This window comes from Bufo gargarizans, chromosome 2 (genome assembly GCF_014858855.1).
Source record: "Bufo gargarizans isolate SCDJY-AF-19 chromosome 2, ASM1485885v1, whole genome shotgun sequence".
NCBI classification, from domain to species: Eukaryota; Metazoa; Chordata; class Amphibia; order Anura; family Bufonidae; genus Bufo; species Bufo gargarizans.
Window position 1 is genome coordinate 392,580,461 of NC_058081.1, and position 144,179 is coordinate 392,724,639.

Below are 144,179 nucleotides of genomic sequence, written 5' to 3' on the forward strand. Positions count from 1 at the left end.
TGTACACCATCCTTCTTAATTGATACTAACCATTTCCTTAGAGAAATCAAAAACCTCTCACTGCAGTTTGAGGATCTACTGGTGACCTTTGATATTTTCAGTCTTTACACCTCAATTGAACATGAGAAGGGTGTGCGCGCTGTTAAATGGATGCTAACCTCTTCTTCTTACAGTACATTAAAAAAATAATTTTTCACACTGCTTCTGGAGATAGTTCTGAATAAAAATTATTTTTTATTTCAGGATACATTTTTTCAACAGGGCCGAGGGACTGCGATGGGTTTGAATGCCGCACTGCGTTACGCAAACTGCTACATGGCCTGGTTTGAAGATGAATTTGTATATAAAAACCCACAGTTCGTACAATATTGTGTTCTATGGCGTTGTTTCATTGACGACATTTTCTGCGTGGGGCGGTGTGACATTCGAACCCTCCTAGACTTTGTCGATTACTTCAATTCTATTTGGAGTGAACTACAATTCACTATGCACTTTGATTTCAACAAAATCAATTTCCTTGACACCTGGGTCATCAAGGGTGATAATGGCCAAATACAAACCGATATACATATAAAAAAGACAGATAGAAACAGCATTTTGCATTATACCAGTAACCATCCTCCTGCAGTGAAGAAATCATTACCTTACTCACAATTCCAACGTGTTGACAGGATAGTCTCTGATAGCACTGTAAAAGAAACCAGAATTAATGACTTGATAAATAAATTGAAAGCAAGAGGGCATCCTGATTCCCTATTATATCATGAAAAGGTGAAACTAGACAACAAGACCACTACATCATCACCAAAAAAGCCACACATTCCCTTCAAAGTTAAATACCATCCCTGGATCAATAACTGTAGATCCATTGTGCAAAAACATTGGGGTATTATCAAAGAGGCATACCCAAGTATAGAGGGGTTCCAAAGTTCACCAATGATCTGTTATAAAAAAAAAAAATCTAAAAACATAAGGGATACCATAATCAAAGCTGATATTGGCAGCAGGAATACAGGGCTACGACAGACTGTATTATCCACCGCCCCAAAAAGGCACTTTTCCGTGCCTACAACGCATTCATTGTTCTAGTGTGATTAAGGGGAAATACTTTACCCATCCACATACGGGAGAAAAATTTCCAATCAAAGGATTCTTTACCTGTAACAGTAACTTTGTGGTATATATTCTGAAATGCCCATGTGGACTCATATACAGTCAGGTCCATAAATATTGGCACATCGACACAATTCTAACATTTTTGGTTCTATTCACCACCACAATGGATTTGAAATGAAACAAACAAGATGTGTTTTAACTGCAGACTGTCAGCTTAAATTTGAGGGTATTTACATCCAAATCAGGTGAATGGTGTAGGAATTACAACATTTTGCATATGTGCCTCCCACTTGTTAAGGGACCAAAAGTAATGGGACAATTGGCTTCTTAGCTGTTCCATGGCCAGGTGTGTGTTATTCCTTCATTATCCCAATTACAATGAGCAGATAAAAGGTCCAGAGTTCATTTCAAGTGTGCTATTTGCATTTGGAATCTGTTGCTGTCAACTCTCAAGATGAGATCCTAAGAGCTGTCACTATCAGTGAAGCAAGCCATCATTAGGCTGAAAAAACAAAACCATCAGAGATATAGTAAAAACATTAGGCGTGGTCAAAACAACTGTTTAGAACATTCTTAAAAAGAAGAAACGCACCAGTGAGCTCAGCAACACCAAGAGACCCGGAAGACCACGGAAAACAACTGTGGTGGATGACCGAAGAATTCTTTCCCTGGTGAAGAAAACACCCTTCACAACAGTTGGCCAGATCAAGAACACTCTCCAGGAGGTAGGTGTATGTGTGTCAAAGTCAACAATCAAGAGAAGACTTCACCAGAGTGAATACAGAGGGTTCACCACAAGATGTAAACCATTGGTGAGCCTCAAAAACAGGAAGGCCAGATTAGAGCTTGCCAAATGACATCTAAAAAAGCCTTCACAGTTCTGGAACAATATTCTATGGACAGAGGAGACCAAGATCAAGTACCAGAGTGATGGGAAGAGAAGAGGTTTGGAGAAGGAAAGGAACTGCTCATGATCCTAAGCATACCACCTCATCAGTGAAGCATGGAGGTGGTAGTGTCATGGCTTGGGCATGTATGGCTGCCAATGGAACTGGTCTCTTGTATTTATTGATGATGTGAATTCTGAAGTATTTCGGGCAATATTATCTGCTCATATTCAGCCAAATGCTTTAGAACTCATTTGCAGTGCAGATGGACAATTACCCAAAGCATATTGCAAAAGCAACCAAAGAGTTTTTTAAGGGAAAGAAGTGGAATGTTATGCAATGGCCAAGTCAATCACCCGACCTGAATTCAATTGAGCATGCATTTCACTTGCTGAAGACAAAACTGAAGGGAAAATGCCCCAAGAACAAGCAGGAACTGAAGACAGTTGCAGTAGAGGCCTGGCAGAGCATCACCAGGGATGAAACCCAGCATCTGGTGATGTCTATGCGTTCCAGACTTCAGGACGTAATTGACTACAAAGGATTTGCAACCAAGTATTAAAAAGTGAAAGTTTGATTTATGATTATTATTATGTCCCATTACTTTTGGTCCCTAAACAAGTGGGCGGCACATATGCGAACTGTTGTAATTCCTACACCGTTCACCTGATTTGGATGTAAATACCCTCAAATTAAAGCTGACAGTCTGCAGTTAAAGCACATCTTGTTTGTCTCATTTCAAATCCATTGTGGTGGTGTATAGAACCAAAAAGGTTAGAATTGTGACGATATCCCAATATTTATGGACCCGAATATATGTAGGTGAAACATCCGTTTGCATGAAAGACAATTTAAAAATAATTTGCTTCTTCCAATACCATTTCATTTTGACAAATGCCGTCGCAATGTATCCCAATTATATTTATTTATGCTGTCTCCTTGAAAACCTGACATCACGCTTCATGATGTCAGATCTGGCGGGCTATTTAAATCTCCACTATTCTCTGTACTTTTACCTATTTGAAAAAGACTCAAGTGTGAGACGAAATGCGTCATTCTTCTGATGTGGCAATAAATATACAAGAATTGCATCTAATCTGCGAGTGCCGGACCTTTTCTTCTTCTACATTCGGCAGAGGAATGACTTCTGGCTCTCCACTTTGTTGAACCCTCACTACCGGTCCAAAATGGGGGCCTTTTGTTTTGTTTTTTACACTCGCTGAGAGGGAGAACAAACTGAACTACTTCTGTAGATGGCCAGCTAAGACCTGTTCTAGGTTGCTAACATAGCTTATATGTTTATACAGCTAGACCTGCCAACAACCTTAATACAGGTCCTATGTTTGTGTGTGTTAAAGACAAAAGCAGAGTTATTTACAGTGACTTAATGTTTGGATGTCATGTAATAATTATATTTTGTGTCCACAGAAGCAGAAAAAGATATTGTGTCTTTAAGATTCATTATATAATGCAATGTAAGCTCAATGACAAAGCAGACACAACAGAAAGCATAGAGTTAAACTGTTGTTGCTAAGCAGGAGTCTTGACCAGTCCTAGTTAGCCTCACACAGCCCAGGAGTTTTGACTAATTACAGCCAGCCTCACACACAGCTTGTGTGGGAAATTCCCCTAGCAGGAGCTGCTGGAATCAATATTCACCAAAAAGAGGAGCTGTGTTTTATGGAAGTAGGTTGGCCATAATAGGTATTTAAAACCGTTATATAATGTTCCTACTGTTAATATAGTGATTAGAACTGTATACTGAACTGGTTATATATTTTTTTACTTACAGTTCCACCATACAAACAAACCATACAAACAAACTACTTAGCCATACAATCATACGATCCAAACAAATTGCATACAAATGCGAACTGCTCATACCAGATCATAAGCAATTGTATAGAGCAAACTGCAAACCAAGTAGAGCAAGTGAACTATTGGTTAACCTCAAATATACCTCTCAGAGAGATCATAAAGTGCTTAAATAACTTAAAGTTATAGTACAGATACTCAAGAGAAAAATATATCCACCATTTTATGTTGAATGACCAGATTGAACAGTTGAACCACCATCCTTTGCATACTGCCATTTTATGATACTTTATTCAACACGTGTCTTGCACATGGACTATCTGCTGCGGAAGCCACAGTGTTATATATGAAGAAAAGTTGAAGCTAATAAATAAGTTACGGTCACCTCCATGGTCGTGACTCCTCTAACAGCATGCAGTTGCCTGCGGTCTGGTCTGGTTGTCAATCATGGGTGAGGGCTGAAGTATGTTGCCTCACCTGTGGTTGCCGCTGGCAACATTATTTATGTGGCAGCATAGCAGCCTGAGCTGGTGCTAGGCAGCTTGCTGTAAGTGCATGCGGTTGCACCTGGCAACCTGTCTATGTAGGTGTGCCTTGTCTCTGTTTTTGTGCACAACGTTTATTTATGGGTGCACTTCCCCTTTAAGTGGCTGTCTTCCCTTCCCTGGTGTGAGAAGGGTTAATTCCCTTCCTAGTGTGTGTGCACTGGGTGTGGCTACATGGGCTATTTAGCCTCAGTTGAGACCTGATGTCTGAGGGGTACTTCAGGCATGTTGCTGGAGTCATCCTCCTGGTCTTTTACCATCTGCCAGTGAGGGCCACCCTTGTGGTCATAAATGTTATACATGATGCTTAGTTGATGTTATTTTCTCTTTCATGTTTAATGCACCTGTGGATCTGGGTTCCTGTGTGTGTGCTGTGTCCATTTATGTTTGGGTGTGGACACCTGCTTGTTGAGCACGGGATACAGTCAGTGTTTCTGTGGCAGGTAGGCGTGGAAGTGCTTTTTATCCTTCTGCCATATCCATAGGCTGTTAATGTTTATGTCCCCTTTTCCTTATAGCTTGGCCAGTGAGACTCCTGTTCGTCCATATCTAGGAGGAACAGGTAGTCTTACCCTGCTCCTAGTCCAGGGCCACCCTGAGGGCTAGTAGAAATATTAGGTTCCGGGGTATGAGCCCTCCTACCATCAGGGTTGGCTCATACGGCTAGGAGACAGGGTTAGAAGTAGGGATTGATAGGAGGTGACCTGCTCCCCGATTCCTGTCCTGGCCTTGCAGCGACCAACATCTTCGGTCATCGCACGGCTGAGGGTTTCCCCCACCCTCAGCCGTGACAGTATGACCACAATGGCCCCTCGCGTGGCACATACCTTCGAAAGAGGGTGCAGCATGTATTGCCAGCCATTTTTGGCATAAATGCGCGTTCTCCGGAGGGAGAGCGCTTTGGGGGTTTTGCCGCTGACGGCACGTTGAGTGGCTTTTCCCCGCCATTCCTTCACCGTTGTCTGTCTTGGTTGTCCCCTTACTTTTTATTCCCCACCCCCCTTCCTATTGTTTGTGTTGCCCCACCAACTTCCCCCTTTTGTGTTGGGGGGCTTTGAGCAGTGGGAGTGGCTCCACCTTCGAAAGAGGGTGCAGCATGCATCGCCATCTGTCTATGGGGTGCATGCGTGTTCTACGGAGGTAAAGTGTTATGGGGATCATCGTTTACGGCGCGGTTGGTGGCTTATACCCCGCCACCTTACCGTCCGTGTTGGTGATCCCTCGTCCCTCTTTATGTTCCTATCTCTGGTCGTCTGCTGGCAGCATTCCGTTAGTGGTCCGGCTGTATGCTGGGTAGGAGTGTCTGTTGGCAGCGACTGGAGTGGGGATGCCAATAGAGAGTGGACGCAGTGTCAGTGCGGTCTCTCCGGGCTGTTTCTTTGCTGGTCTCTGATTCCTGTGTGTTGCTCCAGAGCCTGGCAGTCGGCTCCTGGTTCGTGTGTGTTGCTCCAGGGGCCGGCAGCAGTCCTAGGGAGACTCACGGGTATTGACACTGATTCCCTTATTTTCCCCTTCTCCTATCCTCTTGTTGAGTCCCTCACCAGTTTCCCTTTTTGGGGGGGCTTTGAGGGGTGGGAGTGACTCCTGTAACCGCAAGCAGTTGCCTTCGGTCTGGTCTGGTTGTCAATCACGAGTGAGGGCTGAAATATGTTGCCTCACCTGTGGTTACCGCTGGCAACATTATTTATGTGGCAGCATAGCAGCCTGGGCTGGTGCTAGGCAGCTTGCTGTAAGTGCATGCGGTTGCACCTGGCAACCTGTCTATGTAGGTGTGCCTTGTCTCTGTTTTTGTGCACAAGGTTTATTTATGGGTGCACTTCCCCTTTAAGTGGCTGTCTTCCCTTCCCTGGTGTGAGAAGGGTTAATTCCATTCCTAGTGTGTGTGTGCACTGGGTGTGTCTGTGTGGGTGTGGCTACATGGGCTATTTAGCCTCAGTTGAGACCTGATGTCTGAGGGGTACTTCAGGCATGTTGCTGGAGTCATCCTCCTGGTCTTTTACCATCTGCCAGTGAGGGCCACCCTCGTGGTCATAAATGTTGTACATGACGCTTAGTTGATGTTGTTTTCTCTTTCATGTTTAATGCACCTGTGGATCTGGGTTCCTGTGTGTTTGTGTGTGTGCTGTGTCCATTTATGTTTTTGTGTGGATACCAGCTTGTTGAGCACAGGATCCAGTCAGTGTTTCTGTGGCAGGTAGGTGTGGAAGTGCTTTTCATCCTCCTGCCATAGCCATAGGCTGTTCATGTTTATGTCCCCCTTTCTTTATAGCTTGGCCAGTGAGACTCCTGTTCGTCCGTATCTAGGAGGAACAGGTAGTCTTACCCTGCTCCTAGTCCAGGGCCACCCTGAGGGCTAGTAGGAATATTAGGTTCCGGAGTATGAGACAGGGTCAGAAGTAGAGATTGATAGGAGGTGACCTGCTCCCTGATTCCTGTCCTGGACTTGCAGCGACCAACATCTTCAGTCATCGCACAGCTGAGAGTTTCCCCCACCCTCAGCCGTTACAGTTACTTCAAGCATTTGGTGTGCTCTTTAAACCTACCGCTTCCATAGAACAGCGCTAGAGGAATTACAAAGTAATAGTCTGGTTAGACTAAAAAGTCAGAGATATCAAAATTCTTCTAATGCCACAAAAGACACTTCATAGTGCTGCCCCTGCCACAACATCCTATGTAGTCAGTTGGCTGCTGCCTATCTGCGCCATCGTCCATCCTCTCACAGGTCTGACTGGGGGGAGGGCACTCTGCACTCACATTGCACTTCCATGTCTGCTGGGGAGGGGTGCGGTGGCAGGAGCGGTACCAGCTCCATCAGCAGCAGCCTGAGTCTACAGCAGCCGATGAGCAGCTTTCTTCACCCGCCTAGTAAAGAAACTACTCACCAGCAGTTAGACTTAGAGCAGAACCAGAAACCAGCAATTGGTGGCATAGTTTGAGTGCACCCTGCCAGCTGACATTAAAGATCTGCTGGACTACCAGGCAGCCAAACTGGATTTCTGGCCGCAACTGGCTGAGTTTACCCTGGAAAAGCTGTCCTGCCAGGCCATTAGTGTGGCATCAGAGCGGGTGTTTAGTTCAGTGGGAGCCATAGTTACCCCAAGAAGAACTCTCCTGTCCACCCAATATGTGGAGAGACTGACCTTTGTCAAGACGAATCACGCATGGATCATCCAGGATTTCCACCCACCGATTCCGGATGTAACAGACTAGATCATCCATGGTGCCACACTTTGACATAAGAGACCGGTTTCTTCTGGCTACCTGCCTCAGCTACTATTCTGATGCTGCCACCTGCCTGATGCCACACATCTGATGCCAAGTGCTCCTTCTGTCACCCACCATCTTCAGCGGGTACTGGTATTGCCACCCACCTCCACACTATGTCACCTTGCCACTCTGTGGCCTCCTGATGCTGCTGCCACCTCCACACTTTGTCACCTTCCAACTCTGTGGTCTCCTCATGCTTTTTTTCACCTCACCACTATGTCATAGGGCCACTTTTTTTCACCTCACCACTATGTCATAGGGCCACACTTCATGACTGGGCCACTATTTAGCCTTTTTGGCTAGGCTGACAATCATTTATTGACCCTTCTTCTAATCTGTCAGAAGGAAGGTAAAATGAGACGCACAACTAATCCTCTCTGTGTAGCAGCTGTAAGGCCTGTATGGTCCCATCAGAATTGCCTTATGATTTGGTAGCCAAAAGCAGGAGTGGGTACAAAACACAGAAGACCTGCAAATATTCTATTCACGTGTCATCTCTGTTTTGGATCCGCTCCTGTTTTTTTGGCATTAGCAATACTGATGGATTACTGACCAAATGCTGACCGAGTGAAGGCAGATGCTCCACAGACAGGGTCCGTATTTTGTTATTTTTCTGACGGATCAGAGGAAGGGCAAAATAATTAGTGACGTCAATGCAAACTTATGCTGAAACCCTCTCCACTTTGTCGGGGGGGGGGGGCTCTATTTGCGTTTAATAAAACAGGTTCTGTTGACATCCATGTGTAATTGGCTGACCACGTTGTAAAAGGAGAGTGCTTCTTCTTGGCGCTAACATCGACCTGTAAGGCTGAGTTCATACTTGAGTTATTTGGTCAGTTTTGGCCCCATGACTGCTCAAATAAGTAAAGTGTGCAGTGAATCTAAGTGCGACGCCTGTCACTTGCATGTCAGACGGACCCACAGTATTATTTCACTACCAAAGCAGACTCCCCATGTGTGTTACTGCAAGGCGCAGTGTTCTACACCACTATAAAGGCTCTCTGCAGCCAGGAAATAGACGTTTTATAATGAAATTTGCCACAAATCTATTTGGATCAAACCTAATTTTTCCCCAAAAAATTCGGTGAACCGGCGAATCGAATTTTTGAAAAATTCGCTCATCTCTAAGTATAATGTTTGTACCTCTGTCTTGCTCCTTTCTGTGTTTTTAAATCACACAGTTTTTTCTGCTAATAAGTATGTGGCCAGATGAAGTTTCCACTACGGCAATGGAACGCGTTGCCAAATAGCCATTAAAAAACTTTAAAAATACATCTTGCCAAGTTACTCTACCAGCAAGAGCCATTTTCTTCTTCATTCTAAAGGTGCCCATACACATAAATCTACAGTTGATCAAAACAGACAATTTCAACCAAAATGTTTAACAAAATGAAATTTAACAAACCATTGACAGATCATGATCTGAAAAGAAGTCTTAAAATGTTCGCCCAATAGTCAGATTTCAGATCTTTCATCCAAAATAAATATAGTTCACAGATAAAGAGATTCCCAGAAAGGGTGCTCATGCCTTGTTCAGGGTCTTTGAAAATTTATGGACAGTTTGAACATTTATAAGAACTAATATGGACTAATAGGTGTATGGATCATCATTCATTCAAAGTTGTTCAGTCAACTTACTTATATTTAATATGTATGACCACCTTTAGGATAGAGATGTTAATGCAAAACAGCTTCTCAAATATACAGTAGGGTCATATCATAAGAATCCATTTAAAACTTTGGGTGAGATTTACCAAATTGGTGAAAAGTAGAACTGGCTTATTTGCCCATAGAAGCCAATCATATTCCACCTTTCATTTGACACAGCTCCTTAGGAAAATGAAAAGTGGAATCTAATTGGTTGCTACAAGCAACTATATCGGCTATGTTATACATGTTCAGCCCCAATTCATAGAATATGGATTTTAATCCCAGATGTTCTATAGATAATCAACCTGATAAAGTTCAACATGGTCTTGTTCATACTTAGTATAATTAAATCTGGAGTTATTTTTCTCAATACATTGATGTGGTGTTCAATAATTTTTTATTATTATTTAAGATTAAGAGGTGATTTATAGCATAAAAAACCCCATAGACATGTAAGGAACCCACCTTTTAGTAAAGGTATTCTGACATTTACAAAATCCAACTAACTTTCACACAATTAATATCATGAGGAAATATTGCAGTTATAGCTATAGAGGTGAGTAAATCTCCTATGATTCAGTTTCCACAGTTTAAGGTATGTCACAATAGTATTTTTGAACAGTGGTAGATTTTAATTACATGTAGATTAGCAAATTGTTTTCTGCCATGTTGGTATTTTGGTAGTGTTGTTTCAAAATATTACTGTGAAAGTGTTTTTAGGTCTGTGAATTCAAAGTGTTACAACCCGACAAAGAATTCCTATAAAATCTGAATCATGAAAGAGCGATTTACTCATCCCTACATATGAATATGGCTTCAAAGAAAACCGGGTTCTAAGAACGGGATCTGTAAAGCTTGCCCCACAGAAATATATATATATTTTTTTTTTACTGCAGTACACAGAAATAAAAAAAATAAAAATAAAAATATGACATAGCATTTGCCCTATAAGAAAAAAATAAGAAATAAAATCACCACTAATTAGAAATCTCCAAGTTATCCATATTAACATGTTTCTTTCTTTCTTTTTTTTTTTTTTTTGTAAAAAGAATATGAAAGGCTATGAAAATAACAAATCAGTCTAGTAATGCAGTGGTATAGGTATAAGAACAAATTTGCTTAAACGATTGTGTAACAACCTTAAAGCCCCTTTCACACGGGCAAGTTTTCCAGGCAGGTGCAATGTGTGAGGTGAACGCATTGCACCTGCACTGAATCCGGACCTATTCACTCCAATGGGGCTGTGCAGATGAGCGGTGATTTTCACGCATCACTTGTGCGTTGCGTGAAAATCTCAGCATGTTCTATATTCTGTGTTTTTTCACGCAACGCGGGCCCCATAGAAATGAATGGGTCTGCGTGAAAATCGCAAGCAAGTGTGGATGCAGTGCGATTTTCACATATGGTTGCTAGGAGATGACAGTGATGAGCAACCCCGGATGCCATTAAAGTAAATTCACTGTATTATTTTCCCTTATAACATGGTTATAAGGGAAAATAATAGCATTCTTAATACAGAATGCATAGTAAAATATCGATTGAGGGGTTAAAAGAATTAACTCACCTTATCCACTTGATTGCCCAGCCGGCATAGTCTTCTTTCAGGACCTGCAAAAGGACCTTTGATGACGTAATCGCCCTCAGCGCATGACCTGCTGAATGAAGATAGAAAATCCTTATATCTTCATTCAACAGGACCTGCGCTGACGTCACCGCGCTCCCCACGTGGTGAGCACGATTACGTCATCAAAGGTCCTTTTGCAGGTCCTGAAAGAAGAAGAAAGAAGACTATGCCGGCTTAGGATAAGGATATTTACTTTTTAACCCCTCAATCGACATTTTAGTGAGCATTCTGTATTAAGAATACTATTATTTTCTTTATAACCATTTTTATAATGGAAAATAATAAAATCTACAGAACACCTAACACAAACTCGAACTTCAGTGAAGAAGTCCGGATTCGGGTCTGGGTACCACATTCAGTTTTGCGTGCGTGCAAAACGCATTGCACTCACGTGATAAAAACTGAACACAATAGCAGTCAAAACTGACTGAAATTGCGTGCGCACTCGCGCAAGTTTCCCGCAATGCACACCCAACGCATCCGGAGCAAATCTGGGACGCCCGTGTGAAGAGGCCTAAAGGGACTATCCAATAGCACAAATACATCCACACAATGCCTGAGCTCCACCTACAGATGATACCCGGTCTCTGGCACCCGCATCCCTCCGGATCCTTGCACAGCTACCGCTACATCTCCCTGTTGTGCAGATCAAAACATCCTGCAAAAGGAGGGAGTAGCCAATAGCAGGCCACAACGGTGACCTGCCTCTCTATGCTAGGGAGTATGGTCACGACCTGCAATTGGCTGCTGCTCCCAGTCGCTGAATGTTTTGACCCATTCAACGGGGAGATGCAGCAGTAGCTGTGTAAGGATCTGGAGGGACGTGGGTGCCAGAGGCTGGGTATCATCTGTAGGTGGAGCCTGGGCATTGTGGGGGGTATTTATACTAATGGATAACCTCTTTAATTACTGGAACTGTAATGGTGGCCAAATTGGCTATCACTTAAGTTTCCAAGGATCAGATGAACCTAAGAATTTGTAACAAACTCAGATCTCAATTCTAAAAGGAGAATTAATAGATTTAGGTTTACTGGTGATTTTTTTTTGTTTGGTTTTCTTATATCTGTTCCCTAGCAAATTTTCGGATACTTATTGAAGCCAATGTTGAGGCTACAAGTACAGTTACCATATCTATTATTGATAAAATATCTTCTATAACATTCCTTAAATAAGACCATATCTATATTGACTTTAGGTAAAGTGCAAAGTGGGAGCAGAATACATTATCACTAGGTTTATGCTGCATAAAAACAAATATGCATTATTTCTTGTGCCATACTATATGAATATAGAATGCACAACTCAAATATTTTGGACAATTTTGGTTGCTTTCAGATTTGTCCCCAACAGAACCTCTAGAGCGGAGTTGATTGGATTCTATATATTCATGTGCATAACAGAATGAACATATACAAAACAGACTTTACAAGACATCAAGTAATGGCTTTATGGCTTTATCTCCTACAGAAGCCAAAGGGCTTCAATGACTGGTCACGAGTGGCCGTTCCCAGTCATGTGACATGTACAGCTTGGCAGCAATATGAAACAGAAGCATGCATGTATGAAACATTTATCCATCTCTGCAAGTCATAATATGTCACAGTAAACACACACAGGAAATATAAGTGATAACATCAAAACATCTCAATGTACATATATATACACACACTGGACACACACACATATAATATGTACATTAATATTTGCAAGGACCACTCAAAGCTTTAAGTTCTAGGAATTTCCTACTATTTGTGTATATTTAAAAGATCTATAGATGTAAAATCCATTTTTTTTTATTACATTGCAGTATAGTGCCATTTTTCCCCTTTATATTTAATGCTCTCATATTTTACAGAAGTTTTAAATTTTCCGTTATGAATGCAAGTAATTATCAAAATATATACAAACCCAATTTATGAAAATGAATCAGTTTTGGATATTAGGTTGATAGACATACACTTCATAGAAATGGGAATATCAGGTGGTAAAGGATTTACTTTCACATTATGTCATCACTACTATGTTATTTAATGGGGTTGTAAATAGTAATGTGATAACATGCAATATAGTGGACAGCCAGCATCGAGCAACATGAAATCATGTGCTTCTTGTGTATATCATTTTTGTCATGCAGTGGGTTGTGTTGCATATTGCCGCTCAGGCTTGTGCACTGTGAAAAGAGGCAAACAAGGGGGTGTTTTGCAGAAGTAGATAAGATTTTTTTTTTTTTTTTTACATGCATCTGGGTGTATGTAACTCAGCTGCAGATGCTGGAACTTCCTGCTGTGCTATAGGCACATAGAGCTGCTTTATTCAATGCCCAGAATGAGAACTGTTCACATGGCTGCTCTACAAACATTACAGTGTGAATCACTGATAAGCTGAAACATTATCATTTTATATTGGCCAGAAGCCATCCTGATGTACACTACATGCAATAGATTTTGTTTTTCTGGGAAATGAGGGAATATTTAAATGAGATGATTTTAAAGACAATTCCTGCTTCTATGACAGACTAAGTTTTTTTGTTTTACAGCCTTGTAGCAAACACATGTTGTTACCTTTTATTAGTGTACATTGTGCATATATCCTGGAAAAGTATTACTGTAATTCCCTAATATGTCATAAAGATACTGACTTTTGTTAATCACAGGGTGAATGGAATGTACCAGACCTCTTTATAAAAATAATGCTACAAACATGGGATCTAATGACAACCATGGGTATATAGAGTGGTTCCAAGAGACTTATGAACCCTGTGCTGTATTATACAAAATATTATGCTATCCTTTATAGGATCTGCAGTTTGGTCCTTGGCATTTTGCCTTGGTGAAAGGGTAAAGGAATTATGTCTGCATGTCTTCGCAATGTTGGACATACACTTTGACTGACAGAGACAAACAGAAAATCACTTTGGTTTGATTACAGAAAATAAGATCTCTCCCAGTAAAAAATAATGACGTGAGTGGCTGCTGAGTGCACACAACGCTATACATGTTAGATTCACAGCTCTACTGGTATTAATGTAAACAAGAATTACAGTGATAGGCACAGGACTAAGACAGACAGTGCTTGCAATTTCAAAAAGGCATTAAACACTTGAATTTTCCTAAGCATGCAATCAGCATTACAGTCATAGAACTCTAGAAGAGAAGTTTATGGACCCTAGTAGCGTTCATGTGAGGATCCACACCAGCCTTCAGATCCTTGTTCCCTTTTCAAGAAAATTATTGCTAAGAGACCCGCAGGATAAATGTAACTTCTACATGGCACCAGAAGTTGTTTAATTTTGTGTAGAACTCTCCAAAATTTCTGTGCAAAGGATGTTGGTGGATCTAAAATTTGGAATAAAAAAAGCTAAATGCTGCAGGTCCCATTAGCAAGGAAGAGATAAGGAAAGGCGAGAAGAAAGAGAAACAAGAAAACAATATACAGTGTACAGAACAGATGGAAACACACTAGGGTTTCTCCACATGCATCTCATGACATATTTCAAGCTCCCAGAAGTCACACAGTGTGTGACAAAATTCACAAAGTGGACTGTAAATCTGCATATGTCACTTGTCACTTTGCATGTCTTTATACCCATATGGGAGAGGAGCTCATTATTTACACATATTATTGACACTTGAAGGACTATAAAGAGCTTTCAGGTATTGTTGATCACTGAAGCCTTGTTTTGTTGTCTAGTAAACATCTATAGGGCACAGACATTAACCCTATCTACTCAGCTGATAACAGCTGCTCAGCAACGTCAGATCCAAAACTGAAAAGTCTTGTAAATTCTGCCTCTGCTGAAACAAAGCAGCAGTGCCAGGTTTGGTCCATGTAACATAGTGTAAGGATTAAAGAGCCATGTCTATAAAAAGGAAATTAGAAGTAGAATATTCTGTCCTTGTGTTCTCCGGAATGTATATATGTATACAACTGTGCCTATACGTCTGCATGTATGGTTATATCTGTCAGTAAAGAAGGTTCTAGATTATCCTATTGTTTTTTTCTTTTTTGTGTTATCCATTTGTGTGCTTTTATGTATCTCTTGTGGTTAAAGATTCCATAGATGGTCCCCAATTTTTGTAGCTGAAAATATGTTTAGCTAGAGAAGAAGTTCACTTCGGTGGTCACAGTTATTTTTTAAACATGTCCTGGAGAGGACCTGGGAGGTACTTGAGTACAGTATCCAAAATGCTTTCTTCTTCCTCTTCATCATCATCACCACAACCTGCTGGAATGGCTTTCTTTGGACGGGTCAAGCTACCTTCACAAGGCTGTTCCATGGCTGCCTTCTCTTCTGCTTCTTTTTCCTCTTTCTTTTTCAAACCATACTGTAAGTAGAAATTAGAACTTGTCAAGTGGATTATATATAACTATTATATAATTCTAATAAAATGAGAAGTAGCAGGAATTTGATAAAGTGGCTGCAGTAAAATTCAGAAACATAAGTGATGTTATTCATGAAGCTAAGCTTAGATGGTAGAGTAGAAATGCTGAGTAGTTGCGTCACTACAGAGATTTTAATGAAATCACATCCCCATCTGATTTTTTTCAAGGTTAGCATTGTTATGCAGACTTTGTGTGGATTCAAATCAAAATATACATCAAGGTCTACATTTTTGTAATATATACTAAATATTTGGCTTAAAAATGTCAAGTACATTAAGTGTGTGAAAAGTGATATATTTAGTGATCTGATGAAATACAAGGTTTTTATGACAATACTGCATATCAAGCATAAATGCAGGGTGGCTCAGTGGTTAGCACTGATGGTGTCCTAGGTTCGAATCCAACCAAGGACAACATCTGCATGGAGTTTGTATGTTCTCCTCGTATTAGTTTTTGTTTCCTCTGGGTACTCCAGTTTCCTCCCACAATCCAAAAGGCATCCAACTTGGTTGTGAGCCTCACAACTGTTTTGGGCAGCTGCAAGCGTAAAAAAAATGAAAGCCAGAGTACTGCAGCTCAGTACCCATTCACTTGAAGGAAACTTGTGCTTACGGCTCAATCCACTGTATAGTTTCCAATGCCGGTGGCTGCCTGAGTCCGACCACCTCAACCCCACCAATCCAATATTGATGACCTATCCTAAGAAAGGGCTATCGAAATCTAAGTACCAGAAAACTTCTTCGATGCATAGATGGCCTTGTTTTTCTTTATTTGTAATGTAATGGCAGCGGTCTCCTTCACTGATGAGCAGGCGAGTGTTGGGAAGGAATGCTTCCTTCCCAACAATCGTAATGCTGATCTGCATGTGTAATACAGCCCAAGTGCTTGCCCCAACCCCCCCATACACATGCCCGTTACTTCAAATGCTTTCATTAAGAGAAATATTTACATCAGAAACATTTTTGACATAAGATAAGCAGAACATTCCAAGATCCATAGAAACTTCATGTTAAGTCATTTTTTCCAGGCATCAAGCTAGAAAACACTGCACACATTTGGAACAATCAAACTCGCTTCAAGAAATGTAATATCTACCTCCACCACACTGTAAACAGAGGACAATGGAGAGATTTCTTTCATTTATGAAGAATATTCTTTATCTGATATAGTGGAATTTAGAAGGCCAATTTATTATCTGTAATCTCCCTCATCTTTCTGACAGGATATTAAAGATCTATGTCCTTCTGCCCATCTTATGATTAGATGGAACATCTGCAGTGGAAATGAGCTGCCCAAGGGAGATGATAGATAGAGATATGACTGAGCTTTCTAATATTAAAACGATTTGTTGATAACTTAGAACTTTCTTAAATCTCTTCAGAGACAACATACATTTGGTTTCCCAAGGTCACAGAAAGAACTAAAAGTAAGTTTCGTGCTTTGAAGTTGGTTTAATCTTCTTTCTGCAAATTTGCTGATACCATTTCTATGAAAGAAATAATAAGAAACCTCTATGCTATTTACAAAATAAAGTTTCAATGAAAAAGCAAAAGGTTTCTTTTTATAGATGTGACAGACAGTCTTGGCAAACACACAAAATCAAATAGAAGATTATTAAATGGAATGATGTATATGTGACTAAGTGCCAGGAAGTTATAAGATGGCAACAAGTAGTGTCTATTATTGAGAAAAATCAACACTATTTCATCAGCCTTACAATGATACAGAAGACCCTAGATGTCCTTATCTAAAAAAACAAAGAAGAATCTAAAGCAAATTTATTATCTTATATAGCTGGCGATACACATTAGGCAGTAGTAGGTTAAACAGCAATTGAATCTGGTGAACAACCATTTCACAGACATGGCTGTACGGATTTTAGTCCATATTGGCCGTTCAAGTTGTTCAATCTGCCCATGAACAATATTTCTGGGAATAGTCTTGTCTAAAGAATGATCAGATTCTTAGAATTAGCTGTCAGATGAAAGTATCAACCACAGCTAACTTTAACCACGTTTTAATATATGCAAATGAGTCTCAAGGACAGTGTTAAACCTATGGCACAGGTGCCAGAGGTGGCACTCAGAGCCCTCTCTGTGGGCACCCGCGCCCTGGAAAAAGTCTATGGTGAATTGGACCAGAAGGGGACCACAGGTAATAACAGACATCGTTAATGTAAACAATGTTTTACTTTTTCATCTTACTCTTCCCACTTTTCCACAACCTCCTGAGATACCCCCACATCCATTCACCCAGCAAGGAACTATTTATTTTTTCCTCCATCTTACCTTCTCATCTGACCTCTTGCACAAATAAAACACTTGTTTCCCAACTACACACATATAACTCATACCCTATCTTATTCACATCTATTAACACTTTCTCTGCTTCTCCTTAATGCTGGTGATATCTCTCCAAATCCAGGCCCCCCTCAGCAAATCCCCACTATCACCTTAACGTTCCACTACAAATCACCTTCTACAAATTTCTGCAACCCCTTAAATCTAATAACCATTCCTCTGATCCCTGCTCCTTTGGTTCCTCTTGCAGGAGCATTATGGAATGCACACTCTGTAACAAACTGTCCTACATTCATGAACTTTTCATCTCTCAAAAACTTTTCTTTTCTGGGTCTCACAGAAACATGGCTGACAACCTCGGACACATCCTCCCCTGCTGCACTCTCATATAGTGGATTTCTATTAACTCACACACCCCGCTCTGGCTGCAAACATGGTGTAGGAGTTGGTATTCCACTATCAGGCACCTGCTCCTACAGCCCAACTCCACTGCCACCCTCCATTACGCTCACCTTATTTGAAGTACACTCTGTTCGCATCTACTCTCCCTCCAACCTTTAAGTATCTGTCATTTACCGCCCCCCAGGCCCAGCCACCATCTTTCTTGACCACTTTAACACCTGGCTACTACACTTTCTTTCTACCGACATCCCCACTATTATCATGGGTGACTTTAACATCCCTATTGCTTCTCCTTAACTCAGCTGCCTCTAAACTCCTATCACTCTCTTCCTCCTTCGGCCTATCACAGTGGTCTTCAACTCCCACCAACAGAGATGGTCACACTTTGTATCTCATCTTTACGGCCTCCCTATCTAACTGCTCCCTATCTAACCTTTCTAATACGCCTCTCCCCCTATCCGACCACAACCTACTCACCTTCTCTTCATTGGTCTCTTCTGCTGCTTCCCCGGTCCACACACTAGCACCCCCCCGCAGGAACCTTAACCACCTCCCAACCGCCTAACGCACCGATGCGTCCGGGAGGTGGTTGATTTACTCCTCCTGGACGCATCGGCGCGTCATCTCGCGATAGCCGAGATTTCCTGTAAACGCGCGCACACAGGCGCGTGTGCTCACAGGAACGGAAGGTAAGCGAGTGGATCTCCATCCTGCCAGCGGCGATCGCTCGCTGGCAGGCTGGAGATGTGATTTTTTTAACCCCTAACAGGTATATTAGATGCTGTTTTGATAACAGCGTCTAATATACCTGCTACCTGGTCCTCTGGTGGTCCCTTTTGTTAGGATCGACCACCAGAGGACACAGGCAGCTCAGTAAAGTCACACCAAACACCACACTACACTACACCCCCCCTGTCACTTATTAACCCTTTATGAACCACTGATCACCCCATATAGACTCCCTAATCACCCCCCTGTCATTGATCACCCCCCTGTCATTGATCACCCCCCTGTAAGGCTCCATTCAGAGGTCCGTATGATTTTTATGGATCCACGGATACATGGATCGGATCCGCAAAACGCATACGGACGTCTGAATGGAGCCTTACAGGGGGGTGATCAATGACAAGGGGGTGATCACGCATATAGACTTCCTGATCACTTCCCTGTCATTGATCACCCCCCTGTCATTGATCACCCCCCTGTCATTGATCACCCCCCTGTAAGGCTTTTTAGGGGCCCTAAAGCGTGAGAAGAAGTCTGGGATCCAAATGTCTAAAAATGCCCTCCTAAAAGGAATTTGGGCCCCTTTGCGCATCTAGGCTGCAAAAAAGGGTCACACATCTGGTATCGCCGTACTCAGGAGAAGTTGGGGAATGTGTTTTGGGGTGTCATTTTACATATACCCATGCTGGGTGAGAGAAATATCTTGGTCAAATGCCAACTTTGTATAAAAAAATTTGAAAAGTTGTCTTTTGCCAAGATATTTCTCTCACCCAGCATGGTTATATGTAAAATGACACCCCAAAACACATTCCCCAACTTCTCCTGAGTACGGCGATACTAGATGTGTGACACTTTTTTGCAGCCAAGGTGGGCAAAGGGGCACATATTCCAAAGTGCATCTTTCGGATTTTGCAGGCCATTTTTTACAGATTTTGATTGCAAAGTACTTCTCACACATTTGGGCCATTAAATTGCCAGGGCAGTATAACTACCCCACAAGTGACCCCATTTTGGAAAGAAGACACCCCAAGGTATTCCGTGAGGGGCATGGCGAGTTCCTAGAATTTTTTATTTTTTGTCGCAAGTTAGTGGAATATGAGACTTAAAAATAAAAACATCATCATTTTCCGTTAACTTGTGACAAAAAATAAAAAGTTCTATGAACTCACTATGCCCATCAGCGAATACCTTAGGGTGTCTACTTTCCGAAATGGGGTCATTTGTGGGGTTTTTTCTACTGTTTGGGCATTGTAGAACCTCAGGAAACATGACAGGTGCTCAGAAAGTCAGAGCTGCTTCAAAAAGCGGAAATTCACATTTTTGTACCATAGTTTGTAAACGCTATAACTTTTACCCAAACCATTTTTTTTTTTTGCCCAAACATTTTTTTTTTATCAAAGGCAAGTAGAACAATAAATTTAGCGAAAAATGTATATATGGATGTCGTTTTTTTTGCAAAATTTTACAGCTGAAAGTGAAAAATGTCATTCTTTTGCAAAAAAACCCTGTTAAATTTCGATTAATAACAAAAAATGTAAAAATATCAGCAGCAATGAAATACCACCAAATGAAAGCTCTATTAGTGAGAAGAAAAGGAGGTAAAATTCATTTGGGTGGTAAGTTGCATGACCGAGCGATAAACGGTGAAAGTAGTGTAGTGCAGAAGTGTAAAAAGTGGCCTGGTCATGAAGGGGGTTTCAGCTAGCGGGGTTGAAGTGGTTAAACATCTTGACTTTCGCATGCTTTCTAACTCTTCTCTCACTCTCTACCATCTGTTCCCTCCAAGACCCTGATGCTGCCACCACCCTATATAACACCACAATAAGTACAGCTCTGGACACTGTTGCCCCCCTCACACACAGAAAAAAAACGAAAAATCAGACAACCCTGGCACACAAACCTGACCAAAAAACTCAGACAAGCTTCCAAGGCTGCTGAGCGGCGATGGAAGAAATCCCATGTTAAAGATAAATTTACCACATACAAGCAATCCCTTCTCATATTTAAATCCTCACTCGCTGATACAAAAGAGGCCTATTTCTCATGTCTCATATATTCCCTGGCCCACAGACCTATACAACTTTTAAACACTTGACTCCCTTCTCCGCCCCCCAGCTCCCCCACCCTCTCCTCTCATCTCAGCTGAGGACTTTGCCACATATTTCAAACAAAAGATAGTCAACATCAGAGAAAGCTTCACTACACAGTCCCCACAGACCCTCTACACAACGCAAAAGCCGCTTCTCCACCATTACAGAAGAAAAACTCTCCACTCTACCCTCCAGATCACATCTCACCAGTGCCCTTGACCCAATCCCATCCCACCTCATCCCTAACCTCACCACACAGTGTTTATCCCAGCCCTAACTCATCTCTTCAACCTATCAATAACCTCTGGTGTCTTCCCCTCCTCTGCTTTTAAACATGCTACCATTACACCCATCCTCAAAAAGCCTTCACTTGACCAATCGTCTTTGTCCAGTTATCGCCCCATATCACTTCTTCCGTATGCCTCAAAGCTACTTGAACAACATGTCCATTCGGAACTGTCCTCTCACCTCTCCTCCTGCTCCCTCTTTGACCGGCTACAATCTGGCTCCGACCCCACCACTCAACTGAGGCTGCCCTTACCAAAGTCACCAATGACCTACTAACAGCCAAAACCAAAAAACATCACTCTGTCCTCCTTCTCCTTGACCTGTCCTCTGCCTTCGACACTGTCAACCACTCCCTCCTGTTGCAAACGCTTTCATCTCTTGGCATCACTGACCTGGCCCTCTCCTGGATCATATCATACCTCACAGACCGGACATTTAGCGTCTCCCACTCTCGCAACACCTCCTAGTCTTATTCCCTCTTTGTTAGTGTCCCTCAAGGCTCTGTCCTAGGACCCCTGCTCTTCTGTATCTACACTTTTGGCCTGGGATATCTCAGAGTCCCATGGATTTCAGTATCACTCTTATGCTCACGACACACAAATCTACCTCTCTGGTCCAGACATCACCACCTTACTATCCAGAATCCCACCATGTCTATCTTCTATATCATCCTTCTCCTCTCCCTTTCTAAAACTTAACATGGATAAAACAGAATTCAACATCTTGCCCCCATCTTGCTCAACCCCCCCCAACAGACCTATCTATCACGATCAATGGCTGCACACTCTCCCCGGTGACCTTAAATTCTGCCCTCTCCTTCGAACCGCACATCCAAGCTCTTTCCTGCCGCCTCCAAATCAAAAACATCTCCCGCATCCGTGCTTTCCTTAACTTTGAATCTGTGAAAATGCTTGTACATGCCCTCATCATCTCCCGCCTAGACTACTGAAACATTCTCCTCTGTGGCCTTCCATCTAGCACTCTCGGACCCCTCCAATCTATCCTCGACTCTGCTGCCCTATTAATTCACCTCTCACCCTGTTACTCCTCTGCCTCTCCCCTCTGCCAATCCCTTCACATACTCCCCATTGCCCAGCAAATTCAGTTCAAAATACTAACAAATACATACAAGGCCGTCCACAACCTGTCGCCTCCCTACATCTCTGAGGTACTTTCCCGAAACATCCCGACACGCAATCTCCGATCCTTACAAGACCTCCTTCTCTCATCTCCTCTTATCACAATTGCCTCCAAGATTTCTCCCGTGCATCCCCCACACTCTGGAACTCGCTACCCCAATGTATCAGACTATCACCTTCAAAAAGAAACCTGAAAACCCACCTCTTCAGACAAGCCTACAACTAGTGACCCTGCTGCCTCTATACCGCCATGGCCAACTTCACCCTCACCTACTGTGTCCTTCTCCCATACCATGTAGATTGTAAGCCCTCACAGGAAGGGCCCTCTCTCCTTCCTTTATGCTTAGTGCAATTGTCTGCATTGTGTATGCATAAACCTTTTCATATGTACAGCGCTATGGAATGAATGGCCCTTTAATAATGAATAATAATAATAAAAATAATAATAATAATATGGTGTACTGATATGCCTTAGACTTGTCCTGTCATTCATCAGTGCAGGGTGCGCTATGAACAGCACAGGCAATGCACTGAATGTAGGCAGGCTAATATAGCTAAGTGATAAAGTACATGGAAGATATACTATATTGGACTGTAGTATTCAGGGTAAATTACTGTGTTGGCACTTTGCAATAAATAAGTGGGTTTTTGGGTAGCAGTTTGGGCACTTGATCTCTAAAAGGTTTGCCACCACTGCTCTAGGAGCAATGGGAGCATTGTTGTTACACTTAGAGGCTCTGCTCTCTCTGCAACTGCTGTATCATCTTAACTTTGATTGACAGGGTCAGGCACTGAAAATGTTATCCCGTCTGGCCCTGTCAAAGTGGAGGGGGCGCAGCAATTTCTGCGGAGAGCCATTATGTGTAACAACAATGCCCTCGTTATATATATTAAAATATCACTTTTATCATCAATGCAGGCACATATAAACATGGGACCAAGAGCACACACAACAGGTTAGGCTTCGTTCACATCACTTTTCAGCCTTTCCGTTCTCGGGGCAGAAAAACAGAAAGGACAGATTCGGCACATAACTGAGCCGAACTGAGCCTACGGGCCCCACAGACATTGGGTCCGTTAGGTTTCCGTTCAGAAGATGATTTTTGAAGCGGAGACAAAAGTCCTGCATGCACAACTTTTGTCTCCGCTCCAAAATCTTCTTCTGAGCGGAAACCTAAAGGACCCCATTATAGTCTATGGGGCCAGTGGGCGCCGTTCTTTCCATTTTCGTGCCCCTAAATGGGGAAGGAGAACTGAAAGGCTGAACGGTGATGTGAACGAAGCCTCAGCCAGTTTCCTAGGTAGAAATCTGCTGCCCTTTAACCTGTCACATTAAATATGTGTCTTTATCTACCGGCACTACGTATGTTGAACAGAAGAAGCTGAACAAGTTGATATATACATGTAGTTTAGTTTATAGTTCACACGAAACTTTGTTTAGAATGTAATCTGTTTTTTTCTCCAGAGCTATTAAGTTCTATGGAGATTCTAATCCTGCACTGCCAGTTACTCTGGTAAGCCACAGGTTGCTTTAGGTATGTGGTCTACCAGAGATTTGAAGGCATGGCCTAAAACTGGTAGCTCCCAGGCAGTTGGGGGCACACAGATCATCAGGTGGTGCAATGATGTCACTGCATCACACCACCTGCACCATACACTTCACTGAGGGTGATAGGAAGTGGACTTAGCATAGTGGGATCAGAAAAAGAAGAAGACGACCCCAGAAGTCCCCCAGCATATGTAGCAAGGGCAGTGCCCGTATAATAACCAAATATAGGGGGACACCCGAAAGGAAATAACTCGGTACAAGCTCCGAGCATGACGGCAGAAAACAGAAGAAAAGAGCTTAGAGTACCATAAGTTAGAAAAATATACGCTTTTATTAAATTCATGATAAAAAACACACATAAAGTGAATGCCAAGGACAGGGTAAGGGAGCAGGGGAAAAGAAAACGAGCGCCATCCTGGATGGACACACTGGTCACAACATACAGACGTGGACAAAATTGTTGGTACCCTTTGGTCAATGAAAGAAAAAGTCACAATGGTCACAGAAATAACTTTAATCTGACAAAAGTAATAATAAATTAAAATTCTATAAATGTTAACCAATGAAAGTCAGACATTGTTTTTCAACCATGCTTCAACAGAATTATGTAAAAAAATAAACTCATGAAACAGGCATGGACAAAAATGATGGTACCCCTAGAAAACACAGAACATAATGTGACCAAAGGGACATGTTAATTCAAGGTGTGTCCACTAATTAGCATCACAGGTGTCTACAACCTTGTAATCAGCCATTGGGCCTATATATATGGCTCCAGGTAATCACTGTGTTGTTTGGTGATATGGTGTGTACCACACTCGACATGGACCAGAGGAAGCAAAGGAAAGAGCTGTCTCAAGAGATCAGAAAGAAAATTATAGACAAGCATGTTAAAGGTAAAGGCTATAAGACCATCTCCAAGCAACTAGATGTTCCTGTGAGTACAGTTGCACATATTATTCATAAGTTTAAGATCCATGGGACTGTAGCCAACCTCCCTGGACGTGGCCGCAGGAGGAAAATTGATGACAAATCTAAGAGACGGATAATCCGAATGGTAACAAAAGAGCCTAGAAAGACTTCTAAAGAGATTCAAGGTGAACTTCATGCTCAAGGAACATCAGTGTCAGATCGCACCATCCGTCGTTGTTTGAGCCAAAGTGGACTACATGGGAGACGACCAAGGAGGACACCATTGTTGAAAACGAATCATAAAAAAGCAAGACTGGAATATGCCAAACTACATGTTGACAAGCCACAAAGCTTCTGGGAGAATGTCCTGTGGACAGATGAGACAAAAATCGAAGTTTTTGCCAAGGCACATCAGCTGTATGTTCACAGACGAAAAAATGAAGCATATCAAGAAAAGAACACTGTCCCTACTGTGAAACATGGAGGAGGCTCTGTTATGTTCTGGGGCTGCTTTGCTGCGTCTGGCACAGGGTGTCTTGAATCTGTGCAGGGTACAATGAAATCTCAAGACTATCAAGGAATTCTAGAGAGAAATGTACTAGCCAGTGTCAGAAAGCTTGGTCTCAGTCGCAGGTCATGGGTCTTGCAACAGGACAATGACCCAAAACACACCGCTAAAAACACCCAAGAATGGCTAAGAGGAAAAAATTGGACTATTCTAAAGTGGCCTTCTATGAGCCCTGACCTCAATCCTATTGAGCATCTTTGGAAGGAGCTGAAACATGCAGTCTGGAAAAGGCACCCTTCAAACCGGACACAACTGGAGCAGTTTGCTCATGAGGAGTGGGCCAAAATACCTGCTGAGAGGTGCAGATGTCTCATTGACAGTTACAGGAAGCGTTTGATTGCAGTGATTGCCTCAAAAGGTTGCGCAACAAAATATTAAGTTAGGGGTACCATCATTTTTGTCCATGCCTGTTTCATGAGTTTATTTTTTTACATAATTCTGTTGAAGCATGGTTGAAAAACAATGTCTGACTTTCATTGGTTAACATTTATAGAATTTTAATTTATTATTACTTTTGTCAGATTAAAGTTATTTCTGTGACCATTGTGACTTTTTCTTTCATTGACCAAAGGGTACCAACAATTTTGTCCACGTCTGTATAATGGTCTATCAGTAGGGTAACTGCAGATATGGGAAAAACAACTAGTAATGTATGGTACAATGACCAACCCATAGGTGCAGACCAAAACCTATGGGTTGGTCATTGTACCATACATTACTAGTTGTTTTTCCCATATCTGCAGTTACCCTACTGATAGACCATTATATGTTGTGACCAGTGTGTCCATCCAGGATGGCGCTCGTTTTCTTTTCCCCTGCTCCCTTACCCTGTCCTTGGCATTCACTATATGTGTGTTTTTTATCATGAATTTAATAAAAGCGTATATTTTTCTAACTTATGGTACTCTAAGCTCTTAGCATAGTGGGAGCAGAGTTACATAAACTAAGGGGGCATTATTGATGCAAGGAGTACTAAGGGGGGCATTATTGTACTAAGAGGCACTAAACGAGACATAACTACTAAGGGTGTAGGAAAAGCAAGGAGCAAAAGATATCTTTATATTACACTTTGCTGACATGAATCGTGACTGGAGGAAGAATATACAGTGGTCTGGGCTAGATGAAGATGAAAAGGGATAGTGCATGATTCCAATAAGATGTCTTTATTTAGTATCAGTATGGTGGTTTTCAGTCATTAGGTGGTGGTACATTGTGTTCACGATCTGGTGGTTATTGGCAGTATTGGTCTTTGTTTACTGGGCTTTATTCACTAGTAGTATAGCGATATTTGTTACTAATAGTATTTTTTGTTACTGTATGACTTATTTAGAGAGGTAACCATATATACAAAATTAATATTTTTTGGGGTGGGTGGGGGGATACATGTTTATAGACCCTAGCAACACCATGGATCTCATGGAATTGGGGGGGTAGGGGGGCAAGTCTACAATTTGTCCTGGAGTCCATAGGGTTCTAGTTATACCAGTGAAGGAAAACACAGTTCTGTGTAATATTCAAATGGTCTTTGCTCAGTTGTAAAAGTTTTATTTGGAACATTTTAAAGATGGCGATACATATCTTGTGCATTTTATAGAAAGTATGTTGCATAGAATACTTTTATGGAGGAAAGGTTAAATTATAAATTAATATTAATGCTTTAACAAAAACCACTCTGGTATAGGTAGCTGACCATTAAAGAGACTGTGCACCTTTGGGCTGGTGTTTGGCAACCCCCCAGGCAGATCTGCCAAGGAGAGCATACTCGCCTGCTTCCCGATGCTGGCTCCTTCGCTTCACGGCCTCTGCTGTGCACCCTGGATGTAAATTTCCTGTTTGATGCTGCTGCAACCAATTCCTGGAAAAAAAAGGGTAATGCAGCAGCACTCTGAAAACACATATAAAGTACAACAATGTCATAATCATAGAAAACATTCTAGTGCCAATGCTACGCTTATTTTGCAAGTGAGATGCTTAGCAAATACATTTTGTACAAAATTATTTAGGCCCATCTGCCACATGGCAAGGTGATCTCTATTAGACGGGAACCTAACACTAAATCCTACCTGTCATGTCACATAACAGGTAGGATTTAGTGTTAGGTTCCCGTCTAATAGACATCGCCTTGACGTGTGGCAGACGGGCCCAAATCATTTTGTACAAAATGTATTTGCTAAGCATCTCACTTGCAAAATAAGCCTAGCATTGGCACTAGAATGTTTTCTATGATTATGACATTGTTGTACTTTATATGTGTTTTCAGAGTGCTGCTGCATTACCCTTTTTTTCCTATGTTTTCTAGCTATGGCAGCGCGTGCAACCAATTCCTGGCCACCGGGTTGACCTGCTCCCATTGCATCACGTGATCATTTGTCATGACGCAAGGTTTCATGGAATGGACTGTATGCCCAAACTGCATTGAAATGGAACTTTGCTTCCAAAATGACTCATTAAAAACAGAAGACTTGCTAACATGAGCCTATTTATGAGGAAGTGAAAGGGTTACGACCATATGGTGTACAGTAAATGACAGGAAGCGGCTCTGAAGCCAATTAATTATTAAGCGGGCAAATCCTGTGCACCGCCTGCTAACTCCTTTCAGAACGCTGAACACTATGATAGAAAATAAACGCATCAGCAGAATTAAACAAAGCAAAAAGGGGCGGGGGAAGACACTTTGATGTAGAGAGCTGTCTCATGAGTTCATCCCCTCCAGGCTAAATGTGCATTAAGACTAAACAGGTTGTAAATATTGTATAGCATAAGATATAAGCATGAGGGAGAACCAGTAGAGAGATGAACATTACAATGCTGATCCATTATTTCTGATGTACAGACACAAACTGAATCTGATGTTCCAGTTCACTGCTCCCATACTGATCTCTGTCTCAGAGAGTTCAGTAGTTGGCATTTGACAGACAGCTGGTTCAAAGAGGTAGGGTTTGATAGACTGCTTCCCGTCTCTATACTAGCCTAATTTTAATAGTAGGATAATAATCAAGAGATCCTCCGAAAACCTACTGACCGAGAAGTGTTGCAGTTTTTACATAAAGAAGCACTTCCACAAAGATTTTATTTTCTGGCCTATTAGAAAAGTACACAATATAAATTGTAGTGAAACTAATATTTTGACCGATGCTTGTAGTTGTGAGTTATCCATTTCCTTATGATCCTCAGCTGTGTCATGTGACCAACACTGACTCTCCAACTGACACAGCAACTTATATGTGGACAAGAATTCTATGTATATAAGAAACTACAGTTAGGTCCATATATATTTCGACAGAGACAAAAAAAATGAAATTTTTGTTCTGTACATTACCACAATGGATTTTGAACAAAAAACAATTCAGATGCAGTTTAAGTTCAAACTTTTAGCTTTAATTCCATGGGTTGAACAAAATGATTGCATAAAAATCTGAGGAACTAAAGCATTTTTTTAAACTCAATCCCTTTTTTTTCAGGGGCTCAAAAGTAATAATTGGTCAAATTAAATAATTATAAATAAAATGTTAATTTCTAATACTTGGCTGAAAACCCTTTGTTGGCAATGACTGCCTGAAGTCTTGAACTCATGGACATGACCAGTGTTTCCACCTTTTGAATGCTCTGCCAGGCCTTTACTGCAGCGGTTTTCAGTTGCTGTTTGTGGGCCTGTCTGTCTGAAGTTTAGTCTATAACAAGTGAAATGCATGCTCTATTGGGTTCAGATCAGGTGACTGACTTGGCCATTCAAGAATATTCCACTTCTTTGCTTTAATAAACTCCTGGGTTGCTTTGGCTTTATGTTTTGGGTCAGTGAAACCCCGACCAATCAGTTTGGCTGGATTTGAGCACAGAGTATGTCTCTGAAAACCCCAGAATTCATCCGGCCGCTTCTGTTCTGTGTCACATCATCAATAAACACTAGGGACTCAGTGCCACTGGCAGCCATGCATGCCCAAGCCATCACACTGCCTCCACCGTGTTTTACAGATGATGTGGTATGCTTTGGATCATGAGCTCAACTATGCCTTCACCATACTTTTTTCTTTCTATCATTCTGGTAGAGGTTAATCTTGGTTTCATCTGTCCAAAGAATGTTCTTCCAGAAGTGTGCTGGTTTTAAGATTTTTTTATTTTTATTTTTTTAGCAAAGTCCAATCTAGCCTTCTTATTCTTGAGGCTTATGAGTGGCTAGCACCGTGCAGCGAACCCTCTGTATTTACTTTCATGCAGTCTTCTCTTCATGGTAGATTTGGATATTGATACGCCTATATCCTGGAGAGTGTTGTTCACTTGGTTGGCTGTTGTGAAGGGGTTTCTCTTCACCATGGTAATTATTCTGCGATCATCCACAGCTGTTTTTTGTGGGCGTCCAGGTCTTTTTGCATTGTTGAGGTCACCAATGCTGTCTTTTTCAGGATGTACCAAACTGTAGATTTTGCCACTTCGACTAGTGTAGCAATTTCTCAGATGGGTTTTTCCTGTTTTCACAGATAAAAGATGTCTTGTTTCAACTGCATGGAGAGCTACTTTGACCGCATGCTTACTTTTTAGCAACATCTTAAAAATGCAAGCATCACACCTTAAATCAACTCCAGGCCTTTTTATGTGCTTAATTGAGAATTAAATAATAAAGGAATTGCCCAGACATGCCCATGAAACAGCCTTTGAGTCAATTGCCCAATTACTTTTGGTCCTTTTACAAACAGGATGCCACATATAAAAGGAGCTGAAACTCTTAAACTCTTCATCCAGTTTTAATGTGGATACCCTCAAATGAAAGCTAAAGGTCTGGACTTTATGTCCATTATATAACTATAACTTGAATATGTTTTAGTAAACAGGTAATAAAAACAAAATTTGTCTCAGTGTCCAAATATATATGGACCTAACTGTAAATGAAGCTTAAGTTTCTTATTGACAGTCTTCTATTGAGAGTTGTAGTTCAGGAATCAGTACTTCATTACTACTTTAATGGGAACCTGTCACATGGATTTGTAATGCTAAACCTCCACCACCAGCACGTTATTCCGCTCTTATACAACATTGCTTTTATGTAAACTTTCTAAAAAGGCAGAGTGTAAAGGTACTGTACCCCAAGGTTCAGTGCTGGGTCCTCTATTATTTAATTTATTTATTAATGATATCAATAATGGAATTATTAGCATGGTTTCTATTTTTGCAGATGACACAAAGGCTACTTTCACACTAGTGTTTTTGCTGGATCCAGCAGGGCTCAGCAAAATGCTTCCATTACTGATAACACAACCACCTGTATTCGTTCTAAACTGATCCGGTTGTATTATCTTTAACATAGCTAAGACCGATCCGTCATGAACTCCACTGAAAGTCAACGTTTTCTATTGTGTCAGAGTTAAACGGATCTGTTCCCATTGACTTGCATTATGGGTCATGACGGATCCGTCTTACTCTGTATCCCACGACGGAAAGAAAACTGCAGCTTGCTGAGGTTTGCTCTCTGGTATGGGAACGCAACCAAAGGGAACAGAATGCTTTTTGGAGCATGCTGTTCTGTTCAGTTACGTTTTGTCCCCATTGAGAGTGAATAGGAATAAAACTGAAAAGTTTATCTCCAGTATTGAGACCCTAGGATGGATCTCAATAGCGGAAAATAGAAACGCTAGTGTGAAAGTAGCCTAAGCTATGTAGTACTGTGCATTCTATGGAAGATGTCCATAAACTACAAGCTAACTTGGACACTTTGTGATTGGGCATCAACTTGGCAAATGAGGTTCAATGTGGATAAATGTAAAGTTATACATCTTGGTAGTAATAATCTCTGTGCTTCATATGTCCTAGGTGATGTGCTTCATATGTTCTAGGGGATGTAACACAGGCGTCGCAGGTGACACTAGAGGACCAGGAGCGACGGGGGTGCCAGGGAGCAAGGCAAGTATACTGTGTGTGTGAGGGGCCCGGGCATTTCAGGGGTCGGATAACCCCTTTAACACTGCATATGGCCGCAATATGTTTTAGGCTACATGCACAGGACCGTATGTGTTTTGCGGTCCGCAAATTGCAGATCCGCAAAACAACCCCCCCCCCCCCCCCCCAAAAAAAAATATGGATGATTTCTGTATGGCATCTGTTTTTTTTGCGGATCCATCCTAATAATGTCTATACTTGTCTGCAAACTAGAAAAAAATAGGACATGCACTATTTATTTTGCGGAGCTACGGAACGGACATACTGATGCGGACAGAACACGGTGTGCTGTCCGCATTTTTTGCAGACCCATTGAAATAAGTGGGTCTACATCCTAGTCGCAAAATTTTTTTGTGTGCATGAGGCCTTAGACTAATTCATCATCAATAATTACCTAATATAATGTAAATTTCACATATTTACCATTCAGTAGCTATAAAAGTTTTCTTCCTCTGCTACCCACTGTTTCCTCATAAATTATCATGGCATCGACCGGTAGTTCTGAGCCTTTGTTAGGTCGAGCATGCTCAGTGTGTTGCTATCAATTCAGTAGCTAAATGTCTTGTGAAACAAAGGGCGTGTCAGTGTGCTGGTGATTACTAAGTAGAGCGGGCGTGACCGGACTGATCAGGCAGCCAATGAATAAACCTCAACACTCACAGCAAGAAAGCTAGGGGTTGTAGTCTTTGAAGTTTTGTGAGGGAAGATCAGGTGCCACTATACTCTGTGTGTTGCAGGCTCACATAGGAGATAGACAAATGGATTGCAAGGTAAATTGAAGCTCTGGTTATATGTATAGGTATGGGTTCTGGTTGGGTCACAGCTTGCAGCCTTAATGCAGTTTTTCAAAAATTAAGTTACTTTACCGGAATACCCCTTTAATGACTATTGCTACTTATCTGGTAAAAGCTTTTGAAACACTGGAATTTTTTGGATCACACAATAATACTCAAACAATACTCGATGCTCGGAGAGCAAAAATACTAACTAATGTTTACAGTCCTGATCGTAAACCTATACAACAGGACTCATGATTGAATGCCAGAACTAATGTGTTCATGAGTGCTTGCTCTGAGCTCGTTCAGTTTTCACAGACTGTTACAGTATTTTTCTTTAGTCACTGGCAGCAATCTTTTAATAGGAGTTATATTCCCCAAACTTCTTTTTAAATGTCGCCTAAAGTCCTTGGACGTGGATGGATTGTGGGAATAAATGACAGCAGATGCGCCATCTGTTGATTTTAACGAAATAACAATTTTTTTTGTCCTTTGAATCAAAATTGCATAGATGCAAGTCTGGAAATGGGTAAATATTGAAGTTAAATATTGGAGCAGAGTCTTAAAAGTGTCTATTTACATACCAATTGTTTGTTCTTGCAGCTGACCTTCAAGTGAAGACCGCAATGTAAGTTACGTGTTCAGTAAAATATGGAATTCTGGGCACTCATATAATCGCCATGTGCTAGCATTGTGTTTCAGTGGGCTTCCCCTTCCCTGCTGTGTAAAGAAGAAAATTAGCAGATGACAGCACGGCAATGAGACTGTCACCATATTCATCTTTATTAATAGAGTTGCAGAAAAATGTATTTGCCACTTTTTGTCGAAGATGTAGACTAAAGAATTTGAGGCATGACCACACTGCAATATTATGGTAACATTTTCCTTAGCCACCCCAGAAATTGGTGGCTAAGGAAAATGTAGGGGGTGGGGAGTGAAAACAACACCTCCAGTGGCACCCTTCCCTGTATGTACTGTAGGAAGGTAGCATTTTGACAAATACATAGGCCAGCACCATCCCATCTACAATCTTGGAAATGGCTATTTTTATCCCAGGCAGTAAAAAACTAGAAGCACCATTGGTGGTGAGGTATGGTTTGCTAGCAGCCCCTTTGGCTCCTGACTCCCATTGAAACTACACACTGATTTAATAGCATTGACAGCAATGTCATATGTTAGTGATATAGGTCCTAACCGGTACAGCAGGGTCTCACAACCTGGGGCCACATGCACCTGGCTATGTCTCCACAAGTTTGCCTGTAACTGGTAGTTGCTCTTATGTATTTTCTATGCAGAGAAGAGTGGTGTTGCGGCAGGCCAAAGGTCAGCCACGTGATGATCGTTGCCTCGTGTTCAGGTGAATGACGTCGACGGAGGAAAATGACAGAAGTCTGAGTATAGTTCAAAACCTTGTCAGGACCCTAAAGTGAAAGTGTCCTGCACCCTTTATTTATACACAGTTCACAGGGTGTAACCCCTCAAAGTAAAACATGATTGGTTTACAGACATTTCAATAATGGCTTTTGAATCCATCTATTGATTGGTTAGTTATTTTTCAAGTTTCACTTTACAAAAAATGTGTTAACTAATGGGTTTTAGAATTTTAAGCAAAAGAGGCAAAATTACAAGGAGTAGTACAAATGTTATCTTATCTTAACACACACAGTTCACTTCTTCTATAGTTTTCTTTTCAAATGTCAGCAAATTATATCATGTATACAGATAAAATGAAAATCACTTTTATATCCATAGTAGAAGCTGGATAATTTCCTTAACAGTGGCATGTTGTGCAGGGATGGGTAAGTACTAATGGTACACTGTATGACCATCTGCTTTATTTTACTTTGCATAACATTAATTATTACCTTTTTAATGTGGTCATCTCAGAATTCCCATACACTGACGGAATGGGGGTATCACGTCTGGTATGGCAGGTACCAGACATGCGGCGCAGAGGGAAGGTAAACCGGGTGCCCTAACACAAGGGAGAGGGAGGAGTGGTGACCCCTAACTCACCTAGCACTGGCACCTGGCTACCCTGACGTCCCTAGATGGATTGCTCACCTGATTGCTACCAATACCTAGATAGGACAAAAAGGATAGTAAACCAAAACAGGAAAACCTGGACCGGAATCCATTGCCACAACTAGGCCATGGAGCGATCCCTTGAAAATCGGGTGAGTAGCCATCCGCTGTAACCTTCTGACCCCAGGCACCACAGAGTCAGCGATAGGTCGTGACACCCTCGTGACAGGGGGGTAGATAAAGAAGTAGATGTGTGGGGTCTTTACTGTAGTTTCTTTTTTTTTTCAGCAACTCTGATAGACTATAAAAGGAGAGAGCAGCATGCACACATGGTCTATTCCTTTTAGGCATCTCTATTCTCCTGATATGTAGACATTTATTACTTATACTGTTCATACACCATATATCTCAGATGGTAGTAGCCCCTTTATTTTCATTGTGGCCCTTAGACAAAAAAAATAAGTTGTTCATCTCTACAGTAAAGAAATATGCATCTATTAACCACAGTAATATACTTTTCAGTATCCCTTTCATCGAAGGACTTCTGCTATGTAGCTTCACTATGCACATGTTAACTCTTCCAGTGTAAGTATTTTATGGGGTTATTTATTTTTCTATTTGTAATGCTTAAAGGGCTTTTGCAATTTCTGAAAAAAGTATTTAAATCTACTTTGTGCATGCTTGAGACAGGGAGGAGAGATTATAATTCTACAGCCAGGAGCACTTCCAATCTTTTTGCTGCCTGAAGTAAAAAGTGCAATGGTGCCCCCATCCAAAAACTGAAGAGGAGGAAAGTAACCAGATGGACTATGTAAGTGCCAACGTGTTTGCCTCCTACAGTCAGCAAATGGCGCTGCCTGAGGTGAAGTTATCACCTTGACTCACGAGTGAGCTCCTGCCAACTACTCATGTGTTTAAGTTGTTTATTCTGTGTACATTGCTGTGGTATACACTATAGAATAATATTGGATGAAGATGGAAAAATAATACATATCAGTTTCTAGGGTTCTTATTGTAATATATATTTGATAGAGCTTAATTTATTAAATGCATTTTCTACATTTTGTTTGATAAAATCAAACAAGATTATGCATAGTATCCACACACATACTGTGTATTAATGTGCAAGGTTACAGGTTTTTATTTTTTGTTAGAGCTTTGTATTTATAACTAATAGCTTTGCATTATCAGTTTGGTTTGAGTGGTTTGAAATGGTTAAACTGAATGTAATATTGCTGCTTTTACAATTCTTTTTAGAGCTCTTTCTTGCTGTGATTTCTAAACATAACAATTTGGCATAGCACAGAGAAAGGGAGGTTGTTTTCTGTTTGAAGGTGACCTTGGATTAAATGAAGCAAGTTTTAGATTGGATCCATGGACCATTGATTCCGTGCCCACCACTCTTGGGTGACACCATAATAGATAGAGGAAGCCATGGCTCATTTACTCAATCCTACTCTTCTTACAGAGCAGGAAAAAGCTAACAGGTGTAAATAGAGTCCCTAATACACACCAGATCTTTGCCTCTAAAATGAGTAATACAATGTTGTCTTAAAACAGAGGGAAATGCTGGATGCTGGAAAACTTAAAAGAAAAAGTGTTAATTTCTTAACCCCTTAAGGAACTCAGCAGCATACAGTTGCAAGAAAAAGTATGTGAACCCTTTGGAATGATATGGATTTCTGCACAAATTGGTCATAAAATGTGATCTGATCTTCCTCTAAGTCACAACAATAGACAATCACAGTCTGCTTAAACTAATGACACACAAAGAATTAAATGTTACCATGTTTTTATTGAACACACCATGTAAACATCCACAGTGCAGGTGGCAAAAGTATGTGAACCCTTGGATTTAATAACTGGTTTAACCTCCTTTGGCAGCAATAACTGCAACCAAACGTTTCCTGTAGTTGCAGATCAGACGTGCACAACGGTCAGGAGATATTCTTGACCATTCCTCTTTACAGAACTGTTTCAGTTCAGCAATATTCTTGGGATGTCTGGTGTGAATCGCTTTCTTGAGGTCATGCCACAACATCTCAATCGGGTTGAGGTCAGGACTCTGACTGGGCCAATCCAGAAGGTGTATTTTCTTCTGTTTAAGCCATTCCGTTTGCAACAGCCATCTTCTGTTGAGCTTCAGCTGGTGGACAGATGGCCTTACATTCTCCTGCAAAAGGTCTTGATATACTTGGGAATTCATGTTTCCTTCGATGATAGCAATCCGTCCAGGCCCTGACACAGCAAAGCAGCCCCAAACCATGATGCCCCCACCACCATACATTTACAGTTGGAATGAAATTTTGATGTTGGTGTGCTGTGCCTCTTTCTCCACACATAGTGTTGTGTGTTTCTTCCAAACAACTCAACGTTGGCTTCATCTGTCCACAGAATATTTTGCCAGCACTGCTGTGGAACATCCAGGTGCTCTTGTGCAAACTGTAAATGTGCAGCAATGTTTTTTTGTGTGTTATTAGTTTAAGCAGACTGTGATTGTCTATTGTTGTGACTTAGATGAAGATCAGATCACATTTTATGACCAATTTGTGTAGAAATCCATATCATTCTAAAGGGTTCACATACTTTTTATTGCAACTGTATGTACAGCGGAGGTCCAGTCCCTAAACATGGGGCCCACCTCCTTAACCGCCTCCCGACCGCCTAACGCACGGATGCGTCCGGGAGGCAGTTGATTTATTCCTCCTGGATGCATCCGTGCGTCATCTTGCGAGATGCTAAATTTTGATCAGAGCCGGCCCGCGCATGCGCATCGCGGGCCGGCAAAATTACAAGCACCATTTCGTCACCAGCCTGCCAGCCAATGATCGTGGCTGGCAGGCTGGCAATTTTTGAAAAATCCAATCAGAAGCCATATAACAGATCATATTAGTAAAAATGATCTGTTATATGGCTTCCCTGCTCCTCTGCTGGTCCTTTTCGTCAGTTGGTCTCAGCAGAGGAGCAGGCTTCACAGTGAGTACACCAAAACACTACACTTTAGCCCCAGATCACCCCCTGCACCCCAATTAACTCTTTGATCACCCCTTTGATCACCCCTGTCAATCACTAGTGAAAGGAAAAAAGTGATCAGTGTAAACTGTCACTTTTTTGTTTCACTGGTATTGACCGTTAGGTTTTAAGATAGTTTAGGCCCCTTGGTTAGGTAGTTTAGCGATCAGTTAGCGCCCAGACCACCGCACCGCAGTCCCTTATTCGCTGATTAGCGTATCGCTAATCAGCATTTGTACTTTTATAGTATCTGTAAGTGATCAAAACTGATCACAGTCAGATCTATAATAGTATTAGTGTCACTTTAGTTCGCCCTCCACCCCAAACGCAGTGTTTGTCCGATCAGGCCTGATCGGTCGCCCACACGTGCGTTCGCCCACGCCCGCCCCGCCGCAGTGACTAAAAAATTATTTTTTTTTGATCACTGCACATTCACTTTACACGCGCTGCGGCAATAAAAAAAACAGTTTTGATATTTTTTATCAACCGCAGCGGCCTCCGGTACTTCGCTAGCCTCCCATTTGTAAGACAGGCTTGCTTTTTTTCTTGGGTAGTCTCAGGGAATACCCCCAAATTTAGTTGCCCAAATGTCAAACAGGGGGTATTCTTCTGAAGAGGCCTACAGGCTTCTGACCCAGTCGGATGAGGAATGGGAACCCTCATCTGATGAATCTAGCGGGTCAGAATATGCACCTGTAGAAAGCAGTGGCAGTCTGACTCAAAGTTCAGACGAGGAGGCTGAGGTCCCTGATAGCACCAGGCGTACCCGGCCCCGTGTCGCTAGACCACAGGTTTCGCAGGATCTGCTTCAAGGGCAGCAGAGTGGGGCTGGCGCTGTCGGATTACGTGGTGAGGCATACACCAGCAGCGCAGCCCATCCTGGACCTAGTACCAGCACTGCCGTACAACATGGTGAAGTGGCGAGCACCAGAAGGGAAGTTGAAGCTGGTACGGTGGCACGTGCAGTAGTTACCCCGTCGCAGCCACCGCACAGACAGGCCCGTAGAGCCCCTAGAATCCCTGAGGTGCTGGCAAACCCTGATTGGCAGTCCCCAAATTCAGTCGCACCTGTAGTTCCCCCTTTCACCACCCAGTCTGGAGTTCGGGTTGAGACAGCTCAGATCAGTTCAGCCCTAGGATTTTTTGAGCTGTTCTTGACTGCGGAGCTCTTAGACTTAGTTGTGGCAGAAACAAATCGGTATGCCACACAATTTATAACCGCCAACCCGGGAAGCTTTTATGCCCAGTCCAAGTTTCCGAAATTAAAAATTTTCTGGGCCTTCTCCTCAACATGGGTCTAACTAAAAAGCATGAATTGCGGTCATATTGGTCCACGAACCCAATTCATCACATGCCCATGTTCTCTGCTGCTATGTCCAGGACACGATTTGAGACCATCCTGCGTTTCCTGCACTTTAGCGACAACACCACCTCCCGTCCCATAGGCCACCCAGCTTTTGACCGGCTCCACAAAATTCGGCCCCTCATAGACCATTTCAACCAGAAATTTGCAGATTTGTATACCCCAGAGCAAAACATCTGCGTAGACGAGTCTCTAATACATTTTACGGTAAGGGGTCAAATTGTATAAGCTCTGTGAAAGGGCCACAGGCTATACCCACAAATTTCGTGTCTATGAGGGAAAAGATCAGACCCTGGAGCCAGTCGGTTGCCCTGACTACCTGGGGAGCAGTGGGAAGACAGTCTGGGACTTGGTGTCACCCTTATTCGGCAAGGGGTACCACCTTTATGTGGACAATTTCTACACAAGTGTGGCCCTCTTCAGGCATTTGTTTCTAGAACAGATTGGCTGCTGTGGCACCGCACGAACTAGTCGCGTGGGCTTCCCCCAACGGCTCGTTACCACCCGTCTTGCAAGGGGGCAGAGGGCTGCTTTGTGTAACCAAGAACTGCTCGCGGTGAAATGGAGAGACAAGCGTGACGTTTGCATGCTCTCCTCTATTCACGCAGACACGACAATCCAAATTGAGCGAGCAACCCGAGTCATTGAAAAGCCCCTCTCAGTCCACGATTATAACCTTCACATGGGAGGGGTGGACTTCAATGACCAGATGTTGTCTCCGTATTTAGTGTCCCGCAGAACCAGTCGCTGGTATAAGAAGGTGTCTGTATATTTAATTCAATTGACTCTGTATAATAGTTTTGTTCTCTACAGTAAGGCTGGGAGAACAGGATCCTTCCTCAAATTTCAGGAAGAGATCAACGAGAACCTCCTGTACCCAGGAGGTTCCGTGGCCCCATCCACCAGTGTAGCTAGCCGTCTACACGAGCGACATTTCCCCAATGTCGTTGCCGGTACCTCAACCCAACCATCACCCCGAAAAAGATGTTGTGTCTGTAGCAGGAGTGGAATAAGGCGTGACACCCGCTATTTCTGTCCTGACTGCCCTGACCACCCTGCCCTATGCTTAGGGGAGTGTTTCTGGAAGTACCACACACAGGTACACCTAGCATAGGGATCACATCTCACCAGGACAGGCACACAGGGCCATTAGGGCCCATTCACACAGAGCTGCTGCAAACCTCTCCTTTCACCTGAGACAAAGTGCATAACGAACTTCGCCACATCTTTGGGCGATTTGCGCTTTGCACATTGTCCTATGGGGAAGAAGAGGTTTGTCCTATAAAGGTAAAAAAAAAAAAAAAAAAAATTACCAGTAAGCAAAAAGGTTAATGTTCAGTTCAAAAAGTTAAAGTTTATATGTTCTGTTCAAAAGTTAATAAAATTATTGCATTGCGGCCTGGTTTTTCCTTTTTTTTTTTTTACCTTCCAGGTGGACCAACCGATCGACTAGCTGCAGCACTGATGTGCATTCTGACAGAAGCATTGCGCTGCTGTCAAATTACACACAAGTCGGTGTCTGCGGCGCTGCAAGACAAGATTTCTCCTCTGCAGTAAAAGATACGTTTGCCGAGGCATATGAGCTGAGGAGGAGGCGATTTTCATATGCTTTGGCAAACACTTTGTATATAAAAAAATAAAAAAAATTCCCGGCAATGATTTATTCATCCACATCGATTGATGTGAATGGAGAAATCTGGTTTGCCAGGGCATACGAGCTAAGTGGGTATGGATGTTGGGTGGAGCTCCTATGTCCTGGCAGACGCCTTTCCCCTCCTTTTTTTTTTGGGCAGAGATTTTTTCATCCACATTGATCGATGCGAATGAAGAAATCTGTGCCATTCATTTTTTTCTTTCTGCCCAGAGGCTGAATGGAAAAAAAAATCTCATTACCTGTATGCTCAATATAAGGAGAATAGCAGAAACTCTTAATGCTGGCCATACATGTAATGATTGCGGAGACCCTCAAATGCCAGGGCAGTACAAACACCCCACAAATGACCCCATTTTGGAAAGAAGACACCCCAAGGTATTCGCTGAGGGGCATATTGAGTCCATGAAAGATTGAAATTTTTGTCCCAAGTTAGCGGAAAGTGAGACTTTGTGAGAAAAAAAAACAAAAAACAATTTCCGCTAACTTATGCAAAAAAAAAAAAAATTCTATGAACTCGCCAGGCCCCTCATTGAATACCTTGGGGTGTCTTCTTTCCAAAGTGGGGTCACATGTGGGGTATTTATACTGCCCTGGCTTTTTAGGGGCCCTAAAGCGTGAGAAGAAATCTGGGATCCAAATGTCAAAAAATGCCCTCCTAAAAGGAATTTGGGCACCTTTGCGCATCTAGGCTACAAAAAAGTGCCACACATGTGGTATCGCCGTACTCGGGAGAAGTTGGGGAATGTGTTTTGGGGTGTAATTTTACATATACCCATGCTGGGTGAGATAAATATCTTGGTCAAATGCCAACTTTGTATAAAAAAATTGTACAAGTTGTCTTTAGCCAAGATATTTCTCTCACCCAGCATGGGTATATGTATAATGACACCCCAAAACACATTCCCCAACTTCTCCTGAGTACGGCAATACCAGATGTGTGACACTTTATTGCAGCCTAGGTGGGCAAAGGGGCACACATTCCAAAGAGCACCTTTCGGATTTCACCGGTCTTTTTTTTACAGATTTTGATTGCAAACTACTTCTCACGCATATGGGCCCCTAAAATGCCAGGGCAGTATAACTACCCAACAAGTGACCCCATTTTGGAAAGAAGACACCCCAAGGTATTTTGTGATGGGCATAGTGAGTTCATGTAAGTTTTTATTTTTTGTCACAAGTTAGTGGAATATGAGACTTTGTAAGAAAAAAAATTAATAAATAAATAAATCATAATTTTCCGTTAACTTGTGACAAAAAATAAAAAGTTCTATGAACTCAGTATGCCCATCAGCGAATACCTTAGGGTGTCTACTTTCCGAAATGGGGTCATTTGTTTGGGTTTTCTACTGTCTGGGCATTGTAGAACCTCAGGAAACATGACAGGTGCTCAGATAGTCAGAGCTGTTTCAAAAAGCGGAAATTCACATTTTTGTACCATAGTTTGCAAACGTTATAACTTTTACCCAAACCATTTTTTTTTTGCCCAAACATTTTATTTTTATCAAAGACATGTAGAACAATAAATTTAGCGAAAAATTTATATATGGATGTAGTTTTTTTTTGCTAAATTTTACAACTGAAAGTGAAAAATGTCATTTTTTTGCAAAAAAATCGTTAAATTTCGATTAATAACAAAAAAAAGTAAAAATGTCAGCAGCAATGAAATACCACCAAATGAAAGCTCTATTAGTGAGAAGAATAGGAGGTAAAATTCATTTGGGTGGTAAGTTGCATGATCGAGCAATAAACGGTGAAAGTAGTGTAGTGCAGAAGTGTAAAAAGTGGCCTGGTCATTAAGGGTGTTTCAGCTAGCGGGGTTGAAGTGGTTAAACATGGAGCCATAGCCACCGGGTTTCTGCCATTTGAAATAGCAGATACCCACAGCACATGTATGCGATCAGCCATAAGACTGATCGCATACATTTTAACCTTCAGATGCCATGGTCAAATGTGACCACGGCATCTGATCAGACCAGAAGAGGAAGTCACGTGCTTCCGCTCCAGTAACAGCGTTCCCCGACTGAGATCCTGGAAACTAGTACATTGCTGAAATAGCCCGAAGCCTGCTTGAGGCTTTGGTGCCCATTTCAGGAATATACCAATACAGGCCATTAGGTGGCAGAATTGTATTGTTATAGTGCAAATGAAGTGTTCAATGATGATCATGCTTTTTATTATTTTTTTATTTTTTTTAACTTCTTTTTTTTTTCTTTTTGTCACCTTGGGTGACAATAACTGGCAATCATTAGATTGCCCATTCTGTTCATATAGACATCAATGAACAGAATGGGCAATCTAATGATTGGCAGTTATTGCCACCCAAGGTGACAAAAAAATAAAAAAAATAAGTTAAAAAAAAAAAGCATAATCATCATTGAACACTTTATTTGCACTATAGCAATACAATTCTGCCACCTATAGACATCAATGAACAGAATGGGCATAAACCAATACTAAACCAATAAAATAAAAAATTGACATCATGGGCATAGCCGCATGCGAAAATGCCCATACAATTAAAATAACAATATGAATGGCATACGGCAAAAAAAAAAAAATCAGCCAATTTGCTATTTTTGGTCACTTCATCTACCCAATAATTTTTTTTAATAAGAAGTGATCAAAAAGTCGCACACACTTCAAATTGGTATCACTGAAAAAAACAGATCATCCCGCAGAAAATTTGCCAACACACAGAGTGCCATACACATTACTGTGTAAATGAATTAACACTGAAGAGGACAGTATACTACTACAGAGGGATCTGGATAGATTGGAGGCTTGGGCAGAGAAGTGGCAGATGAGGTTTAACACTGACAAATGTAAGGTTATGCACATGGGAAGGAATAATCCAAATCACCCGTACATACTAAATGGTAAAACACTGGGTAACACTGACATGGAAAAGGACCTAGAAATTTTAATAAACAGCAAACTAAGCAGTAAAAACCAGTGTCAGGCAGCTGCTACCAAGGCCAATAATAATGGGTTGCATCAAAAGGGGCATAGATGCCCGTGATGAAAACATAGTCCTACCACTTTACAAATCACTAGACAGACCACACATAGAGTATTGTGTACAATTCTGGGCTCCTGTGAGCAAGGCAGACATAGAGCTGGAGAGGGTCCAGAGGAGGGCAACTAAAGTAATAGCTGGAATGGGGCAACTGCAGTACCCTGAAAGATTATCAAAAAATATTTTGCCGCTTCCTATTACATGGTATTCAACCGTGAATGGTGCCATTAGAAAGTACAACTTGTCCTGCAGAAAATAAGCCCTCATAAGGCTATGTGAATGGAAAAATAAAAAAGTTAGGACTATGGGAAGACGGGGAGTGAAAAACGAAAACGCTCAAATAGAAAATCCTCCGGTCCTGAAGGGGTTAAAGGGACTCCGTCACCAGTTTCTAACCCCCCCTTTTATAACTATGGTTCTCTCCATGGTCCCCTTCTCATTACAAAGCTGTTGTTATAAGTTAAATCTGCCGTGTAGTTTTCATAAAAATCGCTTTTATCTAACCTGTCAATCTTCAGGATAAGGTGCCCAGGGCGTTTCTGATGGTCTGAATCTGCCGCTCTTCGCCGCCGCCGTTGGTGCCCAGCTCCTCCCATGATCCTTTCAGCGCCACCTCGATGTAATGCAATCCGCCTCCGGCTCTCCTCAGTGCCCCCTCCTCCTTTGCAAAGATCTTGCGCGTGCGCACAGGCCTGTGCCTGATGCGCCCGTGCGGACGTTTAGATTCTGCCTCGTTGAGCGAAGTGCGCATGCGCGCGAATATGCGCGAACGCGCGCGAATGCGCACTTCGCTCCACGAGGCAGAATCTAAACGTCCGCACGGGCGCATCAGGCACAGGCCTGTGCGCACGCGCGAGATCTTTGCAAAGGAGGAGGGGGCACTGAGGAGAGCCGGAGGCGGATTGCATTACATCGAGGTGGCGCTGAAAGGATCATGGGAGGAGCTGGGCACCAACGGCGGCGGCGAAGAGCGGCAGATTCAGACCATCAGAAACGCCCTGGGCACCTTATCCTGAAGATTGACAGGTTAGATAAAAGCGATTTTTATGAAAACTACACGGCAGATTTAACTTATAACAACAGCTTTGTAATGAGAAGGGGACCATGGAGAGAACCATAGTTATAAAAGGGGGGGTTAGAAACTGGTGACAGAGTCCCTTTAATCTTTATAAATTATATGGTTTTTGCATGTTCAGATGATTTCTTTTGTTTACATAGACATCCTAAAATATCCAAATAAATGGTAACCAAAAGATCTAAATTTAAAGTGAATATTATCAGTTTTAGGCTACTTTCACACCTGCGTTCGGTGCGGATCAGTCTTGTATCTGCACAGAAGGATCTGCACCAATAATGCAAACACTTGTATCCGTTCAGAACGGGTCCGTTTGCATTATTCTTTAAAAAACAAAGTCTAAGTCAAAACATTTTCAATTGCACCATATTGTGTCAGTGAAAATGGATCCGTCCCCATTGACGTACATTGTAAGTCAGGATGGATCTGTTTGGCTCCGCATCGTCAGGCGGACACCAAAATGCTGTCCGCTTCAAAAGCGGAATAAAGGCCAAACGCAGCCAAACTGATGCATTCTGAACGGATCCTTATCCATTCAGAATGCATTGGGGCTGAACTGATCCGTTTTGGGACGCTTGTGAGAGCCCTGAAACGGATCTCACAAGCGGACCCAGAAACGCCTGTGTGAAAGTAGCGTTATGCTGCTCTGTGAGCTGCATAAACTGGTGACAGGGACCTTGATTGAATCATCACTTATAGTAGCGGTACTTGTTTTCAGTTGTCAATTGTTCCCTTAAAATCCCCATTAAGCAGCTGGCTAAGCTTCTCCGTTCTGCTGGTAGGGTGCATGCTCCAACTCTTAAAGGGCCAGTGCACATCCTAATTTTCACCAGCTAATGGTTGGCAACCCTGAGGTACTTCAGACACCTTCCCCAGTGGGAGAGTGCCTGAGTAATAGGTTACCTAGATTGTGCGTTCCTGCAAAGGAGTGCTGTATCTATTTGTATGCCCATGTACTGACTATTGCATATTTCCTGGATTCTGATCCTTCGCTGCCTGCCCTTGGACTGTTTATAGGATTGCTTGCAGTCAAGCCTGTCCCGGACTACAGTTTTGCCTTGGTGCTCCATACTGGGGTCTCTTACCCCATGGGTCAGCTGTCAACTGCACAGAGCCTACTCCAGGAGGCAGCAGTCTGGCGACTCCCTTGCAAATCCCTGTATAGGGGTTAAAGGCATAAAACTAGAGGACTGACAGGATAATGCCCTGAGAATTAATCCAAAGTAAAAAAAAAAAAAAAATATGTTGATTGACAGTGGCTTCACACTTAATGGTTAAAGTGTACCTAGAGTGAAATATTATTTATATATATATATATATATATATATATATTCAATAGGAAAAGACCGGCACTTCACTTGAATCCGAGCCTTTGTCAAGCATAACATGCATTGATACACAAACATTTAAATAGTGCACCCTTCCTGACGTTCAGGCGTGTTGACGTCACATTGCCATGGTAACTTATATATACACAAAACATCAAATCTCAGCAGAAGACATAGTATATGCGATGTTATAACAAATAACATTATAGCCAATGATTGCAATACTGAATCGATATTATTACTATCTGCATCAAGAAAAGGAACAAAGAAATAAACTGGCAAAACATGGAATACATGAACAAGCCACATTTTAAACAAGAAAAATCTCTTATATAAATAATAAATAATAATTACCCTGAGACATATTTATCTCGTACAAGCTACATTCGGATCAAGGAATTCCAAATCTTGTTATTTTTTATGCCATTTTCTCTGTGACTGGATGAATATAAATATGCAACAAAAAAAAAAGGGATAAAAATGTATAAGAAAAAAATATATAATTAAAATAAAAACATAAATCCCATAAATTTTCTACAAGAATGCACTCAATTCATACTCCCGATTGAGACCCCTTGGTTCAAGAGTTTGCAGCGTATGGATCCAAAAGCTTTCCCGTTTTTTAAGCATTAGCAACCTGTTGCCACCCCTACGGGGTTGTTGAATCTGCTCATTAATTTGAAATCTTAATTGTTATACATTGTGAGCACATCTATCAAAATGAAGGGGAATAGGTAATAACAGATTTTTCTTCCGTATGCTTGATTTATGATTACTGAACCCATCCTTCATTCTGGTAGATGTCTCCCCAATGTACACAAGGCCACATGGGCACTTCACCAGGTATACTACATAATTGCTATCACAGGTTAAAAAAAACCTCACAGGGAACTTTTTACCTGTGTGTGGATGGGAAAAGAATTCACCCTTAGGCTCCATTCACACGTCCGCAATGTGTTTTGCGGATACACGGAGACACGGATCCGCAAAACACGGAAAGCGGCAATGTGCTTTCCGCATTTTGCGGACCGCACATTGCCGACATTATAGAATATGCCTGTTCTTGTCCGCAATTGCGGACAAGAATAGGACATGTTCTATTTTTTTGCGGAAACGGAAGCACGGATGCGGAAGTGCGGATCCGCAAATGTGGATGCGGACAGCACTTTCCGGCCCCATTGAAAATTAATGGGTCTGCACCCGTTCCGCAAAATTGCGGAACGGATGCGGATCCATTTTGCGGACGTGTGAATGGACCCTAAATCACTGCTGAACAATGGACACACTGCAGACAAAGGAAGGTGCCCTTTTTAGGAGTTGAAAGAAAAAGTTGGCGTGGCATATTTGCTGTGCCTCCTATGTCTGCTTTAACAATTGTATCCCTATTTTTTTTTGTTCTTTTATAGCAGATCATAGGGAAATCTCTGAATTCAACAACATCCGGGTAACCGTCTATTGTCAATACGAGGTTTTTTTATGTCAACTCAGCCACCGCATTTCTTTATTTCAGAGTCCAAAAAGGATCTCGGATAACCCCTAGAAGAAAACTTGTCTGACATCTCCTTTAATCTGACCTCCTTCAATGATTCGTCTGACACAATTCTCTCCACTCGCCTGAACTGTGAAAGAGGTAGAGATTTCTTAACTGATGGTGAATGATTACTGGAGTAATTTAAAAGGCTATTTTTATCAGTTTTTTTTATATGTTAATCTGTCTCTATACAGTTCTCAAAGCCTTTTATTACCTAAGTATCCAAAAGATAATTTTATTCAGGTCACTTTGAACTGTGAAGGATAATTCAGGCCATATGGTGTTCAGGTATTCAGTGAATTGCTCGAGGAAGTATTATGTCTCAGAGATTTTAACACAATTATCTGATAGAGATACATATCACCCTTTGGATAGGGATCCTGTTTTTGACATTAAACGCAAGTTGTCTGAGATTGTGTATACACAGAAAGATGCTGGTTTATTAGATGACAAATTGTGCCAATTTTTGGTGAACCAATATCCAGTTACTCCTGTTCTATACACGTTGCCAAAAATTCACAAATGTTTGACAGCCCCCCCGGGTCGGCCAATTGTTGCCTTTAATGATTCCATTCTGTCTGCACCTGCCATGCTTATAGAGAAAGTATTAACCCCATTAATATAGAAAACTCCCTTCTTTTTACTAGACCCTAATTAATTTCTGTCTCATATTAAAAGTGTACATCTTGAGAAAGGAGATTTCTTAGTCACATATAATGTAAGAAGTTTGTACACATCAATTGAACATGTGAAGGGCCTTATTGCTGTAGAATGGGTCCTGGAATCCTCCAATTATACCACACAAGAAAAACGTTTTTCTCTACAATTATTGAAATTGGTATTGGAGGAGAATTATTTTTTATTCCAGGACACATTCTTCCAGCAGAAACGGGGGACCGCGATGGGCTCACACGCCGCACCGCCATATGCAAATAGTTATATGGCCTGGTTTGAAGAACATTTTATATACAATAATACACTATATATGCAATCGTGTATTTTTTGGCGTCGTTTCATAGACGATATTTTTTGCATATGGCGGGGCGCCGGCAAGTCCCTCGAGCAATTCACTGAATACCTGAACACCATATGGCCTGAATTATCCTTCACAGTTCAAAGTGACCTGAATAAAATTATCTTTTGGATACTTAGGTAATAAAAGGCTTTGAGAACTGTATAGAGACAGATTTACATATAAAAAAAACTGATAAAAATAGCCTTTTAAATTACTCCAGCAATCATTCACCATCAGTTAAGAAATCTCTACCTCTTTCACAGTTCAGGCGAGTGGAGAGAATTGTGTCAGACGAATCATTGAAGGAGGTCAGATTAAAGGAGATGTCAGACAAGTTTTCTTCTAGGGGTTATCCGAGATCCTTTTTGGACTCTGAAATGAAGAAATGCGGTGGCCGAGTTGACATAAAAAAACCTCGTATTGACAATAGACGGTTACCCGGATGTTGTTGAATTCAGAGATTTCCCTATGATCTGCTATAAAAGAACAAAAAAAAAATAGGGATACAATTGTTAAAGCAGACATAGGAGGCACAGCAAATATGCCACGCCAACTTTTTCTTTCAACTCCTAAAAAGGGCACCTTCCCTTGTCTGCAGTGTGTCCATTGTTCAGCAGTGATTAAGGGTGGATTCTTTTCCCATCCACACACAGGTAAAAAGTTCCCTGCCCTGTGAGATTTTTTTTTAACCTGTGATAGCAATTATGTAGTATACCTGTTGAAGTGCCCATGTGGCCATTGGTCATTGGGGAGACATCTACCAGAATGAAAGATAGGTTCAGTAATCATAAATCAAGCATACGGAAGAAAAATCTGTTATTACCTATTCCCCTTCATTTTGATAGATGTGCTCACAATGTATCACAATTAAGATTTCAAATTATTGAGCAGATTCAACAACCCCGTAGGGGTGGCAACAGGTTGCTAATGCTTAAAAAACGGGAAAGCTTTTGGATCCATACGCTGCAAACTCTTGAACCAAGGGGTCTCATTCGGGAGTATGAATTGAGTGCATTCTTGTAGAAAATTTATGGGATTTATGTTTTTATTTTAATTATATATTTTTTTCTTATACATTTTTATCCCTTTTTTTTTGCATATTTATATTCATCCAGTCACAGAGAAAATGACATAAAAAATAACAAGATTTGGAATTCCTTGATCCGAATGTAGCTTGTACGAGATAAATAATGTGGCTTGTTCATGTATTCCATGTTTTGCCAGTTTATTTCCTTTGTTTCTTTTCTTGATGCAGATAGTAATAATATCGATTCAGTATTGCGATTATTGGCTATAATGTTATTTGTTATAACATCGCATATACTATGTCTTCTGCTGAGATTTGATGTTTTGTATATATAAGTTACCATGGCAATGTGACGTCAACACGCCTGAACGTCAGGAAGGGCGTACTATTTAAACTATTTTTTAATGTATCAATGCATGTTATGCTTGACAAAGGCTCGGATTCGAGCCGAAACACGTGTCGCTCGTAGCGCTGTATCCATGCTTTCGAATAAAGCAACATAATTACCAACAAGGATTGAAGTGCCGGTCTTTTCCTATTGAATATTGAAGCGGGTTGTTTCTCACCCTGGACGCGAGCACCACGATACATACGGAGGAGTGCCAACGGTTTGCATTGCTTATATATATATATATATATATATATATATATATATATATATATATATATATATATATATATATATTTATATATATATACATACACACATATACAGCTTAGTCCGGTAATATAATTGTTATCTTCATACTTGCTTACATTTTACATTCTGACCTTGTGCTCCTACAAACCAGCAGTAAAATGCATTGTGAGGACTCCTGAGCTCGCGAAAATAAGGGAGAGGACTCAAGGAGTCCTCCTTTCAATGCATCTTACTGCTGATTTTCTAGAGCACGGTGTTGGAATGCAAGTGAATATGAAGATAAAAATTACATAACCAGACTAAGCTTCACTTGGATTATACATTTCTTACTCTAGTTTTGGGTGTGTTTTGGAGCTGACAGATTCCCTTTAAATTTCAGCAATTTATGCTTCAAACCTCTACTTCTTCTTTATCCACTAACATGAAGTTGTGATTGATTACAGACACAGTGAAGCTGCAACCACTTCACTGTTTCTAGGCAAGGTCTGGACACAGAGTTCGAGGTAAGGGCAGATGGCAATATGGTGAAGACTGTAAATAAGGACTGAGGTCAGAGCATGCGGCAAGATAGCAAAATCCGTAAGACAAGATACAAGGTCAGGGCAAGCAGCAGTAAGGCAAGGTCCGTTAAACAAGGTGCAGAATCCGGTACAAAGTAAAAGGCAGAAATCACAGAAACTCCTTCGCTCACAGGGACTAGATAAGGCTAGGAACCCAAGTTGCTCAGACGCCTTCCTGGAGAAGGAGGCACCTTTAAATTCCTCATGCAGACCGCCCATAGGCTGCGGAACACAGGAAGAGTGCACATGCTGCCTCACATAAGGAGAGACACGTCCTCACACACCCTAAACGTACACAAGGAACTCTGAGCCAGAATGCAAGCTTTGCTCAGAGCCAGGAGGGAGATGCTGGCAGCTGGAGTGGAGACCACAGCTAAGAATCCCGCTTCCTGCGCCTGTCAGCACAGTGTGCAGCAGCGGGAAGGAGTGAGGAAGCCCGGCGTCCATACCTTCATGTGAAAACAGAATCGCAGGTACGGAAAGCTGGGCTAACACACCTCTTAACACTGCTAAAATCTCTACTGAGGCTGCTGTAATCACAAGACATTATTTGCTAGCAAGTTGCTCAACATCGTATCTGCCTCTTATTGAAATGAATGGAGGGTGTAGACTGGAAGTGAATGAAGTTAATAAACAGGTTAACTCCTATAATTTTTTTTGCCTTAGGCCCCTTTCACATGGGCGAGATTTCCATGCGGGTGCAATGCGCGAAGTTTCACGCATCACTAGTGCGTTGCGGGAAAATAGCAGCATACTCTATATTGTGATTTTCACGCATCACTTGTGCGTTGCGTGAAAATAGCAGCATACTCTATATTGTGCGTTTTCCATGCAACGCAGGCCCCATAGAAGTGAATGGGGCTGTGTGAAAATCGCAAGCATCCGCAAGCAAGTGCGCATGCGGTGCGATTTTCACGCACGGTTGCTAGGAGACGATTGGGATGGAGACCTGATCATTATTATTTCCCCTTATAACATGGTTATATGGGAAAATAATAGCATTCTGAATACAGAATGCATAGTACAATAGGGCTGGGGCGGTTAAAAAAAATAAAAAATTATTTAAGTCACCTTAATCCACTTGCTCGCGCAGCCCGGCATCTCTTCTGTCTTCTTCTGTGCTGTGTGCAGGAAAAGGACCTGTGGTGACATTACTCCGGTCGTCACATGATCCATCACCATGGTAAAAGATCATGTGATGGACCATGTGATGACCAGAGTGATGTCACAACAGGTCCTTTTCCTGCACACAGTACAGAAGACAGACAGAAGAAATGCCGGGCTGCACGAGCAAGTGGATTAAGGTGAGTTAAATTATTTTAACCCCTCCACCCCTATTTTACTTTGCATTCTGTATCCAGAATGCTATTATTTTCCCTTATAACCATGTTATAAGGGAAAATAATACAATCTACACAACCCCGATCCCATGCCGATTTTTACCGAACATGCCGATTTTTCTCACTCGCGTGCAAAACGCATTACAATGTTTTGCACTCGCGCAGAAAAATTGCGCATTTTCCCGCGATACACCCGCCTCTTATCCGGGCAAAAAACATGACGCCCGTGTGAAAGAGGCCTTAAAGAGGACTCTCTCATCTTGCCGTTAATACGAGATGAGACACAGTCACCGATCAGCCGGTCGGCAAACAGATCTTTCAGTAGTTCCCACTGTGGGTGATCGAGCTATGCCGATTCCGAGTTAGAAACTCTCCTTCACATCTGTGACATATTATTATTATTAATAATATTTTATGGATGACAATCTCTGCACAGTGCTGTGGCCACTATATAACTGAATAAAATAAAACGGTGTTTGCATGATAGGACTTAAAAATAAATAAATAAGGGAATACTTGTTTTTCCATTTTCTTGTGCTCGTTTTTTCCCTTTCAACATATGGGATGCAGTGACAATATAAATCCAGGTACAGGTCCCAAAGCCCCACCCAGAGGCACTTTTAAATCCAACAGAACAGTATGTGCTCATCTGTCATTCGCATCACCTGGAGCACAACTCCTGTCATTGTCCAGACTTTGCACAACAGCTGCTGCATTGAAACCCCAGTGCACGCGATCAATGCCTGATTAATCCTATAACTATATTTGTTCCTTTACTGTTCTCTTTAAACTCCCTTTTCATTGTAGGTCTAACTGTGAGCACACACAAAGCAGCAGAAGAATCTATAACCAGCATGAGCACGCTCCATCTATCAGCTGTTACTGAAGTAATGACTTATTGTATTATGGATCTGCGGGCCAGAGAGGCAGGTGTGAAAGGTTAGATCATGTCAGCAGTCTACCTTTAAGTTACAGTTGGTCTTTACATCCTAACATCATTTTGATGGAAGATGGAGCCTAAATGTTAGATATTAGAAAAACGAGAGAGGACAGATTGTATTTACAGTTATGGCTGCCCTCGATAACATGTAAATATACATCAACGTAAGGTCTCCTTCACTGATACTTTTAGGTCTATACAGAAGGGATACAGCTTGTTTAGATCCTTCTCCTTTCAATCTGTTCGGTTCTTATTTTTTTTAAAAATGCTAGTAAATAAAGAGTCAATTATTTACCATATTTCATACAATACAGTGCTGACATTCTGCAGCAAGGTGCAGGGTTTGTCATTATTCATATCAGTACCAGTTACAAACAAGGCTCACAATCTAATTGGGGCTCTGGAGGAAGCTGGAGCAACTCCACAAGTATACAAGAAGAATATATAAACTCTACACAGATGGTGTCAGATTCAAACTGGACCCCAGTGTTGCCAGTGACGTAACCAGCACTGATGGGTGGGCTTTAGCGCTGCCCTAGTCATTTTACAGGCTAGGGCAGCGCTAAAGCCCTCTCATTAGTGACGGTGCTCACTACTAGGTAAGTCACCGGAACTCAAAAAAAAAAATACAAAAAATAAATATAAACTTTGCCCTGCGCGATTCAGCACAGGGCAAAGGAGAGCATCAGAGCATAAAAAGCTCTGATGCTCATATCAGAGGGGCTACCTGGTTAAAAATGGGAATATGTCCACTTTAATCATTTAAAACCGTGACATACATTTACTTATTCTGTCTAGTATTTAGACAGTGTAAACTTAGGCAAAGCAGTCTAAAGATGCCCCAAATTTATCACAGGGGCTCATGCTACATGATTCATTTGGTGCATCTTCCTAGATAGGTTAGACAGTTTTGTCCTACGATATCCACTTATTGCTTAACTTAAGTTGTTGTTGCATTTCAAATCATGACCCTGTCCTCTATGCAAGACCCCCTTATCTAGAGGGGCACAAAGTGTCCAAAACACACAGATGTGGCGTTAGGTATGTACCCCACTATTTTGACATATTTACTGACCATTTGACTTTGCAAAACTCCCCCATTTAGTATTCTACACGAGGCATATGCTGCTATATGCATCGATCCAACCACATGCCAAATGAAAGCATTCAGTGTGCCAGTTCTGCTGATCTGACTGCAGGGAATGGTAGTGGTAGCAGCTGCTGACTGGAAGACTCTCCTGCTAGCAGAGTAGAGATCACCCACGTGTAGGCAGGGTCTACACCAATTTTTTAAAATCTAGGACAGCACAACTTTCATGAGATTGTCTCTAAAAATAAAGGACAAACTCTGGCTAAGCCTCATATTTTACTCAAGATTACAGCATTTATTTACACCTAGAAAAAGGGTACACATTTGTATAAAAAAGGTGGAACCTGCGTCCAGCACCTCACTTCAGCTTTTGGCTTTTTTGGGGGGGGAGGGGGGAACAGTATACTTGTTATGTGCCTATCTATTATTGTACCCAGGGAAGCCAATCATATCCAAAACAACAAAATGACTTGTTACCACGTTCTGTTACTAATTAATAGAAGATAACACACAAATCCCAGCCGGTCCTGCTATGTATAATTTGTGTGTGTCAATAATTAGAGCGGTGAGTTGGCACCTCCCCAAAGTGTAATAATTATGCCATAATAAAACATTTAATAATATAAAGAATGACTGCAGTATAGTGAAAAGAAAGCCACTGTCATGGTCAGATACGAGTAGAATATGACCAGGAGCAGACATAGGAAAGCTAAATTGCCAAGGGTTACTGCTGGAGTGAAAGGTGTCTCTGTATGATGTACCTCTACAGGTAAAGTTTTCAAAGTTACAATACTGTGATCAATGTATGTAACTTCACCTCCTCACCATGGCCGTATAATACAGAATAAGGTCACACAATAACCATGGCATCTAGCTTTCCAGCTTTTCAGTACTAGTTATGGTTATACTCTAAGTGCAGCTTTTGGCAGATTACCAGGTTGGAACACATAGGTAAGAGATTACAATAGAGTACTACGGTGATTGAGGAAAGAATATATAAAACCAGCCATACACATTAGATAAGTGCCATTCTAGTGCCACTGGCTGATCATCTAATGTGTAAGGGGGCCTCCTTGACAACAGCAGATTCTGGGGAGATCAGCTGCCCAATCCTGTTCTCAGGAAGACAGGTCAAAAACATATATACTGGATGAAGGTTAACAGCTTCCAAATGGGTGTAAAGTAGTCCAAATAGCTTTTTTGTGTAGAACAACAGAAATGCAAGGGTTCGAATAGCACATGCTTGAACAAGGTCCCTGAACAGAGGAAAACATTGCTTTTCTGTTATGCTGGACAAGTTATTGGAACAGCTTTAAATAAAAAATAAGAGCAATTCACACTGACTAGTAGACATGTACTATTGTTACAGATACTAAATAATAACGATTTGTGGATGTGACCAGATGATCCTTCATGTTCCTTCCTCATTAAATATATGTGAAGTAGTGAAACGAAGAGGCCATAAAATCTGACCGCCACCTGTACTGTTCTTGATGAATGAATGAGCCAATTGTGTACCGCGTGTAACAGGAAAAAACTAAGATTTGATTAATGACCATCTCAGCCTTCACATTCTGTGGCCCTACAGATATTAGGTAACTGCATCAGGCACTGTGATAAAGAAGTGAATGGAAACATATAATACATTACTTTTATGGAAGAAGAGTGGCATGTAAAAATGTAATTCCCCTTTCTCTGTCAGTTGTGGTCCTTCAGATCCTAGAGCCTCAATGAGTATACAGTGCATAGAAGGAGGAACACAACAGGGGTCATACATCAATAGGGTTAGGGTATATGTCATTTATGTATTTAAGCCAAACTGAGCCACATTCATAACGTTGTTGCCAGACTGTTCATAAATTAATTGCCATGGAAGAAAGTCTATACGCCAGCTTTACATTGTCTCACATATGCATGGTTTGCTAGTGAACGCCGGCATGCATATGTCAATACATAAAGACAGGTCCATAAATATTGGGACATGGACACAATTCTAGCATTTTTGGCTCTATACACCACCACAATGGATTTGAAATGAAACAAACAAGATGTGCTTTAACTGCAGACTGACAGCTTAAATTTGAGGGTATTTACTTGCAAATCAGGTGAACAGTGTAGGAATTACAACAGTTTGCATATGTGCCTCCCACTTGTTAAGGGACCAAAAGTAATGGGACAGAATAATCATCATAAATCAAGCTTTCACTTTTTAATACTTGGTTGCAAATCCTTTGCAGTCAATTACAGCCTGAATTCTGGAACGCATAGACATCACCAGACACTGGGTTTCATCCCTGGTGATGCTCTGCCAGGCCTCTACTGCAACTGTCTTCAGTTCCTGCTTGTTCTTGGGGCATTTTCCCTTCAGTTTTGTCTTCAGCAAGTGAAATGCACGCTCAATCGGATTCAGCTCAGGTGATTGACTTGGCCATTGCATAACATTCCACTTCTTTCCCTTAAAAAACCCTTTGGTTGCTTTTTGCAGTATGCTTTGGGTCATTGTCCATCTGCACTGTGAAGCACCGTCCAATGAGTTCTGAAGCATTTGGCTTATTATGAGCAAATAATATTGCCCGAAACACTTAGAATTCATCCTGCTGCTTTTGTCAGCAGTCACATCATCAAAAAATATAAGAGAACCAGTTTCATTGGCAGCCATACATGCCCACGCATCACTGATGAGGTGGTATGCTTAGGATCATGAGCAGTTCCTTTCCTTCTTCATACTCTTCTCTTCCCATCACTCTGGTACAAGTTGATCTTGGCCCCATCTGTCCATAGGATGTTGTTCCAGAACTGTGGAGGCTTTTTTAGATGTCGTTTGGCAAACTTTAATCTGGCCTTCCTGTTTTTGAGGCTCACCAATAGTTTACATCTTGTGGCGAACCCTCTGTATTCACTCTGGTGAAGTCTTCTCTTGGTTTTTGACTTTAACACACATACACCTACCTCCTGGAGAGTGTTCTTGATCTGGCTAACTGTTGTAAAGGGTGTTTTCTTTACCAGGTACAAAATTCTTCGGTCATCCCCCACAGTTGTTTTCTGTGGTCTTCCGGGTATTTTGGTGTTGCTGAGCTCACCGGTGCGTTCCGTCTTTTTAAGAATGTTCCAAACAGTTGCTTTGGCCATGCCTAATGTTTTTGCTATCTCTCTGATGTTTTTTTTTTTTTTTCAGCCTAATGATGGCTTGCTTCACTGATAGTGACAGCTCTTTGGATCTCATCTTGCGAGTTGACAGCAACAGATTCCAAATGCAAATAGCACACTTGAAATGAACTCTGGACCTTTTATCTGCTCATTGTAATTGGGATAATGAGGGAATAACACATACCTGGCCATGTAACAGCTGAGAAGCCAATTGTCCCATTACTTTTGGTTCCTTCACAAGTGGGAGGCACATATGCAAACTGTTGTAATTCCTACACTGTTCACCTGATTTGAATATACATTTCCTCAAATTAAAGATGACAGTCTGCAGTTACAGCACATCTTGTTTGTTTAATTTCAAATCCATTGTGGTGGTGTATAGAGCCAGAAATGTTAGAATTGTGTCAATGTCCCAATATTTATGGACCTGACTGTATATCACAGAGGTCCCACTGTTGGGCATGTTAGTATCTGAAGTGATAAATGGACCAATTTGTTAATAATTTTGGTGTACGAACAACTCAAAGGAGATAATACAGTAAATATTGCTATGTATGTGTAATATGGTATATTATACCATTCTTGTTTTTAAATGTATGCTCTGTACATGATTTTAGGGTACTTTCACACTTGCGTTGTTGGATTCCGGAAGGCAGTTCCATTGCCGGAACTGCCTGCCGGATTCGGAAATCCGTATGCAAACGGATAGCATTTGTTTCCGGATCCGGCTGACAAAGGCATTGAAACACCGGATCAGTCTCTCCGGTGTGCAGAAAGAAAAAATGTAGGCGTGCTCAAACCCTGTGACACCGAGCACGGACCATGCCAGGAACCACGGCGTTACTTGAGTAAAAAGAGGAAAGGGTCCAGCTCGATTAAAATGTTACCTTTATTTTTCAGTGCAGATAAAAGCCAGTTACAATCCAGTCTACATGTTTCATCTCAAGAAACATGTAGACTGGATTGTAACTGGCTTTTATCTGCACTGAAAAATAAAGGTAACATTTTAATCGAGCTGGACCCTTTCCTCTTTTTACTCAAGTCTCTCCGGTGTCATCCGGAAAAACGGATCCAATATAATTTTTTTTTGCATGCGCAGACCAGAAAACCGGATCCGGTTTTCTGGAACACTTGGTACTGGATCCAGCATTAATACATTTCAATGGAAATTAATGCCGAATACGGAATTCCGGCAAGTGTTCCGGAATACCGCAGCATGCCAAATACTGTAAGAGGGACTGAACTGAAGACATCTTGATGCATCCTAAATGGAATGCTTTCCATTCAGAATGCATTAGGATAAAACTGAAGCATTTTTTTCCCCGGTATTGAGCCCCTGTGACGGAACTCAATAACGGAAAACTTTAACGCAAGTGTGAAAGTACACTTATATGATGTATGCATGTGAAACCAATGGGGCTCATTTGCTATGCTGGTCTTGATATCCCCTGCGCAGCTGGAGGATGTGCCTCATCCTTCAGTCCGTGCACCAGCTCATAGCAGGTGTAGATTTAATTTATCATTTACACCAGAAAACTAGCATAAATGATGATAAATGTTCCTGGGCTGATGATCCTGCCCATGCATTACCCTTGTTACAACCTCTTTTTGGAAAGTGGCATAGAAATGCCAATGGTGAGTAAATATAGTCTCAAAGGGAGTTTAAAAGCCAAAAACCATGGTTGGCAACTTTTTTGTGGTGTAGGGGTAATCATTAGGCTTGAGTGAATCGAGCTTTAGATCACAGATCCGAAGTCGATTAGTTCAAGTACTTACTCTTTAATGCTGTATCTGTACAGAATTAAAATGTATTGGCTCCGTGGAGTCAAACTTCTTCTCGCCCGAAGTCACGTAAGACTTTGGTTAATTCCTACTGTATTCATATCTGCGTATTGAAAAACTATTTAAAATAGCAATCGGAACTGGGCTTTGATACCAAGGTAGCAGCCAGTATTAAAGCCCAGTTCCGATTACTATTTTAAATTGTTTTTCAATACACAGATATGCATACAGTAGGAATTCACTGAAGTTTCCCCCGACTTTGGTCAAAACAAACTTTGGCTCCATGGAGCCAATACATTTAAATGCTGTACGGATACAGCATTAAAACAAAGTATTTGAACTAATCAACTTCAGGTCTATGATCCAAAGGTCGATTCGGCCAAGCCTAGTCATTGTAAATGACCCAACATATTTTAATCCATATATGCTTATTTTTCTGTAAAAAAAAGAAATTACATATTTTCTGATACCCTTATTCCATTTCAGCACCACACAACACCTGCAACATGCCTTATTATATGTGACTTATTTTCATACGAGTACACCAACGAACCATGTACAGATTGCTCTTAGCTGGAAATTGTTAAAGGGATTGAGACTAAGTCCCGGCGCCTTCTGTTTCAGTAGCTCCCAATGTGGTGCCTGGGAAATATGGAAACAGCAGAGCACAGCAAGCTATACTGTTTCTCTAACTCAGAAACAACCTATCTTGCTGTACTATGCTGTTTCCATAGCACCCATGCACTACAATGGGAGCTACTGAAAAGGTGAGCACCTGTCACGGTAGGTAAGATAAGGGAAAGATGCAGAACACGGCAAAGCAAATAAAACAACTGACTAGGGAACAAAGGGGTGACCTCATAGCAATCCCCAAAACACTTTCTCTAAGCTGCTATGCCCATGCGCATATCTCGATGATAGATATGCACATGCCCACATACCTAAGACTAAAACACACTGAACCAAACCCTCAGCTGTAGGGAAGAGGGAAAGAGACACCCAGCTCCTTCAACAATCGAAGGAGCTATCGTCACCCTAGAAGCCTTGTAAAAACAGACACAGAAGGAATAAGGGAAAAGGACTTATCTAGACATGTGTTGGAGCAGACAATCCAAACTTCCAGAGCTCACACAAGGAAGAACTATAACCCGCAAAGGCTATAGGTAAAAGGGAGGAATAAATAGCCTTACCAATTACCTAAATAACAACACATGGGAGGAGGTGGGATTCTGTTCAAACCCACAACAAAACAAACTGTCAGATCGAGTCACATGCAGAACACCCACAGGACAGGGCGTGACAGCACTGGACTGCTCCTCCATTTCCCGGCCAGCTGGTGGTTGAGACTTGGTCTCATCTCACCTTAGTAAAAGTGAGGTGACACAACTCCTTTAAGCATAAGAGATATTCAGTGCTTCGTGTTTTTCTACATTTTACAAATTTAAAGGATATAAAAAAAAAAAAAAAGTTCCCATAGTAACTGAATGTTTCACTGTTCTGCTGTATATAATGAATAACCACAGTAGAATATGAATATGCCAAGGTTACTTTCGGTTTTTTATCTAATCAGTTAGGCTACATGTACATGACTATGTGTTTTGCGGTCCCAAAAAAAAAAAAAAAGAGGACATCCATATGCCATCCGTTTTTTTTTGCGGATCCATTGTAACAATGCCTAAAAACGGACAAGAATAAGACATGTTCTATTTTTTGGGCGGGGCTACAGAACGGAGATACTGATGCGGACAACACATGGTATGCTGTCTGCATTTTTTGCGGACCCATTTTTTGCGGACCCATTGAAATCTCATGTGCATGAGACCTTAGAAGAGAAAAGGTCACAGTTAAAGGGGTTATTAAATTTCACAAACAGCCCCCCATGCGCTGCTCCTGGTCCCTGCACCGCTGCTGAAACTTCTCCCTGTACATGGATGAAAACATCGAGCAGCCAATGCCAGGTGGGAACGGGGATGAGCCCGCGATGCTAGGAAGGCTCGTCCCAGTCCCTGCCTGCCATTGATTGCTCGACCCCTCCGCCACCCCCAATTCCCTTTTCATCCGTGTACAAGGAGAAGCAGCAGCGGCGGTGCGGGGACCAGGAGCGGCGTAGGGAGCGGGTAAAGTATAGTCCTACGGAGGGGCCTGGCATATGTGGGGGGGGGGGGCTGTTTGTGAAATTGGATAACTCCTTTAAATAAACTGCAGTAGTTAGGAACTATTGAAAGTTATAACTTAAAACTGTCAAGTTCACAGTAACATTAACGTTAACTGTAGCTGTATTATAATGAATAATTATTAAATGTAATAATTTACAGCGATTGTCCATCCAGTAAAAATGGCATCTTCTCAGATTCCCTGCCTTTTCCATGGTTTGCTGAGTAGTCACATTTCCTGTGTTGAAACAGGAAGTCAGAACGGGAGAAGTAGGGGATCAAAGATAATGGACTTATTTTAAGCAATTCTGACCCATTTTTATTTTTGTAACCCTTTTTAATGTAAAGTATTGCTTTATCACGCCGCATCACCATATACTGATCTCATTGGTACTAAATGTTATACCCTCTCATTTATGTCCAAACTTACGGTATGTTACTGCACATTTTAACATACAGTAGACTGTTAGAAATAATGGAATATTTGTTATATTCTTTATATTGGCACACAGTAAATGAAACTTGATGCAAAAATGAATACTTTGTGTACCTGGAATGATACGGAATATGAAAAATAGGAATCCATTTTCTGTCTTATGCTTGAAACATGTTATGTCCCTCCAGCTGTCATATCCGTTGATAATTTAAAAGAGGTTAAAGGGAACCTGTCACATTGAACATGGTGTCTGAGCTGCAGGAAGAATATTATAGAGCAGGAGGAGTTAAGCACACTGATATACACTCACCTAAAGAATTATTAGGAACACCTGTTCTATTTCTCATTAATGCGATTATCTAGTCAACCAATCACATGGCAGTTGCTTCAATGCATGTAGGGTTGTGGTCCTGGTCAAGACAATCTCCTGAAATCCACACTGAATGTCAGAATGGGAAAGAAAGGTGGGCTACAACAGCAGAAGACCCCACCGGGTACCACTCATCTGCACTACAAATAGTAAAAAGAGGCTACAATTTGCACAAGCTCACCAAAATTGGACTGTTGAAGACTGGAAAAATGTTGCCTGGTCTGATGAGTCTCGATTTCTGTTGAGACATTCAAATGGTAGAGTCCAAATTTGGCGTAAACAGAATGAGAACATGTATCTATCATGCCTTGTTACCACTGTGCAGGCTGGTGGTGGTGGTGTAATGGTGTGGGGGATGTTTTCTGGGCAGACTTTAGGCCCCTTAGTGCCAATTGGCCATCGTTTAAATGCCACGGGCTACCTGAGCATTGTTTCTGACCATGTCCATCCCTTCATGGCCACCATGTACCCATCCTCTGATGGCTACTTCCAGCAGGATAATGCACCATGTCACAAAGCTCGAATCATTTCAAATTGGTTTCTTGAACATGACAATGAGTTCACTGTACTAAAATGGCCCCCACAGTCACCAGATCTCAACCCAATAGAGCATCTTTGGGATATGGTGGAACGGGAGCTTCGTGCCCTGGATGTGCATCCCTCAAATCTCCATCAACTGCAAGATGCTATCCTATCAATATGGGCCAACATTTCTAAAGAATGCTATCAGCACCTTGTTGAATCAATGCCACGTAGAATTAAGGCAGTTCTGAAGGCAAAAGGGGGTCCAACACCGTATTAGTATGGTGTTCCTAATAATTCTTTAGGTGAGTGTATTGTTGTGTGTGAAAAGGTTCAGTAAAACTTGCAATTTATACATGTACCTATTCCTGCTCATTCTGGGCTTTGAAGTCAAGCAGGCGGTCTGATCAGTGATTGACAGCTATCTGTATACACAGTCATCGAGGGCAGGCTGTCAATCACTGATAGGACCGCCTCCTCGACTTCAAAGCCCAGAATGAGCAGGAATATAAATGTATAAAATACAAGTTTTACTGACTCTTTTCCCACAAAGCTATCTTTCAATCTGCTCAGCTCCTCCTGGTCTATAACATGCTGCCTGCAGCTTACATTGCATTTTCATGGTGATGGGTTCACTTTAAGGCTTAAATCCAGATCAATCTATTAATAAAATGCTAATATTATATATGTCATTAATTGATATATTGTAATTTTGACATCTTTGTTTTAACATCTATCACTGGGTCAACATACTGACTGGTTCACATGTCTAAAGGGTCATTGGCATCTGGTCTTAACAGGCGTCCTGAATTTTCCCCATGATCATACGGTAAATATGATTTTTAAAACAATCTTCTGAGTGTACATTTTTAAAATATAATGTGAATGTAACCCATGCTGCAACCTTTTGCCTTACAAAAATGCTTCTACAACCTGCATTATGCAATTGACCACTAACAACTAAACTAGCTTTCCCCTAGTAAAAGTTAGCAGGCAATTTATAAGTGACTTTACAACAGAAAACTGGCCTACAAAAGTCAAACATTTTGGACCATGCCTCATTTGTGACTTCTGGTCATTTTGAGCCATTTTCCACAAAGATGTGGTATAGGCAGGACTTAATGGAAGGGCTGTAGCTTACCACAGCCAGTAAAATAATTAGAATTTATGCCAGTTTACAGATTATATTTTTTTTCCAAACATTATTTTACTTTGACTTAAAAGGGACACTGTCAGGCCTTCTGAGCATAATTAGATCTTTATATGCCCTCCTAGGTCTTGTAATAAGTTTCCAATTCATATAAGTATTATCCCTGTGCGCATTGTAAAACGTGAAAAATAATCTTTATAATCACCTGTCAATCAACTGTCCTTTATGCCCAAGGGGCGTTCTTTGCGCCACATTTGTGCCCAGCCGCGCCCAAATCAGTATTCACTTCGCTGGCCGGTATTTTCCTGTCCCTGACATTCAGAGATCCTGCGCATGCACAATACGGAGTTACGGTCATCGGCATCAATAGAGGAAGATGTGATCCTGGCGAGCGAGGGTGCCGGGCGCATGCGCAGGAACTCCGAATGTCGGGGACAGGAAAATACCGCCCAGCGAAGTGAATACTGATGAGATGGGTGTGTCTAAGGATCTGGCAGTTGGGGCGTGGCTGGGCACAAATGCGGAGCAAAGAACGCCCCTTGGGCATAAAGGACAGTTGATTGACAGGTGATTATAAAAATTATTTTTCACGTTTTACAATGCGCACAGGGATAATACTTATATGAATTGGAAATGTATTACAAGACCTAGGAGGGCATATAAAGATCTAATTATACTCAGAAGGCCTGACAGTGTCCCTTTAAGTTAACTTTCACAATCAAAATGGAATTAAAAGAGGGCACCTTATCTCTTATTTGTTGCCGGACTTTCTCCCTTTCTGCTTCCATCCTGGCATGTTTGGCCTTCCTCTCATCCTCTTGTTGACGCAGTGCTTCTTGTCTTTCTTCTTCTTTCTTTTGGGCATCTGGATCTTTCTCTTCTTCACCTCCGAGCATCTTCCCCATATCCTTTGTTGCCCCTGTGTACAATGGGAAATAAATCATGACATCAAAATGGAGAATGGAAAATACTGTAGAAGCCAAATAACGTGGTAGGAAATAAATAGATTTTACAGTTTACACCTGTCCACAGTTATTCACTCTATCCATCACATTGCCCAAGAAACAAAGTTTGAGGCTATTGGGGCACATTACTATGTCAATGTTGGCAAGTTGATTTTATTAATCAATAACTGTCCCATGATGCCACTGAATTGTGCAAATTACTTCCATGCATTTTGCAAGTACAATAAAAAAGTAAAATATATACATGATAGGGTACACTTCCCCTATCATTTTAATCTACACACCATTCTTAAACTACTTAACGCCATTATACAATATCTGTCAGTCACTCATCTCATTATACCTATTTTCCCTAAAATTTCATCAAAGTCCCATATACATTTATTGGTAGAATATGGTTTCCTTTAAAGGAGTTATTCTAGCCCTATTGTAACTGTCCGCTTATCATTGTGGATCTTGTTCAGCACTTACTGCTGGGTGGAACCTTTCTGCCTCCCTTTGGTTCCCTGGGGAATTTTTTGATCAGCAGGATTACAAGACCTCTCCTTCTTCCTGTCTTAAAAGGAAAGCTTTTTCCTGTATCTCAGATGCCACATGTTAGCTGTCTGCATAGGATTTCATGGAAGATGTCCGCAGAAAATCCCTAAAGCTTAAAGTTTGTACCCCCCTTGGCAAGTGGATCGAGGTATGCAGAAAAGTGTGCATTGTTATAAAAGGTGTATATGATCTAGAGATAAACCCTGTTCATGCTGTTTGGTTTTAAATACGCTATACTGTATAATCCAAGGCACTTTGCATGTAACCATGTTTCTTTGAATGTTCAATGTAATTAGATGTGTGTGCAGACAACTGTAATTAACCCTGTAACCCCCTTTTTGGTGACAACCGTAAATAAGTGTGTTGTATGTCATTTACAGTTTTCACGGTGCTATGGTACTATGGTGCTTACGATATTCATGTTTACGGTGCTCAAGGAAATAAAGAAAATAATATTCAACCCTGCTGCGCACCTTTGTTCCGAAAGAATAAAACTACTGCACCCGTCAGAATCTCTCCTCTTGTTATTTATTCGATGCCAAAGGGGCCGTAACACCTATAATGCCCCCCAAAAAGCCCAGGCACCACAAACAGGTCATATTTACCCTGCTCCCCAGTAGCCCTGTGGCTCCTGATGCCCGCACGGCCGCTGCTGCATCTTCCCATCACGCAGATCAAAACATCCTGCAAAGGGGCAGGGGGTGGATTTGGGGGGTCTTCCAATAGCAGGCCGTCATGGGAACGAGCCTACCTAGCATCGCGGGCGATGCTAGGGAGGCTAGTTCCTGTTGCATTGGCTGACAACATTCACCCCCTCCCTTCACCGGATGTTTTGATCCAAGCGAGGGGGAGATGAAACGGTAATCGTGTAAGCATCAGGAGGAACGCAGGTGCCGTAAATATAACCTGTATGCAGTGCCCAGGCATTTTGGGGGGTGTTATAGTGGTTGGATAACCCCTTTAAGGAAGAATATGCTAGTTAAGGAGTCACTGATGTTAAGGGGTTCTCCAGGAATTAAGAAAATTAAATTACTGAAAATACTTCATTTATTATAAATATATTCCAAAATGCCTTTTAATTACTTGTTTTGTCTGGGGATCAATCAGGGAAAATAAAATGGCCTCTGTCCTACTACACAAAACCTGAGCAACACTGAGCTAAAGAGCTGCCTTATCCTTCTATCTGCTCTGCTTGTCAGGGGTTATGATCCTGAATACAGTTTAATATGATCTTCAGCTGAATCACTGTAGGAATGGAGTCCATGAGGAGACATGAAGTACAGAGAGGAGGTGGGGATGTGGTAATGAACAGCAGTACTTGTATGCAGTCTCCCTTACCATAGCCCCAAATTACCACAGTCTGTCCATCCTCTCTGCACTTCATGAACACCATTACTACAGAAATTCAGCTAAAAAAAGAGAAGGCTTCTGTAGCTTTATAGCCCAGTGTTGTGAAGTACAGGTTTTCTGTGTACTAATAGGACAGTAGGCATTTTAAGTTCCCTGATTGCTCCCCAGACAAAACAAGCCTGTATAACTAATGAAAGGCATTTGGGAATTTATTTATAATAAAGTAATATTTAAGTTTTATTATTTTCTTAATTCCCAGAGAACCCCTTTAAGGTTACATATACACATTACACTATTGTTGGATCAACCTTACATTTTCAGTGGGACTGGCCATCAATCTTATGTGTATAAGGATCTCTCGGCGCTCCCCCAACAAATAGTATTGGAGGAGAGAAGGATCGGATGAACTGAGTGTCAATGCCTGCTCCTTTTGTTCTTTCAGGTGATAAGAAACTACCAGGTGTCTGGCAGTGGCTTCCTCCTCTCCCCATTGTGTATACACATGAATGTTTGGTAAAACCGAGTCTGTATGTGTATGGGGGAATCACGAGAGATAACTGTTGGCCAAATGAGCATTCAGCCAACAACTAATAGTGTTGGGCGCGAATATTCAAATAGAAAATATTAATTGCGTATATCAGCACGTTGAGAATTTGCGAATATAGTGCTATACATTCGTAATTTTGAATATTCTATATTATTTTTCATCAGTAACCTCCCTTCTTGCTTATGGGCCAATGAGAAGGCTGCAATGTCTTTGTCTGAGCTTAGCAACATCCCTAGCAACCAATAGGAAAGTTGCCTGCCCCTTACTATATAAGAACCTCCCCAGCAGCCCTTGTATGCAGAATTTTGCAGATCTGAGAGAGACACCAGTGTTATTGCTGAGCTCTGTGCTTTCCTGTGTCATTACATTAGATAGCGTGTGTGTGTGTATATATATATATATATATATATATATATTTTTTTTTATTATTATTATTATTATTATTACTATTATTATTGAAGATAGTTAGTGGGAGAGTCAGTGTAGGTTAGATAGTGATATAGTGTAGCTGTCCATACATACATCCATAGTGATGTGATGTCACAAGTTAACAATACTTGGTGCACCAATCACTAATAAGTAGTCAGACCTGTTAAAATGTGAGGTTGCACGTATTGCGCCAAAATATTCGCATCATCAGTGCCGATTTTGCAATAGCGAATATATTAGAACACTCTATCTGCATATAAAGCTATTGTAATATTCTGCCATGCCAACCGATTTCTCCAGTCTCAGGAAACTTCTAGCAGCTTGAAAAATGCAGCAACAGTGACCCACACCTGTATTTCCTGCACATGCCGCAAATAATACATTGCCGATTTTTCGCAATCAAGAAAATAAATCGCGAATTTGCGAGTATATGACGATTATTCTACCAAATATTCGTGAAATATTGAAAATTCGAATATTGACCTTGCCACTCATCACTACTAATAAAGATGTCTGGGCCCCTTTAAGCGTCATGTTTGCCAAAATGTGAAGAGTTTATATAATCAGACTAAGTCTCTTTTGCACTTTGCTAATCACATCTAAATATTTGAATTCATTTTCACATGAGATTAGATTGTTATTTTATCTCCCTGAGACAATTATTATTATCAGACTGCTCAACCCCTTGGGATTTTCTCCAGAAGCAGCAGGAATATTTTGATACTGAATACGTACAGGACATTCAAACCTCCTCTAAGAGTTGAAGTGCAGTCTAGATACATGTCTCAGTAAGACCTGATCTTAAAGAGGACCTTTCACCGATCATGACATTGTGAACTAATATACAGACATGGAGAGCGGCGCCTGGGGATCTCACTGCACTTACTATTATCCCTGGGCGCCGCTCCGTTCTCCCGCTATGCCCTCTGGTATCTTCGGCCACTAAAGTTATAATTAAAATAATCTCCCAGGTTGTGAGCTCTGCGCTGCGATTGGCCAGCGCTACAGCAGAACAAGGGCAGACTCCGCCTACTATAACTTAGTGACCGAAATCTCTGCCTACTATAACTTAGTGACCGAGGGATAATAGTAAGTGCAGTGAGATCCCCGGGCGCCGCTCTCCATGTCTGTATATGTAGTTCACAATGTCAGGATCGGTGAAAGGTCCTCTTTAAGTATAATAGCCATAAAAGTGCAACTCAATTAAATGGATAAAAAGTAATACAATATCGAAATTTACAAATATAAAAAATATAGACTACATGGTCTGCAACCCACAATATTATTCAATCAGAAATCTGTTCTAATTTATCCAATATTCAACTCATTTTGTTTCAAGTCTTGTTCAATATGTTGATGAAAAGAATTCCCCAAAAACATACCAAATAAAAAGGATTTTTAGATCACTAAGATGATGGATAGCTCATTAACCCCTTCACGACTGCAATACGTTTATATACGTGATATTTGCACATGCCCCGTGCAGCTACCACGTCTATAAACGTCAAGCCAGCTCTTTAATCCAAGCACTGCAAAGCGGCCCCTTGCCGGAAATCGATCCGATTGGTTAGTCTGTGCAGTAGCTGTCAATAGCATACTGACAGGCACTCTAATAGGATGTTCCTCTAGCATGGTGTAATAGAGTATATACACAAGGCAGACTTGGGGTCCTTTATTGGATCTCATTCGCGGACTGCCAATGACTGACAGAGGGAGCCTTCTCCCTTTGCAATTACTTTTAACCATGACATCAATGGTGTTAAATGACCAGGATCGGTGCTTCTGTCGATCCGAGCCATTAGAGCAGGAGTCTGGCTTTCATATGAGAGCTGAGCTCCTGCTCTCCGCTGCCTTCTTACAGCAGCCTAGACTAAGGCCACAAAAAGGCTCATCGGCAGTCATTAAGGCATTGAAAAATAATTAAAAAATTTTAAATATAGAGGATGTCTGTATCCCAACATGACTGATGGGTATCACTTTAATAGCCTCTACTATGCTGCCAATCTTCAGTGAAAGCACCTAAAGCCTGAGGGGAGACATTTCGATTTTGCCAATAGTCCTTTCCTACTCAGTATAAGCCCTAAATACTATTTACAGTTGCAAGAAAGTATGTGAACACTTTGGAATGATATGGATTTATGCACAAATTGGTCATAAAACGTAATCTGATCTTCATCTAAGTCACAACAATAGACAATCACAGTCTGCTTAAACTAATAACACACAAAGAATTAAATGTTACCGTGTTTTTATTGAACACACCATGTAAACATTCACAGTGCAGGTGGAAAAAGTATGTGAACCCCTAGACTAATTACATCTTCAAGAGCTAATTGGAGTGAGGTGTCAGCCAATTGGAGTCCAATCAATGAGATGAGATTGGAGGTGTTGGTTACAGATGCCCTGTCCTATAAAAAAAAGAAAACACACACCAGTTCTGGGTTTGCTTTTCACAAGAAGCATTGCCTGATGTGAATGATGCCTCACACAAAAGAGCTCTCAGAAGACCTACCATTAAAGGGGTTGTCCCATTTCAATGATCACTGTTTAATCTGCTAATGATATAACAGTGATCATTTTTGTAAATACAATGTATTAGCCAATTCCCTTCCTTTTTGATAAAATCCTTCCCCTCCTACCTCTGTGTTGTCATGTGTCTCCCCTAGATACGGCCAACTCTCCCTGCCGAATGCAGGCGCCGCGCCTGCGCAGATTAACCACATCATCCAGTGGCCGGCCTCTCCTCTCTTTCATGAACGCGCACAGCCGGCCGTTCATTTCCTTCTGCTGCTTCTGACACAGAGCCACGCATGCTCTGTTTACACTGCAGACTTGGGAGAGAGGGAGGAGGGGCTGGAGAGGAGTCAGATTACACTCAGCTCTGCCGGGTAGTGAAGGAACGTGCTCAGCGTCCTCCAGCTCTGTCCCTGATCAGACCTCACTATGTGCTCTGTCCCTCTGTCCCTGATCAGACCTCACTATGTGTTCTGTCCCTCTGTCCCTGATCAGACCTCACTATGTGTTCTGTCCCTCTGTCCCTGATCAAACCTCACTATGTGTTCTGTCCCTCTGTCCCTGATCAGACCTCACTATGTGTTCTGTCCCTCTGTCCCTGATCAGACCTCACTATGTGTTCTGTCCCTCTGTCCCTGATCAGACCTCACTATGTGTTCTGTCCCCTTGTCAGGTCACATAACAGCTGGCCCCACTGCTTCTCTGATAAGGTGGCCCCTGCTTTGCACTTCCTGACATTAGCATGGGCTGATGTCCAACTGCCCCACACAAGCTGCTAGTTGTATGAAATAGTAATGTGGCCCCAAGAGAAGTCAACAGGGCCACACTGTACCTCCACATGCCTCTGCTTTCATTGTGACAAGTTCTAGGGGAGAATACTGCTGGATAGAAGTGTCCTATAGTTGCACAATATGGCGGCACTTCTGTATCATAGTGCCATATAATGACACCATATGGCAGCACACAGAGAACAGAACTTCAATAGAAGTCTATGGGGCTATACACTACCTCTGCATGCCTTGCATTATGGACTGTTCTAGGAGAGAATACTTCTGAATTATAGCTCAATATAAAACCATATGGCGGCACAAAGAGTACTTGAGACTTTACAAAGCAAGAATTTCCCATCCCCCATTCTGCTTTCTCTACACTGATAAATGCCCCGCCATCTCTCTGGTAAAAAAATGCCCCGCCATCTCTCTGGTAAAAAAATGCCCCGCCATCTCTCTGGTAAAAAAATGCCCCGCCATCTCTCTGTTATGTTCCAATAGAAGTCTATGGGGCTATACACTACCTCTGCATGCTTCTAATTGCATTATGGACTGTTCTAGAAGAGAATACTTCTGAATTATGGTGCAATATAAAACCATATGGCGGCACAAAGAGTGTACTTGAGAATTTACAAAGCAAGAATTTACCATTCCCCCTTCTGCTTTCTCTATACAGATAAATTCCTCGCCATCTCTTCGTTAGGGCTCATCTACATGAATGTGTGTTGGCCGTTCCATGCATTGGGGACCGTAAATTGTGGTACCCTATGTGCGGGCAACATCCGTGCAGCTGCCGCAGACGGCTCCCAGACCCATTCACTTGAATGGATCCGTGATCAGTCCGTTCTAGTAGTGCAAGCACGACTTTTTTGCAATGCGTAGGCATGGCCAGAAACCCCACAGAAGCACTCTGAGGAGCTTCCGTGGGGTTTCGCTCAGTGCACCGCATCTCCCGGATTGCGGACCCATTGAAGTGAATGGGTCCGTGATGCGGGGCGCACAGACAGATGTAGCTGAGCTCTATATAAAGAGGTTCAGGGAAGAGAGGTGTAGCAGAGCTGATTCCCCAGCAGGGGGAGGGGCCTCAGACACTGCAGGATGCCAGACTGAGAGTCATACTATTCACATGAACGAGCACACAGGACTCAGCTCTCAGTGTGATGTCATAAGGAGGTGTGGCCGCCTTCACTCTAGCTACCTAAGCCCGCCCAGCCTTATCTGCAGAAAAGCAGGAAGTTACCAGCAGAGTGACTGCAGCTCAGGCTGATTTAGCAAAGTGGGAAAACCCCTTTAAGAATTGTTGACTTGCATAAAGCTGGAAAGGGTTATAAAAGTATCTCCAAAAGCCTTGCTGTTCATCAGTCCACGGTAAGACAAATTGTCTATAAATGGAGAAAGTTCAGCACTGCTGCTACTCTCACTAGGAGTAGCCGTCCTGTAAAGATGACTGCAAGAGCACAGCACTGACTGCTCAATGAGGTAAAGAAGAATCCTAGAGTGTCAGCTAAAGACTTACAAAAGTATCTGGCATATGCCAACATCCCTGTTAGAGAATCTACGATACGTAAAACACTAAACAAGAATGGATATCATTGGAGGATACCACAGAGGAAGCCACTGCTGTCCCAAAAAAAAACATTGCTGCACGTTTACAGTTTGCACAAGAGCACCTGGATGTTCCACAGCAGTATTGGCAAAATATTCTGTGGATAGATGAAACCAAAGTTTAGTTGTTTGGAAGAAACACACAACACTATGTGTGGAGAAAGAGGCACAGCACACCAACATATAAATCTCATCCCAACTGTGAAGTTTGGTGGTGGGGGCATCATGGTTTGGGGCTGCTTTGCTGCGTCAGGGCCTGGACGGATTGCAATCATTGAAGGAAAAATGAATTCCCAAGTATATCAAGACATTTTGCAGGAGAACGTAAGGCCATCTGTCCACCAGCTGAAGCTCAACAGAAGATGGCTGTTGCAACAGGACAACCACCCAAAGCATAGAAGTAAAACAACAACAGAATTCACACAAGACATCCCAAGAATATTGCTGAACTGAAACAGTTCTGAAAAGAGGAATGGTCAAGAATAACTCCTGACCGTTGTGCATGTCTGATCTGCAATTACAAGAAAAGTTTGGTGGAAGTTATTGCTGCCATAGGAGGTTCAACCAGTTATTAAGTCCAAGGGTTCACATACTTTTTCCACCTGCACTGTGAATGTTTACATGGTGTGTTCAATAAAAACATGGTAACATTTAATTATTTGTGTGTTATTAGTTTAAGCAGACTGTGATTGTCTATTGTTGTGACTTAGATGAAGATCAGATCACATTTGTGCAGAAATCCATATCATTCCAAAGGGTTCACATATTTTTTTCTTGCAACTGTATATGGCAAGAACGGGGATAAGGCTTCATGCATAGGACTACAGTATATGAATTTTGCGGTCCACAAATTGCAAATCCATAAAATACAGATACCGAAACTCTGCTGTCATTTGTGCATGAAAAAGATCCTGGCAAGATTAACAATTTATGGACATGCTGGCACAATCACTGATAATTAACAAGTAAAATGTACCTTTACTCAGAAAGCATCTTGAAAACTTGAAAACATTTTAAAGTGAAATTGATACAAGTTTTTCTGATATGAATCAGAGAGCAGGATCATGTGAGGGGCAAGCACAGGAGGTTGTGGTATTGAATTTCTATGTAGGGGTTGCATGAAAGGGCCACTTTGTCCAGACTCAGTACTGACTCTTGTCAATAGCCTGAGCCTTGAATAAAAGTGATCTCCTGTCTTCTAGTCTCATCCACTCTTTAAGTAAGTATAAATCCGACACCCACTGAAATCAGGAGGATTATTTACCAGGAGTGGGCCGTTTAAAAAAAAAATAATTATTTTATAAAGCAAATATATTGCTGCATTTGTGGGAGGGGAGGCTAATTACAAGGCTAATTATACGCACCTGTGAGCCCAGGCTGGCTGATTACTAGGCTATTTATAGGCACCTGTGGGCGCAGGCTGACGCTGATTCAGCCGATTTCACCCACCCACACCATCTTACAGTCACTTCACATTAGGGTGGCCCCCTTTAGGCTGCCCTACCACGGCAGTTATGGCATAACTCCACTGCTTGTTGTAGATAGGGTTAGATAGGTTAGGTTCACCTTTCTGAAAGCTGATCCGACCACAAATGAGATATATATATATATATATATATATATATATATACACACACACACACAAAATATTTTAAAAAATCCGTTCACCACTTTTGCCATTTTGACTGGCTTCAACAGTGATGTGCTGCTTGTGGTCATGTCACCACTGAAGCCATTGGCTGGAGTAGTTCATGTAATAGCTAGAAAGATGTAAACAGTGCCAGGACCGGAAGATGAAGACAGCGGAGGCAGCATGGACGACCGGAGCGACGTGCAGCTTATGAGAGACAATATTCATTTCAACACAGTCGGTTAGAGTCAGATGGACACAGGTTACAGAAGGTCTCTTACCCCCTAAAGCTTGCTTCATAACAAAATCCATGGTCCTCTGATGAGATCTGCCCTGCCGGTCAAAGAGGTATTCTCATTCAGTACAGTTGGAAGCAGACACTATGAGAAAGAGACAGAAAATATTCAGAAATGTATAATATTCAAAGAAAATTGATAAGACAAAAAAAATGACTGCTATTTATTACACCACTATATAGAAACTATATACCAATGAGTAATTTGTCTATTACAGGATACAAATGATGCATCTGCAGTACTTGACTCATGCTCGTTAATCTCCCCATATGAATAGAACCTGGTCCCTCTGGATAGGGAGGAGTGTATATTTCTCAGTATTGATGTAAAATCAGAAGCTCAAAGAACTCAGCTTACACTTTTGCTGACCTTTTCTCACGGAGGTTCCTGTATTTTTAGCTTAGTATTCTATGTTTGTATCACACTGCAGCAGAAACTTCTTAATTACATGCAATTGAGCAAGAAGAACTTGACACTTATCCTGTCGAAAATAGAACGTTGGATTATTTTTGCCATCAGTAATTAGAGATTCGGAGAGGGTTATCTTAGGATGAGAAACATATTTGCAATCATACACATTTCCCCTGTTTGTCACAATGAGGTGTGGCCCTCATGTTTTGGGGTGTGATGTTACATAGGGTTATTCTTTTGCAGCAAGGAGAGTAGGTGTAGTAGTCATATTTGGGGGTGTGGGCAGGCGTGGTTATTCATATATGGGAATAAGATGCTTAATAGGAAGGGGGGCGGGCGTGGCTGTTACCGTATATTGATGTTCATTTGTCATTCATCTGGATAGAGAATTACAGTACGTGGTATATTCTAATGAAATATGAAGTGTTACTTGGACAATTGGAGTAATTGATACTAATCTGCTAATGTGCATGGAGACTTGTACACATCGGTGCTGAATTTCAGCAAACACATTAGTAGCAGCCTCAGTCCTTGACATCAGGGCATATAATAATATACAAAACCCTGCTGTACTAATTTAGGCTGATGGTACCGACAGTAACAGGTGCCTAATGCTGGAAGATATGAATCTATTGCAAAATGTGCGAACACGCATCATGTATCATAACTTTTACATAAGGACTGCACATAGCAGAATTGTTTTTGTAATGGAACACTGCTTCATTAAAGAGCCTAAACCCTGACAAGATGTTCATGCCCTAACAATATGGCATGAACCCTTACATGAAAGTGATCTGGCCATCAATGGGGAGTTCAGTTTTGATATTCCCATAAGGTCATGGGAGCGGTTTTGGTGCTTGTGGTTTCAGGTGTATATCATATATACCGTTATACAGTAAATACACTCTTAATCTATATAATCCATAATATTATGCATATAATCCATTATAATATAATGGATTATATGCATGACATCAGATTATTGTATTTTTCTCTTGTATATGTGATTGTTTTTAATATATCTTTCTTTAATTGTGTCCAGAGGTCTGTATGAAGATCCAAAATCGGATGCTTAATAGAATAACATTATACATTTGGAGCAGCTGAATTCTCCCAGGGATCCAAATGCGAAGTCCGGATAGAATGGTCACTGGATGAAGTGAATGGATTAGTTAGATGTCATCCCACTCTTTATTGTGCGTCAAGTGTACCTAAACTCTTCCATTTACTTTATTAAAACTTACTATAAATGCCATAAAAATGAATTCTTCTAATATATGGTACTTTGGGGCCTGTTTTAATAGAGCTCTAAATTGGCAGTGGATCCGCCGTAGTTATAAAGAGGTTCAGGCCTCTCCATAACTTTGGCGCATCCAGTGCCAGTTCTAAATGTAAGAAATCTTCCAAGCTGTCTTACATTAAAACCTTTTTCTACACCTAAAACAGACATGGAAAATGGCGAACGAGATGGGCCTGCCAGCGCATCCCCACCCACAATTTTAGACCTGGCGTGAGCGGGGAAAAGTCGTAGATAGCAGCTATAAAAATATAAAGTGCATTAGAAAAAAAAATATTTATGCCATTTACAATACGTTTTAATAAAGTATAGAGTCAGGTCCATAAATATTGGGACATCTACAATTCTAACCTTTTTGGCTCTATACACTACCACAATGGATGTGAAATGAAACAATATGTGCTTTAACTGCAGACTGTCAGCTTTAATTTGAGGATATTTACATCCAAATCAGGTGAACGGTGTTGGAATTACAACAATTTGCATATGTGCCTCCCACTTGTTAAGGGACCAAAAGTAGTGGGACAATTGGCTTCTCAGCTGTTCCATGACCAGGTGTGTGTTATCCCTCATTGTCCCAATTACAATAAGCAGATAAAAGGTCCAGAGTTCATTTCAAGTGTGCTATTTGCATTTGGAATCTGTTGCTGTCAACTCTCAAGATGAGATCCAAAGAGCTGTCACTATCAGTGAAGCAAGCCATCATTAGGCTGAAAAAACATAACAAACCCATCAGAGAGATAGCAAAAGCATTAGGTGTGGCCAAAACAACTGTTTGGAACATTCTTAAAAAGAAAGAACGCACCGGCGAGCTCTGCAACACCAAAAGACCCGGAAGTCCATGGAAAACATCTGTGGTGGATGACCGAATAATTCTTTCCCAATATTTATGGACCTGACTGTACATAAAAGGTTTAGGTACAATATATATGTAAAAGTTTTAGGGCAATAATACTGGTGAAGAAGTTTGCTCCACTGCTGCTGGTGTTTCAGCACTTGCCACGACAGGCTGGACATAGGAGCTTTTAAAGATAGGTGGGGTCATTTATTAATCTGAAATATGCCTAAATTAGCCGTATCTCAGGCGCAGATGGCAGCACAACGGTTAGTTGGCATGTTTAATTTACCATTTTCTATCCCTGGCCAGTTAGAAAAGTGTCTAATTCTTTAGTAAATGAGTTGTGCTTGACAGAAAAAGTTGCTCATGGGCCAGAAATCATATTTGACTTGAACTCAATGAGGGGGGGGGGGGGGGGGGGGGATTGCATTAAGACTTACATTTCTTAGCCTTTGTGTTGGTCTTTAATACAGTTATACATAGTTATCAGATCTCCTCCCCTACTTCATTCTAAACTATATAAAAATAAGAGTCCACCCGCAATACACCCGGCCGGCACCCCCATAAAACTGCCTATTCTTGTCTCGATCAGTCACGGCCACCGCACAGACGTTGCCCGCGGTCCCCGGGCAAGGAACGGACGCACAACGGCCGTGTGCATGAGGCCTAAGGGATCAGCTGTGAGGCAGTTGTATAGCAACTGCTCCAAGCAATCTAACAGATTGGAGAACAAACAGTAGGGAAGTTCCCACTGATCAGAACAGGAGTAAATGACTGGATGATCATAAGAAAGGTATGGTTCTGTTTCAGGGCAATAGCCTACAAAGCATATTGTTTACTTTGAAACAGATTTTGAAGGTGACAGAATTTTTAATATCAACAGTTGGGTCTTCTCACTTATATATTTCCATAATCTCCAACCATTTAAAATGGAGAAATAGTGACCTCTTTACACTAAAACACTGGGCCCCTTTGATTATGTAACCAAGGGTCCTAGCTTCAGGATGTTCACGCATTGCCCCTTGTTTACCCTACTACAGGACTGAATTTCATGTGCTCCTTGGTTTACATTAAACAAATCAAGTTTTAAAGAGGGCCTGTCATTTTTTATTGTTATACCCAACACCTTCTGTTGTCCGTCTGAGGGTACTTTCAAACTTGCGTTTTTTGATTCTGGCAGGCAGTTCCGTTGCCTGAACTGCCTGCCTGATCAGGCAAACTATATGCAAACGCATGTCATTTTTTCTGATCCTGATCAGTCTGAAAAATGCCTGATCAGTCTGAAAAACGCATTGCAATACCGAATCAGTTTTTCCGGTGTCATCAGGCAAAACGGATCAGGTATTTATTGTTTTCTCATCTTAAAAGGTCTGCGCATGCGCAGACCGGAAGGACGGATCCAGCATTCCGGTATTTTGAATGCCGGATCCGGCACTAATGCATTCCTATGGAAAAAAATGCCGGATCCGGCATTCAGGCAAGTCTTCAGGTTTTTTTTTCCGCCGGAGATAAAACCGTAGCATGCTACGGTTTTCTCTTTTGCCTGATCAGTCAAAAAGACTGAACTGAAGACCTCCTGATGCATCCTGAACACATTGCTCTCCATTCAGAATGCATGGGGATATGCCTGATCAGTTCTTTTTCGGTATAGATCCCCTGTGACGGAACTCTATGCCGGAAAAGAAAAACGCTAATGTGAAAGTACCCTGAAGCAGATTCCACAGCATTTTATTTATTTATTTTTAAATCAGCCCCTCCATTCCCCCGCTATGGCCAGGGGTGTATCTATCACAAGGCAAACAAGGCGTTTGCCTAGGGCGGCACTTGAAAAGGGGGCGGCAAAATGCCTTGTTTGCTTAGTGATAGTTACACAATATGCTAAATATATTTTTTGCCCCTTGTCCGATCCTTCATTATGCGAGGCGCCGCATAGTGAAGGAGTTGAAAAACTTACTTCCTCCCGACCTCCCCTGCCTTTTGCGTCCTCACGTTGCCGTCGTGACGTCACACGGAGGTGGAGTCACAGGCCGGCAACGCTAGGGTGAGCCTTATCTCCTCCAAGTATAGAGCGGATCCTGCACACGGTCACCGTGAACACTGAGGCCAGGCCCCGGCCACCAATGCACTGAACCCTGAGCCTGCTGTCTTCAAAAACTGCAAGTACTTAAATTACAGTAACTCACAAAAATTCAATTACTTAGTTTTTTGGGGGGTAAGGGGGGTGGGACCCGTTGGGTGGTTAGAGGGGGGGAGAATTAGGGAGGGATTAATCCTGTACTAACTCTAGCTGTACATTGTTTTTTAACAAGGATGGGGCGGGTCAAATGTATATTAGGGGGGTGCCCGAGTTTAGTCTCACCTAGGGCAGCACAAAACCAAGATACACCACTGGCTATGGCCCCTGATCTGTTTTGGTGCCCAATATAGAAATGCAAAGTAAAGGTACAGGGAGGAAGAGACCTATGCTCTGCTCAGTAGGCATAGTGTTCTCCCTTGCTGTGGTGCCATCCAATCAATGTGGACATGTTGTTCTTGCAAGATTGACCTAATATCACAATAACAGCATATATAAGGAAGACATTTCTGAGCCAAGAGGTAAGGTAAGGTAAAGTCGGTTCCTGAATGTCTTAAGCTCTTCTTGTGAGGCTAGGCAAATCCCATGAGAACAGCGTGGGTCAGATTTATCATGACTGACAGCTCACTCCACTTTCACATATGGCTAAAGTCAGTTTTGACCAAGTCAGATTTATGAGCGGCCCTTTAAGACTGTAATAAATGTGGTTTGACGGTAGCAGTTTATCTGTCAGCAAGCAGCTTTACAAAAGTCACACGTCTTTACGGAAAAGTCGCATGTTCTATTAAAAAGTTTCAAAAGATAAGTATGGTCTTCACTGGAGTGAAATAGCGAATTTTTTTGTGACTTTTTAAAAATAGAAATCTGTCTAGAGATTAGTTTACATAAGAAAAGACGCCCACTTTTAGAAAACTGGCGAGCATAGCACAGAGCAGAAAAAAGTCACAAATTATGGCGCAGGTTTAGCGATTGCGCCATAATTTAAAAACTTTGTCACTCCATTATTCTGACTTGAGCTAATGATAAATCTGGCCCCATGTCTTCTTACTGGCTGTGAAACAGTGCCCATTGATTGGACAGTATCAAAACGAAGAAGGAGACTACGGACACTGAAGAAAGCAGAGGTCCCCTCCTCCTTCGACCTTTACTCTGCATTTACATATTAGGTGACAAAACAGAGAGGGGGCCATAGTGTGCTGTATTAGGTGTAAGGTACTAGGTGTAACAAAGTCCTTTTTAAGTGGCTGTTAGATGGAACAAAGGAATGTCGAGATCCTGTTTGGATGTAGGAGCTCAGTGTATGGGTCCCTTTACATGGGACGATATTACAGCAGATTGTCGGGATTGAAGTGTTCCTTCTCAACAATTTGCTAATCACTAGCGGAGGAGAGCACTGCATTTACATGCAGCAATCTCCTCCAGAGTATGGGGAGGAGCAATCGCTAATGCCACTGCTCTTCCCTATAAGAACTCATTGTTTGCCGGCAGGTGATCGTGTTTGCATAGCATGATCTGCTTCCGGTAAACAATCACTTTTGCGTACAAAGTATTTCGCTCGTTCATCAGGCAATCGGCGGTTCATTTACACTGCCTGATCATTGCTAATGAGCGTTACTATAAAAGCTTGTTAGTGATAATCTGTTTGATTCTCGGCCTGTGTAAAGGGTCCTAAAGGATTCACTACCAATCTGCAGTTTCCCTCGGAATCCTTTCACACCTACCACGGACCCACCTTCCTGAGATCTTCGTCTTTCCTCAATCAGAGCCTTAACTTTTTAGTGTGTGAGATATTTTAGTTCTGAACCCTGACTCTGATCTAGTTTTGATTATTGGCTCGTCTAGTGCTCCACCTACCTATGTCCTTCTTTGGTGGACCATGTCTTAAGTATTTACAGTATTGGCTCCCTAAATTTTTAGTTAGGATGGAATATGGTTTTAAATCCCACAAACCATTAAGATACTGAATATTATAGCAAGACTAACACTTTTACGCTTGCATTTGAATAAACCATGTTTTCCCAGTTCTGTTTAATAAAACATGCCTACAAGATTAACAAATGTAAATGTGAAATTCCACGATTCATTTTTAGAAAAGTGTCAAAAATTAATATTTTATTCCATTATAATGTAATAACTACTGATGTCACCATAATTAGTCAATTAGGGAATTTCATTAGAATAAGGATCTTTCTTCGGTGCTGTATAATGTGATTAATGTCCTTACATATGCAGAAAATATACTGGTCACTACCATGAGCCCTAAAGGTCAAACAATTTGCATCATAAAACCACTGCTTGAAGGATAAGGTTTAATCTCAGTATAAAGGCAAGTGTTGACAGTGGCTTAAAGGGAACCTCCTACTAGGTGTTCCTCCCCTAAACTACCACAAACATTGTTATTCTATTCTATATAAAGGCATAAAATCATTAAAAATAAATTCTGCTCGAGCAGCTTTAGCATTGTGCTTTTTCATAAACCCTGTGTTAGTACATTATATATTAAGAAAAGTTATAATTCTACGTGCGCTATACGATAACTGCTGGATGTTGCCATTCCTGTGAACAGTCATGCAGTCCGGGATGTAATCATGCCCATTGAATAGAGCCTATCCTATGATGTAAAGCACAAAAGTGGCACAGCCCACATGACTATTGGAAGGGGGGGGGGGTGTAACTGATATACAGCACATACATGGTTGTAACTGTTTTATAAAAAAATGCAATAATAATGCAATGGTGGCAGTTCAGAGGAAGAAAACCTAGCGAGGCACCCCCACAAATATCTGGTGCATATAGCTATTTGTTTGCCGGCTCGTCCCAGCCACGCCCACAATTTTAGACCTGGCGTGAGTGTGGAAAAGTCACAGATGGCAGCGCAACTAACAGTTACACTGCCCTCTGCACCTGAAATACGCCTAATATAATGAATGAACGCCTTAGCTTTTGACCAATATGAGCTTAATTGTGTTAAATTCATTTATACTAATAAAATATGGATTTTAGAAGTACCATACTGAGATGTAGTCTTTTCTGTGATGTCACAAGTAATGTATTGCTTGAAAATCCCCATCAGTGGTTTTGTGATCCCATTACTATAAAAAACAGCGGAGTGTCCTAAGCTCCCTAGACAATTAAAAGCCCTCCGTAATCAACGTGCTGAACGCAAGATACGTCCAGATAACAATGATATGTGACAACATACATCACCGTTAATCTGGGCTTCACTGGTGCCTTCCATGTCTTTCTGGTGAGGGATTTTTTTTTCACTTCATATATCTTTCAAATGTCATTGACATAACATAGCATAGCATTGTGCAGGTCAGGAATAGTATCAATGGACCACATTCCTGCATGAGCGCATACAGAAACAGCTGTCAGTCTCTTAGTGGGACCGCCCCGTGGACTCCTAATCCCAGAATGAGCACAGATTTAAAAGAATAAATGACAAATTACAGAGTCTTTTCCATAAAAGTACACTTCAAACTGCTTCATTCCTCCCACCAGCAGAGACCCAGAGAGTCTTCCTTTAAGACAGACTATAGGAAAGAATATTTTGAAAACATTACAAGTAGGCCTGAACATCAAATGTTGTGGGAACTCATATCATGCAATGACATTCATTTAAAAAATCCAAGCCTGAATCTCATTTGTAAGACAGGTTTTAGCAACTAATCCAAGTTTATTGATTTTCCTTAAACAAGTGGAGGAAGTACTTGAGGATGAGGAGAGGTTAACTGCCAGTGCCGGAGAGATCCCTTGGGAGACTAGATAAGTAAATACAAGATGTGCTAGATAAGCACTTTCTACAAACTGTGTCGTATCCCGCAGGTACCAGACATTGAACTAGATCTACATAACCCATATTTTGTTTCAGAGGCAGTCCAGTTCACATTTGGCTATTAAAAGGTTGTACACCTTTGGGGGCAATTTTTTTTAATGATTGCATTTTACTCATTTTGGGCTAAAAATATATTTTGCAATTGGTCTTTATATAAAATATTGAGCCGTTCTGTCACAGAGAGCTAACCGTTTTTCTACCCGTGTAAATTGTACTTTTTACTTTCACATTGCGCCAGGCATCTAATCTTCTCTCTAAAAGGTCATAATCTCTTATTTTAAAGTCCCTTTACACTGGACAATGTACAAGCAGATTGTCCGGAAGGAACGCCACCTTCCCAACAATCTGCTGATCGCTAGCGGAGGAGACCGCTGCTATCACATGCAGCGATCTCCTCCAGAGTATGGGGGAGGACCACTAATACCATCGTTCTTTCCCATACAGGCTTGCTTCCCGGCAGCACAATCTGCCACTGAGATTTTTGGGCTGCACTAATGATCCAATCACCAATGCTCGTTCATGAGCGGTATATTTACACTGCCAGATCTTCACTATTGAGCGTTACTATGAATGCTTGTTAGCGATAATCTTTTCAATTCTCGCCCCATGTAAAGGGCCCTTAAGCCACATTCTTATCAGTAAGATAGGAATTGAGCTATAACAAGTGTCTAGGAGGTAAGGAGTCTGTCAACTGAGCTGCCTGATGGAACAGAGTGAAAATGTCAAAGATCCTGCTACTAGAGAAACTCAAGGCTGCACAAAGACAGTGGTTCTAAAATTTGTAATAAAGAGCAATTGAAAATTGCCCCAATCATTAGACCAGTGCAGACACCAAGTATTCATATCATTGAATTTGGTACTCATTGATATGGCAGACTTTAAAAAGACAGACTAAATACGGAACATCGTCTGACAGCTGACCATGGAAACACAAAATGGGGTAAATCAGTGAGGAGCCCAGCAGTAAAATTGTACACCTACATGCAAAAAATTAACTGACCCCTTTTTACAAATTCAATGGAAAAGTGGGTATGTTTGCTTTCAGCCATGTATCCATTGAAGTACATGGAGCATGTGTAGATTGTTAGTTGACCCAACAAATCCCAATTACAGATGAGCGAATCAACTCATTCATCAGAGTTTTTGAGCAGTGAGGGGCTGTCCTCACTACTGAAGAATCTTTCTGCTGCCACTTGATTAACAGGGCCAGGCATCTTATAACAATCTTATGCTTTCTCCGATGCGCCAAGTAGGGGTGTAAGCACAGGGGCAATGCTTCAGATACTAGAGAAGGGACTGTTCATACACGGCTACCTGGCAATCATCCCTAATCTCAATGTTTTCCTGCTAAAGATTTTAGTTTTTAAATTGGTTGATTTTGGTCATTCTTAGAATTATAATTCCCCACCAAGGGCAAAGGAATAACAGGAATCTAAAAATGTATTTATTTTACGCATCACATTTCCGTTTTTCAGGGATGTGTGCTATTTGCATTTTTCATGGAGAGCACACAAACACATTGATTTTAGTGAGTTTATTCACATGCACAGCACACACATACCCACTGAAGTCAATGGGTCCGCATAAACCACTGACAACACGAATGGCATCTGTTCTGTTAGTGTTTCATGGACTACTGGTAGGAGATGCTATGGAAATACATTTTCAGCTGAGTAGTGTCTGTGGAATATGGATGACACATGGACACACTAACCATTCTATCCGGTTTTATTTTTTGCGGATAGAATGCGGACCCATTTATTTCAATGGGTCAGCATAAAACGCAGACATCACACAGTGTGCTGTCCGCATCAGTATGTCCGTTCCGTTGCCCCGGCAAAAAAATACTGCATGTCCTATTTTTTTTCTAGTTTGCGGACAAGGATAAGCATTATTACAATGGATCCACAAAAAAAAAAAAAAAAAACTGATACCATACAGAACGTCATCTTTTTTTTGTGGATCCGCAATACACATATGGTCGTGTGCATGTAGCCGTAGGGCAATAAAAACTGTTCTGCAGTCATTTTCTAATATTATCAGTCTGATCTGAGGTGGCAACTTTCATAATCACCTGGAAGCTGCATAAGTAAAACTCTAGATAGCACCACCCAAAAAAAAAAAAAAATCTAAAAAAAAAGGTAGGCCTAGTCTTTCCGTAACCCTTCAATAGGACAGCGAGTCTCCCACCAACTACCCAAAACTGGCTTGTTTGCCAGGTTGCTTGTGACTAGGTGGTGCTAACACCACCCATCTAGATAGGACCAACCCAAGATGGAGCTTATATGGTTTCCATACTATTGATATGGCATCTATGCTAATAAGTGCTTTCTGTTCTTGATTATGGGTTGTTAAAGGGGTTTTCTGAGTTTTTTTATACTGATGACCTATACTAGGGATTGGTCATCAGTATGTGATTGGTGGGGGTCTGACACCTGGCACCTCCGTCGATCAGCTGTTTGAGAAGGCAGCAGCGCTCCTGTGAGAACCGTGACTCCTAGGTGCAGCTCAGTCCCAAGTGAATTCAGTTGGTCTGTGATACCAAGCACAGCCACTGTACAATGCTGATGCCTTCTCAGCTGATCGTAGGGGTCCTAGTTGTCAGACCCCCACCGATCACATACTGATGACCGGTCCTGAGGATAAGTCAACAGTAAAAATATCTTGGAAAACCATTTTAAACCCAAATACAGGGAGTGCAGAATTATTAGGCAAGTTGTATTTTTGAGGATTAATTTTATTATTGAACAACAACCATGTTCTCAATGAACCCAAAAAACTCATTAATATCAAAGCTGAATATTTTTGGAAGTAGTTTTTAGTTTGTTTTTAGTTTTAGCTATTTAGGGGGATATCTGTGTGTGCAGGTGACTATTACTGTACATAATTATTAGGCAACTTAACAAAAAACAAATATATACCCATTTAAATTATTTATTTTTACCAGTGAAACCAATATAACATCTCAACATTCACAAATATACATTTCTGACATTTAAAAACAAAACAAAAACAAATCAGTGACCAATATAGCCACCTTTCTTTGCAAGGACACTCAAAAGCCTGCCATCCATGGATTCTGTCAGTGTTTTGATCTGTTCACCATCAACATTGCGTGCAGCAGCAACCACAGCCTCCCAGACACTGTTCAGAGAGGTGTACTGTTTTCCCTCCTTGTAAATCTCACATTTGATGATGGACCACAGGTTCTCAATGGGGTTCAGATCAGGTGAACAAGGAGGCCATGTCATTAGATTTTCTTCTTTCATACCCTTTCTTGCCAGCCACGTTGTGGAGTACTTGGACGCGTGTGATGGAGCATTGTCCTGCATGAAAATCATGTTTTTCTTACCTTGCAGACTTCTTCCTGTACCACTGCTTGAAGAAGGTGTCTTCCAGAAACTGGCAGTAGGACTGGGAGTTGAGCTTGACTCCATCCTCAACCCAAAAAGGCCCCACAAGCTCATCTTTGATGATACCAGCCCAAACCAGTACTCCACCTCCACCTTGCTGGCGTCTGAGTCGGACTGGAGCTCTCTGCCCTTTACCAAACCAGCCATCTGGCCCATCAAGACTCACTCTCATTTCATCAGTCCATAAAACCTTAGAAAAATCAGTCTTGAGATATTTCTTGGCCCAGTCTTGACGTTTCAGCTTGTGTGTCTTGTTCAGTGGTGGTCGTCTTTCAGCCTTTCTTACCTTGGCCATGTCTCTGAGTATTGCACACCTTCTGTTTTTGGGCACTCCAGTGATGTTGCAGCTCTGAAATATGGCCAAACTGGTGGCAAGTGGCATCTTGGCAGCTGCACGCTTGACTTTTCTCAGTTCATGGGCAGTTATTTTGCGCCTTGGTTTTTCCACACGCTTCTTGCGACCCTGTTGACTATTTTGAATGAAACGCTTGATTGTTCGATGATCACGCTTCAGAAGCTTTGCAATTTTAAGAGTGCTGCATCCCTCTGCAAGATATCTCACTATTTTTGACTTTTCTGAGCCTTTCAAGTCCTTCTTTTGACCCATTTTGCCAAAGGAAAGGAAGTTGCCTAATAATTATGCACACCTGATATAGGGTGTTGATGTCATTAGACCACACCCCTTCTCATTACAGAGATGCACATCACCTAATATGCTTAATTGGTAGTAGGCTTTCAAGCCTATACAGCTTGGAGTAAGACAACATGCATAAAGAGGATGATGTGGTCAAAATACTCATTTGCCTAATAATTCTGCACGTAGTGTATGTACCTTTTCTAAATTTGCTATCTTCAGCAGAAACACCAAAATATTAACTTGTTTCTGTAGAAATATAAAATTTTGTTACGAGGGTCAGTGTGTACTGATGTTCTGTGATAGTAGTGGATGCCTAGTTGTTGTTTTTTTTCATAAATTTAATGTGTTTTTTTTTTGTTTGTTTTTTAAGGGGATACGATATTCATTCGCATTACTAATTTAGCATTTTTCCTAGAAACGGTCAGCTGACCAAATCATGTCTTCTATGTACATTTCATATACATTTATCACATTCTTCAAAAGGTTTTGCCCTTTATGTTAAACTAGCTGAAGGACCCGGCTTCGCTCGGGTATATTTAATCTATTTCAATTAATGTTTGTGTGTGTCGTTAAAAAGATATCAACACTATCCACTATAACAGTGACATCTAAAGCACCACACCCCCAAAACAGTGACCTCCACAGCCCCCCACCCCTTAACAGTAAGGCCTCTTTCACACGGGCGTCATGTTTTTTGCCCGGATAAGAGGCGGGTGCGTTGCGGGAAAATGCACAATTTTTCCGCGCGAGTGCAAAACATTGTCATGCGTTTTGCACTCGCGTGAGAAAAATCGCGCATGTTTGGTACCCAAACCCGAACTTCTTCACAGAAGTTCGGGCTTGGGATTGATGTTCTGAAGATTGTATTATTTTCCCTTATAACATGGTTATAAGGGAAAATAATAGCATTCTGAATACAGAATGCTTAGTATAATAGTGCTGGAGGGGTTAAAAAAAAAAAAAAAAAAAAAAAAGTTAACTCACCTTCTCCTCTTGTTCGCGTAGATGCCGGTCTGTTCTTTAGCTGTGGGCTGAATGACCTGAGGTGATGTCAGATCACATGCTCCAATCACATGGTCCATCACCATGGTGATGAAGCATGTGATCTGACATCACCACAGGTCCTTCAGCCCACAGCTAAAGAACAGACCGGCATCTACGCGAACAAGAGGAGAAGGTGAGTTAACTTTTTTTTATTATTTTTAACCCTTCCAGCACTATTATACTCTGCATTCTGTAGTCAGAATGCTATTATTTTCCCTTATAACCATGTTATAAGGGAAAATAATACAGTGAATAGACTGTCACCTAGAACCCATGCGTGAAAATCGCACCGCATCCGCACTTGCTTGCGGATGCATGCGATTTTCACGCAACCCCATTCATTTCTATAGGGCCTGCGTTACGTGAAAAACGCACAAAGAGGAGCATGCTGCGATTTTCACGCAACGCACAAGTGATGCGTGAAAATCACCGCTCGTGTGCACAGCCCCATAGAAATAAATGGGTCAGGATTCAGTGCGGGTGCAGTGCGTTCACCGCACGCATCGCACCCGCATGGAAAACTCGCCCGTGTGAAAGGGGCCTAAGGGTCATGTGATCGAGCTTCTATTGGCTAATGCATTTTTGGGGAATATCTCAGGAACGGTACGTCCTAGAGAGCGGAGACCTGGTCCTTCCTGGACATCTGATGTACCTGTGTGCCAAATTTTGTGGTGTAAACGACGGTGCGGATTCATTTAGCGGACAAACACACACACACTCAGCTTTATATAGTAGATCTATTCAATGTCCTACTGCTGAAAGACAGATTTTGAAATCTAGATCAACCATTGCAGCAATGGGGGGGGGGGGGGGGGGGGGGAATAGTGTGCCTTTTTTTACCATAGTGTTAGTTATTATAGGTGAGTAAACCCTTAACCCTTTACGGACACATGACGTACCGGTACGGCATGGTTCCCGAGTCCTTAAGGACACATGACATACTGGTACATCATGTGTTGTTCCGATCACCGCCGCCCGGCGGGCAGTGATCGGAACCAGATGCCTGCTCAAATCATTAAGCAGGCACCTTGGCTAAATGCGCAGGGGGGGGGGGTCATCACCACGATCGCCGCAAACCGCACGTCTATTCAGACCTGTGGTTTGCAGCTTTTACCTGGTGCGGTGGTGGTGCCATCGGGTCCCATGGGGGCTGTGGGGGGGACCCGATGCCATGGAAGGCAGTGCGATGCCTTCCTGAGGCATCTGCGCTGCCTTCCGGTGAAGAGCCTATGAGATCCAGCCCCCTGGATGCATTATAAAGGAATATACCCCCAAAAGTTCAAGTCCCAAAGTGAGATAAAAAATAAAGTAAAAAAAAAAGTTGAAAAAATAAAGTTCTCCCCCCCAATTTTTTTTTTAAAAGTTTCAAGAAAAATAAACAAAAACATAATTTTCCCCAAATAAAGTTAAAAAAAAAATTGGTAAAAAAATAGGGGGAAAAAAATGTATACATATTAGGCTACTTTCACACTAGCGTTTGATCGGATCCGTTCTGAACGGATCCGATCATATTAATGCAGACGGAGGCTCCGTTCAGTACGGATCCGTCTGCATTAATAACTTAGAAAAAAATCTAAGTGTGAAAGCAGCCTGAGCGGATCCGTTCAGACTTTCAATGTAAAGTCAATGGGGGACGGATCCGCTTGAAGATTGAGCCATATGGTGACATCTTCAAGCGGATCCGTTTCCATTGACTTACATTGTAAGTCTGAACGGATCCGCTCGCCTCCGCACGGCCAGGCGGACAGCTGAACGCTGCAAGCAGCGTTCAGCTGTCCGCCTGTCCGTGCGGAGGCGAGCGGAGCGGAGGCTGAACGCCGCCAGACTGATGCAGTCTGAGCGGATCCGCTCCATTCAGACTGCATCAGGGCTGGACGGAGGCGTTCGGGTCCGCTCGTGAGCTCCTTCAAACGGAGCTCATGAGCGGACCGACGAGCGCAAGTGTGAAAGGAGCCTTAGGTATTGCAGCGTACGTATCGACCGGCTCTATAAACCCCTGGCTCTATAAATCACATCAGGCTCGGACTGGCCCACAGGGGTACAGGGGAATCCCCCGGTGGGCCCCTGAGCAAGGTGGGCCCCTAGTCTCCCACCCCCTGCACAAGTGGCACATAACACAGTACACTTACTGCACTACATACATATATTCCATGTATAGCACCTCAACCAGCTTATGTTCATATAAAAAAAAGTGTTTATTATATTTAAATGTATGCATACGGTGGGCCCCCAAAATAAATTTTACTGGTGGGCCCTAGGTACCCCAGTCCGACGCTGAATCACATGACCCCTCAGATGAACACCGTAAAAAAAAAAACCTTACACCACAAAAAGTACAATAGCAAGTGATCAAAAAGGCGTTTGCCCACCAAATAAGTACCAACAGTCACCAAAAAAATAAAAAAATATGGCTCAGAATATGGAGACACTAAAACATCCTTTTTTTGTTTGAAAAAAGCTGTTATTGTGCTATTGTGCAAAACTTACATAAATAAAATAAAAAGTATACATATTTGGCATCACCGCGTTCGTATCGACCAGCTCTATAAAAAATATCACATGACCTAACCTCTCAGATGAACAACGTAAAAAATAAAAAATTAAAACTGTGCTAAATAAACCATTTTTTGTCACCTTTCTTCACAAAAAGTGTAATAGCAAGCGATCAAAAAGTCATATGCACCCCAAAATAGTGCCAATCAAACCGTCATCTCATCCCGCAAAAAAAGAGACCCTACCTAAGATAATCGCCCAAAAACTGAAAAAACTATGGTTCTCAGAATATGGAGACACTAAAACATGATTTTTTTTTTGTTTTCAAAATTATATTATTGTGTAAAACTTACATAAATAAAAAAAAGTATACATATTAGGTATCCGTGAAAGTAGACATATGGGGAATGTAAAGTAATAACTATTTTTGGAGGCTTTACTATGTATTATAGAAGTAGAGAAATTGAAACTTGGAAATTTACAATTTTTTACAAATTTTTTGTATATTTGGTATTTTTTCAAGATGGATTTTTCTGCGACTGTCGCGTCGCAGCATGTCGCATGTTGCAGTGCGACACCATAGACTGCCATTATAAAAATTGCCGCGCGACATTAGTGCAACAAAATGTCGCGCATCAACTGTTGCGCCCTTTTTGTCGCGCGACAAATGTCGTTGTGTAGACCTAGCCTAACCAAAGACAAGCCCTGCAATTATCTGAAATCAGTAAGCATTTGTTTTAGCCTCTTAATAGTCACATTAAAAAGTTTTTTTAGGAACCATTTTGGGGTGTAATAGAATGTATTAAATAACTTTTATAATTTTATTTTTAGGGGGAAGATTAAAAAAATGTAATTTTGACATTATTTTGTGGATTTAAAAAAAAAAAAATTATTATTTGGGTCACTACACTGATGATAATGTCACATTTCTACATATTATTTTTTTTTGACTATCTTTCTCTCCTCCTGTCAGCTCTGCTGCTGCTTCTTTATTCTTCTCCACACTGACAGGACAGGGGGGGGGAGGTACTGCTTTAGCTGCTCATATGTCTGGTTTGGTACATTCCCAGCTTTAAGACAATATGAGAACGATAGCAATCTGTTCAGTACAGGGGAAGATATCACTGATAGAAATCGGGATGCTGTGAACGCAGCTGAAAGTGAAAGTAAAAGCAGGTTTTCCCCGCGATTATTCAAAACTCGATTTCTAACAGTGATTTCTCCTCTGTTGCTTGGACTTTAGCAGGAAAGCCTGTCAGCTTTCAAACAAGACCAGTTGCATGTTTCTAGCTGCTACCATTCAGGAGATATCACCATCTAAAGCAGCCCTTCCCCTCCACTTTCTGTCTGAGCCCAGGCACTCAGGGCTGAGCTCCTCCTCCCAGTGCTCTCCCCAGGCACTCGGGGCTGAGCTCCTCCTCCCAGTGCTCTCCCCAGGCAATCGGGGCAGACCTTCTCCTCCCAGTGCTCTCCCCAGGCACTCAGGGCTGAGCGGCTCCTCCCAGTGCTCTCCCCAGGCACTCAGGGCTGAGCGGCTCCTCCTCCCAGTGCTCTCCCCAGGCACTCAGGGCTGAGGAGCTCCTCCTCCCAGTGCTCTCCCCAGGCACTCAGGGCTGAGGAGCTCCTCCTCCCAGTGCTCTCCCCAGGCACTCAGGGCTGAGGAGCTCCTCCTCCCAGTGCTCTCCCCAGGCACTCAGGGCTGAGCAGCTCCTCCTCCCAGTGCTCTCCCCAGGCACTCAGGGCTGAGCAGCTCTTCCTCCCAGTGCTCTCCCCAGGCACTCAGGGCTGAGCAGCTCCTCCTCCCAGTGCTCTCCCCAGACACTCAGGGCTGAGCAGCTCCTCCTCCCAGTGCTCTCCCCAGGCACTCAGGGCTGAGCAGCTCCCCCTCCCAGTGCTCTCCCCAGGCACTCAGGGCTGAGCAGCTCCTCCTCCCAGTGCTCTCCCCAGGCACTCAGGGCTGAGCAGCTCCTCCTCCCAGTGCTCTCCCCAGGTACTCAGGGCTAAGCTCCTCCTCCCAGTGCTCTCCCCTGGCACTCAGGGCTAAGCTCCTCCTCCCAGTGCTCTCCCCAGGTACTCAGGGCTGAGCTCCTCCTCCCAGTGCTCTCCCCAGGCACTCAGGGCTGAGCTCCTCCTCCCAGTGCTCTCCCCAGGCACTCAGGGCTGAGCTCCTCCTCCCAGTGCTCTCCCCAGGCACTCAGGGCTGAGCTCCTCCTCCCAGTGCACTCCCCAGGCACTCAGGGCTGAGCTCCTCCTCCCAGTGCTCTCCCCAGGCACTCAGGGCTAAGCTCCTCCTCCCAGTGCTCTCCCCAGGTACTCAGGGCTGAGCTCCTCCTCCCAGTGCTCTCCCCAGGCACTCAGGGCTGAGCTCCTCCTCCCAGTGCTCTCCCCAGGCACTCAGGGCTAAGCTCCTCCTCCCAGTGCTCTCCCCAGGTACTCAGGGCTGAGCTCCTCCTCCCAGTGCTCTCCCCAGGCACTCAGGGCTGAGCTCCTCCTCCCAGTGCTCTCCCCAGGCACTCAGGGCTGAGCTCCTCCTCCCAGTGCTCTCCCCAGGCACTCAGGGCTGAGCTCCTCCTCCCAGTGCTCTCCCCAGGCACTCAGGGCTGAGCTCCTCCTCCCAGTGCTCTCCCCAGGCACTCAGGGCTGAGCTCCTCCTCCCAGTGCTCTCCCCAGGCACTCAGGGCTGAGCTCCTCCTCCCAGTGCTCTCCCCAGGCACTCAGGGCTGAGCTCCTCCTCCCAGTGCTCTCCCCAGGCACTCAGGGCTGAGCTCCTCCTCCCAGTGCTACATTATAATACAGAGGAGACGGCCTGCACATGACAACGCTGTGAGTAAAGGCTGCTCAATGTAAAAGTGTCACACATTTCTGGGTGTTATTATGAGGTAAAATTGAAAATAAATTATAAAGCACAAAAGCATTTATAGAGCAGGATGTACTATACCATTAGGGTATTAAACAAAAGGAAGCACAAATATAGAAATTTGTTTGTCATGGTCCTTACCGAGGGAGCCGTCAGGCTCTGAATATACCAGGAGCATTAGCAGAATGCAGTTTTCCACCTTCTCCTTGCTGCTCTGTTCTGGCTCCCGTTTGTGGTCGTCTGTCCTCTAAACTTCCAGACAGATGAGGTCAAGTGAGCCTCTACAAAAAATGACTGGCCTTAGCGGTGACGTGTACCCAAGCAAAACATGACCCAGCAGTGACATGGCTGTAACCATGCACGTGACAACCGTCCATCCAGAACAGGGACTGGAAGACCGCAGACAGGCGAGTAGATTATTTTTTTGTTTCAACAGGCTGGTGTTGGAATTTAAAAAATTCCCCAAAGGTGGAAAACTCCTTTATGTTGAATGTGGTAGTCTGAGACACCAGGGAAAAGACCAGTGTAAAGCCTCAAGCACATGACCGTGTGTTGGTTGTGGCGTGGACCGCAAATTTTGGTCCACAATGCATGGGCACTGATCACGTGCCCACAGTCTGCGGTCATGGACCCATTCACTTGAATGAGGTCCGCACCACAAAAAAAATATTGCCTGCACTATTTATTTTGCAGTGCAGAGGCTTCCAATCTGTGCCTCCGTTCCGCACCGCACCTACCGGACCACAGACCCATTCAAGTCAATGTTTGCATGCCGCAATATAGGCACCGTCCTGCTACGGTCGTGTGCATTAGGCCTAGATGCTAGAAATGCCTTTGGTACCTACCAGAGGCGTAGCTAGAGTTCTATGGGCCCCGGGGCAAACTTTGAATTGGGCCCCCCCCCCCCCCCCCACCAGTCATACACAGGGGACTGGCATGGCATCAAATCCTTCATAGAGGCCCGGCCTCGGGGGCAAAATCATGAAATATATACAGAGCGGGCAAAAAATGTAATATATACACAGGAGACAAATGTAATATATACAGAGGGGGCAAAATGTATATATATACCCTCTGCGCCTGCGATCGTTACGCCCCTGCCTTTATATAAATCCATTTTGCCCCATCTGTATATATTACATTTGTCCCCTGTGTATATATTACATTTTTTGCCCGCTCTGTATATATTTCAATTTTTTTCACTTTGCCCCTATATATGTCATTATTTTGTCCCCCAGGCTGGGCCCCTATGAAGGATTTGCTGCCATGCCAGTCCCCTGTGTATTACCACTGTGCCATGCTGCCAGGTGCCCCTATGTGAGTTATGAAGCCAGCGGTGTGTGCACATTTACACACCTTCTCTGAGGAGACTTCTCCACTCCCGTCATCCGGCGTGCGCCGTGGGCCCCAGGGATCCGGCGAGATTACAGCAAGAAAGCAGCGCCGGATTGGTGGAGGCGGCGCTGGATTGGTGGAGGCGGGGCCGGGGGTGGGGCGGGATGTAATTCACTGTGAGAGCGCATCGCTGTGCCGCCGGTCAGGCATGACCTGACTGGCCATTATTAAAGTAAGATTAAAAAATGTTAATCACTTGCGTGCGGGGCTGTGGAGACCGCGATCATTAGGGGCCCGGTCGCAACTGCGACCGCTGCGACCCCTATAGTTACGCCACTGGTACCTACACTGTAGAGCTGGTGGCCTTCTTGACTGACAAAAAGGGAGTTTAACTGGATACCTAATATACAAAAACATAGGAATGTGGACTTAGTATTTCAGTATTAATAGTGCAGTAGAAATAGTGATAATTGAATTACAGTTTTACTTGCCTTTTACATATGTCTGATTAAAAACCTCCAATCAGAGCCAATGGGTTCTGCACACTGACGAATGCTGCAGTAAATATGGGGTCTTCTAGTGATGTGCTAAAGTAATAAAGACGAGATGTCCTCTTTAATACAAAATTATAAGGGTACTTTCACACTAGCGTTATTCTTTAATGGTATTGAAATCCGGTAAAGGGGCTCAATACCTAATGCACTCTGAATGGAAAGCAATCCTTCAGTATGTATTGAGAGGTCTTCAGTTCTGTCCCTTGTATGCTATTTGACTTTTCCGGACAAAATCACAGAACAATAGTGCACTTCCATAGAGAAGTATTAACCTCTTAAGGACCTCCGCCGTATATGTACAGCGGAAGTCTGGTCCCCAACCATGGCTCCCGCTCACAAGTGCAGCGGTCACCAATGCTGACGGGTTTTCTGCTATTTTAAATAGCAAATGGCGTAATGGGAAAAAAAAAGAAAAATCTGCCAATTTGCCATTTTTTTGTTACTTCAACTACCCAATATTTTTTTTTTTTATAAAAAGTGATACAAAATTTGCACACAAATTGGTATCACTAAAAAGAACAGATCGTCCCGCAAAAAATGAGCCCCCACTCAGCCCTGTACACATAACTACAAAAAAGTTATAGGAGGTCAGAATATGGTTATAAACTGTATTTATTTTTTCCTCAAAAAGGTTTAAATTATTTTTTTTCAGTATTAAAACACAAGAAAAATTATACAAGTGTGGTATCGTTGTAACCGTACTGATCTGGAGAATGAAGATAACAGTTCAATTTTTGCTGCATAGTATACAGTGTAAAAAAAAAAAAAAAAAAAAAAAAAAAAAAAAAAAAAAACCTTTATCAGAATAGTTGTTTTCCCAATTTTACCCCATTTGGAGTTTTTTTCCCGCCATTAATGGTGCCATTAGAAAGTACGACTTGTCCCACAAAGAATAAGCCCCCATAAGGCTATGTGAATGGAAAAATAAAACAAAAGTTAGGACTATGGGAAGGTGAGGAGTAAAAAACGAAAACACTAAAATGGAAAATCTCAGGGTCCTTTAGGGGTTAATGCCGGATCTGGTACCAAGTGTTCTGGAAATTGGCGCATCACCAGATCCGGTTTTCCGGTCCGCGCATGCGCCGGGATATAAGAGGAGCTAGTTTTGCTTTTGATCTTTGAAAAATGTAAATACCGGATCTGTTATTCCCTTTGAAACCGGATGAGATGGATCCGGTATATCACCGGATCCATCTAACGGATCCGGAAAAAAAGATATCCGTTTGCTGGATCCGACAGGCAGTTATGGCACCGGAACTGCCTCCCGAATTCTAACAACGCTTGTGTGAAAGTACCCTAAGACGTGTTGTCTTTACCCTCATTCACTATGGCAATATCTGCGTTCCAATGTCAAAAGACAGCGGTGTCCGGATCATTTGTGCAAACACTTGTTTCTGTTGAGTTTCTAATATAGAGCAAAGCCCAGACAGACGTCAGCAGCACATGGATGTAAAACGGTGCGGTCAGCACGGAAGGGATACACAGTATGTACAGCGCCTGAATGCCTCCCGCACGTATGGCGCTCAATACAGAAGAGTTTCCATTAGCATTATAAATGAAATGTCTGATGGAAAGCAGGATTATTACTCCAACACATACATGACATCGGAACATCTATTGCTTTATTCCTGCATTGATGGCTATGAATAACCAGACATAAATCCGTTCTCATACTGGAAAATGTACTGTAATCTAAATGCTAAAATCACACCGGACACATTACAAATGCATCTGTATTAGGCTTCATGCACACAACCGTAGTTCTGGTCCGCATCCTTGCGGCTCGGATGTGGACCCATTCACTTCGTCCAGTGCCCCCCCCCCCCCCCAAAAAAAAAATAATACATGTCCTATTCTTGTCCCTTTTGCGGACAAGAATAGGCATTGTTACAATGGATCCGCAAATAAATGCATGACATAGACGTCATCCGTTTTTTTTGTGGACTGCAAAATGCATACGGTCGTGTGCACTTAGCCTTACTGTGTGCAACAATAGGCTCAATAACGGGCCACAGAGGCTCACCCCCCATACATGAAACCTCTGGATCACCTATAGCAGTGATGGCTAACCTCTGGCACTCCAGCTGTGGTGCAACTACGACTCCCAGCATGCTCCATTCATTTCTATGGAGTTCTGAGAACAGCCAAGCAAGTGTACATCTAGGAGTGGTAGTGGTAGCTGGAGTGCTGGAGGTTAGCCATCACAGACCTATAGGAAGCACTGTCCTAGGGAAGAACTTCCTTCACCCATATCCCACCTGTGAAGCTTCTTCTTCCACCACCGGCACTAGCTCCAGTCTGGGCAGTTGGCCACTGCCACCTCTCTGCTTCAGCTTACACCCTCTCAGCTATGTGTCAGTCACCCCAGCCCCCCTGGGCACCAGCCGATGCCCCGGAGACAATGACTCACGTACGGTACCGGTCATTGGTACACCTGGCAGCAAAAGTTTGAAAATGCCAGCTGAGCGCTGGCATCAATGGCCGATTAAGAGCTGGTATATATATATGTGGTTTTGCCCTATGATGGATTAATATTCAGTGACAAATACAATGTCCCCCCACTGAATAATATCAGTATGTCTTACCACCTATTTTCTGACTGTTTTATAATTTTACTTGATTACATAATAATTTAGTAGTATTTAATACTAGTGTTATCTAGTTAGCTTCCCCAGGTTATAATCACCTGTCACAGTGGCCCCCCCAAACAATCTCTCTCAATAATATATATATATATATATATATACACACACACACACACACACACACACACACACACACACACATATACACACACACACATATACACACATGCGGTACATACACGACTTTGTAGGTATGCGGACACCACTGGTCCATCTCACCGGAGTAAGGTACAGGGCAGTATACATTAGTACATACAACTTGGATACAATATAGCAGTACTGGGGATTTCGGAGTATTCCTACATAGAACAGGCAGTCCCAGCTGTATAACATGGGCAGAGGGCACAGTACCCTGGTACAACCCCAGCAGAAGCACAGACATACAGCTGCCCACTAACCTGGCTGTAGCTCCCCGGGAGACGCCGCCGTGTCCTCCTGCTGCAGAGTGGAATGAGCCGTCACTCCCTTCCTCGGTGTCTCCCCTCCTTCCTATTATTGATAGTGATCAGCTGCCTCCTTCACAAAACATCAACAGTCACTATCGCAGAGGCTGGCGCCGCCCTCCGCGTGCCACACAGGGATGGGGGTGGGGGAGGGAGGGCCGTGCATTCTGACAGCGGGCTGGAAAGGCAGTGGCCCCCCAACCCCCATTGGACCTTCTTGTAAGGATCCTAATGAGATACTTTATTATTTCTGTCAGTGGGCTGCAAAGACAAGAGCCCCCTCGTCCTTCTCCTGAGGAAAGTTCATGAATGACTCCCACACGTCAGACTAGTGCGGGCAGTGCCATGGGTGCCCGGGAGGATCCATGTTGTGCAGGTGGTAGTTATTATGCAGGCTGCAGACAGACTGACTGCACCAGTCACCTGAGGTAATGTGGGCAGACACTGCTCAGTGAGGAGCTGCTCCCAAGATGCCCCCCCCCCCCCATTTGTGCACGCACATCTGTCTAACCTCCCATCCACCATCACCGTATATATATTATCTGACTCCATGCAGATGTTGTCCTGGGTTAGATTTGTGCTACCTACAGAGCCACCTTCCTGCCAAGTACAGTGAATGCTGTAGTAGAACGGTACCCCACCCAGCTGTAGTAGAACGGTACTCCACCCAGCTGTAGTAGAACGGCACTCCACCCAGCTGTAGTAGAACGGCACTCCACCCAGCTGTAGTAGAACGGCACTCCACCCAGCTGTAGTAGAACGGCACTCCACCCAGCTGTAGTAGAACGGCACTCCACCCAGCTGTAGTAGAACGGTACCCCACCCAGCTGTAGTAGAACGGTACCCCACCCAGCTGTAGTAGAACGGCACTCCACCAGCTGTAGTAGAACGGCACTCCACCCAGCTGTAGTAGAACGGCACTCCACCCAGCTGTAGTAGAACGGTACCCCACCCAGCTGTAGTAGAACGGCACTCCACCCAGCTGTAGTAGAACGGCACTCCACCCAGCTGTAGTAGAACGGTACCCCACCCAGCTGTAGTAGAACGGCACTCCACCCAGCTGTAGTAGAACGGCACTCCACCCAGCTGTAGTAGAACGGTACCCCACCCAGCTGTAGTAGAACGGCACTCCACCAGCTGTAGTAGAACGGCACTCCACCAGCTGTAGTAGAACGGCACTCCACCAGCTGTAGTAGAACGGCACTCCACCCAGCTGTAGTAGAACGGCACTCCACCAGCTGTAGTAGAACGGTACTCCACCCAGCTGTAGTAGAACGGTACTCCACCCAGCTGTAGTAGAACGGCACTCCACCCAGCTGTAGTAGAACGGTACCCCACCCAGCTGTAGTAGAACGGCACTCCACCAGCTGTAGTAGAACGGCACTCCACCCAGCTGTAGTAGAACGGCACTCCACCCAGCTGTAGTAGAACGGTACCCCACCCAGCTGTAGTAGAACGGCACTCCACCCAGCTGTAGTAGAACGGCACTCCACCCAGCTGTAGTAGAACGGTACCCCACCCAGCTGTAGTAGAACGGCACTCCACCCAGCTGTAGTAGAACGGCACTCCACCCAGCTGTAGTAGAACGGTACCCCACCCAGCTGTAGTAGAACGGTACCCCACCCAGCTGTAGTAGAACGGCACTCCACCAGCTGTAGTAGAACGGCACTCCACTCAGCTGTAGTAGAACGGCACTCCACCCAGCTGTAGTAGAACGGTACTCCACCCAGCTGTAGTAGAACGGCACTCCACCCAGCTGTAGTACAACGGTACTCCACCCAGCTGTAGTAGAACGGCACTCCACCAGCTGTAGTAGAACGGCACTCCACTCAGCTGTAGTAGAACGGCACTCCACCCAGCTGTAGTAGAACGGTACTCCACCCAGCTGTAGTAGAACGGCACTCCACCCAGCTGTAGTAGAACGGCACTCCACCCAGCTGTAGTAGAACGGTACCCCACCCAGCTGTAGTAGAACGGTACCCCACCCAGCTGTAGTAGAACGGCACTCCACCAGCTGTAGTAGAACGGCACTCCACTCAGCTGTAGTAGAACGGCACTCCACCCAGCTGTAGTAGAACGGTACTCCACCCAGCAGTAGTAGAACGGTACTCCACCCAGCTGTAGTAGAACGGCACTCCACTCAGCTGTAGTAGAACGGCACTCCACCCAGCTGTAGTAGAACGGCACTCCACCCAGCTGTAGTAGAACGGTACTCCACCCAGCTGTAGTAGAACGGTACTCCACCCAGCTGTAGTAGAACGGCACTCCACCCAGCTGTAGTACAACGGTACTCCACCCAGCTGTAGTAGAACGGCACTCCACCAGCTGTAGTAGAACGGCACTCCACTCAGCTGTAGTACAACGGCACTCCACCCAGCTGTAGTAGAACGGCACTCCACCAGCTGTAGTAGAACGGCACTCCACTCAGCTGTAGTAGAACGGCACTCCACCCAGCTGTAGTAGAACGGTACTCCACCCAGCTGTAGTAGAACGGCACTCCACCCAGCTGTAGTAGAACGGCACTCCACTCAGCTGTAGTAGAACGGCACTCCACCCAGCTGTAGTAGAACGGCACTCCACTCAGCTGTAGTAGAACGGCACTCCACCCAGCTGTAGTAGAACGGTACTCCACCCAGCTGTAGTAGAACGGTACTCCACCCAGCTGTAGTAGAACGGCACTCCACCCAGCTGTAGTACAACGGTACTCCACCCAGCTGTAGTAGAACGGCACTCCACCAGCTGTAGTAGAACGGCACTCCACTCAGCTGTAGTAGAACGGCACTCCACCCAGCTGTAGTAGAACGGTACCCCACCCAGCTGTAGTAGAACGGTACCCCACCCAGCTGTAGTAGAACGGCACTCCACCAGCTGTAGTAGAACGGCACTCCACTCAGCTGTAGTAGAACGGCACTCCACCCAGCTGTAGTAGAACGGTACTCCACCCAGCAGTAGTAGAACGGTACTCCACCCAGCTGTAGTAGAACGGCACTCCACCCAGCTGTAGTACAACGGTACTCCACCCAGCTGTAGTAGAACGGCACTCCACCAGCTGTAGTAGAACGGCACTCCACTCAGCTGTAGTAGAACGGCACTCCACCCAGCTGTAGTAGAACGGCACTCCACCCAGCTGTAGTAGAACGGCACTCCACCCAGCTGTAGTAGAACGGCACTCCACTCAGCTGTAGTAGAACGGCACTCCACCCAGCTGTAGTAGAACGGCACTCCACTCAGCTGTAGTAGAACGGCACTCCACCCAGCTGTAGTAGAACGGTACTCCACCCAGCTGTAGTAGAACGGTACTCCACCCAGCTGTAGTAGAACGGCACTCCACCCAGCTGTAGTACAACGGTACTCCACCCAGCTGTAGTAGAACGGCACTCCACCAGCTGTAGTAGAACGGCACTCCACTCAGCTGTAGTAGAACGGCACTCCACCCAGCTGTAGTAGAACGGTACCCCACCCAGCTGTAGTAGAACGGTACCCCACCCAGCTGTAGTAGAACGGCACTCCACCAGCTGTAGTAGAACGGCACTCCACTCAGCTGTAGTAGAACGGCACTCCACCCAGCTGTAGTAGAACGGTACTCCACCCAGCAGTAGTAGAACGGTACTCCACCCAGCTGTAGTAGAACGGCACTCCACCCAGCTGTAGTACAACGGTACTCCACCCAGCTGTAGTAGAACGGCACTCCACCAGCTGTAGTAGAACGGCACTCCACTCAGCTGTAGTAGAACGGCACTCCACCCAGCTGTAGTAGAACGGTACTCCACCCAGCTGTAGTAGAACGGCACTCCACCCAGCTGTAGTAGAACGGCACTCCACTCAGCTGTAGTAGAACGGCACTCCACCCAGCTGTAGTAGAACGGTACTCCACCCAGCTGTAGTAGAACGGTACCCCACCCAGCTGTAGTAGAACGGTACCCCACCCAGCTGTAGTAGAACGGCACTCCACACAGCTGTAGTAGAACGGCACTCCACCCAGCTGTAGTAGAACGGTACCCCACCCAGCTGTAGTAGAACGGTACCCCACCCAGCTGTAGTAGAACGGCACTCCACCAGCTGTAGTAGAACGGCACTCCACTCAGCTGTAGTAGAACGGCACTCCACCCAGCTGTAGTAGAACGGTACTCCACCCAGCTGTAGTAGAACGGTACTCCACCCAGCTGTAGTACAACGGCACTCCACCCAGCTGTAGTACAACGGTACTCCACCCAGCTGTAGTAGAACGGCACTCCACCAGCTGTAGTAGAACGGCACTCCACTCAGCTGTAGTAGAACGGCACTCCACCCAGCTGTAGTAGAACGGTACTCCACCCAGCTGTAGTAGAACGGCACTCCACCCAGCTGTAGTAGAACGGCACTCCACCCAGCTGTAGTAGAACGGTACCCCACCCAGCTGTAGTAGAACGGTACCCCACCCAGCTGTAGTAGAACGGCACTCCACCAGCTGTAGTAGAACGGCACTCCACTCAGCTGTAGTAGAACGGCACTCCACCCAGCTGTAGTAGAACGGTACTCCACCCAGCAGTAGTAGAACGGTACTCCACCCAGCTGTAGTAGAATGGCACTCCACCCAGCTGTAGTACAACGGTACTCCACCCAGCTGTAGTAGAACGGCACTCCACCAGCTGTAGTAGAACGGCACTCCACTCAGCTGTAGTAGAACGGCACTCCACCCAGCTGTAGTAGAACGGTACTCCACCCAGCTGTAGTAGAACGGCACTCCACCCAGCTGTAGTAGAACGGCACTCCACTCAGCTGTAGTAGAACGGCACTCCACCCAGCTGTAGTAGAACGGCACTCCACTCAGCTGTAGTAGAACGGCACTCCACCCAGCTGTAGTAGAACGGTACTCCACCCAGCTGTAGTAGAACGGTACTCCACCCAGCTGTAGTAGAACGGCACTCCACCCAGCTGTAGTACAACGGTACTCCACCCAGCTGTAGTAGAACGGCACTCCACCAGCTGTAGTAGAACGGCACTCCACTCAGCTGTAGTAGAACGGCACTCCACCCAGCTGTAGTAGAACGGTACCCCACCCAGCTGTAGTAGAACGGTACCCCACCCAGCTGTAGTAGAACGGCACTCCACCAGCTGTAGTAGAACGGCACTCCACTCAGCTGTAGTAGAACGGCACTCCACCCAGCTGTAGTAGAACGGTACTCCACCCAGCAGTAGTAGAACGGTACTCCACCCAGCTGTAGTAGAACGGCACTCCACCCAGCTGTAGTACAACGGTACTCCACCCAGCTGTAGTAGAACGGCACTCCACCAGCTGTAGTAGAACGGCACTCCACTCAGCTGTAGTAGAACGGCACTCCACCCAGCTGTAGTAGAACGGTACTCCACCCAGCTGTAGTAGAACGGCACTCCACCCAGCTGTAGTAGAACGGCACTCCACTCAGCTGTAGTAGAACGGCACTCCACCCAGCTGTAGTAGAACGGTACTCCACCCAGCTGTAGTAGAACGGTACCCCACCCAGCTGTAGTAGAACGGTACCCCACCCAGCTGTAGTAGAACGGCACTCCACTCAGCTGTAGTAGAACGGCACTCCACCCAGCTGTAGTAGAACGGTACCCCACCCAGCTGTAGTAGAACGGTACCCCACCCAGCTGTAGTAGAACGGCACTCCACCAGCTGTAGTAGAACGGCACTCCACTCAGCTGTAGTAGAACGGCACTCCACCCAGCTGTAGTAGAACGGTACTCCACCCAGCTGTAGTAGAACGGTACTCCACCCAGCTGTAGTACAACGGCACTCCACCCAGCTGTAGTACAACAGTACTCCACCCAGCTGTAGTAGAACGGCACTCCACCAGCTGTAGTAGAACGGCACTCCACTCAGCTGTAGTAGAACGGCACTCCACCCAGCTGTAGTAGAACGGTACTCCACTCAGCTGTAGTAGAACGGCACTCCACCCAGCTGTAATAGAACGGCACTCCACTCAGCTGTAGTAGAACTGCACTCCACCCAGCTGTAGTAGAACGGTACTCCACCCAGCTGTAGTAGAACGGCACTCCACCCAGCTGTAGTAGAACGGCACTCCACCCAGCTGTAGTAGAACGGCACTCCACCCAGCTGTAGTAGAACGGCACTCCACCCAGCTGTAGTAGAACGGCACTCCACCCAGCTGTAGTAGAACGGCACTCCACCCAGCTGTAGTAGTACGGCACTCCACCAGCTGTAGTAGAACGGTACTCAACCCAGCTGTAGTAGAACGGTACTCCACCCAGCTGTAGTAGAACGGTACTCCACCCAGCTGTAGTAGAACGGCACTCCACCCAGCTGTAGTAGAACGGTACTCCACCCAGCTGTAGTAGAACGGCACTCCACCCAGCTGTAGTAGAACGGCACTCCACCCAGCTGTAGTAGAACGGCACTCCACCCAGCTGTAGTAGAACGGCACTCCACCCAGCTGTAGTTGAACGGCATTCCACCCAGCTGTAGTAGAACGGCACTCCACCCAGCTGTAGTAGAACGGCACTCCACCCAGCTGTAGTAGAACGGCACTCCACCCAGCTGTAGTAGAACGGTACTCCACCCAGCTGTAGTAGAACGGCACTCCACCCAGCTGTAGTAGAACGGCACTCCACCCAGCTGTAGTAGAACGGTACTCCACCCAGCTGTAGTAGAACGGCACTCCACCCAGCTGTAGTAGAACGGCACTCCACCCAGCTGTAGTAGAACGGTACTCCACCCAGCTGTAGTAGAACGGCACTCCACCAGCTGTAGTAGAACGGTACTCCACCCAGCTGTAGTAGAACGGTACTCCACCCAGCTGTAGTAGAACGGTACTCCACCCAGCTGTAGTAGAACGGCACTCCACCCAGCTGTAGTAGAACGGCACTCCACCCAGCTGTAGTAGATCGGCACTCCACCCAGCTGTAGTAGAACGGTACTCCACCAGCTGTAGTAGAACGGCACTCCACCCAGCTGTAGTAGAACGGCACTCCACCCAGCTGTAGTAGAACGGCACTCCACCCAGCTGTAGTAGAACGGTACTCCACCCAGCTGTAGTAGAACGGTACTCCACCCAGCTGTAGTAGAACGGTACTCCACCCAGCTGTAGTAGAACGGTACTCCACCCAGCTGTAGTAGAACGGTACTCCATCCAGCTGTAGTAGAGCGGTACTCCACCAGCTGTAGTAGAATGACACTCCACCCAGCTGTAGTAGAACGGTACTCCACCAGCTGTAGTAGAACGACACTCCACCCAGCTGTAGTAGAACGGTACTCCACCCAGCTGTAGTAGAACATCATGGCCATATAATAGGAGTGTCGTTTGTCATCGGAATGAACCACACATATTGCTCCACCCACTGGACCCAAATTCATAGTTGCTAATATGTTCTTTTAGTGAAAAAATTTGTCTGTGTCACTATTGCAATTCTTTATGGTTGGAACTATGACAGTATTACCAGACAAATCGCTCAACCAACTGGACACAAATTCATCATTCCTAGTTACCACGTTCTGTTAAGGAAAACTTTATTCTGCGTCATTCTGACAGCCACAACAAGTTCTAAACAAATTCTACATCACTGTGCATTGCAACAAAGTTTTAGCCCATGTGGATCCTTCCATAGGATTCAGGATCCCCCAAAATATGAACTTAATGGTATTTTGCTTTCAACATGTATTAGAGTTAAAACCAGATGGCCCGAACCTGCTGGATGGATCAAACATGGCAGCTGGATTATTGTGTTCACCCGCGAACACATGCGGGCTGCCATCTTAACTCACAAGTCCGGCGATGCACAGGTAAGCCCTTACCTGTGCCGGCACCGGGAGCCAGTCTGAAACAAATGCGGTCACCGTGCGCAGGCAGTTCCGAGAACAGCCCGTTAAAGGCCCCCGGCGGTTGTTCTCGGAACTGCCTGCTCCAGGTGACCGCATTTGATTTCAGACCGGCTCACGGCACAAGCACAGGTAAGGACTTACCTGTGCATCGCCGGATTTGTGAGTTAAGATAGCAGCCTGCATGTGTTCATGGGCGAACACGGCGAACTGGCCATCACTGCACTGCACAGTGAAATAGACGGTGATAAATGACACCTGACTGTAATGCTGATGACACAGTATCTACAGAACGGATTAACTATAAATGTGGGTACACTAGAAAGTAATGCACACCCTCTCCCTGCACTGTCCCTGGAGTGTAAGTTCTAAGCCTTCACACTGAGATTGAGCCACCAAGTGGGATGCATATGATTAGGCAGAGTGACCTGGGTATGCCTGTTTTATCATGATTCATGACAAATTAATTCAGAAAATATTGAATTTCTTGAAGAAATTTAGCGAATCGTCTGAATCAAATTTTTCTAACTTTGTAGCAATCATCATATGCCCAAATAAACCATAATTTGTAAGTTATTTAATTCCCTTCCCCTGCTTACATGATAGTATCTGTCAAAATATGTACTAGATTTACTAATGTGTCTGCACCAAAAAATTGTCTAAAAGTGTTGCAAATTGGCACACTTTAGCACATCTAGGGTTGGCTAGACATGCTCAACAAGGGGTGGGGCTTAGTGTAAAGTGGTGGAGCTTAACAGGAAAGGGTGTGGCCTGATTCATGCAAAATTGTGCCACAATTCTGACATAAGATTCTGCCTCAACGTAAGCCTACCAATAGTTGGTATAGCGTCATAGTAAAGTGTCCATCGCTGCACCACATTTATCATCCAGCCTGATCCCCTGTAATAAATCTGGTGTAGGTCTAGACAGCATGTCAAAGTTTTAGGATTAGTAAATCTGGGTCTATGATTTTTATGTTCGCATAACAGATACAGTCAGTTGATTGCAGTGATTGGGAACAAACATTTGTGCAAACAATAGTTTGGACAGTTATTGCCCAGACAGGAGCAGCAGCAAAGAATGAAGACAGGGGTGCACCTAGCCTTTCTGCTGCCTGAGGTGAAAACTTAAACAGCGCCCCCATGCCAATATTTTAAATTAACCCTTGTGCCTTTACAATTTCACACGTATTCTGGCGTGGGCTGTGTTGATAGAGTTTATCTAGGAATATATAATGGTTTGTTGGGGTATATCAGTGGTCTCCCCAGTTACTAGCCATCAATTCTGCTCTGGGGTATTACGGCTGGCTATTTCCCTTCTCTATGGGCCCATTCCGGTAGCGTCGTTTAATCCACGTCGTTTCATGCCCTCAAAATGTGTTATTCGCGTCATTAAACTTTGCCAATCATTGATTGTTGGGGGTCTATCTTTCACCCACTGTCTCAAGATTATCACTTTGGCCAAAAGAAACCCCTTTAACCAGTATACCTGTTCATTTTTAGTGGTTTTGTTTTTATACTCAGGAGGAAGCAATCCAAGAACTGCTACTTGAAAGGCTCTAATGAAAATCCTTATGAGGGGGGCAGGAATACTCCGCCGCCCCTCGCGGCGGCCGCACCAAGCCGGGTGGAAACGGGTGGGGGGTGAGGGGGCGGGGCGGAGGGGGGTTGGGTATATGGTTTTTTTTTTTTATTCTTGTGTGTTTTTTTTTTGGGTTGTGGATCCCATGCCTATGTACTGGTATTAGAGCTGACTCCTCTGGTCACAGATTGTTTTGTTGTATGTGTCCGATATATGGCATGGAGACGATACACTGTCTAATGTGCGCTATTATAGTATATCTGATTGGAAATTTGCTTTTATATTGTCTGTAAAATAAAAATACAAATAAAAAAAAAAAAAAAAAAAAAAAATTAACCCTTGTGCCACAATGAAAGCGCTCATTGCCCATGGCTGCCCCCCTTTTGTCCCTACCTGGTTCTGCCTGAGGCGATCGCCTGACCTGGCCTCATTGGTTGCGCACTCTTGAGTGAAGAGACACATAGAATAGAGCAATGAGTAGCCTGCAGCCTCTTACCACGGGCATGTATGAATATTTCCCTTGAATATCCAACAAAACATTGTTTGGATCTCCTAAAGTAGCCCTAAAGAGAAGAAATGCTACAGATCTATAACAGTAGCAGGGTTGATTGTTGCCTGTTAAACCTTATTTACTAAGACTTTTAGCTTAAGCTGCATTTAGACACTGTAGGTAGCAGAAGCATTCCTTCCCGACAATTGGCTGCTCATTAAAGGGGTTATACCATGATTAATGTAAAAAATGAAAATCACACATCATATAGTACATGACATTACCCTTCTAACAAAGCTAGAACCAGCCCTGCACCTCACATTGATCCAGAGATCTCCCCGTTTATTGCTCTGCTAGATTTATATCAAGCTGACAGCTCAAGGGGGCGTGTCTCAGCTCTCCCTATCACAGCTCAGAAGGAGTGACTCAGCTGTCCCTAGAACAGCTCAGGGGGTGTGTCTCAGCTCTCCCTATCACAGTTCAGGAGGCAGTGAAGGATGAAACTGAGCATGTGCGGCCTTCTTAGCAAGTCAAAGAAATAAGAAAGAACAGAGAGTGGGGTGGTACATGCCATGATAACATGGGTCATGCTAAATTACAAACATCTAATTCATGACAACCCAGTGTCGGACTAGGGTGCCTTGGGCTCACCATTATAATACATTCTGGGGTCCCACTGTACAGCTACATCCAAATATTACCTGACCTCAATTCAGAAATCCCTAAAACTGTAGCAAACTCAGTAACCAGCTGCCTAGCCCGTGTGTTCTGTCTTCATACACATTCACACAGTGTGCAGTCTGTCATTCACCATAAACCATTCCTGTCTTCGAATAAGAGGACTGTTCTTTGTAGTCTAACTTCTTTATTGGTCATGTATTTCAACCCAGAACAAGAAATGTGCTTGAACGGACACTAAATAACTCGCCCAGCTACAGCACTAAGGACAGATTTAGCGGGATATAAATTTGAGGCCTAGTATTTAGGCGCTGGGTGACCGGTATGGATTTAGTGACAGAATTAGACTGGGATATGGCCAAAAAATAAACAGACTATTGCTGGTTAAATGCACTTGGTGTGACAGCTTCACCCTGATGTAGGCTTTAGCCAAAAAACAACCACACCATTGAGGGTTAAATGCACTTGGTGACAGGCGCAGCTTGCCCCTGATTTAGTATATGGCCAAAAAATGAACAGACTATTGCTGGTTAAATGCACTTGGTGTGACAGCTTCACCCTGATGTAGGCTTTAGCCAAAAAACAACCACACCATTGAGGGTTAAATGCACTTGGTGACAGGCGCAGCTTGCCCCTGATTTTGTATATGGCCAAAAAATGAACAGACTATTGCTGGTTAAATGCACTTGGTGTGACAGCTTCACCCTGATGTAGGCTTTAGCCAAAAAACAACCACACCATTGAGGGTTAAATGCACTTGGTCGCAGCTTGTGCTGGCGCACCACAAGACACAAAATGGCCGCCGATCACCCCAGAAAAATGTGACTGACAAACGGTCTGGGCAGCCTAAAAACAGTGAGCAATTGAGGATCAGCAGCTCAATGATCCACAGCTGCAGATCGATCAGTTAATCAAGTCCTTTGGAGGAGTTAATCTGCCTAATCTCGCCCTACTGTCGCAGCCGCAACCTCTCCCTACGCTAATCAGAGCAGAGTGACGGGCGGCGCTATGTGACTCCAGCTTAAATAGAGGCTGGGTCACATGGTGCTCTGGCCAATCACAGCCATGCCAATAGTAGGCATGGCTGTGATGGCCTCTTGGGGCAAGTAGTATGACGCTTGTTGATTGGCTGCTTTGCAGCCTTTCAAAAAGCGCCAAGAAAGCGTCACAAAAGCGCGAAGAAAGCGACGAACACCGAACCCGAACCCGGACTTTTACGAAAATGTCCGGGTTCGGGTCCGTGTCACGGACACCCCAAAATTCGGTACGAACCCGAACTATACAGTTCGAGTTCGCTCATCCCTACTTGCCATGTATTACCAATATCAAGCTACTATGACTTTCAGATACATGACAGTAAGGAGGGTATTATATCAGACAGTTCTGGGTAGTAGGTTTTTAACCGTACATGACGGGGGTATGGGTTATATACCGCTCGCTCCCCATTTACCTACTACTAACCCAAGCCACCCCCCCACCACAGCCCAGCCCTTACCCCTGGCTCGGCCCCACCCCCAATAAGACACTGACACCTGGCTTGGATTAAATTGGCCACAGCAGCCATTTTATTACATAAATACATATAATAAATAACCTTTTAATCCCAAACTGTAACATATTCCTGAATCCCAACGGGGGAGGTCCTGGAAGCCCCAAACAGCATAAGTTTGTTACCAGGTTGAGCCGCCTTGCCACCAGCCGTTAAACGCCAGCTCGGAGGCACCCCTGACGGCCCAGCCCCCAAAATTATCCACAACCGACCACCAACTATGGGAGTCCAGCCCCAACCGTGGAGCCCTCCCATCCTCATCCTTTAGAATCTCACCAACTTCAAGGACCTCCCACCGCCATAGCCGCCGTGACAATTGCACACCCCACCGACACCCACCGCACTCCTCCGAATCTTCTTATTCCATACCCGGCATCGGATACACCTAAAAAGAAGAAAATAAAGGGGCGGGCGGGCGGGAGTTTCCACTGCACCCCAAAATGGCCACCAGTCTCCTCCAGCCCTGGCTACTTAACCCCTCGAGTTCCACCCCTTAACTTAAACTGGCCAATCCCAATCCCCCGGGGTCTCGCTAAACCCACCCCCCGTCATGGTAGCCTCCCCCCAGGCTACGCCCCCAGTCCGGCTATTTCTTGACGGGGGTATGGGTTATATACCGCTCGCTCCCCATTTACCTACTACTAACCCAAGCCACCCCCCCACCACAGCCCAGCCCTTACCCCGGGCTCGGCCCCACCCCCAATAAGACACTGACACCTGGCTTGGATTAAATTGGCCACAGCAGCCATTTTATTACATAAATACATATAATAAATAACCTTTTAATCCCAAACTGTAACATATTCCTGAATCCCAACGGGGGAGGTCCTGGAAGCCCCAAACAGCATAAGTTTGTTACCAGGTTGAGCCGCCTTGCCACCAGCCGTTAAACGCCAGCTCGGAGGCACCCCTGACGGCCCAGCCCCCAAAATTATCCACAACCGACCACCAACTATGGGAGTCCAGCCCCAACCGTGGAGCCCTCCCATCCTCATCCTTTAGAATCTCACCAACTTCAAGGACCTCCCACCGCCACAAACGCACGGGCTTGACTCCTTGAGCCCCGGGCGTCCCTCCACACACGCAGCGCCATCTCGATCCCATCCTGCAATGCCAAGCACCACATATCCAATCCCACCGCGTTTAAATGTACCCCATCCGCGCGCCAAAACCCCCCAACACCCCGCTCCAGGTCCCCATGCCTCACCGCCACTGCCCCATTCCGTGCCATGAACCGGCCAATAGCCCGGTTAACCTTCACCCTTGCCTTGTTCACCCCCTCCACCGATCGCGCCCCCCTCCACACTTTACGGGGCACTATGTCCGACCACACCGTCACAAGGCTCGGAAATAGGGACCACAACCTCAGGAGATCAAACTTGATATCCTTTACCAACTCCCTCAGCGGCCGCGCCCCTAAATCATTGCCCCCCACGTGCAGGACCAATACATCCGGGGCCCTATCCAATCGAACAAACCTATGCACCTCCGCCATTACGCCCCCCCACATCATTCCCCGCCGACCCAGCCATCTTACCACAGCCGTAGACCGATCAAACCCTAACTGCTGACCATCCGGCCGAACCGCTGCCCGGATGGCTCCCCAAAAAACGTATGAATGGCCTAAGATCCAAACTAAAGCCGGCTCAGAACCTGTAATGACAGAAACGAAAACAATAGCAACACACATGCTACATGCAAAGTTAACACCCCCATGCTACAATCTTTCTGGACGGATGTATGACCGAAACCGCACCGATTCCCACCTCCCTATCCGCTTAATCACTTCCTGCCCCAAACCCCACCGAGCTGCCTCCGTCGCCGCCCCAATTCTGAACGAATGACTTGAGTACCCCTCCAAATCCCTACCCAACTGACCCAGGCACCGTCTAAAAACCGCCGTAAACTGGAAGCGCGAAAGGAACGATCCATCCGCGTGCACCAGAAGAGGAGACACAGATCCTCGCCCTTCCACCCATACTCCCGCATACACCGGACAGGGCACATCAAACAACCCAAAACCTCGAACAGCACAACCCTGCGACCCCTGCCTTCCACGTCCGTTTTCGATCTCCTAATGACGAACTCCACCCTATCTGCAAAAAGGTCAACGTCGTCCCAAAGCAACCCCCCTCCCCTACTCACCGACGGACTCACCAGCTCCCCCAACCGCAACGCCCCAAAAAACGCCAGAGCAAAGGCCAACCGGAACAACCGCAACTCCCCCAAGGAAACACAAACTTTTTCTAGCTGCCCACCCAGCTGCAGGAGCAGGGAAAACGACACAGGCCTGCGACTGTCCTCCACCGCCCGCAAACGCCGCCAACCCTTCAGTGCCCTCACCACCAGGAAGGACTTGGTAACGTCCGGCAACTTCCGCAGCTTGAAACCAAAAGCTAGCCCAGCCATACAGCCATTCAACCTCGAAGCAGACCACCCGTCCTCCCTACACTGACCTATAAATAACAGCAACGCTATCTCCGACTCCTCCTCCCCCATCCCCACTCTAGCCTTCCACTCCTCCCAACACTGCCATGCCCTGTGATATGACACCCACGTACCAGGAGCTAATGAGGACTGAATGAGCCCCACTACGCTGTCTCCAGGAGTTCCCATAGGCAGCTCGGGCAGTCCAGCCCGTCCTCCTCCGCTTCTGGAGCCAGCTGGCGAAAACGCTCCCACTGAGAACGAGAAAGAGCATCAGCAATACAGTTGTCAACCCCCGGTACATGCACCGCCACCACCCACGCATTGATGGACAAACACTCCAAAACTAATCTCTGTAACAACCGCACTACCAGAGGCGACGAGGCTGACAACCCGTTAATTGCCTGCACCACTCCCAAGTTATCACAGTGGAAACGGACCTTCCTGTTCCTAAATTTCTCCCTCCACAGTAGGACCGCCGCCACTATGGGAAAAAGCTCCAACAGCGCCAAATCCCTCACCCAGCCTCTACTCACCCAGACGTCAGGCCACACCCCCGCACACCACTGCCCCGCACAATACGCCCCATAGCCACATCCCCCCGCCGCGTCGGAAAAAAGGTCAAAGTCAAATGCCTCCACAACATCCCCCATAAACATATCCCGCCCATTGTACTGACTCAGAAACGATGCCCACACCCGTAAATCCTCCCTCAACTCCCTCCCTAACCGTATGTAATGATGAGGTGCCGTTACCCCCGCTGTCGCAGCCGCCAACCGCCTGCTAAAAATCCTTCCCATGGGCATTATCCGGCAAGCAAAATTGAGCTTACCCAGGAGCGACTGCAGCTCCCTCAGTTGAAGTTTCGCCAAGCGCTGTGCCCTCCCCACTTCCCTTTCCAAATCCTCCAGCTTGTCCCGGGGCAGTCTACATTCCATCCGCCCCGAATCTATCACTATACCCAGGAAGCTCAACTCCGTCGCGGGACCTACTGTCTTTTCCGCCGCCAGGGGAACCCCAAACGCAGCGAACAGCACCTCCAAGGAATGTAGCAATAAAGAACACACCTTTGAACCCGCAGGGCCAATACACAGAAAGTCGTCTAAATAGTGAATGATAGATTCACATCCAGCCGAGTCCCTAACCGCCCACTCCAAAAACGAGCTAAACTTTTCAAAGTACGCGCACGATAGCGAACATCCCATCGGTAAACACCGATCAACAAAGAACCCCCCATCCCAAAAACACCCCAACAAATGCAGGCTATCCGGATGAACCGGCAACAACCGGAAAGCCGCCTCGATGTCTGTCTTTGCCATCAACGCCCCCCTCCCAAACCGTTTAACCCACTGCACTGCCGCGTCAAACGAGGTGTAGACCACCGAACATAACGCTGGATCTATACCGTCGTTGACCGACGATCCCTTCGGGAAGGATAAATGATGAATGAGGCGAAACTTATTCGCCTCCTTCTTCGGAACCACCCCCACAGGCGACAGGCGCAAATTCTCCATCGGGGGCTCCGAAAAAGGCCCATCCATCCTACCCAATCCCACCTCCTTAACCAGCTTCTCCGCGACTACGCCTGGGTGTTCCCTAGCAGACCGCAAATTCTTTCTGATCAACACTGGCCCCCCCGGAACAAAAGGGATACGAAACCCCCAGAGGAAACCCTCCCGCAACACCTCCGCGGCCTGCACATCCGGGTACCTAGCGAGGAACGGTTCCATCCTTTCCAGACGAACCGGCGTCTCCCCCTTTGCTAGCACCCTCGCCACCCCTCTGCCTACCCCCCCTGAAACACCTTGTGGCACCATGAGACCCCCCACAGCTAGAGCACTCGTGCTTGAATTTGCACTTAGCCCCGAACTTGCACCCCCCTTCATTGAATAGGAAACACAGTCCCTTAGCCGACGCTGCGGAAAAAGCCGACTGCCCACCGGCTCCCGACTCCCCCCGAAAGGACTGAGCTCCCGACTCCCCCCGAAAGGACTGGGCCGACCTAGCCGGCGCCGTCACCTTCAACCACAAAGCTATGTCCTTATGGTCCCATCTAATGCTCGGGCACACCGCCTTACGCTGCCTAAACTGTTCGTCATAGCGCAGCCACGTCTGCCCCCCATAAACACGATATGCTTCCCCAATGGAGTCCAAATAGCAAAACAGCGCAGAGCAGCACTCTGGCGCCTTTTCCCCCACTACGCTGGCAAAGATGGCAAACGCCTGCAACCAATTAGGGAACGAGCGCGGTATTAGCCGCCACCTACGCTTCTCCTCCTCCTCTTTTTTACCCTCATCCTTCCCCGCCTTGTCCAGGTTAAATTTCTCCAAGGGGAGCAAGGAAAAAATCTCCACGTACTCCCCTCGCCAAATTTTTTCCCTGACTTCCTGCTTCAAATGGGCACCCAACGGCCCCTCAAAGCAAACGTATACCTCCCCCCTTGCCTTATCATCAAGCCGCACCCTATCCTCCTGCTCCGAACCACCCGCCTGCGTCTGAACCGATGTCGTGGCACGTTGCGGACCGAACCCGGTCTGACCCCCCTCCCCTAACCCACCAGAACTGCCACCCACCCCCCATGCCGGTAACGGAGACGACCCTCCCGCACCCCAACCAGCCAGCAAACCCGCCAAACCCCCCAGCAACTGCCCTATCCCCCTACCCAAATCCCCCTGGGGCCCCCCTACCGCCCCCCCAGAAGAACTAGCAATTAACTGCGCTAAAGGTCCCAAAAGCGCCTCACCTGGCTGCCTGGGAGCTGTGATCCCATCAGCCGAAGATCCAGACTCCAGACGTTCCTCCCTCTGCGACGACGCTGACGAAAAACGGTCCCCCGACGGTCCCCTGGCCCGGCCGGGACCAGAGACGTGACCCCCATGATCTTCACTCGACGCCCCGGAAATGGCGGAGCCTGGAGGGTCTTGCTGCAACCTCGCCGAGGGCCCGCTGATCAGGTCCACAGCCGCCCCGTAGTCCCCACACACTTGCTCACGCCGAGGGGCCTCATCCACAATCCTCTCCTGGACAAGGCCCGCCGTACCTGGTCCTGAACACTGGAGGGCGCTGGCACCAAGCTGCACAGACCTTCCCCGGCCTGCTCGAAGGCTCCGCCTGCTGGCCGGATTCCTCCCACGCCGAGGCCCACAAGCAGAAGCAGTACCTGCAGCCCGCCGGCGTGGAGGGTCCTGGGTAGGGCTCCGTCTGCGGCGCTGAGCCCGAGGGGAGGACAATTGTGGGCTGAGGCGCTCCGGCGGCCGGACCCGCCGAGGCCGTGTCATATAAGGCCGAGGCGAAACGGGTGCCTCAGCCGCCCCTCGCAGCAACTGCTGGACCTGCTCCTGAAGCCAGCCCGGTCCTCTACTTGCCGCCGCCGTCCTGAGCTCCGCGATCATGGCGTCCACCTCCATCTCGGTGCACGCGACAGGTCAGTTTCCACTGCACCCCAAAATGGCCACCAGTCTCCTCCAGCCCTGGCTACTTAACCCCTCGAGTTCCACCCCTTAACTTAAACTGGCCAATCCCAATCCCCCGGGGTCTCGCTAAACCCACCCCCCGTCATGGTAGCCTCCCCCCAGGCTACGCCCCCAGTCCGGCTATTTCTTGAATTCTACCACACTATGGGCGGTTTTATCTATTAAATCATGCACAAATCACAAACTGCATAATGCGTATCATGTTTTATATGAGAGAGTGCTATATTATTTTATTAGTATAGTATTATATTATTATGACATTATATGATCTGTGACATTGATTGATGTGATTGTGATATAATAAACCCTGATGATACTTACCTGTCATTATATATACAGTACAGACCAAAAGTTTGGACACACCTTCTCATTCAAAGAGTTTTCTTTATTTTCATGACTATGAAAATTGTAGATTCACACTGAATGCATCAAAACTATAAATTAACACATGTGGATTTATACACATAACAAAAAAGTGTGAAACAACTGTAAATATGTCATATTCTAGGTTCTTCAAAGTAGCCACCTTTTGCTTTGATTACTGCTTTGCACACTCTTGGCATTTTCTTGATGATCTTCAAGAGGTAGTCACCTGAAATGGTTTTCACTTCACAGGTGTGCCCTGTCAGGTTTACTAAGTGGGATTTCTTGCCTTATAAATGGGGTTGGGACCATCAGTTGCGTTGTGGAGAAGTCAGGTGGATACACAGCTGATAGTCCTCCTGAATAGACTGTTAGAATTTGTATTATGGCAAGAAAAAAGCAGCTAAGTAAAGAAAAACAAATGGCCATCATTGCTTTAAGAAATGAAGGTCAGTCAGTCCGAAAAATTGGGAAAACTTTGAAAGTGTCCACAAGTGCAGTCACAAAAACCATCAAGCACTACAAAGAAACTGGCTCACATGCAGACCGCCCCCGGAAAGGAAAACCAAGAGTCACCTCTGCTGCGGAGGATAAGTTCATCCGAGTCACCAGCCTCAGAAATCGCAGGTTAACAGTAGCTCAGATTAGAGACCAGGTCAATGCCACACAGAGTTCTAGCAGGAGACACAGCTCTAGAACAACTGTTAAGAGGAGACTGTGTGAATCAGGTCTTCATGGTAGAATATCTGCTAGGAAACCACTGCTAAGGACAGGCAACAAGCAGAAGAGACTTGTTTGGGCTAAAGAACACAAGGAATGGACATTAGACCAGTGGAAATCTGTGCTTTGGTCTGATGAGTCCAAATTTGAGATCTTTGGTTCCAACCACCGTGTCTTTGTGCGACGCAGAAAAGGTAAACGGATGGACTCTTAATGCCTGGTTCCCACCGTAAAGCATGGAGGAGGAGGTGTTATGGTGTGGGGGTGCTTTGCTGGTGACACTGTTGGGGATTTATTCAAAATTGAAGGCATACTGAACCAGCATGGCTACCACAGCATCTTGCAGCGGCATGCTATTCCATCCGGTTTGCGTTTAGTTGGACCATCATTTATTTTTCAACTCGACAATGACTCCAAACACACCTCCAGGCTGTGTAAGGGCTATTTGACCATGAAGGAGAGTGATGGGGTGCTGCGCCAGATGACCTGGCCTCCACAGTCACTGGACCTGAACCCAATCAAGATGGTTTGGGGTGAGCTGGACCGCAGAGTGAAGGCAAAAGGGCCAACAAATGCTAAGCATCTCTGGGAACTCCTTCAAGACTGTTGGAAGACCATTTCAGATGACTACCTCTTGAAGCTCATCAAGAGAATGCCAAGAGTGTGCAAAGCAGTAATCAAAGCAAAAGGTGGCTACTTTGAAGAACCTAGAATATGACATATTTTCAGTTGTTTCACACTTTTTTGTTATGTATATAATTCCACATGTGTTAATTCATAGTTTTGATGCCTTCAGTGTGAATCTACAATTTTCATAGTTATGAAAATAAAGAAACTTTTGGTCTGTAATGTACCCATATTTAGCTTGACAAAGGGCCTTCCCTATTGGCCTGAAATGTTGCTTCGTGCACTTCTTCATATGAATACTTAAAAATGCCGGATTTACAATAAAGGAACCAATAATTGCATCAGAATCACTAGTGCTGCCCTGTTATTATGGATGAATAGTTGTGATCAAACTTTTGCTTGCTGACAAAATGTTTTAGTAGTCTAAATGCTGCATATCTATATATATATATATATATATATATATATATATATGTACATACATACAGTGGATATAAAAAGTCTACACACCCCTGTTAAAATGTCAGGTTTCTGTGCTGTAAAAAATATAGATATAAAGATAAATCATTTCACTTTTTCCACCTTTGATGTGACCTATAAACTGTACAACTCAATTGAAAAACCAAACTGAAATCTTTTAGGCTATTTTCACACTTGCGGCAGTGTGATCCGGCAAGCAGTTCTGTCGTCGGAACTGCGCGCCAGATCCGCTGATCTAAATGTGACGCAAAGCATTTGTGAGACGCATCCGGATGCGGATCCGTATCACAAATGCATTGCAAGAACGGATCCGTCTCTCCGCATGTCATGCGGACAGACGGATCCGTCTTGTATCTTTTTTCACATAATTGGTCTGTGCATTTTTACCGCTATTTTGAATGCCGAATCCGGCACTAATACATTCCTATGGGGAAAAATGCCGGATCTGATATTCAGGCAAGTCTTCAGTTTTTTTCGCCTGAGATAAAACCGTAGCATGCTGCGGTATTCTCTTTTGCCTGATCAGTCAAAATGACTGAACTGAAGACATCCTGATGCATCCTGAACGATTGCTCTCCATTCAGAATGCATGGGAATATGCCTGATCAGTTCTTTTCTGGTATAGAGCCCCTGTGATGGAACTCTATGGCCTCTTTCACACTTGCGTTGTCCGGATCCATTTGCCGGAATTACACGCCGGATCCAGAAAAACGCAAGTGAACTGAAAGCATTTGAAGACGGATCAGTCTTCAAAATGCGTTCAGTGTTACTATGGCAGCCAGGACGCTATTAAAGTCCTGGTTGCCATAGTAGTAGTGGGAAGCGGGGGAGCAGTATACTTACCATCCGTGCGGCTCCCGGGGCGCTCCAGAATGACGTCAGAGCGCCTCATGCGCATGGATGACGTGTCCATGCGATCACGTCATCCATGCGTGTGGGGCGCCCTGATGTAACTCTGAAGCGCCCTGGGAGCCGCACGGACGGTAAGTATACTGCTCCCCCGCTCCCCACTACACTTTACCATGGCAAACAGGACTTTAGCGTCCTCGCAGCCATGGTAACCATTCAGAAAAAGCTAAACGTCGGATCCGGTAATGCGCCGAAACAACGTTTAGCTTAAGGCCGGATCCGGATTAATGCCTTTCAATTTTCTCCGGCCAAAAAAGCGTTCCGGTCCGGAACTGAAGACATCCTGATGCATCCTGAACGGATTTCTCTCCATTCAGAATGCATGGGGATAATCCTGATCAGGATTCTTCCGGCATAGGGCACCGACGACGGAACTCTATGCCGGAACAGAACAATGCAAGTGTGAAAGAGCCCTAAGCCGGAAAAGAAAAACGCTACTGTGGAGGAAAGAAAAAAAAAAATAATAATGTGGTTGCATAAGTGTGCACCCCCTCTTATAACTGGGGATGTAGCTGTGTTCAGAATTAAGCAATCACATTCAAAATCATGTTAATAGGAGTTAGCATACACCTGCCATCATTTAAAGTCCCTATGATTAACCCCAAATAAAGTATAGCTGCCCTAGTTGGTCTTTCCTGAAATTTTCTTAGTCGCATCCCACAGCAAAAGCCATGGTCCACAGAGAGCTCCCAAAGAGGAATCTCATTGTTAAAAGGTATCAGTCATGAGAAGGCTACAAAAGAATTTCCAAGGCATTAGATATACCATGGAACACAGTGAAGACAGTCATCAAGTGGAGAAAATATGGCACAACAGTGATATTACCAAGAACTGGACGTTTCTCCAAAATTGATGAAAAGACGAGAAGAAAACTGGTCTGGGAGGCTACCAAGAGGTCTACAGCAACATTAAAGGAGCTGCAGGAATATCTGGCAAGTACTGGCTGTGTGGTACATGTGACAACAATCTCCCGTATTCTTCATATGTCTGGGCTATGAGTGGCAAAACTAAAGCCTTTTCCTACGAAGAAAAACATCCAAGCCAGGCTACATTTTGCAAAAACACATCTGAAGTCTCACAAAATGTGGGAAAAGGTGTTTGGTCTGATGAAACCAAGGTTGAACTTTTTGGCCATAATTCCAAAAGATATGTTTGGCCCAAAAACAACACTGCACATCACCAAAGGAACACCATACCCACAGTGAAGCATGGTGGTGGCAGCATCATGCTTTGGGGCTATTTTTCTTCAGCTGGAACTGGGGCCTTAGTTAAGCTAAAGGGAATCATGAACAGTTCCAAATACCAGTCAATATTGGCACAAAACCTTCAGGCTTCTGCTAGAAAGCTGAACATGAAGAGGAACTTCATCTTTCAGCATTACAACGACCCAAAGCATACATCCAAATCAACAAAGGAATGGCTTCACCAGAAGAAGATTAAAGTTTTGGAATGGCCCAGTCAGAGCCCAGACCTCAATCCGATTGAAAATCTGTGGGGTGATCTGAAGAGGGCTGCACAGGTGATGCCCTCGCAATCTGACAGATATGGAGTGTTTTTGCAAAGAAGAATGGGCAAATCTTGCCAAGTCAAAATGTGCCATGCTGATAGACTCATATAAAAAAAGACCGAGTGCTGTAATAAAATCAAAAGGTATTAGTTTAAGGGTGTGCACACTTATGCAACCATATTTTTTTTTAATATTTTTTATTCCCTCTACCTAAAAGATTTCAGTTTGTTTCACAAATGCTCCATAGAAATTAGCTGAAACATTGCATTGGGCTTAATAAAAATCCTCCTTTTTCACTGAAGGCCAGAGTGCTGCCTTGTTATCTATTTTTTTTTATATATATATACTGTATATATTATAACAAGTGGCCCTTTCTCACCTTTTGATACAGATTGTATTAGTTTTCTATATGCTAAACACAGACACATTAATCTACTGTTTCTTCTGTGACAGTCCGTGTTTCTGTCATGTGTATTGTTCCTCACATAATCATCACTTCTCATATTGCTTTGGAAAATCGAGTGACTTCAATGATGGAGAACACAATCCCAAGGTCAGGAGATCACAGATCAATACAGTGTGACTTTTGTCTTTTAATAAACGTTACTGATTTCAGGTAATTCAGTTTCTTTGCAACTTACAAGGATATCTCAAGAGAACCCCTTACAGTTATGTATGCAATGTATCTTGCTTACCACCTCAGCATTGTGATATATAATGAATACTAGTGTCATTTAAGAATTTTTCTTAAATAAATGTTGACTCTTTTCTAAAGAGATCTGTTCATCTCCACTGACCAAAGTTACTTAAGGGTCCTTTGACATAGGCAGATTTTTTGCGACTGTGTTCGTCGGTGCTAGATAAGTGCCGTTTATATGCGAAACCAAATGATCCTTAATACAGTGGTTTATCCCCATACAATTTTTTTGGGTGCCACAAAAGATACAATAACCAAACAAAAAAGATTGTCACTACCAGCGCCGTCAGACGCGATACTCTGTGTACCTGTCTGTGTTTGGTTGCCAGGGTTTGGTTGTCTGATCTCCCACGTCAGGTCTTCTGATGGTGTAGGTCACGTGACGCTGGCAATGTCAGGTGACCAGGTAGTCCATCATGTGACCAGGAAGTGTGGGGTATTCAAATGCTGGTCACAGATTGCCTGTGAAGTGTGAATGGTTATACCTCACCAACACTTTAGATTGTTCTGACCTCTGATTATGGCAACTCCTTTTGACCCTGATCTTTGGATTCTGATTTGACTTTTCGTCACCTCCTGGTTTTACCCTAGCTTGGGTCTTGGACTCGCTTTTGCCTGACATATTTCGATCTGGACTGCTCGTGTACGACCTTGGCTTGGTATTGTTTAGTGATCTGCTTTCTGATTTGGTTTCATTGTTCTCTCTTGGTTTTGATCAGGTATGTTTGACACTGAGTACTTTTGATTCTGGGTTTTTCTCAGTATTTGTGTGCTTTACCTGTCACTTTGTTTATTGTTTTTTTCCCTCTGCTTTTCCCCAGCACATAAATAAGCAGGGAATGTCGACCAGTTGTGGTCCGCCACTTATGGCGGTTGTGCAAGTAGGCAAGGACAGAGGTGCAGGTGAAATTTAGGGTTCACTTGTTCCCCCATGACAAAGACCCTAACAAATACATTTTTGTATATGCATCTGTCTTGGCATGCTTGTTTCAGCTTGATAGTAAAAGGTTAACAGGTATACAAGTGTGTCACACTAATATTTGGTTGAGACTACAGTTGAGCGGACACCTGGATGTTCGGGTTCGAGAAGTTCGGCCGAACTTCCCGAAAACGTTCGAGTTCGGGATCCGAACCCGATCCGAACTTCGTCCCGAACCCGAACCCCATTGAAGTCAATGGGGACCCGAACTTTTCAGCACTAAAAAGGCTGTAAAACAGCCCAGGAAAGGGATAGAGGGCTGCAAAAGGCAGCAACATGTAGGTAAATCCCCTGCAAACAAATGTGGATAGGGAAATGAATAAAAATAAAAATTAAATAAATAAAAATTAACCAAAATCAATTGGAGAGAGGTCCCATAGCAGAGAAACTGGCTTCACGTCACCCACCACTGGAACAGTCCATTTTAAATAGCTCTGATACAGCAGAAACCACTAAATTAGGAAATTGCTAAATTGGGAATTGTATTTCAACCCAGAACAAAAACTGTGCTTTGACGGACACTAAATAACTTGCCCAGCCACAACAGTACAGCAGTAACGACAGATTTAGCGGGATATAAATTTGAGGCCTAGTATTTAGGTTCTGGGTGACAGGTATAGATTTACTGATAGAATTAGACTTGGAAATGCACAGTAGCGTGTGTGTGAAGTTATTCAGAATGATCCTATCAGCACCTTGATTCTGATATACCCTTTAAGGGATGTATTTAAAGTAGGCCTGATACAGCAGAAACCACTAAATTAGGAAATTGCTAAATTGGGAATTGTATTTCAACCCAGAACAAAAACTGTGCTTTGACGGACACTAAATAACTTGCCCAGCCACAACAGTACAGCAGTAACGACAGATTTAGCGGGATATAAATTTGAGGCCTAGTATTTAGGCGCTGGGTGACAGGTATAGATTTACTGACAGAATTAGACTTGGAAATGCACAGTAGCATATGTGTGAAGTTATTCTGAATGACCCTATGTGCACCTTGAATATTATATACCCTTTTAGGGATGTATTTAAAGTAGGCCTGATACAGCAGAAACCACTAAATTAGGAAATTGCTAAATTGGGAATTGTATTTCAACCCAGAACAAAAACTGTGCTTTGACGGACACTAAATAACTTGCCCAGCCACAACAGTACAGCAGTAACGACAGATTTAGCGGGATATAAATTTGAGGCCTAGTATTTAGGTGCTGGGTGACAGGTATAGATTTACTGATAGAATTAGACTTGGAAATGCACAGTAGCGTGTGTGTGAAGTTATTCAGAATGATCCTATCAGCACCTTGATTCTGATATACCCTTTTAGGGATGTATTTAAAGTAGGCCTGATACAGCAGAAACCACTAAATTAGGAAATTGCTAAATTGGGAATTGTATTTCAACCCAGAACAAAATCTGTGCTTTGACGGACACTAAATAACTTTCCCAGCCACAACAGTACAGCAGTAACGACAGATTTAGCGGGATATAAATTTAAGGCCTAGTATTTAGGCGCTGGGTGTCAGGTATAGATTTACTGACAGAATTAAACTTGGAAATGCACAGTAGCGTGTGTGTGAAGTTATTCTGAATGACCCTATGTGCACCTTGAATATTATATACCCTTTTAGGGATGTATTTAAAGTAGGCCTGATACAGCAGAAACCACTAAATTAGGAAATTGCTAAATTGGGAATTGTATTTCAACCCAGAACAAAAAATGTGCTTTGACGGACACTAAATAACTTGCCCAGCCACAACAGTACAGCAGTAACGACAGATTTAGCAGGATATACATTTGAGGCCTAGTATTTAGGCGCTGGGTGACAGGTATAGATTTACTGACAGAATTAGACTTGGAAATGCACAGTAGCGTGTGTGTGAAGTTATTCAGAATGATCCTATCATTACCTTGATTCTGATATACCCTTTTAGGGATGTATTTAAAATAGGCCTGATACAGCAGAAACCACTAAATTAGGAAATGGCTAAATTGGGAATTGTATTTCAACCCAGAACAAAAACTGTGCTTTGACGGACACTAAATAACTTGCCCAGCCACAACAGTACAGCAGTAACGACAGATTTAGCGGGATATAAATTTGAGGCCTAGTATTTAGGCGCTGGGTGACAGGTATAGATTTACTGACAGAATTAGACTTGGAAATGCACAGTAGCGTGTGTGTGAAGTTATTCTGAATGACCCTATGTGCACCTTGAATATTATATACCCTTTTAGGGATAGATTTCAAATAGCTCTGATACAGCAGAAACCACTAAATTAGGAAATTGCTAAATTGGGAATTGTATTTCAACCCAGAACAAAAAATGTGCTTTGACGGACACTAAATAACTTGCCCAGCCACAACAGTACAGCAGTAACGACAGATTTAGCGGGATATAAATTTGAGGCCTAGTATTTAGGCGCTGGGTGACAGGTATAGATTTACTGACAGAATTAGACTTGGAAATGCACAGTAGCGTGTGTGTGAAGTTATTCTGAATGACCCTATGTGCACCTTGAATATTATATACCCTTTTAGGGATAGATTTCAAATAGCTCTGATACAGCAGAAACCACTAAATTAGGAAATTGCTAAATTGGGAATTGTATTTCAACCCAGAACAAAAACTGTGCTTTGACGGACACTAAATAACTTGCCCAGCCACAACAGTACAGCAGTAACGACAGATTTAGCTGGATATAAATTTGAGGCCTAGTATTTAGGCGCTGGGTGACAGGTATAGATTTACTGACAGAATTAGACTTGGAAATGCACAGTAGCGTGTGTGTGAAGTTCTTCAGAATGACCCTATCAGCACCTTGATTCTGATATACCCTTTTAGGGATGTATTTAAAGTAGGCCTGATACAGCAGAAACCACTAAATTAGGAAATTGCTAAATTGGGAATTGTATTTCAACCCAGAACAAAAACTGTGCTTTGACGGACACTAAATAACTTGCCCAGCCACAACAGTACAGCAGTAACGACAGATTTAGCGGGATATAAATTTGAGGCCTAGTATTTAGGCGCTGGGTGACAGGTATAGATTTACTGACAGAATTAGACTTGGAAATGCACAGTAGCGTGTGTGTGAAGTTATTCTGAATGACCCTATGTGCACCTTGAATATTATATACCCTTTTAGGGATAGATTTCAAATAGCTCTGATACAGCAGAAACCACTAAATTAGGAAATTGCTAAATTGGGAATTGTATTTCAACCCAGAACAAAAACTGTGCTTTGACGGACACTAAATAACTTGCCCAGCCACAACAGTACAGCAGTAACGACAGATTTAGCTGGATATAAATTTGAGGCCTAGTATTTAGGCGCTGGGTGACAGGTATAGATTTACTGACAGAATTAGACTTGGAAATGCACAGTAGCGTGTGTGTGAAGTTCTTCAGAATGACCCTATCAGCACCTTGATTCTGATATACCCTTTTAGGGATGTATTTAAAGTAGGCCTGATACAGCAGAAACCACTAAATTAGGAAATTGCTAAATTGGGAATTGTATTTCAACCCAGAACAAAAACTGTGCTTTGACGGACACTAAATAACTTGCCCAGCCACAACAGTACAGCAGTAACGACAGTGTTTTGATCTGTTCACCATCAACATTGCGTGCAGCAGCAACCACAGCCTCCCAGACACTGTTCAGAGAGGTGTACTGTTTTCCCTCCTTGTAAATCTCACATTTGATGATGGACCACAGGTTCTCAATGGGGTTCAGATCAGGTGAACAAGGAGGCCATGTCATTAGATTTTCTTCTTTTATACCCTTTCTTGCCAGCCACGTTGTGGAGTACTTGGACGCGTGTGATGGAGCATTGTCCTGCATGAAAATCATGTTTTTCTTACCTTGCAGACTTCTTCCTATACCACTGCTTGAAGAAGGTGTCTTCCAGAAACTGGCAGTAGGACTGGGAGTTGAGCTTGACTCCATCCTCAACCCAAAAAGGCCCCACAAGCTTATTTTTGATGATACCAGCCCAAACCAGTACTCCACCTCCACCTTGCTGGCGTCTGAGTCGGACTGGAGCTCTCTGCCCTTTACCAATCCAGCCATCTGGCCCATCAAGACTCGCTCTCATTTCATCAGTCCATAAAACCTTAGAAAAATCAGTCTTGAGATATTTCTTGGCCCAGTCTTGACGTTTCAGCTTGTGTGTCTTGTTCAGTGGTGGTCGTCTTTCAGCCTTTCTTACCTTGGCCATGTCTCTGAGTATTGCACACCTTGTGCTTTTGGGCACTCCAGTGATGTTGCAGCTCTGAAATATGGCCAAACTGGTGGCAAGTGGCATCTTGGCAGCTGCACGCTTGACTTTTCTCAGTTCATGGGCAGTTATTTTGCGCCTTGGTTTTTCCACACGCTTCTTGCGACCCTGTTGACTATTTTGAATGAAACGCTTGATTGTTCGATGATCACGCTTCAGAAGCTTTGCAATTTTAAGAGTGCTGCATCCCTCTGCAAAATATCTCACTATTTTTGACTTTTCTGAGCCTGTCAAGTCCTTCTTTTGACCCATTTTGCCAAAGGAAAGGAAGTTGCCTAATAATTATGCACACCTGATATAGGGTGTTGATGTCATTAGACCACACCCCTTCTCATTACAGAGATGCACATCACCTAATATGCTTAATTGGTAGTAGGCTTTCGAGCCTATACAGCTTGGAGTAAGACAACATGCATAAAGAGGATGATGTGGTCAAAATACTCATTTGCCTAATAATTCTGCACGTAGTGTAGACTTGGAAATGCACAGTAGCGTGTGTGTGAAGTTATTCTGAATGACCCTATGTGCACCTTGTATATTATATACCCTTTTAGGGATAGATTTCAAATAGCTCTGATACAGCAGAAACCACTAAATTAGGAAATTGCTAAATTGGGAATTGTATTTCAACCCAGAACAAAAAATGTGCTTTGACGGACACTAAATAACTTGCCCAGCCACAACAGTACAGCAGTAACGACAGATTTAGCGGGATATAAATTTGAGGCCTAGTATTTAGGCGCTGGGTGACAGGTATAGATTTACTGACAGAATTAGACTTGGAAATGCACAGTAGCGTGTGTGTGAAGTTATTCTGAATGACCCTATGTGCACCTTGAATATTATATACCCTTTTAGGGATAGATTTCAAATAGCTCTGATACAGCAGAAACCACTAAATTAGGAAATTGCTAAATTGGGAATTGTATTTCAACCCAGAACAAAAACTGTGCTTTGACGGACACTAAATAACTTGCCCAGCCACAACAGTACAGCAGTAATGACAGATTTAGCTGGATATAAATTTGAGGCCTAGTATTTAGGCGCTGGGTGACAGGTATAGATTTACTGACAGAATTAGACTTGGAAATGCACAGTAGTGTGTGTGAAGTTATTCAGAATGACCCTATCAGCACCTTGATTCTGATATACCCTTTTAGGGATGTATTTAAAGTAGGCCTAATACAGCAGAAACCACTAAATTAGGAAATTGCTAAATTGGGAATTGTATTTCAACCCAGAACAAAAACTGTGCTTTGACGGACACTAAATAACTTGTCCAGCCACAACAGTACAGCAGTAGCGACAGATTTAGCTGGATATAAACTTGAGGCCTAGTATTTAGGCGCTGGGTCACAGGTATACGTTTACTGACAGAATTAGACTGGGATATGGCCAAAAAATAACCACACTATTGATGGTTAAATGCACTTGGTGTGACAGCTTGACCAACCACACTACTGAGGGTTAAATGCACTTGGTGACAGGCGCAGCTTGCCCCTGTTGTAGTATATGGCCAAAAAATAAACAGACTATTGCTGGTTAAATGCACTTGGTGTGACAGCTTGACCAACCACACTACTGAGGGTTAAATGCACTTGGTGACAGGCGCAGCTTGCCCCTGTTGTAGTATATGGCCAAAAAATAAACAGACTATTGCTGGTTAAATGCACTTGGTGTGACAGCTTGACCAACCACACTACTGAGGGTTAAATGCACTTGGTGACAGGCGCAGCTTGCCCCTGATGTAGTATATGGCCAAAAAATAAACAGACTATAGCTGGTTAAATGCACTTGGTGTGACAGCTTGACCAACCACACTACTGAGGGTTAAATGCACTTGGTGACAGGCGCAGCTTGCCCCTGAGGTAGTATATGGCCAAAAAATAAACAGACTATAGCTGGTTAAATGCACTTGGTGTGACAGCTTCACCCTGATGTAGGCTTTAGCCAAAAAACAACCACACCATTGAGGGTTAAATGCACTTGGTGACAGGCGCAGCTTGCCCCTGATGTAGTATATGGCCAAAAAATAAACAGACTATTGCTGGTTAAATGCACTTGGTGTGACAGCTTCACCCTGATGTAGGCTTTAGCCAAAAAACAACCACACCATTGAGGGTTAAATGCACTTGGTGACAGGCGCAGCTTGCCCCTGATGTAGTATATGGCCAAACAATAAACAGACTATTGCTGGTTAAATGCCTTTGGTGTGACAGCTTCACCCTGATGTAGGCTTTAGCCAAAAAACAACCACACCATTGAGGGTAAAATGCACTTGGTCGCAGCTTGTGCTGGCGCACCACAAGACACAAAATGGCCGCCGATCACCCCAGAAAAAAGTGACTGACAAACTGTCTGGGCAGCCTTAAAACTGTGAGCAATTGAGTATCAGCAGCTCAATGATCACAGCTGCAGATCGATCACTGGATGGAGTCTTTTGGAGGAGTTAATCAGCCTAATCTCGCCCTACTGTCGCAGCTGCAACCTCTCCCTACGCTAATCAGAGCAGAGTGACGGGCGGCGCTATGTGACTCCAGCTTAAATAGAGGCTGGGTCACATGGTGCTCTGGCCAATCACAGCCATGCCAATAGTAGGCATGGCTGTGACGGCCTCTTGGGGCAAGTACTATGACGCTTGTTGATTGGCTGCTTTGCAGCCTTTCAAAAAGCGCCAAGAAAGCGACGAACACCGAACCCGAACTTTTACGAAAATGTCCGGGTTCGGGTCCGTGTCACGGACACCCCAAAATTCGGTACGAACCCGAACTATACAGTTCGGGTTCGCTCATCCCTAGTTGAGACAGTTCATATGTATACCATTTTACTGTGGTGTTTTTCTATCTATGAGGAGACTTTTCATAGTTGGTATTGCAATCTAATTTAAAAACTAAAGAACAGGCAGCTCAACCAACAGAACTATGGATAAATTGTTGAGCACAGCGGACAAAAGGACATTTTCAATTCAAATCAGATCAATAACTATCAGATCATGGCACTTAAGTAATCTTATATTGTGGGATTATACTTTACTAAATTGTATACCAGCCTGCAAAACATAATTACCGATACAGTCAAACTAAAATGACACAGTACGAGATGGTAATAAAAATATAAAGTTGTAAAAGTGGTTCCCCAATGTAAAAAAAAAATATTCCAAAAATACATTTCAGGGGATGTACACTATAATATATATATATATATATATATATATATATATATATATACATACACACACTCACCTAAGGAATTATTAGGAACACCTCATTAATGCGATTATCTAGTCAACCAATCACATGGCAGTTGCTTCAATGCATGTAGAGTTGTGGCCCTGGTCAAGACAATCTCCTGAACTCCAAACTGAATGTCAGAATGGGAAAGAAAGGTGATTTAAGCAATTTTGAGCGTGGCATAGTTGTTGGTGTCAGACGGGCCGGTCTGAGTATTTCACAATCTGCTCAGTTACTGGGATTTTCACGCACAACCATTTCTAGGGTTTACAAAGAATGGTGTGAAAAGGGAAAAACATCCAGTATGCGGCAGTCCTGTGGGCGAAAATGCCTTGTTGATGCTAGAGGTCAGAGGAGAATGGGCTGACTGATTCAAGCTGATAGAAGGGCAACGTTGACTGAAATAACCACTCGTTACAACCGAGGTATGCAGCAAAGCATTTGTGAAGCCACAACACGCACAACCTTGAGGCGGATGGGCTACAACAGCAGAAGACCCCACCGGGTACCACTCATCTCCACTACAAAGAGGAAAAAGAGGCTACAATTTGCAAGAGCTCACCAAAATTGGACTGTTGAAGACTGGAAAAATGGTTTCTTGAACATGACAATGAGTTCACTGTACTAAAATGGCCCCCACAGTCACCAGATCTCAACCCAATAGAGCATCTTTGAGATGTGGTGGAACGGGAGCTTCGTGCCCTGGATGTGCATCCCTCAAATCTCCATCAACTGCAAGATGCTATCCTATCAATATGGGCCAACATTTCTAAAGAATGCTATCAGCACCTTGTTGAATCAATGCCACGTAGAATTAAGGCAGTTCTGAAGGCAAAAGGGGTTCCTAATAATTCTTTAGGTGAGTATATATATATATATATATATATATATATACACATATACATATATATATATTTTTATTTGTAATTACAAATTTATTTTTTGCCGTACATTTTTTACAATTACAAAAAAATATATAAATTTAATTTAGCCTCTATTTCTGAAATGTTTCGGCCAGGATTTGAACTCACAACCTTCTACATTAGAGCAAAGAACCTTAACCACTATGCTATAGAGTTGCACGTTAACCTACAGTTAAAAATAAAATGATACTTCTGCTGTATATGAATACTTAGTACATGAGAAACTACTATGAGATTTTTCTTACACAGTTTATCATTCAGCTTTATAGCTAAGTGGTTAAGGTTCTTGCCTCTAATGTAGACGAGTTCAAATCCCAGCAGAAACTTTTCAGAAATAGAGGCTAAATTAGATTTGAATACACTGAGTACACATGGTGTTCGACCAAGCATCGCGGTCCTCGAGTCAAAATAGTGTTCAGCCGAACATGCTCGATCAAAACTAATTGAGGCCTTTCAGGGGTTAAAAACTAAAAATACACGCCTGGCCAGCACAAGATTTGGCACATTTTTTTCAGTCAAGATGGCTGCAAAGGCATCTCTGTGAACAAGTGGATGAAGTGGCTATGTATTTTTTTTTGTTTTTTTACCGTCATTCCAGGAAAAACTGATTCATTACCATGAAGCGTGAGGAAATTTGGCTTGATGACAAATCTTTCCTGAATTCGGATGGAAGTCCACTTCGTTAACTTCGATTCGCTCAACACTAACAGCAATTTTCAGGTTTCCATTCGATTGTGTTTATTTCAGGGATCTGGTTGGACCACTCAAAGACATTCACAGAGTTGTCTATAAGACACTCATATGTTGTCTTGGCTGTGTGCTTAGGGTTATTGTCTTGATGGAAGTTGCACTTTTGGCCCAGTATGGTTTTCATTAAGAATGTCTCTGTAATTTGCTCCATTTAGCTTTCTCATAACACTAAACGGTCTCCCTGTCCAAGCTAATGAAAAACACCCCCACAGCATGATGCTGCCACCACCAGACCAAAGAATCGTATTTCTCACAGTGTTTAGGTGTATTTTTGCAAACTTCCAGTGGGTTTCAACTGTATTTTACTGAGGATAGACTTCTTTCTGGCCACTAACCTTTTAAAAGTTTCTTCACACAGGATCTTTGGGGCTCAACTACAGTGACCATTGAGTCCTCGGTCACCACTCTTACCAAAGACCTTTTCCACTAATTACTTAGTTTGGTGGGACAGCCTGCTCTAAGAAGAGTCCTGGTTGTTCAAAACGTCTTTAATTTAAGAATTTTGAGCTTTTAGTGTAGCAGAAATTTGTGTCTAAGCACAATCCTGTCTCTGAAGTCTACAAGCAGTTCTTTTCTCCTCATGGCCTGGTTTTGCTCTGATATGTATTGTCAGTTCTGAGACTGTATATAGACATTAGCAAGTGCAGACTGGGAACATAAAGTGGCCCTGGTAGAAAAAACATAAATTGGGCCCATATTGTAGGCAGTCCTAATTCAGAGAGATGGCGGGGCTAGCAGTACCATAGTACAGCACAAAATATTTCCTCAGCAGAACAAAATACCACAGTGCAGCACAAAATTCCACTCCAGCAGAACCAGATACCACAGTGCAGCACAAAATACTGCCGCCCCCGCCACAGTGTGAAACTATATCTTTGTCCGGTCCTGTATCATTGCTGCTGGCCAGGTGCATAATTGCCTGATGCTCTTATATAAATGCTGAGCGTATCAGATCTTTTTTATACCTGGCTGGCAGCCAAGAGGGGGGCTTGGGTGTCCCTCTGGGTATCAGCCGATGGACAGGGGTGTGTTTTTCCAAATCATATCCAATCAACTTAATTTACCACAGGTGGACTCTAATCAAGGTGTAGATGATCAAGATAAATGAAGCCACTAGAGCTAAATTTCAAGTCTCATAGTAAAGTGTCTAAATATGTCACGGCTGTTTGAGAGTAACAAGAGCATACACAGTAAAAAGAGCTACTGACCGGACCCAAACTAGGGAAAATAAAGGGTGACCCCTGTCAGACCCTCAAAGCTCTCCCTATGCTGCTAAAGCACATGCCCGGATCCAAATGGTGGAACGAGGCATGCCCGCGTACCTAAGACTGATGACCACTGTAACCCCTACAATAGTGGAAGGGGCCCGGCCACCGGTGCCCTGCTCAGTATATGGAGGGAACCGTGGCCACCTCAGATCCAGTCAGAAAATAACCAGGTACACAACAATGTCTGCACACTTAGCTGAAGGAGCTGCAGCCGCAGAGAAGATGGATCCAAGGACAGCTGGCAATATCCGGAGTGCTTGCTGCAGCAGAACACAGGTCCAGTAAACTGATAGCTTACAAGTGAAGATACTCAAGCCAGAGCTACAACTGAAATGAGAAATATAATCCACGCCATACAATATGAGGAGGGGTGATTTAAAGGCAGGGAAATCAAACGCAGGAGGAACAGCTGGGAGTAAAGACCTCATCACAGGGGCGGAGAAACAGAGCAGTGAGAACTCCTCCTAGCTCTAAGTGACATCATCACAGGGGTGGAGAAACAGAGGTGTGAGAATGTCTCAAAGCTCTGGTAGTGACAGAATACTTATGTTCATGTGAAATTTTAGTTTTTCCTTTTTAATAATTTTCAGTTTTCACTTTCTCATTATGGGTTATTGAGTGCAGTTTGATGGGGGAAAACTTGAAGATCATGAATGAGATGATTCTATTCTCACAGCTCACACTGAAGCTAATAAACAGTAAATTTCTCAGAAACTACATATAACAGAAAATATTGGAATCAATGTGGTGGCAGATTCCCTTTAAAGGGGTTTTCCGGGATAATTATGGTGTTTAAAGAGGTTGTGCAGTGCTTTGATGCTGATGACCTATCCTTTGGCTAGATCATCAATATCTGAAGCCTGACACCCTCAGCTGTTTGAAGAAGGAAATTAATCTGCTCTAGATCATAGCTATGGCACACCTTCCTCCCCCATTTAAGTGGACGTTGCACTGCACCACTGCTCCGATCTAGATGGTGAACAGGTTTACTGTGAAGAGGATGCAGTGCTCACACGAGCGCTGCGCCCTCTTCAAACATCTGATCAATGAAGGTGCTGGTTGTCGGACCCCACTGATAAGATATTAATGAACCAATTTGAGTATAGGTCATCAATATCTAAGCAGTAAGCACTGCACAACCCCTTTAACATATATTCTTATATAGTTGTTTGTCTCATATACATGTTGCACATGTTTCTTTGTTTTTCAATTTGGACTCTCCTGACCCATTTTCACCATGTAAATAAATCACTGTATGTAGCACATTCTGTTGCTGTATCCAACCAAACCCATGATGCATTTCTCCTTTCTCTGCCACATATCCAGCAATGCCCCTAATAAAGCTCAACTGGTTAATAGCTCCCTCCCACCCAGCTAGATACATAAATAATACCCAATCACTGCCTTCAACAATGCCTAGCGTGTTTATAGCTCCTCCCACCCAACTAGTTAAATATCACTGCCCCTGTTACTGCTTTGACACATCCATGGACATAACATCACCAGAAATAAGAAAGATACTACATGGAGATGGTCATGTGACCAGAGTCTAGAACAGAATATAGGACAATAAAGATTAAAGATTCAATAAATACATTGCACACAGCTACTTTAGTAAATTATTATTTTCTGTTGCAATAGTTTTTATTGGTTTAGTATCAATAAAACATAATAGAGGACAATAAAATGCAGTTCCACCTGCTAAACATTAGGATATTAATGCAAACTGGAAAATCCCATTAAGATTCTTAGGAAACTGGATTCTGGTAGTAGATGACTTCAGTAGCCCAGCACAGTGAAATAATTTACTGTGTATTTCAGTGAGTGATGTATTTTAGAATAACTCATAAATACCATATTGTTTGTGATTTGTGCACTAGTATAAAGTAGTATGCTGGCCCATTTACATGAGCTGATATCACTGGGCAATGATCAGGAACAAAGAAGTAGGAAGAACCAAGAAAGAAGATACAGTTGAAAATGCCACCAACTGCCCAGCATACCACATGCTAAGCCTAGCCCTGGTTCTTAGTAACAGACCATGCATTGTAACAATTTGTCATTAGAGATGTCGCAAACATAAAATTTTCCGTTTGCGAACGGCGAACGTGAATTTTTGCAAATGTTTGCGAATGGGCGAACCCCCATTGACTTCAATAGGCAGGCGGATTTTAAAACCCACAGGGACTCTTTCTAGCCACAGTAGTGATGGAGAAGTTGTTTCAAGGGGACTAACACCTGGACTGTGGCATGCCATGGCAAAACTCCTATGGAAAATTACATAGTTGACGCAGAGTTGGGTTTTAATCCATAAAGGGCATAAATCACCTAACAATCCTAAATTTTTTTGAACAACGTGGTTTAAAACATCCAGTGTGTTTATACGATCAGGTATGATGTTGTATCGATCAGGTAGTGATAGGGTTATGCCCGCTTCACAGACATTAACAGACCAAACTCCCCTTTTAATGCACCGCAAACAACCGCAAACAGTCCATTTGCCCAACCGCAAACTCCCCATTTGCACAAGGTTGGATACCAAGCTAGCCATGTCCCGTTGATGTCATTGAAGGGTCCCCGAAAGGTGAATTAAATTGATTTTTCGAACGGGGAGATGGTTAAAAAACGCTGGCTCCCTCCCCTTTGTTTTAATCCACAGTCACTGCGTCTGTGCCGTGCAATTTACTGTCACACCCGATATGAGTGGTATTTTCTGTAGTTCTCTTCTCATCAGTTTAATCTCTGTTACGTCCCATATCAGGGATTGCCTTTCGTGAAAAAAAAATTAGGCCGGGTACCTTCGACTGCCTTCACAGTGACAGACCAAACTCTGATACACCAAACTAAATTGATTTTAGGAACCGAGAGATGGAAAAAGCATCTTGGTCAGTACTGTTACTCCCAAGTTGGGGCACTGCGCGTGCACGGGGCAATGTGCTGTGACACCCTGACCCTATATGAGTGGTATCTTAACTAGTACTATTCCTATCAGTTAAATCCCTGTTACGTCCCCTATCCAGGGACGTGTGTCGAATTGATTAACCATTGTCGAATTAACGAACCATTACGACATCCTGAAATAATTAAGTTCTGAGCTTTGTACTTGATTTGTATTGGAATTGATCGAGAAATTGTCTGCATTATTTCTAAAAAACTATTAAGAGACTTTATTATAATTTTTTTATTTTATGTATTAAAAACCCATACAACTTAAAAAAAAGAAAAAAGAAAATGTATGTTTTTTCTATGAAAAATTATCCAGCCGATCGCTTTTAGTCTAATCATAATGAAGCAACGGCCTTATCATCTGGGGTGTGGCAACATTGCCAACACACTCATAGAGGTGATGGTTTTGCAGCCACAGTGCAGCACCAGAGGCCAGGAAAATTAGGCATGTACACATGCCTGAATAATTAGGTATTGTTGCAGCCGCTGCTGTTTTCCAGGCAGAAAGGTGACTAAAACATTGCGGCTTGAACCCTAGTTGGTGGCAGAGAATTCACGAAAGTCATCCGGTATGCAGACATTAAATACAGCAGCGTGGGGACCATTTTGAGGCCAAGGTATGTCATCAGGCCTTTTGTTAGTCAAACGTATCCCCCACTGTCAATCCTTTCGGGATCCATGCCTCATTCATCTTAATGAAGGTGAGGTAATCAACATTTTTTTGACCGAGGCGACTTCTTTTGTCAGTGACAATGCCTCCTGCTGCACTGAAGGTCCTTTCTGACAGGACACTTGAAGCGGGGCAGGTCAGAAGATCTATCGCAAACTGGGATAGCTCAGGCCACAGGTCAAGCCTGCACACCCAGTAGTCAGGGGTTCATCGCTCCTCAGAGTTTCGATATCTGCAGTTAAGGCGAGGTAGTCTGCTACCTATCGGTCGAGTCATTCTCTAAGGCTGGATCCCAAAGGGCTGTGGCGATGCGTAGGACTGAAAAAGCTCTGCATGTCCTCCATCAACAACACATCTGTAAAGGGTCCTGTCCTTGTCGCCGTGGTCATGGTAGGAGGAGGATTACTTTCACCTCTTCCCCAGTTAGATTCCCGTTGTTCTGTGACATCCCCCTTATAAGCTGTGTAAAGCATATTTTTTAGTTTGGTTTTGAACTGCTGCATCTTTTCTGACTTTCGGTAATTTGGTAACATTTCCGCCACTTTCTGCTTATACCGGGGGTCTAGTAGCGTGACCACCCAGTACAGATCGTTCTCCTCCATACTTTTTATACGAGGGTCCCTCAACAGACATGACAGCATGAAAGACTCCATTTGCACAAAATTGGATGCCGAGCTACTCATTTCCCGTTCCTCCTCCTCACTGATGTCATTGATGGTCTATTCTTCCACCCAGACACATACAACACCACGGGTCCCAGATAAGTGACAACAATGAGCACCCTGGGATGCCTGCTGTGGTTGGTCTTCCTCCTCCTCAAAGCCACATTCCTCCTCTGACCGCTCTTCCTCATACTCCTCTTGCAGCGTTGCCGCAGGTCCGGCAAGCGATGATGACAAGGCTGTTTCTGGTGGTGATGGTGACCACAACTCTTCCTCTTCACACTCATCTACAGCCTGATCCAGCACTCTTCGTAGGGAACGCTCCAGGAAGAAAACAAATGGGATGAGGTCGCTGATGGTGCCTTCGGTGCGACTGACTAGGTTTATCACCTCCTCAAAAGGACGCATGAGCCTACAGGCATTGCGTATGAGCGTCCAGTAACATGGCAAAAGAATTCCCAGCTCCGCAGAGGCTGTCCTAGCACCCCGGTCATGCAAATACTCGTTTACAGCTTTTTCTTGTTGGAGCAGGCGGTCGAACATTAGGAGTGTTGAATTCCAACATGTCGGGCTGTCACAAATCAAGCGCCTCAATGACATGTTGTTTAGGCGCTGAATGTCTGAAAAGTGCACCATGGCCGTGTAGGAACGCCTGAAATGGCCACACACCTTTCTGGCAGGCTTGAGGACGTCCTGTAAGCCTGGGTACTTGGACACAAAGCGCTGTACGATGAGATACAACACATGTGCCATGCACAGCACATGTGACAACTTGCCCAAATTCTGAGTCTGGGACACAGCCAAGGCAGTCCTGAGAGGACTTCTGTTCAAAAAGGTAAATTACTGGAAAAAGTGCAATAAGGAAAGTTTTAATCTAATGGAAAATAAAGTACAAGAAATAAGAAGGGCATATATGATTAACCCCACTGAACAAAATAGGAAGGAATGGGAGGGAGAACAGGAAAAATTAAAAATATACCAACTTGAGAAAAGTAGGAAAGAACTGTTCTTCCAAGGGTTTAGATTGGCATCAGAGGGAGAGAAAGTAGGAAAATTTTTGGCAGGAATCGTAAAAAATCAAAGAGGTAAATCTTGGATGGGGGCAATTAGAGATAACAACGATAGAATAATTACTTCCTCGGAAGGTGTTAAAAAGGTTTTTAAGGAGTATTTACAGGAACTATATGCAATTAGGGCCCGATACTCAAGTCTAGATCTTGATTTATATCTTGATCAGGTTGCCTGGAGAAAGATATCCCAGGCCCAAAAGGAATATTTGGATAGAGAAATATCAATTGTTGAAATTTACGAAGTTTTGGGCAATGTAAAACCCGCAAAAACACCAGGGTGTGACGGCCTTCCTTTTGAAATATATAAGACCTTTGCTCAGGTTCTAATACCAGAATTACAACATTGAAGGAGGCGCAAAGGATAGCGGACTTACCAGACTCCATGAAAGAGGCAATTATTACATTGATCCCAAAAAAAGGTAAAGAACCATTAGACCCTGGTTCCTATAGACCAATATCCTTGTTGAACACAGATGTTAAAATTCTGGCAAAGGTCTTGGCAGGGAGACTCTCCAAGGTGATTAAATGTGTAATTCATGAAGATCAGACCGGTTTTATACCAGGCAGAACAATATACTCAAATATAAGAAGGTTGTACTTGAATATTGAGGCTAATTGTACAGAACCAGGTGACAAAGCAATACTTTCATTGGATGCTCAAAAGGCTTTTGATTGTATCGAATGGGAGTATTTATGGGCAGTTTTGAAAAGGGTTGGTATAGGGCTGTGATGGCAAACCTTTTAAAGGCCGAGTGCCCAAACTGCAACCCAAAACCCACTTATTTATTGCAAAGTGCCAACAAAGCAATTTAACCTGAATACTTCAGTCCAATATAGTATATCCTCTATGTACTTTATCATTTAGCTATAATAGCCGGCCTACATTCAGTGCGCTGCCTGTGCTGTTCATAGTGCGGCCTGCGCTGATGACTGTCAGGAAAAGTCTAAGGCATATTGTACACCATAGACTTTTTCCAGAGTGCGGGTGCCCACAGAGAGGGCTCTGAGTGCCGCCTCTGGCACCCGTGCCATAGGTTCGCCATCACTGGTATAGGGGATGGATTTATAAAATGGATTCAGCTAATATATTCCAACCCAAGGGCTAGAGTGATGGTGGATGGGAGTTTGTCCCTGCCTCTTGCCCTCTATCGGGGCACCAGGCAGGGATGCCCTCTTTCCCCATTATTATTTGCTATAGCAATTGAGCCTCTTGCAAATATAATAAGAAATGATAGGGAGATAAAAGGTTTTCAATATTCGGGAGGAGATGAAAAACTATTAATGTATGCCGACGATATTCTGTTATTTATGCATAACACAGGGGATCAGTTTAGTAGAGTATTAGATAAAATAGATAAGTTTGGCTTTTTTTCCGGATTAAATATTAACTGGGCGAAATCTCACATGATGGTATTGGGGGAGGGGCAGCTAGGGAGAGACTTAAGAGTTCAAGTACTTGAGAAACACGAGAGCTTTAAATATTTGGGTATACAATTTTCTGGTAATATAGAGGATTATGAAAAATTAAATGTACTCCCGGTAATAAAAGAACTCAGAACTAAAATACATATCTGGAAAAGACTACCACTCTCTATTCAAGGTCGGGTAAATTTAATAAAAATGATCTTCCTACCAAAGGTACTGTATGTGTTACAAAACGCCCCAATAAGACTCCCGCAGAAGATATTTAAGTTATTGGACCGCCTAATGGGGGAATTTATATGGAAGGGCTCTACCCCTAGGATAAAAAAGGAAGTGCTCCAGCTCCCAGTGAGAGAGGGTGGGTTGGCGGTCCCTAATTGGTTTTTGTATTATTTGATAACACAATATAGTCAGATAAGAGATAGTTTGAATAGTTTAGTGGGGAGACACATATTAAGTAAAATGGGTTGGGGAGGGGAATTAAATCATTTAGAGATAATGGAATCGGGTACATTGGACAAAAATAATATAGGAAATGTTATTATGAACACAATGGAGCACATTTGGGTGCAGATTAAAAAACTACTTGGGATAAAAGGCTTTCTTCAATATACACCCATTTGGAAAAATTTAAATTTAAAAGAGTTACAAACACTTAGGAGGTACATTGATTGGGAAAAAAAGGGGATAAAATACCTATCTCAAGTAATTGAAGATGACAAACTGAAGGATTTTAATACACTGGTTAGGGAGTTTGGGATTCCTCAAAAGGATATCTATAAATACTTCCAGCTTAGGAACGCGTTAAGGATAGGGGTAAAACTGGACAAATACAGAAAGGAACAATCAGATCTAATAGATAAATTTACTGAGAGTGGAGGAAAAAGTGGTATAGCAAAAAAAAGATATAGGATATTGATGGAAGGAAAGAGAGAACAGACTATAATATTGGCTCAAAAAAAATGGGAAGAAGAACTTCAACCTTTTTTTTTTGATGAGAAATGGCAAGATGCCCTTAGAAACTATCCAATGGTGGCAGATAGGGGTTCACATAAAATATCACAGTTCTTTAGAGTAAATAGATTACATCGTTCTCCTAAGATCTTAAAGAGAATGGGGGTCAGAATGTTGGATAACTGCCCAAAATGTGGGGAAGGGGGGGCAGATTTAATACACTGTTTCTGTAGATGTCCCAGACTTTTTAGATATTGGAGGGAGATTCTAGAGACTGTTGTGATATTCCTGGAGGTTCAGGTGACTGAAGATCCAGTAGTATGTATATTGGGAGCAATAGAACATCTGAAATTAAAGAAGGAGGTTCGAGTGGTTCTGAGTAAAGTACTATTTCAGGCTAGACTTCTTATACTTAGGAAATGGATAAAAGAAGACCCGCCCACAGTGGGACAGTGGCGAGCAGCAGTAGAAAACCTTATTAAAATCCACCGGGTTTCAGGGTGCCACACTAAAAATCCAATGGGACTTGATGAGATTTGGAACAAATGGCCATACTAGGTAGAGTTGTGTTTCTTTTTCTTTTTTTTTTTTTTCCCTTCTCTTCCGTTCTCTCTCTCCTCCTCTCTCCCCCGGGGTGGGGGGTGGGTGGTTGGGTGATATTACATAATATTTTTTTTGTATAGTAGTAATATGGAATATGCTCTATTATGTTATGTTATTGATCTGATGAAAGATTTTATGTCTTAAAAAAGAAAGGAATAAAGGTTATATAAAGACAACTTGCCCAAATTCAATGCCGCCAACAAATTGCTTTCATTGTCACACACCACTTTGCTGATCTCCAGTTGGTGCGGGGTCATCCACTGATCCACCTGTGCGTTCAGGGCGGACAGGAGTGCTGGTCCGGTGTGGTTCTCTGCTTTCAGGCAAGTCAACCCCAAGACAGCGTGACACTGTCGTATCCGGGATATGGAATAGCCCCTGGGGAGCTGGGGGGATTCAGTTGATGTGCAGCCAGATGCCGCAGCAGCAGAGGACTCAGCTGAGGAGGTTATCGAAGAGGATGGAGTAGAGGAGGTGGCAGTAGGTCTGCCTGCAAGTCGTGGCGGTGTCACCAACTCCGCTGCAGAGCCACGCATTCCATGCTTGTCAGCCATCAGCAGGTTGACGCTATGCGCAGTGTATGTGATATACCTGCCCTGACCGTGCTTTGCAGACCAGGTATCAGTGGTCAGATGGACCCTTGCCCCAACACTGTATGCCAGAGATGCCATGACTTCCTGTTCAATCACTGAGTAGAGGTTTAGGATTGCCTTTTTTGAAAAAAAAAATTGTCCGGGTACCTTCCACTGTGGTGTCCCAATAGCAAATTTTTTTTTTGAAGGCCTCAGACTCCACCAGCTGGTATGGTAAAAGTTGGCAGGCTAAGAGTTCCGTCAAGCCAGCTGTCAGACGCTGGGCAAGGGGGTGACTCTGTGACATTGGCTTCTTACGCTCAAACATTTCCTTTACAGACACCTGACTGTGGGCAGATGAGATGGAACTGCTGAAGGTGAGAGGCGGAGTGGCGGGTGGTTGAGAGGGGGCAAGGAGGACAGCAGTGGTTGACATGGCTGAAGATGCTGGACCAGGAGGAGGATGGTGGCTTTGAGTTTGTGTGCTGCTTGTACTCATGTGTTGATCCCATTGGCGTTTGTGATGTGAGATCATGTGCCTTCGCAAAGCAGTTGTACCGAGGTGGATGTTGGACTTCCCACAACTCAGTTTCTTTTGGCACAGGTTGCAAATGGCATTGCTGTTATCAGAGGCAGACACACAAAAAAAATGCCACACTGCTGAGCTTTGCAATGACGGCATTCTAGTGGTGGCAACAGCATGCGTTGATTGGCGTGCTGTCTGGCTGACCCCGGGTGCCAATACATGCTGTCTGACTGTGCCACTTGCTCCTTGCGACAACCTCCCCCTGCTTCCAACTCCCCTTCAGAACTTTCTTCCTCCTCTTCTTCTCTTCGAGCAGGCACCCACGTGGCATCCACGGACACATCGTCATCATCAACCGCTTCACTTGTATCTGACACCTCAGCAAAGGAAGCAGCAGCGAGTACAACATCATCATCACACTGTACGTCCATGTATGTAATGCTGCCTGACTGAGACATATCCCTGTTATCTACATCCTCTGGCAATAATGGCTGCACATCACAAATTTCATCCAACTGATGTGTAAATAACTCCTCTGAGGAATCAAGTGAAGCGGCTGTGGTGGCTGTGGTGGTAGTGGTGGTGGTGGCAGCGGGCGGGAGAGTGGTAACTTGAGAGCAGGTGACCAAAGCTGAGCTGGAGGAGGATGGTGCATCAAGGTTCTTAGCGAAATTTGTTGAAGATTGGGCGTCCTGTGTAAGCCAGTCAACTATTTCCTCTGAATTTTTTGGGTTTAGGGTATGTGGCCTCTGAACACTGGGCATTATTCCAGGGCCAGTGGAAATCACAGCACCACGACGGCTCCTGCGGGGTGGCCTGCCTCTGCCTGTCTTTTTAGATAAGTGGTACTATGCGTGCAAGGTACTGTGCCACCCTATATAAGTGGTGGGCAGTGAGCACAGTACAGTCTGGGTGGGCCTGACACACACTGGTTTGCAACTGCGATTATATCACAGATAAATTATATAAATGTAATTTTTTAAATCTGCAAGATATTGTCTGTGACACCCTGTATGGATGGTGTGCACACAGTACTGTGGGCCACACAGTCACTCACTGGCTTGCAAATGCGATTATATCACAGAGAAATAATATAAATATAATTTTTTTTATCTGCAAGGTATTGTCTGTGACACCCTGTATGAATGGTGTGCACACAGTACTGTCTGTCTGCGATTATATCACAGAGAAATAATATAAATATATATTTTTTTATCTGCAAGGTATTGTCTGTGACACCCTGTATGGATGGTGTGCACACAGTACTGTCTGTGGGCCACACAGTCACTCACTGGCTTGCAAATGCGATTATATCACAGAGAAATAATATAAATTAAACTTTTTTTTATCTGCAAGGTATTGTTTGTGACACCTTGTATGAATGGTGTGCACACAGTACTGTCTATGACTGAGCCTGCAGCCTCTCACACACGGGCAGGCAACTGCAATGTATATATATATATATATATATATATATATATATATAATAATAAAATAAAAAAAAGCAGACTGATGTACCAGCCCTAAAAAAGGCTTTTTGGGGTGCTGTCAGGACTCTGTGCTTACATCAGATGAGTCTGTGGACACAGAACACTGCCCTAGATAATGCTTTCCCTATTGAATCAGCAGCAGCAGCTACACTCTCCCTCCTGTCACTAAGAATGCAGCTTCCGAATGAATCTAAAATGGATGCTGTCCAGGAGGTGGGAGGGTCTGGGAGGGAGGGTCTGCTGCTGATTGGCTGGAATGTATCTGCTGACTGTGAGGTACAGGGTCAAAGTTTGCTCAATGATGATGTATAGGGGGCAGAACGAACACCGCATATGTTCGCCCGCCGCGGCGAACGCGAACAAGCTATGTTCGCTGTGAACTGTTTGCCGGCGAATAGTTCGGGACATCACTATTTGTCATTGCTGATATTGATAATATTACCACACAAGTAATGTCTAATAACCAAAAGGAACTTTGTATCTTTCATCTGTGGATAAACTATACTTTATCTTTTACCTTACTGACCTTGGATGATCAGATCATATGAAATGGAAATAATGCATTTATAGTATGACCTTTATATTATTTGAAATCAATCAGAATGCCAATAACATGCTTATGAAACTATTCTGTTTAAGGATTTCAAATTATTTCAAAGAAATGAAAAACATCAAAGAACACAAATAATCCTAACTACCGTTTGACCCATCTCCTTCCCATCCAGAGCAGCTGTCACCAAATGTCAGCTCATTAGCATCTGATTTCAGAAGATGTGGCGCTCTGGAAATTTGAATGGGAGGTTCTGTACTAACCTTTGTACTCACATGAAAAGAAAGGGAGGAATGTTTATTTTAATGGTTGCTA

The 144,179-nt window shown here is 43.5% G+C and overlaps 1 protein-coding gene and 1 long non-coding RNA gene across 11 annotated transcripts; one reads left to right on the forward strand and one right to left on the reverse strand.

The window, feature by feature from the left end:
- Positions 1–13,038: 13,038 nt before the first annotated feature.
- On the reverse strand, positions 13,039–97,767 carry CPLX2 (complexin 2). 4 transcript variants are annotated; one of them, XM_044280814.1, is made up of 5 exons: positions 97,619–97,767; positions 73,770–73,868; positions 63,885–64,060; positions 61,651–61,707; positions 13,039–15,229 (listed from the first exon to the last, which is right to left on the reverse strand). In XM_044280814.1, the coding sequence occupies exons 2-5, from the start codon at positions 73,798–73,800 to the stop codon at positions 15,032–15,034; spliced, it is 462 nt and encodes a 153-aa protein (XP_044136749.1). In that variant the 5' UTR covers positions 73,801–73,868; positions 97,619–97,767; the 3' UTR covers positions 13,039–15,031. The 4 variants fall into 4 exon arrangements, with proteins under 4 accessions (XP_044136749.1, XP_044136750.1, XP_044136752.1 ...); XM_044280815.1 differs by lacking the exon at positions 97,619–97,767 and adding an exon at positions 94,513–94,600; XM_044280817.1 differs by lacking the exon at positions 61,651–61,707 and having other exon boundaries at positions 97,619–97,762.
- On the forward strand, positions 50,477–75,566 carry LOC122928213. Of its 7 annotated transcripts, none has more exons than XR_006387863.1 (5): positions 50,477–50,684; positions 52,359–52,490; positions 62,767–62,820; positions 64,694–64,791; positions 75,238–75,566. It is a non-coding gene; the product is annotated as an uncharacterized LOC122928213 (long non-coding RNA). The 7 variants fall into 7 exon arrangements; XR_006387861.1 differs by lacking the exon at positions 75,238–75,566 and adding an exon at positions 65,024–65,175 and having other exon boundaries at positions 64,671–64,791; XR_006387862.1 differs by lacking the exon at positions 75,238–75,566 and adding an exon at positions 65,024–65,175.
- Positions 97,768–144,179: the final 46,412 nt, after the last annotated feature.

Excerpts from the sequence above, each read along its gene's own strand:
- CPLX2 (XM_044280814.1), bottom strand. The coding sequence starts at position 73,800 with ATGGATTTTGTTATGAAGCAAGCTTTAGGGG. Across the intron at positions 64,061-73,769 it reads TATGAAGCAAGCTTTAGGGG|GGGCAACAAAGGATATGGGG; the intron begins GTAAGAGACCTT and ends CATTGTACACAG. Across the intron at positions 61,708-63,884 it reads GGCAACAAATAAGAGATAAG|AAATCGAGACTCATCAGACC; the intron begins GTGCCCTCTTTT and ends ATGTCTCAACAG.